Here is a 144179-nt window from a genome sequence, read left to right on the forward strand (position 1 = left end):
GATTTCCCATTGCAATAATTAATACTGCATTTCCTTTTTCCTGTATGACAGTGTTTTTCAGTTGAACAGCTTTTCATGATCATTATGTGCTTCTTCCTATGATTTTGCAATATTGATAGCTGTGCTGTTACTTTCATGCAGCAGTTGTCCCTGCTGATATTATAATTTCTGTTTCACTTCATAACATGCTGTTCTGCTATAATATCAAGTCTGTATTTTGTCTTATTTTACTGCTTTTCATTTTGCACCTGGGCCTCCCTATCATCTCTGCAGGATAAACATAATAGACTGCAGACTTTTGCTTCTAATATACCACATTGGTAAGGATACCCTGGTAAGACTACTCAATTAGCAATTTATACACATATGACATACCTGAAATCAAATAAGGAAAAATAACCTTGATGAATTAATGTCTGTTTTTAAATACAATTGAATGGCCAGCCTATGCAACACAATCTGTATTAGCAGGTGCCTACAAGTTGGTAGGTGCCTAGTGGATGTGAACAAGGAGGACAGTCCACATGTTGATTCCAAACCAAAGTAGGATTTATTGAAGATAACAGGATACAGGCAATAGGAGATAAACAGCAGTCAATGCGATAAGGTAATACTCTCTTTTGGGCTAAGTACTGTACAGCAGTAGAATACTGTGAGGCTCCAATACACACAGTGACAGTCTTAGGCACATGCAGACCCTTTTATAGAGCTAAGTAAACAAGTCTTGCAGCTGCAGTCTAAGTACCCTGACCTTTAATTCTGGTGAATAATATTTACTCAGACATGGAATGTGTAATCCGACAGATTAGTCATGCACCATAATTACACAATTATACACAATTAAGAGACATGTGATGTTATGGAGTCTGATGAGTCTTGCACAATAGCACTTAAAAAGACACCTTGTAGCGATTAACCCTTTAACTACAAGTCAACACGCTGAAGGTATCTCTAATGTATTTTAAGGATACCTGTTCCCTCGGCAGCAGCTCGTAAGGCTCCAATGAGCACTCGTATTATGATTGGGGGGGGAGGATGGCTGCTATGCTTTCAATGGGTCTTTCTGCAAGCTTGGCATGCTGTATCGCTTTTGGCCTGTTTGCCTTCATTGCAGGGGACAGCATCCAGCAAAAGATTGCACCAGGGCTAGTGAGGCAACCCCTTCTGGAAGGCCAACCATGAGGTGGTGGTGCTAAGAAAGGCCCCACCCCCAATATGCGTTGCACCATTGTTGAAATGGCTGGCCATGTACCCAGATAGAAGCAAGGTGGAATTTTTGCGCATGGGCTTCTTGGAAGGATTCCATCTTCCTATTAGAGGTCATGTATCATCTGGTACCTCTTATAATTTGGGATCTGCTTTTGTTCAAGAAAAGTTGAGATAGGGTGGATGGCTGGCCCTTTTACTTTTCCTACTTTGGTAGAACTTTCAGTGCTATCTACGGTCTGTGTGGTTCCAAAGAAGGGACAGGGCAAATGCGAGCTGATTCAACATCTTTCTTTCCTTTATTGCAGCTCTGTCAATGATGCCATTCTTGTGGAATTGGCTAATGTGAAATATCAATCTTTTGACAGCGCTATGGATCTAGTTTGTTCTTTTGGTAGAGCAGCTTTGCTTGAAAAGATTTATGTTGAGTCAGCCTTTTGTCTTTTACCCCTGCATCCGGATTCTTTCTGTTTTATAGGGTTTCAAGGGGAGTACTTCACATAAATGTTGCTTATGGGATGTTCCATCTCCTGTTCTTTTTCTGAGCATTTCAGCAAATTTCTCCATTGGTGCATTTCGGCCAGTACAGGGGAGGTGGGCCTGGTTCACTACTTGGATGATTTCCTATGTATCATACTCTTCTCGATGTGAGCGGTTAATTTTTTCAGTATAGGCATTGTTTGCAGACCTCGGTGTTCCCATTGCCCATGACAAAACTGAGGGTCCGGTCATGCGGATTCCTTTTTGGGAATTGAAATACACTGTAGACACTGTTGAGTGTTGCTGTCAGCTTCCGGCAGAAAAAGTTCATAAGTTGCTGTTGACTATTGCATCGGGGCAGCAGGCAGGAAAGGTGACTTTGCGTCAAGCACAATCTCTTTTGAGACTTTTTAACTTTACTTGTAGGGTAATTCCTTTGGGTAGAGTTTTCTGTCGCAATTTGGAAAAGGATTCGGCTAGTTTGCATAAGCCAAATAATTTCCTGCACCTGTCCATGGAAATCAAACGTGATCTGCATGTTTGGTTTGTTTTTCTGTCCAAGTTTAAGGAGGTTAGTATTTGGCCACAGCTGGCATGCAATAATAGGGACTTGCAGCTTTTTACAGATGCTGCTGGGTCGTCAGGTTTTGGGGCTTACTTGGACGGGCCGTGGTGTGTTGCTTCTTGGCCGTCAGTATGGGTCGGAGAGGGTTTGACCAGAAATGTATTTCTCCATGAGCTTTTCCCAATCATAGTGGCCCTGGAACTCTGGGGGGAGCATCTACATAACTCTAACATAGTATTTTGGTACGACAATCTTGGAATAGTTCTAGCTGTTATCCATCAGCGTGTGTCCTCCTTGCCGGATCTACGGTTGCTTGCTAGGTTAGTGTTGCGCTATTTAGTCAGCAATGTCAGCATTCAGGCTAAGCACGTCCAAGGAGTTGAAAATACCATTGCAGATGCCCTCTCTATGTTTAATTGGGTCAAATTTAGAGAGTTGGCACCCGCAAGCATCTCTGGTCGATGATGATTGTCCTACTTATCTGGAAGGTCATCAGGCCGGATTGGAGGAATTAGCAATGCGATCTGTTGCTCCAGGGACTTTACACTCATACGAAGCTGCTTGGCATGACTGGGAACAGTACTGCCTTTCACATGGGAATTAAGGTAAGAGTCAGCATCAGTTGATGCACTCTTTTATGTGGTCCTATTTTGTTATGCGTTGTTCCTTGTCAGCTGTGCATAAATGGTTGGCAGAGGTGGCGATCTTCTCTAGTCTGCTTGGCTTTCCTGACCCTACACAGAGTTTATTGGTAGCTAGGGTGCTTAAGGGGTGGGCAAGGGCCAGGCTGGTTTGAGAAGATCGTCGGCGTACGATTGATATAAATTTGTTTCCACATCTATTGACGACAGTCAAAGGTGTTGGTTACTCCATGTTTGAGGTTTGTTTGTTTAAATTCGCCTTTGCAATGGCTTTTCATGGTGCATTTCGGGACAGTGAGCTAGTGGCAGCGACGATAGCAGTTGCGTCGGCTCTTCTTTATCGGGACGTATTGTGCGATAATGATGCCCTGTTGTGCAAAATACGTCATACTAAAACTGACCAGATTGGGCAGGGTCGATGGTTATCTTTACAGAAATGCCAGGACACCTGGATCTGCCCTGTGTCTTTAGCGGATGCATATTTGGAGTTGCGTCCTTTACACAGAAAAGCGTGGCTTGTACATGCGGAAGGATTCCCTGTCACTAAGTAACAGTTCAGTCAGGTTTTAAAACGTTGCATTGCATCTTTAGGCCTCCCTCTGCATAAATATGGTACTCATTAATTTCGAATTGGGGTGCCACTTCTGCTGCGGCATCTGGGTTTTCACCATCAGAGATTCAGGCTCTGGGTCGGTGGAAATCGGGTGCATTTAGTCGTTACGCTGCTTGTGCTTTTTCAGCATGCTAACCAGAGGTTTAGACTACTCGCTGTTTTTAGGGGTCTGGAGGGATTTTCTATTTTTGTCCTACAGAGGTATAAAGTAGTTTAATATGAGAAATATAGAAAAGATCCTAGTAGGTTTTTTTTTATTTTTTATCTCTGGTCTGGTTAGCATGTTTGTCACTAACATCGTTATTGTTGTCTTCATGTTTGTTTGTGAGCGTTGTCTGCGTATGGATGTTGCGGACTGGTTGATGCTTTGTGTTGTAGACAACTTTATTAACAATTTATATTCTAATTTTACAGGGTTGTATGATGATAGGCCTTTCTGGATTATTGGCCACTCATTCATTTATTGGGCTGCTTAGTCAGCTGCAGCACATGACCCTGGTTCTTTTGCTTCTGTGCATAGTGTTAGGTGGATGGGTTTTTGGAGGAAACTATGGCATGAATTGAAAGGGTGCCTGTTGACTGCAGTGAGAAAGTTTGGTTAGCCTAAGGTGTTGATTGTGCATCTGGGTGGCAATGACCTAAGGAAGCGTACGTCCTAGGACCTCAGGTGGGCTATTGTGCACAATTTTGAATGATTACATCTAGAATGGCCTTTTTGGTCTGCGATAATTCCTTGCTGTAAAATATGGGGAACAAATTTTCAACTAACAAAATAAATTCAGGGGGGTTCCCAAGTATGTGGCCGGTGTTCTAAAGAATGTGGGTGGTAGCGGCAGGTGCATTTTTGATGAATTTTAAAAATGCACCTTAGGGACCAAAAAATAGGCTTGCACCCATTTTCATGTACCCCAAATTTAATGCACCTAGTTTTTTTTGTAAAAAAGTGCTCTTCTTCATCCCTGCTTCCCTGTCAGGAAACAACACCTGCCGCGGCTATTTAATAACCATACTTACCTTCTGCAGGCCAAAATGGGGGTACCCATAATGATCCCCCATGTCAGGACATCATTAGGGGGGTCCCTGGATGCTTTCCCGAAAATTCACAACATTTTTCCGATACTTACCTTCCGCCGGGTCCCGTTTTCGCAGCTTTCAAATTGAATACAGGGATAAAGTGGGTGCACACCCAATACTTCATCCCTGTCAAACCTCCGATATGGAGCGAAAAGTCCAGCAAGGACTTTTCGCTCACGTATTGAATACCCCCCATGTGTTTGTTGGAGTTGTCCGTTCTTTGTTGTTCGCCACCATACTAACTTTAAGTTACTTCAATAGTTAATTCAATAATTAATAATCATAAAAATAAATTTCAATTGGCTTATATCAAAATAAAATTTTACCTTTGTTTGAGTTCAACTCCTGTTGTCCGTGTGTTTATTTTAGATATACATTTAACTCATGATAACTCTTAAGGTATAATGCGAATATAAACCATTAGGGAGTTTAAACATCTTGGTTCTGTTACAGTATTTTGTAAGCCCCCTTCCTCTTGAGTTAATATATAATTTTATTAAAAGCAAAAATTGCTTGTGTTCCCTCCTCTAACAAACAAAACTTCTTTTGAAATATCCCCTTGAAGAATAACTTGTACCATAATGCAGTCATCACATCACCTGATGTTACTATATGACTTTTATGACAGTATCGCCAGAGATGGCGCTGGTGAACAGCAGATTCTGGACCTCATTCAGAGTCGGCCGTGAGCGGCCGCTCGGTCGTATGCCTAGCGACGAGAGTCAGAAAAAAGAAACAATTGCACGGCCGGGCGATCGCAACCAAAGTGCCGCCCATACATGAACAAAGCACCTCCTCTAGCTAACGAGTGATAGCAGCTAGCGATCGAGTCAATCGTTGTCAGTCGCTGTATGTTAATTTTCTTCTGCTGGTTGCGGCTGCTTGTGTTGTGTGCAAATTACACCAAAAATTAACAAAAAAACGCATAGAATAAGCCATCCTCGTAAAATGTATTTATTCTTATTATTCGCTAAAGCAAACGCAACTGAATCAATTACAAGCCAATTAGCAGTGTTATTAGCAACAACAAACGATTATTAGTTGCTTGAATTGTGTGGTACAAAATAGAAACATCAGACATAACATCAGCCACATTCGATAGTATCGATTGTACTCTGGGGCTTGAGAGAGCACATACCAAACCTCAACCTGGATGATCAGCCAGGCCTCTAACCTGCTCGCAGAGTGACGTTTTACTACTTCCGGCCTTCTATGTCAGTCGTAGCAGGAAATTTATGTACGCCCCTGAAACGCCCTGAAAATGGTGAGGAACGCCTGAGTTTTTAGACCACCACCCCCATCAACACCTACAAACGGCCTTTCATGTCAATCAACTCCCGGAAGCCACTTCCTGCTCGTAAGCCGTACGATCGACAGCATTTTGGATCGCAAGGTCTCGTGCGCACATGCGCACAACTAACTGTATGCATGTGTGCTTCAGAAACATCGGATGTGTACGACCAAGCAGCCACTTGTGACCGACTCTGAGGTCCTCTGTCTGGAGCAAGAGAGGTCCACCCACACAGAGGAGTAAAGGAGTGTAGGGACACACCTAGAAGTGCAGCCTTTTGCACAGAGCTCAGGTGGTGCTAGAGCAGTCAGACAGTCCAAGTGGGATTGTGAAAGCCAGACAGAGTTCATTGTGCTAGCAAGCCATTCAGGGCCAGGAGGCCTGAACCTTAACCTGTGGGAGACAGGGCAGGCCTCCAAACTCTGGAACTGAGATATGTGAAATTTGAGTAGGACCTAGCCTATGTTACCCTCAAGGAAGCAGGCCAGATTGTGAGGCAGGAGCCTGTGATATACAGTACCTGTGAGAGACAGGACTGGAGAGACTTTGAGACACTATGGGCCTGCAGGGCCCTCCTCCCTGAAAATGGAGCGTCCTCTTGGACGCTCGCATAGCTGTGGGTGACCACCCACAGCATATGCGAGCGTCCATGATGATGGTCGCGATGGTCTTGACCATCGGGCTTGCGACGAGACCCTGTGGTAGGGTCTCGCTGCCGCAAGCCCAGGAGTGATTTTGGCTCTATCAGAGCCAAAATCACTCCCACAGACATCACTAGTGATGTCAGTGGGGCCGGCTCCAGATGGTAGGCGTTCCCATGGGAATGCCTCCGTCTGGCAGGCACGCCCCCGGCACGCCCACCAAAGGGGGCGTGCTGTCAATCAACATCGACAGCACGCCCCCTTCGGTGCGAGACCCGGAGTGACAGCTTGGCTGTCGCAGTCCGGGTCTCGCACATGCGCACGACGGAGCTCCCTCCCCGATGATAGTAATTTTACCTTATTTACCTAAACCTGAAAAGCTGTGTGTGGACCCTTATTCAAGCACCTAACACTGCACCACTGACACCCCTGTACAGAGCTAATTACCCCCAGATATATCACACTTTAGACATCACTTACACGTGACTCTGCCTATTGACATACTGTGCTTAGTATATCTTACTTACTGCCTTCAAAAACTTGTGATGCACTATTTTTCCATTCATTTTCAACTTATTGAGTGTTTAGTGGATATTTACTATAAAAATATCTATGTACAGTGGTAACGCTGGATGTCCATATAGTTTACAAAAAAATTATGATTCAAAAGTTCTACCATGTGAACTGTAAACAATTAAAATATACACATTTATTTATTAAAATATATAAGTACAACACCATTATATATAGTGTAGGAGATAAATGTATTTATATTGTATGCAATATATAGGCATTCATTATCCACGCTAACAAAATATCACTAAGGTACAGTACTGACACACACATTGAATTAAAGTGTATCCATACTAACAGCTCCTATCATGCTATGATCTGATAGGGATAGAAGTAGTTATTACCACTCCTTGATGTATCTGAAGTCCTGTGAATGGTAGACAAAGCTGCTATATTAAGTCCTAGTCCCCCATTATGGAAGTGTTTCCAGCAATAGGTATCGTACAGAATGCTACACTTTTAAAGATGATCATGATGTAGCCTTTGGCATATGCAGTCAACTGACGCATTTTCACGCATCCTCTTCTGATATGTGACGTTTATATCTCATATGTATTATATTTTCTCATTTTCTTTAACATGAAGCAATTTTGGCATTTCTGTTTGCCTTTTATTCTAATAATAATAATAATAATAATAATAATAATAATAATAATAAAGTTTTTGTAAATAAAAATATTTAGAACCCTAAAAAATGTTTCTGGCTAGGGTTGTTGCCCTAATATATAGAAAGCTTGCAAATTTTTTCTGAATGAAGGATTTTCTATCATTTGGAGCACAATGACTATGCCTAAAACATAGAAATTCCAATTTAAAGAACCATGTTTTTTCCCCTCACACTGCTACAGAGATTTCCCTCATCATTAAATCGCTTAGCAGTGATCCTCACAGTTACAATAGGAGGAGTCACATGGTGACTATGTAAGCTTGTATAACTGCTAAAGAGCAGCAAGTATTTACGTTCTTCTAAGCTTTTTAATGACTGAACACTCTCTTATTTGTATTACCTTAACAATGAAATACTTTGAATAAAAACAGAGATTTAATTTGGCAGTAAAAAGTCAGGCTGTATCTATTTAAGTAAAATAGAAAAAACTGTATGGTGGCAGAGAAAGGACAGCAGTTATTAGTTCAAGGCAATGCAACCTCATCAGCATCACCAAGTGCCTTTATCAAACAACAAAGGGTATCAAGCATGGAGAAAACCTACTGACAGGGTGGTGTTGCTGCCCCTAATATACTGGTATCAACCAAAATCATAATTGGGTATACTGAAACAAAACAATTGCACCAAAGGGCACTGATCTGCTGTTCATTCCTGCCAAGGCATTGGCCAAAAAGAAGCATGAAATAGCACCATTAACCTTCATCAATAGCAGCACCACTCTGCCGGCAGTGATAAACATGCCTATGTACAATAAACAACCAGGTTACCTTAGACATTGGCCATGGTGAGCCGCAAATCCAAAGCAGTTGTATTCTCAAGATCATCACCTACAGTACTAGATAAATCTCTAACATCCAGGGCATTCCAAACTCTTACCAGCCTCAAACAAGTTAGCCTTAAGTGAGCACCATCACAAACCAAGAAAACCACACATTAGACAACAGACAGTGAGAAAAAAACAACAACAAGCAAGTCCATTCTAGAGGATGCCAAACATTAAGTCACCCATTATTTTAGCAATTCGTTTTGCTCTACTCTTAACAATAACTAGAAATAAACACTCAGAAGCAGCACAGGGCAGCACAGATGGTGTAATGGTTAGCATTACTGCCTCACAGCACTGAGGTCGTGGGTTCAATTCCCACCACGGCCCTAACTGTGCGGAGTTTGTATATTCTCCCTGTGCTTGCGTGGGTTTCCTCCGGGTACTCCGGTTTCTTCCCACACTCCAAAAATATACTGGTAGGTTAATTGGCTCCCAACAAAAAATTAACCCTAGTGTGTATGTGTGTGTGCATGTGATAGGGAATAAAGATTGCAAGCTCCACTGGGGCAGGGACTGATGTGAATGGTCAACTATTCTCTGTAAAGCGCTGCGGAATATGTGTGCGCTATATAAATAACTGATAATAAATAAATAAATAAGAAGCATATATGGATTTAAAGAGGTTACAGCCGAAATTTATTGAATTGAATTAGAATTGTAATTGAAATCTTGGTGGCAGCAAAAGTGGTGCTCCTGGGCCACAGCCCGCTAGGAAAACTGACTAACATAAATAAAGAGGGCAGATCCCTTCCCTAGTGTAAACTGGCCTGAAATTGTACCACTTCCCTCTAATTGGCACAGCCTTGACCCCTCCTTAAGATGATGGCCTAATCCTCCCTTTTGGAGAATGACTAACTTGCCGCTATCAAGAGGAAAATGCCATTCAGGCACTCTTAACAGAATATTAGGCCGCCCAGGAGCACTGATTACTGCCAGACTGTACCTCCACCTGCTGTAAGGAAAAATTTACAGGGAAATCACACAATCCTACCAACAAAACATTATACAAACCACATATGTCGGGTGGGTGGGTGGGCTTGAAATCAAACTGCCAAGAGTAAAATGGCTGCACAAACTTGGCTTTTTATATGAAATGGGGGAGGCCTTGCCCACTGCTGTGCTATCATAGGCCTTTATTTCTAACTGACAGATCCAAGCTACACCCTCTAAACCCTTAACCCCTTAACTACAGAATCCAGCAAAACCCATAACAAAACAGGGATGCTTATTTTTCTTTAAACTTAATTTAAGTATTCAGAATTTTTAGACAACAGGCAGTGAGAAAAAAAAAACACGCAAGTCCATTCTAAAGGATGCACATTTATTTTTACAGGTGGAAATATTATTCAATTTTTTAATATGAAAATATCTAATATATTAGCATATTGAAGTTGGCGCCTAGACAAATAGTTAAAAAAGCAATAAAATGTAAAGGGAAACACAAACGTAAAGAAGTGTATAAACATAAATAAAAAAAATCAATAGATGGCTAAAAACCTGAAGATGTATGACAAGACTTTTGATCCATATGGTCCATGATAAAGTATTCTTAAGTTCTATTATATCATGAGCAGAAGAATGTTTGCAACATAAGTTCAAGGTCATGCACATAAACAAGAAATTAATTACTGTAGTCTCAATTTTTATTGTAGTTTGGAAAAGTCAAGTCACAAACACAAGCTCTAAGTAATATGATAATGCTATAAACATGTATAATAATGTAAATTCAATATAATAAATTATGATTAGAAAAATACTATAATATCTGATGTCTATATTCACAAGAATCTGAATTATAATTGCTGAGTCAGATCTATTGTATTAAATGTAAATGTAGGTCTGGCTGGCATATCAGGCTATGGCTACACCTAACTGCCTCTGTTCTAGCCTAGAATAACTATTAGTGCTGATAGAAGGCCAAAAGCAAAACATATAATGCAAACAATGACACATGTTTTGCTTAGAGTTCAGTGGGTCCGGTTTTCAGAGAACCGAACCCACCCGAACATTGCAATTTCCGAGTGGGATCCAAGACCGACTCAGGTTTCCCGCTTGACTCGGAACTCGAAATGAGGCAAAACGTCAAACTCCCGCTGTCGGATTCTCACGGGTTTTGGATTATATAAAGGTCCCCGCGATAGGCGCCATTTTCACTCCGGCTGTGGAGAGATAAGCTAGCAGACGTGTAGTCACGGTCAGTCACTCAGTGTGTGTGTCCAATCGGGGTCTTGGGCTGAAGGCTGCTGCAGTATATAAAGGGGGGCTTCCTTCAGTGGGTGCTGCAGCTGCTGTGTCACTTGTCCTATCAATTAGCTGTGGCTGCTGCTGTGTTGTTGTCCTGTCCATCAGGCTAGGGCTGCAGTGCATAAAGGGGTGCTGTGTTGTCCAGGGGGGTGCTCTGTCAATAAGGGGTGCTCTTCCCCAGTGTGTGTGCATTAGCAACTTAGCTGCACTATTATTTTCAGTGACACTGCCGCAGTTTATCGTCCATGTATTTGTGACTCTGCAGAAGATCTGCTCGCACTCGGCAGGGAAGTTTTGTTGTCCATAAAGAAGGGGTGCTGTCTGTGTTATTTATCAAGGGGCTGCCTTGTTCAGGGATGCTCTTCCCCAGTGTTAAAAAAATAAAACTAATATTATCAATCCACAAAAAATAAAAAAATAAATATTTTTTTGTGTGTGTGCATTAGCAACTTAGCTGCGCTATTATTGTTTAGTGACACTGCCGGCCAGACCGCAGTTTATCGTCCACATATTTGTGACTCTGCAGGTGTTCTAGCAGCACCTCCACCAACAAGGCCACCTCATTTCTATTAGATGTATACAAATTAAAAAAACCTCCTCCAGATTAAAGATGTCCTTTAGGAACTGAAGAACTTGATCCTAGATTGATCTTCCCTCATACATTTTTTTAAGAATCAAAACATTAAAATCAGTAAATTAAAAACTAATCAGTCCTTCCATCCTTTCCATGTCTTCAGTCCATAAACATATTCCAACTCCTTTGGGCCTCTGACCTAGTTAAGGAAAACATTCTTGGTTTTTAAACTTCCTAGGGTCATATAGTTTATTAAACTGCCATCCTGTTTACCACTGCAATGCCACTCTGACCCATGTTGGAAGCTGAACTGCCACAAGTTAGTGACGCCCACTGCTGTTGCTTAGCTTAGTCAGCCAGCTAGCTGGATGGGACCTTTTGGCCCTAAACTAGATTAAATCAATATTGTGAACTGTGAGGTGGTCAAAATTGACTGGAAATGACTGGAAATATAGGTTATTGAGGTTAATAATACTACAGGAACAAAAACTGTCCCACATTATGTGATTTTAGTTGTTTTTGATTTTTTTTAGAAAAAATACAGATCCAAAACCAAAACAAAAACATGCAAGAGGCGGTTTTGGCCAAACCAAATCCAGATCCAAAACAAGAGGTGATACCCCCCCACTACTACCAACATCTCTAACAGCACCCCCACTACTACCAGCACCACTAACAACACCCCTACTACTACCAGCACCACTAACAAGCCAACAGCATGACATCACCTTCACGCTCTTAGAAGCCCTGGAAGGCTGGAACAGCAGGAGGCATCACCAGTGGAGATGCTGTCATGCTGCTGAGCACTATGGCATGGACTTGCTCAGCAGCGCAGTCTGGCAGCAATGGGCGCTAATGTCGGTTACAAAGTGAGTGATGGTGCGGCATAACGGCAGCCAAATTCTTAACAGTACGTTGCACTAGACTAGAGCTTGAAGCTTGTAAAAAAATTAAAAATGTTTAGTGGTCGAATTGCCGGTATGCCATACCGTTGCAATCCAGCACACTTCGAGCACTGGTTGCATCGCATTGTGAATAAGATGCAAGAAAGACACTCAACACAAATAGGGTCACACAGAGCTTGATACGTTGCACAGAATTGGTTAATATGTCATTAAAACCTAAGGTCTAAACCTAGAAGTTTAAAATGAAGCATAAAGTTAAGTTTATTGAAGTCAGTAACTAGGGTTGGCAAGTGGAACTGCCACCCAGGGTGCAAGGCCAAGTGGGTGACACATCTATTTGGCTGCATAGCATCCTAAGGGTGCTGCAGGAGCTCAGTTTCTCAACCTGCTGTCATTGGCCCATCCCTTCATTGTGATGAAGTTACCATGATGTAACCATGATGTTACACATTTGGGAGGCTTTGCCAGCACAGGGAGCCCTAACAACTGGCTATGGCTCTGAAGTCAGTTACATTATAAACTTGGCTGATACTGATGACTTGTAGCAAACCAGATGCATACAGTATGCTGCCCATGCAGAGGCAGATGCATTTTGAAATGCTTATAACTCTGCATATGTGTGATAATATGCAATTATTTTATGTACATTTCTTTTGAGCAATGTGTGCCCATTTACAGTACCTCTCCGAAGTCCTGCGCCGGGTGTCAGTGCTGTAAAAAAAGCCAGAAAAATGGCCACAGCATTTTGCGCATGCGCAGTAGACTCCGGACACTTTTTAGTGCCCAGAGTCTACTAATGCTCCGGTGCCTGGCCAACTGCGTCAGTCAGCTGATGGATGCCGCGAAGAGAGTAGGGTGCCTTGGACGGGGAATGAACATGGCCCCCTCCTCTCTAAAGACGCCCCTGGTTCAACCCTTCTAATTTTATGGGAACTGTCACACCAAACTACTAATTGTTACATCCACGGTTAATAGATGTTTCATAAGTTTAGCTGATGCTATCATCCATCCAACACTCCACTCATATATATATATATATATATATATATATATGTGATTGTCTAACATTTTGAAGGCACAAAAGCATATTAAAGAATTACTGTAGCCGGTATATCCACACTTATAAACGAAGAAGCCATGATGCCAAAACGTTGATTCCATGGGAGTATGTACTCCATTGGCCTAATTTAGAGTTGCCAGCTAGTACCCCTGCAGATGTGATTTTCATAGCTGTGGATGTGCAAAAATATGCTTATGCAACAGCGGCCAGTAATTGTACTGAGACGCCCACTTAAGCCATCGCAGCTGTCCACAAGCAGCATCGGACGCAGATCAGGAAAACATTTGCTCCTCAAGTATGTCTATGGTCACTGATTAGTGGCGTCACAAGGGGGGTGCTGACTGCACCCGGGTGTCACCCACCAAGGGGTGACACTCCTCCTATCTCCCCTCCTCAGTGACAGGAGCCGAGTGCTGCACTGTAGTATTACATGCAACACACTGCTCATGACACAATGAGGGAGCTGGCACTGCAAAAAAAACTGGTCCCCGGGGTGCAGTCCGCATCTCCGGGACCCTCGGAGTGACAAAAACAGGGTTTGGGCTGTGAGGCCATGGCCCCACCACAAGGCCCCATCCCCTTTTTTGCCAGCACGTGGTTTAGCCATGCACACTACAACCCTGTCCACCTCAACTCGCACCGGGTGTCACAAGAGGGAGGGATGCCACTGTCGCTCAGAATGGCCGCTGTAACTGAGACGTGTTAGCTGCCAATAGATGTGACATGCCTCAGTAATGGTGGAGACATGCCTGTGTAGTTTAGCTGACTGTCAACCAAACTGCAATTTATCACTCGCACCATGCAACTACGTAATGTACCTTGACAAATGTGCAGTGTGATTCAGATGCATGCTCAGTGGTAAGGAAAACACTCCATTTGCGAAAACAATGGCATAGCGTACAACTCTGAATCAGGCCCCATATGAGGTGTGTTTTTTGGGCGAGTAGCCCTTTCTCAAGAAGCAAGAAAGCTATGGCTCAGCTCATAGGGGAAAGCAACTGTAATTGAGAAAGGGAGGATGCATTGCAGAGCATAATGTAAACAATTTGGAAAATGCCGGTTAGCACGCCTAAACACTTGGCCTAAGGCACGTTAGTCGGCATTTCCCGACTAAAGTACCAGGTGTGGGGAAAACAATTGAGTAGCTCCGGGAACTCATTCCTGATGCAATTCTCATCGCGTTCCATTGAATTTCTCCCTGTATCTGGTTCTTCAGCTATGTAATCATTATCATGAATTCATCAGGTTTTACTGCCCTTGATCACACAATTCTGCATACTGTATGTACTAATTTACCATATTGTTGAATATATATATATGAAAATAGTAAGTGAGCAAGAGGGCACTATATAGTGCATTAAATTTATTTATTACATAAAACGGTACCATTCATTTAAAAGATTAAATCCACCAATCATGTTTAAAACATATTTGTACTATAAAAATATTTTTAACAATAAAAAAATAATGAATATTACCTTAATTTCTTTCAATGCTACATTATTTAAAAATTCATTATAGAGTCAATTAGAATTACAATATTTAAATCTATCCTGAGTATTTAGTCTATTACCTGGTTTGAACCGCCATTACAATCAGTGTTATACAGATACATTTACTTAAGCGGTTCAACTTGTCTATATGTTTAGACCACTATTAAAAACAATTACACATTAATTAGGTGGGAAACATTTGTACAATCTGTAATGAGAAGCTGTATGTGAGTGAAAATAACAACTGAGAACTGTATAAAGAGATACCAAGTAACCTTATGAGATACAATTGTTTCCAATCTAATTAAAGTGTGGTCTAAACATATAGAAAGAAACTAAGGTAATATCCTTTCTTTTTTATATTTAAAAAGGTTTTCATAGTACAAATATGTTTTAAAAATGATTGGTGGATTCAGTCTTTTTAAATTAATGGTACAGGTCACGAAAGCCAGTCCTCTGATGAAGTCTCTGACGAAACACATTAGGATGGGGCTTCGTGACATGTCTACCCCTTGGCTTCCTAAGTGCTGCATCCATGACTGGTGTGCGCTGACTTGAGATAGCTTCCAACGGCGGCTGGATACGAGGGTCTGAACTCATGTCTTATGGGGTCTGTTTGAACCATGTGGTAACCAGCCCACACCATTTTTATGTAGGTACAAGTATTGACATATCGTATCATATATGATGTATGCTGAATACCATTTTATGTAATAAATACATTTAATGCACTATAGAGTGCCCCCTTGTTCACTTACTATTTTCAGATCTGATACCCTCAGGACTACGGGGTTAAAGAGGTGCAGCGGTCCTAATATCACGGAAAGGACACTAGTGTGGAAAACAGATTTTTAATATATCAGGAATGTGTTGCGGATTAGTGTGAGGCAATAAAAGAACTTATATACACATCAAGGAACAAGTGCTTCACCTGTTTTTTCATCTAATATATATATATATATATATATATATAATATATGTGTATATATATATATATTTATAAATATATGTGTATATATATATATATATATATGTGAGTAGGGATGATAAAAAATTTTTAGTCTTATTTGACATTTTTCATAAATGGTTTATAAATCCCAGACAATATTAAGGAACTAATCATTAACTGTTAAAAGTTGCATAAACACCTACTAAGTGAATCAGGAAATTGTGATTTCAAAAGGAAATAATAATGATAATCATTTAGTATGTTACATATTAATCATTATGGCTATACCATAATGGATGGGATGCAGTTTAAATGCCAATGCTTAGTTACAAATAGTATTTTATTATTATCCTTTATATGGCACCACAAGGGGCCCTGGAGTGCCTTATAAAGTACATATTCAGAAACAGTTAAAACATAGCAAGAAATAAGTACAAAAGACTTACAGTACAAAACATTGGAGAACATAGCACACAATATATAAGCCACATAAACATTGCTATATATGCAGTCAAAGGACATGATTCTAAGTTGGACATAATGTTGATGCTGGAAACAGTTGAGCATTTATTCTACTGCACTGTGCATGCATCCAAAGTCTGCACAAAGAGTTGAAGTTGAGATTGAGAGGCCCTGCACTTTGGAAGCCCTGCTCTAACTCTGGAGAATCTGACTGTTGCAAGTTTCAATGGTGCAACTGATGGTTGAATCTAAAGTCCTACCAAGTGGTAGTTGAGTATCTAAATACCCTCCAAGTGGGCATCTGAGTCCTTGTACATCCAGATGCATGGCTGTACTCCAGAGAAGGGCTTGTATTGGTATTTGCATAAAGTTGCAGAAGCAATAATGACAAAAGGCGCATACGTGGATGCTGCAGCATTCAGCTTAGAATCATGCCCATAGTACCTACAAAAGTAGCTCCGGATGAATCCAAAGGGTAGGTGCTACTGTTAACAAACACTGGGGGTGGAGATGATGGTATAAGGGAAGGAAAAAAACATAATGGAAGTAGGCCCTTTCATGAGAGTTTTCAATGTAGATAATCTATAAAATACATATATATATATATTTTTTATTTATATTAGGAATGTGCGCCAACCCCCTTTTTTTGGTTTTGGTTTTAGATCTGTATCTCCTTGCGTATTTTGGTTTTTGTTCTGTATTTTATTCTAATAAATCATAAAATCACATAGTTTGGGCCTGTTTTTGTTCCTATAGTGTTATTAACCCCAATAACATTAATTTCCACTCATTTCCAGTCAATTTTGAACACCTCACAGCTCATAATATTGTTTTCATCCAGTTAGGCCCATAATTTGCACCAAAATAGCTGTCTGACTAAGCTATGTGGCAGCAGTGGGTGGCACAAACACTTGGCAATTCAACGTGGCAGCAGTGGGTGGCACAAACACTTGGCAATTCAACTTCCAACATGGCACATAAGAAAACAAAGGCCTGAGGGAGATGGAGCATGTATGTAGTTGAAGGTAGGGAAATGAAGGGTTGATTCATAGTAAATTTAATTTAAGTTTTGGATTCCAAAGCAAATTTATGAGGGAAGGAGTTGGGTAGTCATTTTCAAAGAATATTTGACTCATTCACATCAGTCATTGCCCCAGTTGAGCTCTTGTCCAGCATTTTTTTTAATTAAAGGGGCATACAGGAGATGCTGTTTGTGGCAGCACACAAAAGAAAAGCTCTGAACAGGAAGGGGGCAGAGGGATTTTTAAAGTGTGGTACTAAACATCTCTTATCATTGTGGTTCTGGGATTATGGATGGGAAGGCAGGGAGGGGAGGAGAGAGAACATCTCCAGATATCATCACAAAATAGCCTTTCCATTTGGTGCTTGAGTTGCATCTGCCCAAACATGGCAGTTATGATCAAGGAAAACCAAGCCCACCAGGTTGTTATCTACATATCAAGATTGTAAAATGGCATAAGAGTATTTTGCAAGTATACCTATTTGGGATTTTAGTTGACATAAATAAATTCAGTATGAAACACAAAAAAGAAAAAAACACAAAAGCATGTCAGTTAAAAAAATATAGGACATCTATAAAACATTTGCCACACAGCAGTGGCAGATAGGATGGCAGTTTAATAAACTATAAAATTCAAGGTTGAAAAATGGCATGAGTATATTGCAAGTATACCTATTTGTGATTTTAGTTTAAATAAATACAGTATGAAACTATAAAAAAAAGTGTCAGAGCAGCGGCAGAAAAGCACGGCAGATTAAAAAAAATATGGGAGACATCTATTAAACTTTTGCCACACAGCAGTGGCATACAGGATGGCAGTTTCATAGACTATAAAATTAAAAATATCAGGCCGCAATGCCCCAAACAGCACATAATGCAAAGAAAAGAGGTGCAAGACGGAATTGTCCTTGGGCCCTTGCACTCACTCTTATGTTGTATATAGGACATGCACAGTTTAACAAACCAATCACTTCAGCGACAGGGACTGCCAATTGTGGCTGAAGCAATGGTTTGTTTTGGCCCCCACAAAACAAGATACCAATGGGCAGCTGACATTGCTGGCAATGATCTCTCCGTGCACAAACTGGCTTTACAAAGGCAAGATATTGTCGTCATCATCATCGGATTTCTCACCTTCATTAGTGTGTACATCATCTTCACACAATATTAATTTGTCCCCGTTGAAATCCACCATTACAGCCTCAGGTGCCTCTGTAATTTTTGGTTGTAATTGGCGTTAAAAGTTTTCCTCGTGAAATTTGTAGTTCATTTTGATGAACATCATCTTTTCCACACTTTGAGGAAGTAGCCTCCTATGCCAATCGCTGACAAGGTTCCCGGCTGTACTGAAAACTCTTTCTGAGTACACACTGGAGGGTGGGCAGCTCAAGTAAAGCACAGCCAGTTTGTGCTAGGGCCTCCAAATTGCCTTTTTTCCTGCCAGTAGTGAAACAGACTGTTTGACATGCCTATTTGGATGCTATCATTAAAATAGTCCTCAACCATTCTTTGAATGATGACTATATCAGATGGAGACATGGTAGAGGTTTCATTAATTGTAGGCAATTCTTTTAGACCCAACCAGATGTGAAAACTTGGTTGTGTTGGCTCATCTGCATCACCAGTGGGTCTTTTTTTTGGTAAAGTTTTGTTTTTTCTTAGCAACCACACTTGCTGGTGAAACTAAAGGAGGAGCCATCACTGCATCACGTGCCGCTTGAGCTGACATTCCTTACCAACAGCTCTTTGCATCTCTTCAGATCTGTGTCCATTGGGAAGAAAGACACAATGTATAACTTAAATCTAGGATCGAGCAGGGTCACCAAAATATATTTCTCCGATTGGAAGATCCTGACAACCGTTGGATCCTGGCAAAGCGAATAAAGGACTTGATCTACAAGTCCGACATACATAGCAGAATCGCTTCATTTCAACTCCTCCTTCAGTTTCTCAAGTAGATTTTACAACAGTCTAATGAGGGAAATTACCTGACTCAAGCTGGTAGTGTCTGAACTCACTTCACAAGTGACTACTTCGAAGGGTTTCAGCACTCTACACAACACGGAAAGTATTTTCCACTGTGCTTGAGTAAGGTACAGTCTCCTCTTCCTTTGTTATACTTAATTGTGTAGCTTTGAATGGCTTTTTGCTGTTCCTCAAGCATATAAAGGGTGGAGTTACACCTCATAACTCCATTTTGCTTCAGCTGGTGACAGGGCAAATTCAACATTTCTTGCAGGTTTTGCAATCTTCTACATGCACAAAGGCAAAAATGCCCAGAAATTTTGCGGGCCATGGAGGGCATCTCCTGCATGGCCCTGTCATTTTAAAAAAATATTTGCACAACCAAGTTAATAGTGTGAGCAAAACATGGAACGTTTTAGATTTCACCTAGCTGTAATGCTCTCACAAAATTGGTGGCGTTGTCAGAAATCACAAATCCCGAGGATAGGCCAAGCAGGCTAAGCCAATTTGCAATGACTTCCCTGAGTTTTTCTAAGAGGTTATCAGTGGCATGCCTCTTAGTGAAACCGGTTATACACAAAGTAGCCTGCCTCTGAATAAGCTGCTTTTTCTTAGATTCTTCTGCTGCTGTTGGTGGCACTGAAGGCAATACACCCACCTAGTGGGCTGTTACAGTCATGTAATATTGCATTTGCCCTGTTCCACTTGTCCACATATCTGTGGTTAAGTGGAAAGTGGGTACAATGGAATTTTGGAGAACACTAATTAAGTTTTTTTTGTAATGTCCCTGTACAGGCTGGGAATTGCTTTTCTAGTGAAGTGGAACCTAGATGGGATTTGGTATTATGGCATCAATGATCCACTGTGCAACTGGGTGACTGCTGTCATACTTGCTCCCCCTTGCAAAGGATTGGTTAATAGTCAATTGTTTATTAGAACTACTACTAGTAGTATGCCTGGTCAACCTTCTGGGATGAAGATCCACTCCACGCAGCAGCAGCAGCAGGCAAAGCACTCAAGGATTTTTCTGAGGAATCCAGGATAGGGGAGGACTGAGTTAGCCTTATCAAATTGGATGGAGTAATACTTTGGATCATGATTGAGGATATTGTTGATGAAAGTGTTGGTGGTAAAGATGCTAGGTGCTTGGATTTAGCAGAGAGAAGGGAGCTAGCTGACACTGGACTGCTTTTTGTTACTTATTTAGCCAAAGTTTCTGAATTTTGCAAACACTTTTGATGGATGTGTTGTAGATGATGTAACAGGGAGGAGGTTCCTAGATGGTTAGGGTCCCTACCTCTACTTACTCTGGAATGACAATGAGTACAGATGGTTTGACAATTGTTGTCCGGATTTGGGTAGAAATGATTCCACACATAAGAAGTGGATTTTTTGTTTTATGCCTAGGCATGACAATGGGCTTTTCCTTATCATGGGCAACAACTGTTTCCACTGGGGCCTGATTTACACAAATAAAATCCTCATCAACAACATCCTCATCATCATCAACATCCTTATTAGCGTCAGCTACACAAATATCCTCCTCATCCTGATGCACTTCCACAGAAGCATCCTCAATTTCTATGTCAGAATGTTGACTTGTGCTGCTCATCCCCACATTTGCAGAAGATGCACAAGTGGTGGAAGGAAGCTCCTCTTCCAGTACAGTATTGGAAAAGTCAGGCTCACAGTTGGCACGTGCCAACACACTTAGACTATCTTCAGGGATTTGTGACATTTCTGAGTGCATCGGTGGTTCCTGTACCTTAACGATTTAAATTTTTTTAAATGTCTACAGGGAGAAGGGCTTACATCATCCTAAGAGGCAGAACCAACAGTCATAAATAAAGGCCTTAGCCTTTCCTTGCCACTTCATGTGGTGTAAGGCATATTGTCAATTTTATGTCTTTCTGCAGCTAACTTTCCCTTTAGTGTTTTTCTTTTTACCACTGTCAAAGATTGGTTCTTTGATTTTAGATGCCCTGACTTAAGCCTGTATGCCCTTGTGCATCAGCTTTAGTAGATGATGTAGACAGACTAGTATCATCATGACTGGTGGCACTGGCAGCAGCTCCAACACTAGTATGTGGTTCCTGCTCTCCTCTCAACTGATCGTTCTCCATATCAACAACCATGAATTAAGTGGGGTACAGCACACACATCAAATTTGTAACAATTTGAAATATTACACTGCGGTATCAATGACCTACAGTGACACAATACTTTTTATGAATAAGAAAAGAATAACACATGATGCTACTGCTTACAGTGTCACAAGATTTTTTTATGAGTAAAACACTGCGCTACCACTTACAGTGTCACAATATTTTTTATGAATAAGAATAACACACCGTGCTACGTCTTGTAGTGTCACAATATATGGATAATAAACTGTGGGCAGGCCGGCCGTGTTACCAAACAATAATAATAAAAGATATTTTAAAAAATTTTTGTGGAATACTAATTTTATTTAACTTTTCTTTTTTTTACACTGGGGAAGAGCACCCCTGACTGAGGCAACAGCCCCTTGATGAACAACACAGCACTCCTTTATGGACAACAAAGCACCCCTGCAGAGTGCAGATGGACCACCTGCAGAGTCACAAAAATGTGGATGATAACATGCAGTATGGCCAGCAGTGTCACTGCAAAACCTCAAAAATACTCCTACACCAAACCTCCAACAAACAACATGCCATATCGACTCCAGTCACACCAAGCAATAAATAGTCTTTATTTTCCCACTCAAATTAAGGACGGACAATAGGAGCGCACAGTCAATGATGCAGACGAATAATGCTGACACATGTATAAAAACGTCACTGAAAAGCCAAATCGGTCTGCTGTAGTGAGTCCTGAAAGTCCAAAATGACTACAGAGCAGCAAAACACTGGCCAAGAGGTGCCAGGTAAGTATTTCTCTTTTTTGGGCTAAAGGATACTGTTTAACAATAATTTTGGCCAAATTTTACATTTAAAATTTTAATCCCATTTTTAAAAAAAGGTGTTGAGGATGCCATGGAAGAGGCTGCTGGGCCTAGTAGGCCAACTAAACAAAAAAAAAAAGGCAGCCACAATTCACAAGAAAGGAGATGGAGGTTTTGGTGCAAATGTGCAATGACAACCTGCCACAGGCACCAAGGAATATGGGTGCAATCCAGAAATGGAAAATGTGGGATGACATAGCCAGTGGTGTCAATAGGGTGGGTGATTGTGAACGTTCAACCAGGGAGGTCAAACGCCGGTACGTAAAAACTACATTTTAGTAAAAAGTGTTTACAGGTCCAAATACTGCAGGAATAATGCCAACTTTTTAACCCACAGATGGAGCGACTTCAAGTATCGTCTTAAGCAAAAACTGGCTGATAGGGCTAGGCATGCAGGGGGGACAGGTGGGGGACCCACCCCTGTGTCACTGGAGCTCACAGATTTGGAGGAGCTGGCCCAGGGGTGTGTGCAGGACGAGGAGGTGTTTGGCATGTTGAACATGGATACCGACATGCCAGACTTTGCGGCTCCTCATGTTGCCCAGGTAAATGTTGTAATGTTAACAACTCAGAAATGTGTTTGGGACAATATCTAGATTATAATGTTACTCTTTTCTCTTTTTTCTCACAGAGACACAGGCGGATGAGTCTGCTCCAGAGGGGAGCTTTGGCCGCAGAATTTCTGCTGGCTCTGCAGGGGAGGAAGCAGTAGATCCGGCTGAGGACCCTGTGGCAGACAGTCCAGGGCATTCCCCCTCGCAGGCAGTGGGCCTCCTCACTGATCTCAGTATTAAAATGGATCAGCAGACCGAGATTCTGCTGAGGATGGACGCCAATCTGCTACGGGTGGCGGACGCCCTGGAACAAAGTGCTGCGGCCAACATGACCATTTCTAAGGCCCTGGCGGAAAATACTGGGGCCAATGTGCGAATAGCAAATGCCCTGGAGCAGCTCGTTCGCCAGCACATGTTGGAGCTGGCCACCCTTCCTGCCTCCACCTCTGGCACAACAACAGCCATCCCTCCAAATGTGCCTAGCCCTATGCCTAGTCCAGAGGCCACAACATCTGCCTCTGGCCAGGCCAGCAGAAGGACATCCCGGACCCTTTCAGGCTCCCTCCCTACCCCGGCCAAATGGGCCAAAAGGCGATGACAGCACTGGCTAATTTTCCCACAATCCTTCTCAGTGTTTGCCCCATATTCCTTAATGCCCAAAACCTCCCTCTTTTTTCTTGTGAATTTTTTATTAATTGTGTTTGTTTGTGGATTTCAAGTGATACTTATTCTGTTTGTGTGTTTTTAAAATCATTTGTTATTTGTTTTTACGTTATCAAGTTTTTTTATTCCCCCAAACTTGGTTGAGAAATAAACCAAAAAAATTAAAAATACTGTTGAAAATCTGCACAATTCTATTGTTAATTTATTTAAAAAATGGTTAAAAGGTAATCCCGCAAACAACATAACAAACAATATAAACATTTTTTAGGGAAAAATAAACCAAGGGTTAAAAAAATTTATGAGTTTTAGTTAACACTTAGCAAAAAACAAAAGGACGATTGTTTTCTTGGGCCCTAAAAAATGAAGAAAAACAACAAACCTGCGTACAATAGTGTTGCCCGGAAAAAAAAAAAAAATTTGGCAAAAACACACAAATGTAAAATAAATTTGTAAGCTAATTGATTGTCTAACCCAGAAATTATCAGCTGAGTAGTTCACCTGCGTACGGTTTTTTGCTACTAAAAAAAGGCTATTTGCTAAACACCTTACAAGCATTTTTGCAATTCAAAACTGATTGTTTTTGAGGCCTCAATTGATAAATCGTGATACCATCGATGAGCCACAGGAAGAACAAAGAGACCATCGTCATTGCGGTAGAGAATACCAGACCACAAGCTGAGCGAGCAGTTGGAATGGAAAGTGGATCAGACAGTGACTTAACACTTGTTCCGTTCACAATGGCTGTTCGCATCATATAATTTATGTATGCCCAAAAAACGCCTTGACACGCCTGCGTTTTCCCATCTCCACCCCTGTCACCGCCCCAAAACGGACAGTTCTGTCAATCACATTTGACATGTCACTTCCTGTTCGCTGTTCGACGAATGACTGAAAAAATGATCGCAATCAGCCGTACGCACATGCGCACTGTTACACCGACGCATGCGTGGTTTAACAACATCGGATGACTACGAGCGTACGACCGCTTACAAGCGGCTCTGAATGAGTGCCTAAATATGTGAAGTATGACATCACCTGCCCATGTAAAAAGTGTATGTGGATAAAACCACTCACATGGTAAAAGAAAAAATCGCGATGCAGGCGAACTCCCCACTGGTGGTGAGACACTTTGCCCAAAATGGACATACCATCAAAGAATTTATTGGGCAATGGGTCAACTATGTGCACTGGATCTTTGCTGGTGGTTCAGGGAGTGCTGCAGTAAGATACAGGTCACCCTGGCCTGGGGGTATAATATAAGTAGAAAATAATAACCATATGGTTACTCACTGCACTCTTCCCTTGGTGGATTGGTGTTTGTCAATTGACAGTATTCTACTATGTACAATAATTTATGTCTCTAGACTTGTTTTACTAAATCATGACTATGAGACTTAGTGCTAGCTGAAATGCCTTTAATGTATACTTTGTTTACATCAATGTCAGAATGTTCTGCTTATAAAAACAATGATGATTCATATATAGTAGGTTTAAATGTTTTTAAAATTTTTAAACAGTGTATATACAAGGTGCAATTTTACAGTCACTAGGATGGTGATGGGCTATGACACTTCTCCTAGTGTGTTAGCATTATCGCTTGTGGGGGGTGTCACTTCAATGCCTGTGTGGCATTAATGTCTCTTCCTGTGGATGGTAACTTAGTAATTGTACCTTCAGTTCTCGTTGGAGAGTGGCATCCCGTCTCTCTTGATGCTGTAGGTGCACTTCTTCATCCTGATGTTGGGGACCTTTTGGATTGATCAGATTTATGTGGCTCAAAAGGCTGTCTTCTCCTACCATAGGATGCCTCCTTCGATTTGCCTGTTTCTGGTTCTCCGTGGAGTGTCCTTCTGGGAGGCGCCTGGCCCTGGTGGTTGCAGCTCCCTATGGCCCATGTGTGGGGTCCATTGCGAGTCTCCTTCCTCCTGCCTGAGCGCTGCTACAACCCATCTCCCTCCTGGGTAGCTTCCGGGTCTCATTCACGTGACCACAGCTGCCAGGTAGTAGTGTCCATGTGACCATGGCTGCTCGCTCTCCGTGTCTGTATGCTGGGTGTAATGGTTTGGGGGGTAGGGGAATGGGGATCGTGTCCCAATGTGTTTTGGCTATTCAGCCTTCCTCTGGGGATGTAATGTGTTCATTGTTCAATTCTAAATAAGGTGGACTTCTTGCCCATTGGTCGAATCGGGTTTGTTACTGATTGCTCAGTTGGTCTGTCAGTCAACCATTTTTTTTGTCCATTGGGTGACTGTGTAATGGTGTTTCCTGTGCTGGATACTTAGGGGTTAATACACTTGGATGGTGTACTGGAGAATCAGGGGTTAATCCACCATCTTGGTGGTGGCAGCCTTGATGGTGTGTTGCGGTGTTCCCTGTGATGGATAATAGGGGATTAATCCACCATCTTAGTGGTGGTAACCTGGATAGTGTGTTGGAGAATAAGGGGTCAATCCACCATCTTGGTGGTGCCAGCTTGAATGGTGCATTAATAATCAATTCTGGTTCTTTATTATTTAATATTTTCATGGGATGTGACACCGGATGAAGTGTGTATTCATTGAGCAATTTAATTGTGTCTTGATGTATGAGTGTTATCATTCTTTGTCCTCAGTCTAGTATAAGTATAGTTTAGACTCCCATATTTGTGGTGGTATGCTGTATGGAATGGTTTGATCGTGATGCCTTTAACAATGTATTAATTGAATACATACATAAGTGTCATCTGTATTCATTAGGTTACGTATAATTACATATGATTTTAAGTGCGGTATGTGCAGGTAGCGTTTGATGTATATTGTGCAGGTTGCGCTTTAAAAAAGGGGGGAGAGGGGGAGTTATTCTTATTCTTGATCTATTGGCATATTATTGATTTGATGGCATTGTCTATGTTCAAACCTTGCGGGTGTAGAGTTTCCATGATGATCATGTGTTTCAGCTATTCCTTGTTTATTTGGAGAATATAGTCCCCCCACCTCCAGTTCTTGTGTATTTCTTTTAAACCTACAAATATTAATGCTTTAGACAAGCACTTGTGCTTGTCTTTGTAGTGTTTTGAGAGTGGATGTTCCTCACAGCCTTTGGTGATGTTTCTTATGTGTTCGCTCATTCTCTGCTTTAGAGGTTGTATTGTTCTTCCAATGTACTGCTTGGGACATTGGCATTGTAGGATGTATATTATACTTTTTGTGTGGCATGATAATGATCCCCGTATTTTAAGTTTCTTTACATTGCTAGTGGATGTTATTGCGTGTATGGGTGTTGTGCTTCTTTGTTTGGTTGTTTTGTATGCTATGCATGTCCCACAGTAATAGAAACCCCCTGTAGTTGGTTTTGGTTTTAGTGTTGTTTGGATGATTTTGATGGGGGGAATGTGATTTTTTTTTACTACTTTGCTTCTAATGTCAGGTTTTTTTGAAACACTGTTTTTGGTACAGGTGGTAGGATGTCCCCCAAGATCTCGTCCTGGAGTAATATGTGCCAGTGTTTGTTCGGTATGTGTTTGATTTGTCTTGCTTGTCTATTGTACTGTGGGATGAAAGGAACTTTGTTTGGTTTATTTCGTTATATCTTGGGTTTAAATTCTAAAAGTTGTTCCCTATTTTGTTCTCTCACTTCTTTTTATGCTTGTTGTACTAGGTCTTTATTGTAGTTCTTCTCCAGCAATTGTGATCTTAATGTCGTGCTCTGTTTGTCGTAGTCTGTTAACTTTGAAAAGCCTCTTGAACTGCCCAACTGGTATATTATTCAACCAGTTGGGGTGGTGTTCACTTGAGGCCAAGATCATACTGTTTATATCAACTGTTTTGCAAAACATGTTTGTCTGAATTTCGTTGTTCTCAATGAAGATGTCTAAGTCTAGGAACTCTACTAGGGATTTGCTATATTTGGTGGTGAATACAAGGTTGTTGTTGTCATTGATGTATGTAATGAAGTGTGTGAGTGACCTGATGTCTCCTTTCAAAATAAAAAATAAGTCTTCTCTGAATCTCGTCTATGTAACAAGGTTCGCGTTGAGCTCCGGATGGGACCAGATGTTTTTGTCCTCCCAGTAACTTATAAAGAGATTTGCGAAATTCAGCGTGAACCTTGTTCCCATAGCGGTTCCCTTGGACTGTATGTAGAATTCATCACTGAACTAAAGGTAGTTGTGTGTTAGGATAAAACATATGCTTTCAATCATAAAGTCTATTTGTTTTTATTCTATTTCTGGGTCCAAAGTGAGGTAGTGTCTGGTGCTTTGACACTTATGTATGTATTCAATTAACACAATGTTAAAGGCATCACAATCAAACCATTCCATACAGCATACCACCACAATTATGGGAGTCTAACCTATACTTATACTAGACTGAGAACAAAGAGTGATAACACCCATACATCAAGACACAATTAAATTGCCCAATGAATACACACTTCATCCGGGGTCACATCCCATTAAAATATTAAATAATAAAGAACCAGAATTGATTATTAATGCACCTTCCAAGCTGCCACCACCAAGATGGTGGATTAACCCCTGATTCTCCAACACACCATCCAGGTTGCCACCTCCAAAATGGTGGATTTACCCCCTATTATCCATCACAGGGAACACAGTAACACACCATTGAGGCTGCCACCACCAAGATGGTGGATTAACCCCTGATTCTCCAGTCCACCATCCAAGTTGCCACTACAAAGATGGTGTATTAACTCCTAAGTATCCAGCACAGGAAACACCATTACACAGTCACCCAATGGACAGCAAGCAATGGTTGACTGACAGACCTACTGAGCAATCAGTAACAAACCTGATTGGACCAAAGGGCAAGAAGTCCACCTAATTTAGAATTTACTACTTAAGAATTGAACAATGAACACATCTTCATTACATCCCCAGAGGAAGGCTGAAAAGCCAAAATGCATTGGTACATGATCTCCATACCACTACCCCCCAGTCCATTACACCCAGCATACAGGCACAGACAGCGAGCAGCCATGGTCACATGAACAGTACTATCCGGCAGCTGCAATCACGTGAATGAGACCCGGAAGTAACCCGGAGGAAGACGGGTTGCAGCAGCGCTCAGGCCAGAGAAAGGAGACTCGCAACAGACCCAACACATGGACTGAAGGGATCCAGGCGCCTCCGTAGAAGGACACTCCAAGGAGAACCAGAAACAGACAAACTGAAGTAGGCATCCTATGGTAGGAGAAGACAGCCTTTTGAGCCACAGAAACCTGATCAACCCAAACATCCCCACATCAGGATGAAGAAGTGCACCTACGGCATCAAGAGAGATGGGATGCCACTCTCCAACGTGAACTGAAGGTACAATTACTAAGTTACCGCCCACAGGAAGAGACATTAATGCCACACAGGATTTGAAATGACATCCCCCACAAACAATAATACTAAGACACTAGAAGTGTCATAGCCCATCAGCATCCTAGTGACTGTAAAACTGCACCTTGAATATACACTGTTTAAAAATTAAAAAAATATTTGAACCTACTATATATGAACCACCATTGTTCTTATAAACAGAACATTCTGACATTAATGTAATCAAAGTATACATTAAAGGCATTTCAGCTAGCACTAAGTCTCATAGTCATGATTTAGTAAAACAAGTCTAGAGAGATATATTATTGTACACAGTAGAATACTGTCCAATTGACAAACACCAATCCACCAAGGGAAGAGCGCAGTGAGTAACCATACGTCAAAGAATTTATGTTTATACCACTTGATCACATACTGCCTCATTGACGGGGAGTGATAAAAATAAGATGCTTCAAACAAACAGTGATGAGTGGATAAGTGTGCAAATAAACTAGCAGCAGGTAGGTGGTAACAAATGGAAGTATCTTCACACCTTTACCAAATTAGAACTTAATGTGGAAAAAATTATGAAAACCTCCTTCCAAGCGCTAGTAATACATTACACAAGTAGGCTTCTTGCAGAGATTCTTCTCCATATATCCCCTCAATAGAGGTATCTTGATCATTAATCCCCAGATTAGTACCCATAAAATAAGGGGAGTGATATATAGTGAAGCACAGTTTTAGTAAGAACAATATAAACAGAATAAAAAATACATGAAAATGATGGCATTAATACACAAACAATCTTCATAGAGCAGGAAGATTATGAATGAAAGTGCAAAAGTGTATGTTGAAAAATGACATCTGGGACAAATTATCCTCAACAGACAGGTTTATCCTTAAAAATCTATAACGGCCACAAAAACCGGGTGGATGTAAAAGAACTGTCAACCGGCAGCCCTTTGAATGCTTAAGATGAAATTACTTCGTGCAGATCCCATGTCTGACACTGAACTCAGCTCAAATCCCCGGGTGTGGCACTTCACGTTGTCCTCCGGTCCTGTCTGCTCTCCATACACCAATGTGTTTCCACCCCTTTTGGGGTCTTTTTCAAGGTGATATCAAGTGGATTATCTGTTTGTTTCCTTTCCCTATCTTAAAACCCCCCTCCTCCAATCACATCGGGATGGGCACAGCTGATCTCTATACAAAGACCAAACTGTGTCCGGCCAATAAGCACCTTTTGGAGTTCTGGTATATCCTGTCCTGCTAACAGTCAGTCCCTCCTGTTGTAACTTCTATTGCTAGACACCGGCTTTGTAACACTTGCACTCATGACCTCACATCCTTTTAGTTGTCATGGCGATGTAAACAAAATCCATAAGGTGTATCAACCATTTTGTTTATGAATCAGTGCTTCTTTATGGCATTATCTATGGTGATGTTATTTCACTTTGAAGCCACGTATATGCAGGTACCATTCAAAACGTCTTGTAATGTATAGCCTCAATAAATACAGAAAATAATTAATAATTATATGTGGATGGACATTGTAAAACATTCCCATAATCCAATATAGGTGGTAATAACATAATATAAATAGTGACAATAAAAGTGATACATGCAAGTGAATACAAATTGATAAAAATTTATAAAAAATAATTATATATAAAACCCCTAACAAAAACCATTTTATCTCAAAATCGAGATTCAATCCTCCAGGTTTTAATGTTCCTAAGTTAAAAATGTTTTTCATCTCTGCTTTAGCTAATTGGCTTGCTATGTCTCTCCTTCGCCAGTGACCTGTTACGTTTTGTAGTCCCACAAATCTCTTAATCTGATGTTTTCCTATTATGGCATGTTTTAAAATGGAAAGACAATACATGGGTCCTTAGATGGTCTCCGATATGTATTTTCAGGGGTCTGGAGGTTCTCCCCATGTAAAACAGGTTACACCTACATTCAATAGCATATATGACGCTTTTGGTATTACATGTAATGAAATGTTCTATATTACATGTTTTCCCATTAACATAGACCTCTAGAGTTTTGCTTTGTCCATCCCCTTTTATTTCTCTACACCCAATACATGACCCACATTGGAAAAAACCTTTAGTCTTGTTTTTCAAAGTGGTTTCTGTGCGGGGTAGAGTGCTCCTTACTAGGCAGGAGCCTATATTGGGGGCTTTCCTATAAATACATTTTGGTACACTCGGTAGTTGGAGACCAATTAATGGATCCTTTGTAGGATATTCCAATGTTTACATAGAGATTTTTCTATCTCTCTATGTTGGCTATTATATGAGGTCACAAACGCCCATTCAAAAGTTTGGGACTTATTTTTTCCTTCAGTTTTGTTTTTTAAAAGGCTTTCTCTGGGAGTTTCTTTCACTTCCTCTAATGCTTTATTAATATTTATTTCTGGATAACAAGATGCTGCAAATTTAGCATGCATCTCCTTTGCCTGATCTCATATGTATCTGACTGTGTACAGTTGTGCCTCAATCTCCTCAGTTGGCCTCCAGGGATCAAATTTAGCCAAGGGGTGATGGCAACTGCCTGCCTTGATATAGGCATGAGAGTCTGTCAGTTTCATAAAATTATTTGTTTGGATTGTATTTTCAATGATAAAAACTGATATATCCAAAAAGTTTACAGCTGTATCACTATGTAAAAATGTAAATTCTATATTTAATACATTAGTATTTATATAAGTATAAAACTCTTGTAAAAGTTCATTACCACCTCTCCAAATAAAAAATACATCATCTATATACCTAGACCAGGAAACCAGGTTAGCTCTGAAAGGGTTGTGTCCCAAATTAAATCAATCTCCCACTGCCCCATAAAAATATTTGCATAACTCATAGCGAACCTGGTGCCCATAGCGGTCCCAATCTTCTGTAGGTAAAAGGCGTCTTTAAAAACAAAATAATTGTTTGTTAAAATGAAATGTACTCCATCTATAAGGAAATTTTATAAAACTTGATTCATCTCACTGGCTCTCAAACTTTCGGTTATAGCACTGATGCCATCTTGGTGATCAATTATGGTATACAGTGATTGAACATCTGCTGTAACCATGATATAGCCTTGTTCCCAATTGGTTGTTGTGAGTAAATTTAAAAAATCTTTTGTGTCCTTCAAATGGGATCGTTTTTTTAATACCAGTGGCTGTAAAGTATAAGTGATAATCGATGAATTCTGATGGGTTTCCTGTCACGGAGTCAATCCCCGACACAATAGGCCGTCCCGGTGTTTATTGAAATGTTTATTGAAACATACATGCACACACACGTGTACTCACACATGCACACACTATCTCACATACTCACCTATGTACCCCTGTAGCCATTATTGAAATGTTTATTGAAACATACATGCACACACACGTGTACTCACACATGCACACACTATCTCACATACTCACCTATGTACCCCTGTAGCCAATCTGTCCAATGGAGCACCTGTAAATATGGGGGAAAAATTGTGCCCCGCCCCCCAAAGACAACAACCAGCACCGGGCTTTGAAGACCCATTACTGGTTGTGCTAAATATAGGTTACAATTGACATAGGGGTCCCCCATATGAAGCACAACCAACACCAGGCTTTTCAGAACCATGCCTGGTTGCCAAAAATACAGGGGACAAATGATGTAGGGGTACACCATATTCAATGCAACCATCACTGGGCTCTGAGCCAGCCCTGGTTCTGGAAAAACAGGGGGGGAAATGCATAGGGCTCCCCCCACCATATTTACCAGAACTAGCATCAGACTCTCTTTCTAGCGGGGGGTAATGCCACAGCCAGGGGAGCCCTTTCACTGGGCCCGCCAGCTGTAGCATCAACCCTGACCTCTAGTCAGCCCAGGATGGGGATCCCTGGGGAGCCCCCCCAATAAAGGGGTCCCCCTCTCCAGTGCACCCCAGGCTGATAGGTCAGGGCTATCCTAAGCACCCCTGGGCAGTGGGTGCTGGGTTGATTGTGTCACAAGCGTGGAATTTAGGAGCTGTGTTCCTGGACTGGGCCTTGGATCTGTATTATTTGGCACAGACGCTCGCTGGAGGAGGCTTGGCTTAATGAAGTTTCTCCACATGAGAGGGTGCAGCGAACTGACAGGAGTTTGAGGAATGCGGCAGTAACGAGATAGCTAGGAAGCTACGTGGAGTGGCTGGATAGCCTAGGGTAGACGGTAGCTGAGTGGCTATGTGGAGCGGCTGGATAGCAGTGGGTAGACGTAGGTAGCTGAGTGGCTACGTAGAGCGGCTGGATAGCCGTGGGTAGACGTTGGTAGCTGAGTGGCTACGTGGAGCGGCTGGTTAGCCGTGGGTAGACGTTGGTAGCTGAGTGGCTACGTGGAGCGGCTGGATAGCCGTGGGTAGACGTTGGTAGCTGAGTGGCTACGTGGAGCGGCTGGATAGCCGTGGGTAGACGATGGTAGCTGAGTGGCTACGTGGAGCGGCTGGATAGCCGTGGGTAGACGTTGGTAGCTGAGAGGCTATGTGGAGCGGCTGGATAGCCGTGGGTAGACGTTGGCAGCTGAGTGGCTACGTGGAGCGGCTGGATAGCAGTGGGAAGGCTACTTAGCTAAACTAAGAAACTAGTTGCACTGGCAACTTGTGTGAGCTTTGGGGATCCTTTTATAGTGGACACTGGGAGCTGACAGGCTGAGAGAGAAGGAGAAGGCTCCTCATTGGTGGAAGTGGGGTCACATGGGCAATCCAAGATGGCCGTGCCCATGGACCGGAGGACAGCGCTTCCTGGAGGTAGTCAGCGGGGTCCAGTGGTGAGCAGGAGCCGGCGTGGGAGCAGCACAGCAGCGGGACCCTCCAGAGGACAACAGCGTACAGCGCGGGAGCCGGAAGACAGCGCGGGTCAGCGCCCGCACAGGTAAGCAACGGGGTCTGATTCTGGGGTCTCCAGGCAGGTGTGTGACAGTACCCCTTCTTCAAGAGTGGCCACCGGACACTTCCTTGGTTTATGAGGAAATTTCACATGGAACGCTTTGACCAGACGGGGTGCATGGACATCGAAGGCATTTATCCAGATTCGTTCCTCCGGACCATAATTCTTCCAGTCGATAAGGTATTGAAGACGGTTGTATCGACAACGGGAATCTAAGATTCTGACAACTTCAAACTCCTCTCCCTGCTGTGTTTGAACACTAGAAGCTTTAGGCAGGACCTTCTGAAATCGGTTTAAGACTAGTGGTTTTAAAAGAGAAATATGGAAGGAACTTGGAATGCGAAGAAATGGAGGAAGCTTTAACTTGTAAGCCACAGGATTCAGGACTTTGATGATTGGGAATGGACCAATGAATCGCGGAGCAAATTTCATCGAGGGTACTCGGAGTCTTAGGTTTCGGGTAGAGAGCCAGACCATATCCCCAGGTCGGAAATTTGGAATCGCTCGTCTTTGGCGGTCAGCAAATCTCTTGTACCGGGCTGACGTTTTAGTCAGAGAGGAACGAACCTTTTCCCAGATGTTGGAGAATCGTTGAAGGGACATTTTGGCCGCAGGCACATCTAATGTGGGAAGAAGAGGGAAATCTGGCACTCGAGGATGTTGACCAAAAACTGTAAAAAAAGGAGTTGAGCTGGTGGATGTGTGATAATGATTATTGTGGGCAAATTCGGCCCAAGGAAGAAGTTCAATCCAGTCATCTTGGGAGGAGGAGACAAAAGTGCGCAGGAACTGTTCCAGGTCTTGATTGACCCTTTCGGTCTGACCGTTGGTCTGGGGATAGAAAATTTGAGTTTTACCTGAAGGGCTGAGCAGAGTGACCTCCAGAACTTCACTACGAACTGTACTCCCCTGTCGGAGATGATCTCTTGAGGAAGGCCGTGGAGCTTGAAGATCTCTTTTATAAAGCTCTGGGCGAGTAGAGGTGCAGACGGAAGCCCAGTAAGTGGTACGAAATGAGCCATTTTAGAAAAACGATCCACGATAACCCAAATTGTGTTGTGGCTCCGAGATGGAGGAAGATCAGAGATGAAATCCATAGATAGGTGAGTCCATGGCTTAGATGGAATTGCAAGAGGTTGGAGTTGACCGTGTGGAACCCGCCGAGGTATCTTGTGTTGGGCACATTTGATGCATGAAGACACATAAGACCTGACGTCCTTTTTCATCGAAGACCACCAATAGGACCGCTGGATAAATTCTAGGGTTTTATCCATACCCAGGTGACCAGAGAACCGGGAAGCATGAGCCCAATGCAGTAACCTCTTGCGGAGTTCCGGAGCAACGAAAACCTCCCAACCGGGGGTATAGAAGATAGTTGAGTAGAGGCGAAGGAAGCGGAATTCAAGATTGGTTGGGGCTGCTCCATGGGTAGATCAGGGTTGCTCATCATGGAACGGGAGAGTGTGTCGGCTTTGAGGTTTTGTGAACCGGGGCGATAGGAGACTTTGAAATTAAATCTGGAGAAAAACATTGCCCACCGGGCTTGACGAGGGTTCAAGCAATTTGCAGATTTAAGATAAAGGAGGTTCTTATGGTCAGTAAAATTGGTAATGGGGTAATGAGCTCCTTCTAGAAGATATCGCCATTCTTCGAGGGCTAGTTTCATGGCGAGTAACTCTTGATCTCCAATGGTGTAGTTCTTCTCTGCAGACAAAAACTTCCGGGAAAAGAATCCACAGGGATGAAGTTTTTCATCTTTAAATCGCTGGGAAAGCACTGCACCGACACCTTCAGAGGATGCGTCCACCTCCAGGATAAAGGGCCGGGTGGAGTCTGGTTGCTTTAAGATGGGAGCGGAGATGAAGGCTTGCTTAAGAAGTTGAAATGCAGAGGTAGCTTCGACGGGCCATATAGTTGGATCTGCTCCCTTGCGGGTGAGGGCTGTAATCGGAGCTACCAGAGTCGAGAAACCTTTTACAAACTTGCGATAGTAATTGGCAAATCCTAGGAATCTTTGTATGGATTTTAAGGAAGAAGGAAGAGACCAATCAAGAATGGCTTGTAGTTTTGACGAATCCATTTGAAGGCCTGTTCCGGAGATAATGTATCCCAGGAATGGTACACTTGAGACCTCAAACAGACACTTCTCTAATTTGCAAAACAGTTGATTGGACCGCAACCTCAGAAGGACTTGTTTGACCTGGTCTCGATGAGTTTGGAGGTCTTGAGAAAAAATCAAAATGTTGTCTAAGTAAACGACCACACACTTGTACAAGAGGTCCCGGAAGATTTCATTGACGAAAAACTGGAAGACGGCCGGAGCATTACAGAGGCCGAAGGGCATAACGAGATACTCGTAGTGCCCATCCCTGGTGTTGAAGGCCGTTTTCCATTCATCGCCTGGACGGATACGAATTAAATTATAGGCTCCTCTTAGGTCGAGTTTGGAAAAAACTGTGGCTCCCTTGACTCTATCAAATAACTCTGTAATGAGAGGAAGAGGGTAGCGATTCTTAATAGTTATTTCATTAAGACCCCGGTAGTCAATACACGGGCGCAAGCCACCATCTATTTTTTTACGAAGAAAAATCCAGCCCCTGCTGGAGACGTGGAAGGTCGAATGAAGCCTTTATTTAAGTTTTCCGTAATGTACTCCGACATGGCCTGAGTCTCAGGGAGAGATAGAGGATAGGTTCGGCCCCTAGGAGGATTCTTCCCGGGAATCAGATCTATCGGACAGTCCCAATCACGATGGGGAGGTAACAGGTCTGTGCTCTGTTTGCAAAAGACGTCCTGAAACCCATCGTAGGCTTTGGGCAGGTCTGTAGAATCCCGTACAACGGAAGATCTGATAGGTATTACCCGCTGAAGGCAACCTTTGAAGCAATTGGAACCCCAGGAGATTATTTGCATGGTGGTCCAATTGATTTGAGGTGAATGTCTCTGTAGCCAGGGTAATCCGAGGACTAAAGAATGAGAGGCTTTGGGAATCACTAGGAAGGATAGTTGTTCGGAATGGAGCACCCCAATGGTAAGTTTAAGTGGTGTTGTACGATGGGTGATGGTTCCACTAGAAATGCGACTACCATCGATGGCGGTTAAAGTGATGACTTGAGGCAACGCTTCCATGGGGATTTGATGCTTCTGGACAAATTCAGTAGTGACAAAGTTCTCTGCCGCTCCGGAATCCAGGAGAGCTAATACAGCTTTGGAACCTCGAGGACACTTTAAATGAGCCTGGATGGTGGAATCAGACTTCCTTTGTGATTCAATGGCAACTCCTAACTTAACCTCTCTTTCATAAGTTAGGAGGAGGCGTTTCCAGGACGAATGGGACAAGTTTTAACTAAATGTTGAGGAGATCCGCAGTACATACAGAGGTTCTGCCTCCGCCTTTTCTGACGCTCCTCAGCCGATAAATGAGAGCGGTTGACCTGCATGGGTTCTTCGCCCAGAGGAGGAGAGGGTAAGCGGGAAACTGGACGTGGCCTTCCACGATCAAATCTGCCTCTTTCCAAGGCACGCTCCCTGTGACGGAGATCCACCTTGTTGCAGAGGGAGATTAACCCATCCAAACTGGTTGGAAGGTCACGGGAAGCTAGGTCGTCTTTGAGCCTTTCAGAAAGGCCACTCCAGAAGGCAGCGATGAGGGCATCCTCGTTCCAATTGAGTTCTGAAGCCAGAGTCTGGAACTGGACTACGTATTGGCCGACGGTCCTGCTGCCCTGACGGAGGCGTAGAATATCAGCTGATGCGGAGGTGGTTCTTCCGGGTTCATGAAAGATTTTGCGAAATGTAGCAACAAATTCGGGGTAGTTGGAGAGCAGGGGATCCGACTTCTCCCAAAGGGGTGAGACCCAATCGAGTGCTTGGCCAGAGAGTAGAGAGATGATATATGCCACCCTGGTTCTGGCCGTCGGAAAGTTGGTGGATTGTAGCTCGAATTGGATTTCGCATTGATTTAAAAAACCCCTGCATAATTTGGGGTTGCCATCGAACTTGCTCGGAGGGGAGAGCTGAAGACGAGCAGGAGGTAGAACCGGAGGAGCAGGTGACACCACAGGAGGAGAGGCGGCTTGGGAGCCAGCGGGAGTGGGATGAGCCAATAAGGACTGGATGTTGTCCAGGTGTGACGACATATCTTGGATAAATTGGATCAGCTGAGCCTGAGAGGTCTCCTGTCTTTCCAGACGGGATAGTACATCCTGCGAGGCTTCTATCCCAGATCCTTGACCACTTGCCGAGTCCATCTGGCCAGTTCAAACTGTCACAAACGTGGAATTTAGGAGCTGTGTTCCTGGACTGGGCCTTGGATCTGTATTATTTGGCGCAGACGCTCGCTGGAGGAGGCTTGGCTTAATGAAGTTTCTCCGCATGAGAGGGTGCAGCGAACTGACAGGAGTTTGAGGAATGCGGCAGTAACAAGATAGCTAGGAAGCTACGTGGAGCGGCTGGATAGCCTAGGGTAGACGTTGGTAGCTGAGTGGCTATGTGGAGCGGCTGGATAGCAGTGGGTAGACGTAGGTAGCTGAGTGGCTACGTAGAGCGGCTAGATAGCTGTGGGTAGACGTTGGTAGCTGAGTGGCTACGTGGAGCGGCTGGATAGCCGTGGGTAGATGTTGGTAGCTGAGTGGCTACGTGGAGCGGCTGGTTAGCCGTGGGTAGACGTTGGTAGCTGAGTGGCTACGTGGAGCGACTGGATAGCCGTGGGTAGACGTTGGCAGCTGACTGGCTACGTGGAGCGGCTGGATAGCCGTGGGTAGACGTTGGTAGCTGAGTGGCTACGTGGAGCGGCTGGATAGCCGTGTGTAGACGTAGCTGAGAGGCTACGTGGAGCAGCTGGATAGCCGTGGGTAGACGTTGGTAGCTGAGCGGCTACGTGGAGCGGCTGGATAGCCGTGGGTAGACGTTGGTAGCTGAGCGGCTACGTGGAGCGGCTGGAGCGCAGTGGGAAGGCTACTTAGCTAAACTAAGAAACTAGTTGCACTGGCAACTTGTGTGAGCATTGGGGATCCTTTTATAGTGGACACTGGGAGCTGACAGGCTGAGAGAGAAGGAGAAGGCTCCTCATTGGTGGAAGTGGGGTCACATGGGCAATCCAAGATGGCCGTGCCCATGGACCGGAGGACAGCGCTTCCTGGAGGTAGTCAGCGGGGTCCAGTGGTGAGCAGGAGCCGGCGTGGGAGCAGCACAGCAGCGGGACCCTCCAGAGGACAACAGCGTACAGCGCGGGAGCCGGAAGACAGCGCGGGTCAGCGCCCGCACAGGTAAGCAACGGGGTCTGATTCTGGGGTCTCCAGGCCGGCGTGTGACAGTACCCCTTCTTCAAGAGAGGCCACCGGACACTTCCTTGGTTTATGAGGAAATTTCACATGGAACGCTTTGACCAGACGGGGTGCATGGACATCGAAGGCATTTATCCAGATTCGTTCCTCCGGACCATAATTCTTCCAGTCGATAAGGTATTGAAGACGGTTGTATCGACAACGGGAATCTAAGATTCTGACAACTTCGAACTCCTCTCCCTGCTGTGTTTGAACACTAGAAGCTTTAGGCAGGACCTTCTGAAATTGGTTTAAGACTAGTGGTTTTAAAAGAGAAATATGGAAGGAACTTGGAATGCGAAGAAATGGAGGAAGCTTTAACTTGTAAGCCACAGGATTCAGGACTTTGATGATTGGGAATGGACCAATGAATCGCGGAGCAAATTTCATCGAGGGTACTCGGAGTCTTGGGTTTCGGGTAGAGAGCCAGACCATATCCCCAGGTCGGAAATTTGGAATCGCTCGTCTTTGGCGGTCAGCAAATCTCTTGTACCGGGCTGACGTTTTAGTCAGAGAGGAACGAACCTTTTCCCAGATGTTGGAGAATCGTTGAAGGGACATTTTGGCCGCAGGCACATCTAATGTGGGAAGAAGAGGGAAATCTGGCACTCGAGGATGTTGACCAAAAACTGTAAAAAAAGGAGTTGAGCTGGTGGATGTGTGATAATGATTATTGTGGGCAAATTCGGCCCAAGGAAGAAGTTCAATCCAGTCATCTTGGGAGGAGGAGACAAAAGTGCGCAGGAACTGTTCCAGGTCTTGATTGACCCTTTCGGTCTGACCGTTGGTCTGGGGATAGAAAATTTGAGTTTTACCTGAAGGGCTGAGCAGAGTGACCTCCAGAACTTCACTACGAACTGTACTCCCCTGTCGGAGATGATCTCTTGAGGAAGGCCGTGGAGCTTGAAGATCTCTTTTATAAAGCTCTGGGCGAGTAGAGGTGCAGACGGAAGCCCAGTAAGTGGTACGAAATGAGCCATTTTAGAAAAACGATCCACGATAACCCAAATTGTGTTGTGGCCCCGAGATGGAGGAAGATCAGAGATGAAATCCATAGATAGGTGAGTCCATGGCTTAGATGGAATTGCAAGAGGTTGGAGTTGACCGTGTGGAACCCGCCGAGGTATCTTGTGTTGGGCACATTTGATGCATGAAGACACATAAGACCTGACGTCCTTTTTCATCGAAGACCACCAATAGGACCGCTGGATAAATTCTAGGGTTTTATCCATACCCAGGTGACCAGAGAACCGGGAAGCATGAGCCCAATGCAGTAACCTCTTGCGGAGTTCTGGAGCGACGAAAGTCTTCCCAACCGGGGGTATAGAAGATAGTTGAGTAGAGGCGAAGGAAGCGGAATTCAAGATTGGTTGGGGCTGCTCCATGGGTAGATCAGGGTTGCTCATCATGGAACGGGAGAGTGCGTCGGCTTTGAGGTTTTGTGAACCGGGGCGATAGGAGACTTTGAAATTAAATCTGGAGAAAACCATTGCCCACCGGGCTTGACGAGGGTTCAAGCAATTTGCAGATTTAAGATAAAGGAGGTTCTTATGGTCAGTAAAATTGGTAATGGGGTAATGAGCTCCTTCTAGAAGATATCGCCATTCTTCGAGGGCTAGTTTCATGGCGAGTAACTCTTGATCTCCAATGGTGTAGTTCTTCTCTGCAGGCAAAAACTTCCGGGAAAAGAAACCACAGGGATGAAGTTTTTCATCATTAAATCGCTGGGAAAGCACTGCACCGACACCTTCAGAGGATGCGTCCACCTCCAGGATAAAGGGCCGGGTGGAGTCTGGTTGCTTTAAGATGGGAGCGGAGATGAAGGCTTGCTTAAGAAGTTGAAATGCAGAGGTAGCTTCGACGGGCCATATAGTTGGATCTGCTCCCTTGCGGGTGAGGGCTGTAATCGGAGCTACCAGAGTTGAGAAACCTTTTACAAACTTGCGATAGTAATTGGCAAATCCTAGGAATCTTTGTATGGATTTTAAGGAAGAAGGAAGAGACCAATCAAGAATGGCTTGTAGTTTTGACGAATCCATTTGAAGGCCTGTTCCGGAGATAATGTATCCCAGGAATGGTACACTTGAGACCTCAAACAGACACTTCTCTAATTTGCAAAACAGTTGATTGGACCGCAACCTCAGAAGGACTTGTTTGACCTGGTCTCGATGAGTTTGGAGGTCTTGAGAAAAAATCAAAATGTCGTCTAAGTAAACGACCACACACTTGTACAAGAGGTCCCGGAAGATTTCATTGACGAAAAACTGGAAGACGGCCGGAGCATTACAGAGGCCGAAGGGCATAACGAGATACTCGTAGTGCCCATCCCTGGTGTTGAAGGCCGTTTTCCATTCATCGCCTGGACGGATACGAATTAAATTATAGGCTCCTCTTAGGTCGAGTTTGGAAAAAACTGTGGCTCCCTTGACTCTATCAAATAACTCTGTAATGAGAGGAAGAGGGTAGCGATTCTTAATAGTTATTTCATTAAGACCCCGGTAGTCAATACACGGGCACAAGCCACCATCTATTTTTTTACGAAGAAAAATCCAGCCCCTGCTGGAGACGTGGAAGGTTGAATGAAGCCTTTATTTAAGTTTTCCGTAATGTACTCCGACATGGCCTGAGTCTCAGGGAGAGATAGAGGATAGGTTCGGCCCCTAGGAGGATTCTTCCCGGGAATCAGATCTATGGGACAGTCCCAATCACGATGGGGAGGTAACAGGTCTGCGCTCTGTTTGCAAAAGACGTCCTGAAACCCATCGTAGGCTTTGGGCAGGTCTGTAGAATCCAGTACAACGGAAGATCTGATAGGTATTACCCACTGAAGGCAACCTTTGAAGCAATTGGAACCCCAGGAGATTATTTGCATGGTGGTCCAATTGATTTGAGGTGAATGTCTCTGTAGCCAGGGTAATCCGAGGACTAAAGAATGAGAGGCTTTGGGAATCACTAGGAAGGATAGTTGTTCGGAATGGAGCACCCCAATGGTAAGTTTAAGTGGTGTTGTACGATGGGTGATGGTTCCACTAGAAATGCGACTACCATCGATGGCGGTTAAAGTGATGACTCGAGGCAATGCTTCCATGGGGATTTGATGCTTCTGGACAAATTCAGTAGTGACAAAGTTCTCTGCCGCTCCGGAATCCAGGAGAGCTAATACAGCTTTGGAACCTCGAGGACACTTTAAATGAGCCTGGATGGTGGAATCAGACTTCCTTTGTGATTCAATGGCAACTCCTAACTTAACCTCTCTTTCATAAGTTAGGAGGAGGCATTTCCCGGATGAATGGGACAAGTTTTAACTAAATGTTGAGGAGATCCGCAGTACATACAGAGGTTCTGCCTCCGCCTTTTCTGACGCTCCTCAGCCGATAAATTAGAGTGGTTGACCTGCATGGGTTCTTCGCCCAGAGGAGGAGAGGGTAAGCGGGAAACTGGACGTGGCCTTCCACGATCAAATCTGCCTCTTTCCAAGGCACGCTCCCTGTGACGGAGATCCACCTTGTTGCAGAGGGAGATTAACCCATCCAAACTGGTTGGAAGGTCACGGGAAGCTAGGTCGTCTTTGAGCCTTTCAGAAAGGCCACTCCAGAAGGCAGCGATGAGGGCATCCTCGTTCCAATTGAGTTCTGAAGCCAGAGTCTGGAACTGGACTACGTATTGGCCGACGGTCCTGCTGCCCTGACGGAGGCGTAGAATATCAGCTGATGCGGAGGTGGTTCTTCCGGGTTCATCAAAGATTTTGCGAAATGTAGCAACAAATTCGGGGTAGTTGGAGAGCAGGGGATCCGACTTCTCCCAAAGGGGCGAGACCCAATCGAGTGCTTGGCCAGAGAGTAGAGAGATGATATATGCCACCCTGGTTCTGGCCGTCGGAAAGTTGGCGGATTGTAGCTCGAATTGGATTTCGCATTGATTTAAAAAACCCCTGCATAATTTGGGGTTGCCATCGAACTTGCTCGGAGGGGAGAGCTGAAGACGAGCAGGAGGTAGAACCGGAGGAGCAGGTGACACCACAGGAGGAGAGGCGGCTTGGGAGCCAGCGGGAGCGGGATGAGCCTATAAGGACTGGATGTTGTCCAGGCGTGACGACATATCTTGGATAAATTGGATCAGCTGAGCCTGAGAGGTCTCCTGTCTTTCCAGACGGGATAGTACATCCTGCGAGGCTTCTATCCCAGATCCTTGACCACTTGCCGAGTCCATCTGGCCAGTGCAAACTGTCACAAACGTGGAATTTAGGAGCTGTGTTCCCGGACTGGGCCTTGGATCTGTATTATTTGGCGCAGACGCTCGCTGGAGGAGGCTTGGCTTAATGAAGTTTCTCCGCATGAGAGGGTGCAGCGAACTGACAGGAGTTTGAGGAATGCGGCAGTAACGAGATAGCTAGGAAGCTACGTGGAGCGGCTGGATAGCCTAGGGTAGACGTTGGTAGCTGAGTGGCTATGTGGAGCGGCTGGATAGCAGTGGGTAGACGTAGGTAGCTGAGTGGCTACGTAGAGCGGCTGGATAGCCGTGGGTAGACGTTGGTAGCTGAGTGGCTACGTGGAGCGGCTGGATAGCCGTGGGTAGATGTTGGTAGCTGAGTGGCTACGTGGAGCGGCTGGTTAGCCGTGGGTAGACGTTGGTAGCTGAGTGGCTACGTGGAGCGGCTGGATAGCCGTGGGTAGACGTTGGTAGCTGAGTGGCTACGTGGAGCGGCTGGATAGCCGTGGGTAGACGTTGGTAGCTGAGTGGCTACGTGGAGCGGCTGGATAGCCGTGGGTAGACGTTGGTAGCTGAGAGGCTACATGGAGCAGCTGGATAGCCGTGGGTAGACGTTGGCAGCTGAGTGGCTACGTGGAGCGGCTGGATAGCCGTGGGTAGACGTTGGTAGCTGAGTGGCTACGTGGAGCGGCTGGATAGCCGTGTGTAGACGTAGCTGAGAGGCTACGTGGAGCGGCTGGATAGCCGTGGGTAGACGTTGGTAGCTGAGCGGCTACGTGGAGCGGCTGGATAGCCGTGGGTAGACGTTGGTAGCTGAGCGGCTACATGGAGCGGCTGGAGCGCAGTGGTAAGGCTACTTAGCTAAACTAAGAAACTAGTTGCACTGGCAACTTGTGTGAGCATTGGGGATCATTTTATAGTGGACACTGGGAGCTGACAGGCTGAGAGAGAAGGAGAAGGCTCCTCATTGGTGGAAGTGGGGTCACATGGGCAATCCAAGATGGCCGCGCCCATGTACCGGAGGACAGCGCTTCCTGGAGGTAGTCAGCGGGGACCAGCGGTGAGCAGGAGCCGGTGTGGGAGCAGCACAGCAGCGGGACCCTCCAGAGGACAACAGCGTACAGCGCGGGAGCCGGAAGACAGCGCGGGTCAGCGCCCGCACAGGTAAGCGACGGGGTCGAGATTCTGGGGTCTCCAGGCCGGCGTGTGACAGATTGTGTTGTGTGGTGCATATGAAAATATAAATATTGTCTTTTTTACAGCAGTACTATAGATCATAGCAGGCATCCCCGCATACTGGCACTTGGAGAACCACAAGTATCAGCAGGCAGTGTATTAAGGGCCTGCTGGTACCTATAGTATCCTTGCAAAATAAATATTAAAATAATAAAATAAGACACCATTTTTAAAAATATTTTATTTAGCCAGACCTTTGCCTGGGGGGTGGCAGTCTTTAAGCTCTTTTTCCCGGCCGCCGCTATCCAGGACTTTCGACGTCTTCTTGCTTCTCTCCAGTTCCACAGTCGATGACTGAGTGGATGGCGCCTCGTGCTGGCTGTATTGAAGCCAGGGGCGGGGCTGAGGTGCCATTTTTGAAAAGGGCATGCTCGGTTCTCACAATTGAAGTCAATGGTAAAAACAGCTAATTGGCTGAGAGGCTTGCCTCTCTCAGCCAATGAGCGCTCTGCACCGGGATTTCTGAACTGAAATCCCAGGCGGAGCTGTCATTCTGGTAGTTGTGTTCTCTAAGAACACTACTAATGTGCGGGGGTCCGGGTATCTCCGTTTTTTTTGCCAAGACCCTGGATTGTCTGAAGGGGACAGATCCACACATAGGATGAGGTGAGTATGGATTTTTTTATTACAGGTACTCCATTGGATTACCTACTGGAGAAGAGGACAGATTGGCTTCAGGGATACTAGGTGAGTATGTGAGATAATGTGTGCATGTGTGAGTACATGTGTGGGTGCATGTAAGTGTGGTTTTTTTTAATATTGTTTTTGCTGTGAAACTACAGGTACCAGCAGGCCCGTAATGCCCTGCATGCTGATTCTTGTGGTTCGACAAGTACCAGCATGTGGGGGAGGCTTGCTGGGAACTGTAGTTCCACAGCAAACAACAATATTTGAATTCTTTCATATGCACCACACTTTACATAATCAACCCGGCACCCACCGCCCAGGGGTACTAGGGATAGCTCCTGGCTATCAGCTTGGGCCTGGGGTGCCCTGGAGAGAGGGACCCCTTTATTGGGGGGGTCCCCAGCTCCCCAGGGATCACAGGCCTGGTCTGAATAGCAGTCAGGGGTGATGCTTCGGCTGGGGGGCCCTGTGTGAGGGCTCTCCTGGCTGTGGCATCACCCCCCACTAGAAAGAGTCCGGTGCTGGTTCTGGTAAATACAGGGGGACCCTATACTTTTTTTCCTCTGAATTTTCAGGACCGGCTCAGAGCCCAGTGCTGCTTGCGCTGAATACGGGGGACCCCTACGTCATTTGTCCCCCGTATTTTGGCAACTAGGACTGGTTCTGAAACGCCTTGTGCTGGTTGTGCTTAATACGGGGATGCCTACGTTGTTTGTCCCCTGTATTTAGCACAACCAGTACTGGGTCTCCAAAGCCCGGTGATGATTGTTTTTTGGGGGGTGGGGCCAAACCATTTTTTTCTTTTTTAAAACACAGAAGCAGGTATCACGGATCTTCCAGATCTGAGCCTGCATCTGTGTGCTGCTACCTCCCCCGGGTCCTAACGCCTGCCCCACTGCCAACCGCACTGCTGCCTGCACCACCACCGCTAAGGCTCGCTTCCATCCCGGCATTCCCGGGCTGCAGCTAACGCCCACTATCCCCCCCATGCCTTTCCCCCTGGTCCCACTGCAGCTAACGAAAGCTTCCTTCCCCTGAGCCCACCACCGCTAAAGCCAGAAAATGATGGCCATCTTTGTGCACCCAATTGAAGCCACAGTGAACAGTGATTACACCTGCAGGAGGCTCCTACTGCGGCTGCGCAACAAGTTGAAAAGTCCTATCTATTCAATGGTGCATTCTTGAAGTAATATTTTAAAAACTGTAACTTTCTAATTTACCTGAACCCCAAAAGCACGTACCATTGCACAATAGCTACCTAATAAAACAAACCCCGAGGGGCATATACAATTGGGAGCAAGGTTTAGCAAGTTAATAACCTTGCGCACCTCACGCCCAATTCCGGAATCCCGCAGGTATGCACGCTCCTGCTACCCGTGGTATTCAATTTAAAAAATTGTGGTCACGATGTTTTCAGCTCTGATAACCCCGCGCTGCGTAAAATGAAAATAAAAACCACCTACCTGGCAGGGGGTCTCCGCGGCTCCCAGTGGCTTCCCCTCTCTCTTCTTACTGGAGAGGGGGCTGCTGGGAGTCCCGGGGGCTGATGGGAGTAGCAAGGGCTGCTGGGAGATGTAGTTCTCCCAGCGCCCATTCCAAGGGGGCCACACACACTGCACCGGGGGTCACGCACACACACACACTTATGCACACACACACACACTCACTCACTCATACACACTTACATACATCACACACACTGACATACTCACCCTGCTGCAGAAGAGCCAGCTCCCGATGCTGGAATCAGAAGAAGATGCAGAAGACAGCGTTTTGGAAGGTGAGTAATTAAGGACTAATTAAGCTAATTGGATACTTCCAATTGCTTAATTAGTCCTCACGGGGGGTGTCAGAGCAAGTCCCGGTGATTTTTCCTAACATCAGGCTGATATTTAGTTAAAGTGGACAAACCATATATACAGTGAGATCACTTATTTTGTGGTGCATCCACATTCATCTTATCCATTCAATATTAAAGGTGTATGTCCAATAAGGAATAGAGATACATGATATGCAAATTGGACACTTAAGCAAATCTGATAACCAGTCACTTTTTCTTCAGTTGCTGGCACAACCTTTTACCCACATACTGTATATCATATTTAATACATTCATGCTTTTATTTTCACTTTTGATCTTTTCATGATGCTCCCTTCTTTCAGAACACTTACCGGCCAAGACCATGCAATATTAGCACTCCAAGATAAAAAGCAATAGCAATAGGCACTAGTATATGTCATGGGGTAAATTTACTAAGTGGTACTTTTCAAAGTCTTCCTGTCTTCAGCAGGTTCAGTTGTTGACTTTAAAGGGGCAATAATAGTATACACTAAACACACGTGATGTTGTATTTAATATCATTTTCTATTTAAATCCAGTGGCCAATCCTGCTGAAGACTTGGCAAATTTGAAAAGATCCACTTTTTAAATATATTTCCATGCCACAGTGATGGTAAACCTCACCAAAAGGTTGCAGTGTTATGTTGTTTGTTCAGTCCAAACAAAATGCTGTTTCCACTGTGCACAGGTGACCGATGCCCTTTAATTTATGAAACTATACGGTACTTAAGTTAATTTTAGGTAAATACATTTACAATACTATACGGTATCCAATGAACAAGCTACTGTATCATCATCTTTGTATATGAAAATCAAATTAAATAGACACAAATGTTTTGTGTTTTAGTGAAGCTTCCCATTGTTTTCACTGATCCAACAATAAAGCAGCTAGCCTCTGTCAATAACAAAAAACAAATTACATTTCATTATAATTACATTTTATCTTAACTTGCCACATTTTTTTACATTACGCACAGATATATATGTGCTTCTATATTCTTCCCCTTCCTGAAAGCCCTGAAATTGCTCACTGAGCTTACCTATTTAGAATAAAACATGATAACACATAAAGCATTTGCATTCTTATACATAATACTGTACTTTGTCTGCTATAATTTAATCAGCATCACACAATTTTTATAACAAAGAAAACAAAATAACTAGCGCTGTGTCTTTTGATGTATTGCTCTACTCAGTGAAATATAATCACTGCATGTAGTTTGACACATTTATAAATGCCATTACTTATAGCCTCACACAATGCATCTTACTGGAGCAACAAAGAAATATTATAAATTCTAACTGATATTATAAGAAAATAGAATGTGCATTAATACATACTGTACCTAATGGTCATTGCTTCATGTATCACCTGTGTGCATTTACAAGTTGTAGTAGTGTATCCTCCATGAAACCTAATTTTCGAAAACCCATGGTCTACCAATCTGATAGGAGTTCTCAGACCTCTGGGGGGGGTACCTGGGTCTGCCAGAGAAACATAACTGCATCCCCAAATTGGTGATGTCATGCCACCTGGATATTAGCAACCAGGCATGGCCATGCCCCCACATGTTTGTCTACACTCCCATCCACAACAGATCACTTTACCGTGCTCTTTAAGTAATCAGCTTTTTCCCGATGTAGTTAACCATGGGTTAATGTGTGCTAACCCATAGATTCCGTGCAGAGACTGCATTTTATTGCAGATTTTTCTTTGCAGCTCCTGAGGCTGCAAAGAAAAGCCACCCTCTGCGGCTTAGTGCACGGGGTTCCGGGCTTTCAGGAGCATTTCTCATATACTGCTTGTGTTATGAGCCTCCATTACTTCTGTGGGTCCCAGCTGTCGCTAGGCCTACTGTTCAGAAGATTTAAGCTGGGTACACACTGATAGCTATATTGCCCCTTCCATTGAATGGGTGACATATCTATAGTGCATCGCTGGGTGTGTACAGCGGATATGTCTGTGATTGACGTAGTTCACAGACATATCCAATCTGCTTTGCTATTGTGTACTGGTGACCTGGCAATCGCCCATACACGTGCAGTGGGGTTCCGGCAGTGCTTGACAGCTCAACTGGGTAGGCAATATAAATACACACTCATTTAAGCTGTCAAGCTCGGCACATCGGGCAGACAAATTGGTAAGTGTGTATACACTTACCAATCATCAGATAGATCAACAGGTCAGCCGTACGGTGTGTACCCAGCAAAAGACCTAGTGGAATCCTAAGTACCAGGGAGTGTATACAACTCTAAGGGAACAACGGCGGTTGTTATAGGCAGAATCCCTTCCTAGCATGGCTCTAAGGGTGTTATACAAATTATTCAGGAGCATCATAAAAGTTGTTGACATTCTGCCTGTCGACAGGACGTATGCCTCCCCTTTTTCCCATGAAGAATATGTCTGCTAAAAATCCAAAAAAATAAATGAGCAATGATGTTAAAAACTAGTAAAAAAATAGAGAGGCTCAGAGCACTGGCCAACTAAAGAAATGGAGAGGTTATTAAAATAATTAAAATACAATCCTGTGATAACTTTTATCGATTTTTGCTCACAGTGCAGCTAGTTAGAAGATAGGTAACATTTTATTATTTATTACCAGTTATTTATATAGCACACGTATTCTGCAGTGCTTTACAGATAATATTTGTCTATTCACAAATATCTTACAATCTATATTCTGTACACAAAACACACATAACACAGCACAGACTTAATAGCTCTTCCCTATTATATTGTGTTTTTGTATATTGCATGTATTCATATATTTCCCATAATGTTTATTATATTAGGGAGGTGCACTCAGGAATACTGTAAGATAAGTATGCAAAAGAAAAGAATAAAGTATTCCTATATGGGGCACTCATGAGCATCAAAATAATATTGTTTTACAAAAATTCATCAGTCTAGGGATCTAGACTGATGAATTATAGCTTTTAATCATTCGATTAAATTAATGCCAGCCGAAATATTAAACAAATAAATAACAAACACAAATAGTGACAGTGAAATTAAAATCAAATATGTTGCTTTCAAGAAAAATATCAATTAATCTAGATTCGCCATCATTTCCATATATGTTTAGCATAAATTGCTGTTATTTTCAATGTACCACACTGCTTTTATTATATATATTGTTTCCCTATAGAGGGTCCTCTTATTAGGGTTCAATCAATCTCAATAGACAGTGAATTATGTGACCACAATGCTCAGTTGCTAATAATCTTACTTATCAAGGCTATCGGTCAATGATGGTGTTGTTTCCATTAATTGTTCCAATGTTAGGGTGAAAATCGGAAATAATTGTGTTCCTAAAATATCATCCTCACATTTTACATCGTGTGTAATTATATCACCATATTGATTGAAAGAATTCTGACTTATTGAAGATCAATTAAGAATAATCTATTGCTGTCATGTTGCATATATTGCACTGCTCTTTATCTTACCCTGAGACTGAGTTCCCTTGTTATTGGATTCGCAGCACCTAATATAAAACTGTCAGGTTTTGGATATTTGATAATAATATAATGATATATAATGATATAATGATAATAATTGCTAATTCTTATCTAAGCAAGAGAGTCATTTTATTCATGGTAACATGAGCTTGTCTAGGCTCATATATCCCCCACACAGTAATCAGACAACGTTGTTAATGTTCTCAAAAGGTAGTGATTTTCAGTAATTCTCAGTCAGGAGTGGTATATCGTTATCCTGTTACATATGGTAAGATCCGCTGTTTCTTATCCAGATTTGAGACTAGGGGGCATATGCTTGATGTGAGATAAAATTGTGAGATATATATCACCAACCAATCAGCTTCTAACTTACAATTTGCAGGCTGTTTTTAAGAAATGATAGTTTGTAACCGATTGGTTGGTGATATATATATATATATATATCACAATTTTATCTCACATCAAGCTTTGATACATATGCACCTAAGTTTCCTTATTATCTTAGTCCCAGCACCATATATATGAAAGAGTGTGGTCTGGATACTTAGTTTCATATCATAATAATAATTGCTATTTATTGAAACAGAGACTCATTCAATTAAATTGCAACATCAGTTTTTTCACATCCACTCAACAGTCAGACAGCTTTGTGAATGTAACTATCACAGCGTCTGATCAGAGACAGATTCATTCATTCTCATCAATCACAATAAGTACATCTTTGCAGAGCTAAGACGATAGCTATATATGCTGTATACGGTATATGCTATTATTGCAACTGTTAGCATCGGGTCACAGACAATCAATACATGTGTTTAGTGCATATCACATGAAAGAATCTGAGCAATCATATTATACACGCTGACAGCAGATGCCGCGTGTCTTCCCGATGCGCGTTTTGCTTAGTCAGCTTATTCATAGGATCAACTCGTCCGCCGGGTTGATACATGTTAAGTATAAAGTGCTGAGACTCAGATAATAAGGAGACTAATACCACTTTTACACCTAAATTCCGGGTCTGACCCGGGTAAACCCGGAGCGCGCCGTTTACACTGCAGGGTTTCACGGGTTACTCCCGTGTTAAACCCTACTAGTTACCTGGGCTGGATTGCTGGGTCACTCGACCAGGCGATCCAACCCTCTCTCCTTTTACACCAAGGAGCTGCCCGGGTTAACCCTGCAATAACCCGGGTTTTAGCTCCGGTGTAAAAGGGGTATTAGTCTCAAATCTGGATAAGAAACAACAGATCTTACCATATGTAATAGGACAACGATTTACCACTCCTGACTGAGAATTACTGAAACTCACTACCTTTTGAGACCGTTAACAACATTGTCTGATTACTGTGTGGGGATATATGAGCCTAGACAAACTGATGTTACCATAAATAAAATGACTCTCTTGCTTAGATAAGAATTAGCAATCATTATCATTGTATAAAACAAATATCCAAAACTTTACAGTTTTATATTAGGTGCTAAGAATCCAATAACAAGGAAACTCGGTCTCAGGGTAAGATAAAGAGCAGTGCAATATATGCAACACGACAGCAATAGATTATTCTTAATTGATCTTCAATAAGTCAGAATTCTTTCAATCAATATGGTTATAAAATTACACACAATATAAAATGTGAGGATGATATTTTAGGAACCAACAATTATTTCCGATATTTCACCCTAACATTGGACCAATTAACGGAAACAACACCATCATTGACTGATAGCCTTGATAAATAAGATTATTAGCAACTGAGCATTGTGGTCACATAATTCACTGTCTATTGAGATTGATTGAACCCTAATAAGAGGACCCTCTACAGGGAAACAATATATATAATAAAAGCAGTGTGGTACATTGAAAATAACAGCAATTTATGCTAAACATATATGAAAATTATGGACGATCTAGATTAATTGATAATTTTCTTGAAAGCAACATGTTTGATTTTAATTTCACTCTCACTATTTGTGTTTGTTATTTATTTGTTTAATATTTTGCTGGCATTATTTTAATCAAATTATTAAAAGCTATATTTTATTTAACTGTCAGATCCCTAGACTGATGGATTATTGTAAAACAATATTATTTTGATGCTCATGAGTGCCCCATATACTGTAGTAATACTTTATTCTTTTCTTTTCTTTTGCAATCTATATTCTGTACCACATGCTCACACACATACATGCTTTGCTTTATTTTTTTAGGAGCCAATTAACCTACCAGTATATTTTTGGAGTATGGGAGGAAACCGGAGAACCTGGAGGAAACCCACACAAGCCGAGTGTGAATATACAACTCCACACAGTTAGGGCAGTAGTTGGGATTGAACCCATGACCTTAGTGCTGTGAGGCAGTATTGCCGTCTGTGCTGTGTTTTAGTGCTTGCTTGGCAACTAAAACACATGATAGTGATGCAAACTGATGAACTAACCTGAACCCATTTGTGCTGTGCCTAATATATATATATATATATATATATATATATATATATATATATAGATAGATAGATAGATAGATAGATAGATAGATAGAGGGATAGATAGATAGATAGATAGATCATACTTGCCTACTTTTGAAAAAGCATTTCAGGGAGATTGTGAAAGCAGCACCTATGAGTGTGTGTTACAGTGGGCGTGTACTGATAAATCTGAGAGGCGTGTCCTAAACCTGACTTACATCCAAATGTAAACCAGCCCAAAAGCAGTTAGTAAGATCTGTTTGTTCATGAAAACACACTAATACTGTGCAGAAATTCATAGGGATCATTGTGCCTTATAATAACCAATGCAGGGAAATGACACTAATGATCCCATTTGAATGTATATATCTCTGTTTTTTAATATAACAGCTTCATAATGGGGTAAGGATGAAATAAGGGAGACAGGGCGATTGCTACTATTTCAGGGAGTCTCCCTGACAGTGAGGGAGAGTTGGCAAGTATGAGATAGATAGATAGATAGATAGATAGATAGATAGATAGATAGATAGATGTATATATATATATTTTTTTGTAGAAAGTAAGTCATCCAATGTGGGCAGACCTGAGTTCTTCTCTCTAGGAACCACAAGGGAAAGAGTTTGCAATTACGAATTTTATTACTGTTAGATTACCCTCCCCCCACACTTCCAGCAGTCGGGAAGGGACCTCAGCACTAAGCTGGAGCCAATAATGATTACCCCATTCCATCACCACCTCCAGTAAAAATTGGTAACTAGAAATAAGCTGTGGCATTGCTCTGTCCCATGTGTTTAGCTGCTTCTCTTGCTCATCATTGAACATAGATGTAGTTAAACACACCTCAAATTGCTTTACACTTATTTCATGTTGGTCCATTGTATGGTAAGATAGAGAGAGAGAGAGAGAGAGAGAGAGAGAGAGAGAGAGAGAGCGCTTTACAGTTTATAACAATGAAATATACTCACTACTGATGTGAGTATAATATTAAAGCACTGGACGTTTTTCACCTTCAATGGAATTTGTATATGAGATGGAATGTATATCTTTAAAACTCAAAATTACAGAGGACATTGTAAGAGCATGCCAGCTCCTGTTAGTTCATTGCTAGCTAGCACATATATAATTTCACTATGCAATAAATTAAGTACCATATGGAGGGATGAACTGGGGCTCCAGACTAACCCTGGTATGAATACATGTGAGTGCGCCGCAGGCGTGCATACGTGTAAAAAGGGGTGTGGCCTCACCGCACAGGGGGCCTGATTCAGACCCGGTCGCAAGTGCTGAGTGCTCGCAACCGGGTCGATGGTGGCCCACAAAGCAAGCGCATGACAGAGCCGGCTCCGTCGTGCGCATGGGCAAGACCCGGCTAGCAACGGGCACTCCGTCGCTCCAGGTCTCGCACCAAAGGGGGCGAGCTGTCGATGTTGAGTGACAGCTAGCCCCGTTTGGTGGCGGGCCAGGGGGGTGGCTGCCAAAACGGAGGCGTTCCCATGAGAACGCCTGCCGTTTGGGGGCGACCCCACTTATATCACAAGTGATGTCAGTGGAGAGCTTCCGGCTCAGTTAGAGCCGAAAGCTCTCTGGGGCTTGCGATGGGCGAGTCCCTACCACAAGGGTCTCGTCGCAAGCCCGATGGTCGCGATGGTCTTGACCATCGCGACCGTCATTCTGGCCGCTTGCAATAGCTGTGGGTGGTCATACATAGCTATTCGAGCAGCCAAGAGGCCGCTCCTTAAAAAAAAAGCTCGGCCCTGATTCAGAGCGAGCACTCTGTCAGAGCGAGCGGCTCTGAATCAGGGCCAGGGTTTGGTTTAGTCGCACAGGGACGTGGCCCCGCCACATGCCCTTGTCTCTCAGTATCCCAGCCAAACAGTGAGCCGGGAGGTGGAGCTGCTTGGCCAGGGTTTCAGTCCAGACCAGCCCATCAGGCCATCGGCCCTTCTGGCATTTGCCAGAAGTGCCAGATGGCCAGTCCTGCCCTGACTGTATGTTTTTACATTTTATATTATGAACTTATAGAGACTACAAGATGTGTATTTCCTGCTCCCTAAGGTTTACTAATTTAATAATGACCAATAACTATATTCACAGCTTTGACATTGATCCTCAGAATAATTGATAAGAGGCGGACATATTTCATGAAATGGCTAGTCCTTTGAAAAATAGAAAAGGTCTGTTTAGAGCAGAAGATTCCAGTGGACAGCATGCTGAAGGCACAGATCAGCTAATAGAACCAACAGCACAGTTAGAGGGAGCAGGAGAGATGTGGCTATTGTCTTATCATGTACAGTATGTGTATAGTACAAAAAAGAGAAGTTTTCCTCACATACACATACGCTTTTATTGCATATATTATACTCATTGTTCTGTCCATGTCATAATCCAGTTAAAGAAAAAAACATTGCCTTTTATTGTTCTGTTTGATGGTTTGATTTAAAAAAATTATTTTATGTGGTTGAAGTAACTCTTTTTTGTGTGAATCATCATAGCCAAGAAGACATAAGTGCATAGAAAAAAAAAACATATTTACTTATTTATTTAAAAAGTTCAATATTCCAAGTGATCTGACAATAAGGTACAAAGAAGATCTGCATTTGGTTTTCTGACCTGCACCCATTTGCCCCTCCAATAAAAGACTAAATAAAAGGTAAACAGGAAAGACAAACTAAAAACCCATGTACTTTTTCTTGTTACTACAGTACTTCCTATCTACAGTATGTCCTGCCGTATGTCCTGCCAGAATCTACTGTAGTCTCAAACAACATAGGTGAATGTCTTAGAAAAATGGCAGCTTGTTTATTACACTGCTGTTGCAACCAGTGGCAGCCACTGGTTCTGTTACTATGACCAGGTACTATTTAATAGGATAGGAAAGTAAAACTACCAGAATCCATCTACACAGTCCTGGTCTTTAGTCATTTCATGAGGTGTGATACGCAGATGTTACATTATTGCACAAAACTTTATTATTTTATTTTGGTCATGCTGTGTGTTTCACCTTTGTTATGGTGTTCCATTTTATGGTGGTTTTGTTGTGCCTACCGTGTAACTTTGGAGGGAACTAGCTACTTTTTTTTACCAAAAGATAAACACAGATAAAAACTAAATGAAATTGTATTATTATTTCTGTCTTACAAATAAATTGTCATGATGAGGCTAGGGTGTTTTTCTGCCATGGAGTTGGAAGACATGGATCCAACTTAAGGAGGGCACAGGAGGCGAGGGGCCTGGATCAGTGTCTTCCTCATCCACTAGTATTGGATGTTGACAAGACCTGACCAAAGGAGTGGAGTCTAACTTACTGGGAGGTGTCTACCAGTGACCCCTCCAGTGGGATTTGGCAGTTCGCGGCCCTTTTGTCTGGTATCTAGCACAAGTTCGAACAAATGAAAGAACACTATCACAGGGAAATATAGGGGACAGGTATTGAAGGTTTAGAATAAAGTGATGTATAGAATACACATTTAATGGTTTTCAGACACAGAGCTGGCACTGGAGGGTGATGAAATGAGATGGTTTTTAAATATGCCCACTGCGGTTTCAGATGCAGAACTGGCACAGGAGATTGGTATCACGAGATGGTACTTGATGAATGTACTTACACACGCTGTGGCTTTAGACGCAGAGTTAGTAGGAAATGACTCTGAATAGATTATACTCAGAAAATGGTCAGAGTACACACACTGTGGAACACACTAGGAACACATCACTAGAGAGAATGGAGCTTGGAACCTGGAACGCTGGGACAGCAAGCTGACACTGGAAGTCAAAACATTGTACAGACAACTTCCTGTTGTCCAGGGGCTGGTTATTTACCCTAAGGTAGCAGTCCTTTGGAAGATACTGTCAGCTGACAGCACCCAATGCTACCATTGGCTAAAGGGTTAGACAGGTGAAAACAGACTGTCATGGCTGCGTCCATGACGGTAACCACCAAAACCGCATCTTGGAGTGAGCACATGGACATCATAGCAGACCCCAGGTATAATCCTCAGCACGTCACTCACTGCTGCACCTGGCATCTGACTGCTCTAGAGATCAGGGGAAGCCGGCACTGAGGTGAGTACAGCCCAACCATGGCACCTGCCCTACACCCCAGAAAGGCATCTGCTCCGGAGAAGCTGCAGATTATCCAGGGAGAGTGACTGTCACTAGAATGAAGGACTATTTAGTGAATATAATATTCATACTGTATATGCAACATTAGCAATAGGGTTTACTACAGTTTATACAACTTGGGAAAAGTTCATTACTAAAATCAAGGTTGTTTTACATAATTACAATTTTTGGGATGTAACCCTGTTTACTTTGTTCTATCTTAGAAGTGGGTTACCTTATAGCAGATGACTTCTATGGTCCACCAGTAGTGAATGTCTCCACCCAAGCTTCCTCTCTTGTATACCTTCCACCAAGGGGCTTGCTCGGGAATACCCCTAAGCCTAGGGTATAGGTCTTATTTGTGGGAAACTAATTACCCTAGTGTCCTATGTTTTCTATTTCTCAAAAAAAATACCTGAGATCTGATTAACTGTGGTCACAGAAACACAAGTTTTATTATGCAGGATAAAGCAGCAATGAGAGATGAACTTCGTCACAAAAGTAAGTTAGCTTTTCCCTACAGGCATACATTTATATACTACATTCAGTGCCGTCACAATGGGGGTGTGGGGGGTGCACGCCGCACACTCCTGCCCACACCCCCCTGCATGCGTTGCCGCCACCATACTAATGCAGCTGCCCGCATACCCCCAGTCTGCTCCCCGCTACTGGACAGAGAGGGGGGCCCGTGGTGCGGAGTTATGGGCAGTGGTGGCCAGGATCTCAATGCATGCCATCAGTGGCAGTGGGGATCCACAAAGCAGGGCAGCAGCTTACTGCCACGGAAGCAGCTAGATCCCTCGCTGCCACACTGAATGTAGCTGTACTTCCTGGTGGCTGGCCCCTCCCCCAGACCAGCCACCTTACAAGGAGCTCAGAGCAGCCAAGGGCAGTACATGCCTGAGCAGAGCTCCGTGCTTCTCCACTGCTCTGCCTCTGACTCCTCAGTCATTACCCTTGATTGAAACAGGCTTCAGCAAAGGCACACTTAGACAGAGGTAAGGAGGGGATGGGCACAGAATGACAGAGAGGGGAATGTCTGTGGGGGGCTCACTCACAGAGGGGAATGTGGGGGGATGAGGGCTTACTGACAGGAATGTGTGGGGGAGCTCATCTGGGGGGAATGTCTGGGGAGGGGGCTCATTGCCAGAAAGAGAATGTGTGTGTGGGGAAGGGGGCTTGCTGACAGAGAAATGTGTGTGAAAATCACAGAGAGAGAGGAATGTGTCTGTGGGGGGAATCAGTGACACAAAAAGGGCACAAAGGGGGGAGGGAGAGAGGGAGAGAGGGAGAGAGAGAGAGAAGAAGTGTTGGTGGGGGATTGCGGCTGCCTGATACAATAAAGTTTTTTTTAATTAGAGCTTAGGCGCTAAAGACGTCATGATATCACGCACACTGCACCACTGACAAGATCCAGCTGTAGCGTGAAGAGGAGCAGCCAGAAAACATAGGAGAAGGTAAGTGTCTGTGGTCTTTTAGGGGCTGTATGTGAGTGCTGGCCGGGGAGACAGAAGGGGTGCTGGCCGGGGAGACAGAAGGGGTGCTGGCAGGGGAGACAGAAGGGGTGCTTTCCCGGGGAGACAGAAAGGGTGCTGGCCGGGGAGACAGAAGGGGTGCTGGCCGGGGAGACAGAAGGGTTGCTGGCCGGGGAGACAGAAGGGGTGCTGGCAGGGGAGACAGAAGGGGTGCTGGCCAGGGAGACAGAAAGGGTGCTGGCCGGGGAGACAGAAGGGGTGCTGGCCGGGGAGATGCTGCGAAACTGGAGTTGCAGAAACAGAGTGAGTGGGGGACCCTGCCTATATTGCCAGTCCTGGTCACCACAATTTCTGATGGCGGCCCTGCACTTTGGTCCCAATTTTTTTTTGGTGGAAAAGGGGGGTGTCACCGTGCGTTACAGCACCGGGTGACACCAACTCTAGTGATGCCTTAGCCAATGTAACTGCCCTTATAAATTAGAAGGAAATATGTTATGCTATTTTCTACCACATATATAAAGTGTTACTTGGAAAATTCTAACAGTTTGAGAGACAACATGTTATATCACAAAGTGCTAACTTGACACCTTTAGGTTAATTTAGAGCATTCTCATTGACAATAACATTACAATTCACCTACATTTCAGATAATATACTGATAGCTGACACTAATAACCACTTAAGTCATATTTGGATAGTGTACTTGTTGGTGTACACATTTGATAGTTGCAAACCTAGGTTTGTGTTGGGTCCTGTTAGGTTGTTTATTAAAGGAATGTTCCTTATAAAATTTGTCTCCAGCAGGAAAGACAGAGGCCCTCATTCACAGTCGAATGCTAGATACAAGCGGTCGCTCTGATTGAGGGCGGCTGCTTGTGGTGTGAAGTGTGGCCACCCACAGCTCTAGCGAGCGACTAGGTTGATGGTCGCGATGGTCAAGACCATCGCGACCATCGGGGCTTGCGACGAGACCCTAAGGTTGGGTCTCGGCAATCGCAAGCCCCAGGGAGCTTCCTGCTCTGATCGAGCAGGAAGCTCACCACTGACATCATTGCTGATGTCAATGGGGCCGCCCCCAAATGGTAAGCGTTCCATCGGGAACAACTCAGTTTGGCCGGCCACCCCCCCTGCCCACCTCCCAAACGGGCAAGCTGTCACCATCGACAGCTCGCCCCCTTTGGTGTTTAGCAACAGAGCGCCCGTCGCTAGCCGGGTCTCATGCATGCGCACGTCGGAGCCAGCTCCGACGTGCGCATGCCCAGTGGGCAAACATTGACCCAGTTGCGAGTGCTCAGCACTTGCGACTGGGTCTGAAAAAGGCCCAGAGTGAGAAGGAGACCTGAAGGAGAGAGCAGATGCACTGAGGAGAGACAGTGAGGAGAGACAGTGAGGAGAGACAGTGAGGAGAGAGAGTGCTTTAGCCTATCTGTGAGGAAGGTGAAGAGTCAGTCTGGCAGGAGCAGCAGCTGCTATTCAGCACAGTGAGATAGAAGCAGAGGAGTCACGGAGCCTGAGGCATCCTACCAACACACCATAGGGCAGAGTGGTGTCTCATTACAGCTAGAAGACAGACCTGTGAGGGGGCTGCTGTACAAGAGCTGATCAGGAGCAAGGTACTGACCAGAGCCAGCTTCCTGACTAAACCAAGGTGTGTACGTTCTTATGACAATTATCACCACAGCACGCCTCAGCACCCAGACTAGCTTTTAACTAAACAGCTGGATACATATATTTCAAGCCCATTAAGTGACATTCAAGCATATGACTAAGCATATTGCTATTCATTAATGCAAGCTCTTTTGTCAAATAAAGGAAGACCCTCCATGCAAGCGACTGGTATAACCCCCATATTGTTTGTGCTGTATGGGGATTAACTCCAGTTCTCTGTCCTTTCATTGGCTCTAAATGTATGCAACTTTAGCTCTCCTCTCGCTGTCGGCTGATCCTCTTCTTCTCATTTGTAACAGCTCCCCGCTGTCACCAGACCCCTCCACTCTAGAGAGCATGGGCTCCGTCTCTCTATCAGGTACCTGACACTACTCCACGCCCTCCTTTTTCAGCCGTAACCTCAGGGCATCCATTCCCAGCTCTAACTCCTCCCCCCAAACGTCACTATTTTTTAATGTCCGTGTGCACAGTCTGCAGCCCGCCCCCAACTGGTTCCAGGCATCCGGAATTCTCGCGCAGACTCTGGCCCACACCATTAAAAATACATGAATCCACCTCTCAAATACATTTCATGGGATATAGGGTAAAAAACAGTGTGCCCAAACTATTCTCTTTATGATCACTAACCTCACACAGATATACTAAATACATATATATATGTGTGTGTGTACATTACTTGTTAGGATAGCTAATATACATAACATCTATTTGTCATAGGGGTTACAGGGATATAGGGCTTGATTCAATATGGATCGCTATTGCGATCGCAGCTGCAATTACGCACATAGACCCGCTGCAAAAATATGGTAATGAATGCTATCACAATGCCATCGCACAGCCAGAATAGAGACGTCCACTACCGCTATCTCACATCCGTAATACCTTGCAGTCCTGCGTATACATCGGGAACATCGAGTAACAATGGCATCACGTCACTACCCCCAAACGCTCACAGCCTGTCACTCATTCTGCGATGGATTCTTATCTGTGTAGGTGATGGCAGTGCGATCGCAAAGCCAACTGACACACGTGCACTGCCACCCTTAATGAATCAGGACCATAATCCAGTTGCAAATACCACTGCAATATATATGAATCAAGCCCATCAATTTTCTTACTAAACAATTTAATACTAATATCTGTGGCCACAGAGTGTTTGATTATATTTTGACCATGATGGTTTCTATATATACTGTAGCATTAACTGAATGCGCCTGATTGTACTGTATTGCATTGTCATTTATGCATTGTTTTATTAATATTATAATAATTCATCAGCAGTGCACCAGCGCCATTTTTTCTATATTGTTTGTAGATATATTATATTGATTATTATATATCATATATTATATTGATTATTATAGTAAAAAAAGTCACCAGCTCTTTCTTAAACCTCAACCCATTATCCAACTCCTCATAAAATTGCCAGCTGCCATGTTTAAAATACATGCTCTGACTGTACTGTAGTTGTTTATCAACATTGATTATTTTTTATTTATCTAGGTACATTGCATATAATGTGAGATATGAAATATTGATATTTGTATTCAAGTGTAACATTTGTTCCTGCAAAAGAAGCAACTTTAAATTAACGTTAGAGATATTCCTTTATTTACCACAACCTTTTCTATGACATTTTATCATTAAATAAAAATCAATTTTTGCCAGTAATAAATAATGCCATGTGAAGTACACAAAAACATTTAATACACATCTCTATGAAATTTTAATTTGTGACCATTTTTTGGTTAGTTCACTTAAGCTGAAACTAATGTTTTATTGCTGAGTTTTCAAATTAGACATAAAACAGGTAGAACATTAGATGTATCTCTCTGAGGACAGAGTTTATCATGCATGTAATATCAGTAAATGGAAAAGTTCAACTTAATGATGCAAATCTTGATTTTATAATTGCTATCGAATGCGACAAAAACATTTCAGTGTGCAATCTGATATATACAGTATAGGTCTGGCAGCTGCAAAAAATGAACAGTTAAGAAATACAGTATGTTTTTGGCACTTACAAGAAGCGCAAAGACATACTGTACAACTGCTACATATTTGCAGTGAAAGGAATCATTTACAGATGTGTCCTCTAGTATCTTTGCCTCCTGTGCAGCAAATGTGCACACACATCATGCCATGTGACTTGCCGCGCACGCATGCGCCATGGTACACCAGGTTGTGGCAGCGTTCACACCGCGCAAACCTGTGAGCATACCCGGGCGCGGGCAGGCGACTTGCGCCATATGTAGCACAATTTACTGCACAAGCGGCAAAGATACAAGAGGACACTGTATGTGTATACCTAAATCATACATACTTACTTTAATTGTCTCACCTCTGGGAGATACCAGAATGCAGGTCAAAGGGGAAGCTACACAGGCCATGGGGACGTGATTTGTGTCACCATGGCCCTCCCCACTGCAGTGATTAGCAGTAATGCCCAGAAGTGGGTAAGGCCATGATGACGCAATTGGCAGTAAATTGCAACACCAAAATCCTTGCCCATTTCACTGATGTAGTGGAAGGGTTCTGGGAGGGTGGTCTACTCCCCTGGTAGTACAGAAAAACTACCCAAAATTTAGAAGTGTCCTGGACATTCCTGGGTAGTACTATTATTATTACAATTATATTTTTTTTTATATGGCAATACAAGTGTCTGTAACGCCATAGAGGGAAACATAACAGTGAAATACAACCAATTCAGCATAGTACAAACAGACCGTAAAAAGGGGATAAATTAATCAGAGAAAGTGAGATACTATTAAAACAGCATCACTCAATGACCCAGTAGTCCAGAGTGGGTGAACAGAAAGGATCATACACATTGACCATGAGGAGAAGTGCACTGGAGACAGAGATAGTGCAGGGTGAGAACAAGAGCGGAAGGCCCTGCACATGGGAGCTTACAGACTTGCAAGGAAAGGGAATACATGGGAGGGAACTGGGAAGAAATGAGAGGGACAGATTAGAATATAAGGAGAGCAGATAATCTCTGGACAAATGATTTTTTCAGGCCATGTTTCAAACAGTGCCATCTGGTTGACAGTCTGATAGAGCTGGGGAGTGAGTACCAGAGGAAGAGAGCAGTCAGCAAATATAACCTAAATGCAATTTTAGTAAATTGGCAAAAAAAATGTGAAACAGCTTAAGCTGGCCACACACTAGACCAACTTTCATCCAACCATCCAACTAGTTGATTGGTTGGAATTAAATCTGGTAAGGTATGGGAGTAACTGATGATCAGCAAGTTGCTCCTAAATGCCAGAAAACAGATGAAAATGGTCGTCCAGACAAGTTTGTTAAATGTTTGATCTAAACAATTTGTTCAAACAAAAGTTTTTGTGCATTTTCCGGCGTTTGGGAGCAAATTGCTGATTGTCATTTGCTTTCATCCAATACCAGATTTTCATTCCAACCAATCAACTAGTTGGATGGTTGGATGTAAGTTGGTCTAGTGTGTGGCCAGCTTTGGTGCTAATTTCAGCAGGCAGATTCTGTATTCAGCTATGTTTCAGAAACAGTACCCAGGTATGTTCCAATTATTTCTTAAAGTCTCAGCATAAGTAGTAGTGGATCACTGTCACAATTGTGGGATTTAAAGACTGTGTTCCTGGACTCGGCCTTGGACCTGTATCACTTGGCGCAGACGCCCGCAGGAGGAGACTTGGTTTAATAAAGTTCCTCCACATGAGAGGAAGCAGTGAACTAATAGGGAATTTGAGTACTGCTAGAAGTGGTGTGGTAGCTTGGAAGCCACTTGGAAAAACTGGATAGCCTTGTGTGGACGTTAGGAGCTGAGAAGCTACGTGGAGCGGCTGGATAGCCGTGGGTAGACGTTGGTAGCTGGGTGGCTATGTGGAGCAGCCGGATAGCCGTGGGTAGACGTTGGTAGCTGGGTGGCTACGTGGAGTGGCTGGATAGCCGTGGGTAGACGTTGGTAACTGGGTGGCTACGTGGAGCGGCTGGATAGCCGTGGGTAGACATTGGTAGCTGGATGGCTACGTGGAGGGGCTGGATAGCCGTGGGTAGACGTTGGTAGCTGGGTGGCTACGTGGAGCGGCTGGATAGCCGTGGATAGACGTCGGTAGCTGGGTGGCTATGTGGAGCGGCTGGATAGCTGTTGGTAGACGTTGGTAGCTGGGTGGCTACGTGGAGTGGCTGGAGCACAGTGGGAAAGCTCACTAGGAAACTAGTTGCACTGGCAACTTGTGTCAGCATTGGGGAACCTGACAGGCTGAGAGAGAAGGAGAAGACTCCTCATTGGTGGTAGCGTGTCACATGGGCAATCCAAGATGGGCGCGCCCATGGACCGGAGGACAGCGCTTCTCAGAAGAAGTCAGCGGGGACCAGCGACCAGCAGGAGCCAGCGTGGGAGCAGCAGAACAGCGGGACCTTCCAGAGGACAGCGGAGACCGGCCAGAGAGAGAGGGAAGCAGCACACAGCGCGGGAGCCGGAAGACAGCACGGGTCAGCACCCGCAAAGGTAGGTGACGGGGTCTGATTCTGGGGTCTCCAGGGCGGCGTGTGACAGTACCCCCTTCTTCATGAGTGGCCACCGGACACTTCCTTGGTTTATGAGGAAATTTCATATGGAACGCTTTGTCCAGACGGGGCGCATGGACATCGGAGGCATTTATCCAGATTCGTTCTTTCGGACCATAATTTTTCCAGTCGATGAGGTATTGAAGACGATTGTATCGACAACGGGAATCTAAGATTCTGTCAACTTCGAACTCCTCTCCTTGTTGTGTTTGAACACTAGAAGCTTTGGGAAGGACCTTCTGAAATCGGTTTAAGACCAGTGGTTTTAGAAGAGAAATTTGGAAAGAACTTGGAATGCGAAGAAAAGGAGGAAGTTTTAGCTTGTAGGCCACAGGATTCAAGACTTTGACGATTGGGAATGGACCAATGTACCGCGGGGCAAATTTCATTGAGGGAACTCGGAGTCATAGGTTTTGGGTAGAGAGCCAGACCATATCCCCAGGTTGGAAATTGGGGACCGCTCACCTTTGGCGGTCAGCAAATCTCTTGTACCGGGCTGAGGTTTTAGTCAGAGAGGAACGAACCTTTTCCCAGATGTTGGAGAACCGTTGAAGAGACATCTTGGCCGCGGGCACATCTAATGTTGGAAGAAGAGGAAAATCTGGCACTCGAGGATGATGACCAAAAACTGTAAAAAAAAGGAGTTGAGTTGGTGGACGTGTGATAATGATTATTGTGAGCAAATTCGGCCCAAGGAAGAAGGTAAATCCAGTCATCTTGGGAGGAGGAGACAAAAGTGCACAGGAATTGTTCCTGGTCTTGATTGACCCTTTCGGTCTGGCCATTGGTCTGGGGGTGATAAGCGGTAGAAAATTTTCGTTTAATTTGAAGGGCTGAGCAGAGTGACCTCCAGAACTTCGCTACAAACTGTACTCCCCTGTCTGAGATGATCTCTTGAGGAAGGCCGTGGAGCTTGAAGATCTCTTTTATAAAACTCTGGGTGAGTAGAGGTGCAGACGGGAGCCCAGTAAGAGGTACAAAATGAGCCATTTTAGAAAAGCGGTCCACGATAACCCAAATGGTGTTGTGGCCCCGAGATGGAGGAAGCTGAGAGATGAAATCCATAGAGAGGTGAGTCCATGGCTTAGATGGAATTGCTAGAGGCTGGAGTTGACCGTGTGGAACCCGCCGAGGTACTTTGTGTTGAGCACATTTGATGCATGACCATACATAAGACCTGACGTCCTTTTTCATCGAAGGCCACCAATAGGACCGCTGGATGAATTCAAGGGTTTTATCCTTACCCATTTGTCCAGAGAACCGGGAAGCATGGGCCCAATGTAGCAACTTCTTGCGGAGTTCTGGAGCGACGAATGTCTTCCCAACCGGGGGTATAGAAGATAATTTGGTGGAGGCGAAGAAAGCTGGATTCAGGATTGGTTGGGGCTGTTCCATGGGTAGATCAGGGTCGCTTGTCAAGGAACGGGATAGTGTATCTGCTTTGAGGTTTTGTGAGCCAGGGCGATAGGAGAGTTTGAAGTTAAACCTGGAGAAAAACATTGCCCACCGGGCTTGACGAGGGTTCAGGCAATTTGCGGATTTAAGATAAAGCAGGTTCTTGTGGTCTGTGAAAATGGTAATGGGGTAATGGGCTCCTTCTAGAAGATATCGCCATTCTTCAAAGGCTAGTTTCATGGCGAGTAACTCTTGATCCCCAATGGTGTATTTTTTTTCTGCAGGCAAAAACTTCCGGGAAAAGAAACCACAGGGATGAAGTTTTTCATCTTCAAACACCTGGGAAAGCACAGCACCGACACCTTCAGAGGATTCGTCCACCTCCAGGATAAATGGCCAGGTGGAATCCGGTTGCTTTAAGATGGGAGCGGAGATGAAGGCTTGCTTAAGGAGTTGAAATGCCGAGGTAGCTTCGATGGGCCACTTAGTTGGATCTGCTCCCTTACGGGTGAGAGCTGTAATAGGAGCTACCAGTGTTGAAAAACCTTTCACAAACTTGCGATAATAGTTGGCGAATCCTAGGAACCTTTGTATGGATTTTAAGGAAGAAGGAAGAGACCAATCAAGAATGGCTTGTAGTTTTGAGGAATCCATTTGAAGGCCTGTTCCGGAGATGATGTACCCCAGGAATGGTACACTTGAGACTTCAAACAGACACTCCTCTAATTTGCAAAAAAGTTGATTGGAACGCAATCTCAGAAGGACTTCCTTCACCTGGTCTCAATGAGTTTGGAGGTCTTGAAAAAAAATCAAAATGTCGTCCAAGTACACCACCACACTCTTGTACAAAAGATCCCGGAAGATTTCGATGACGAAAAACTGGAAGACGGCTGGAGCATTACAGAGGCCGAAGGGCATAATGAGATATTCGTAGTGCCCATCCCCGGTGTTGAAGGCCGTTTTCCATTCATCGCCTGGACGGATACGAATTAAATTATAGGCCCCTCTTAGGTCGAGTTTGGTAAAAACTGTGGCTCCCTTGACTCTATCGAACAACTCTGTTATGAGAGGAAGAGGGTAGCGATTCTTAATAGTTATTTCATTAAGACCCCGGTAGTCAATACACGGGCGCAGCCCACCGTCTTTCTTTTTTCCGAAGAAAAATCCAGCCCCGGCTGGAGACGTGGAGGGTCGAATGAAGCCTTTACTTAAGTTCTCTTTAATGTACTCCGACATAGCTTGAGTCTCAGGGAGAGATAGAGGGTAGGTTCGGCCTCTAGGAGGATTCTTCCCGGGAATCAGATCTATGGGGCAGTCCCAATCACGATGGGGAGGTAATAGGTATGCACTCTGTTTGCTGAAGACATCCAAAAACCCACCATAACCTTTGGGGCAGGTCAGTAGAATCCTGTATGACAGAAGATAGGACAGGTACTACCCGCTGAAGGCAGCCTTTGAAGCAATTGGAACCCCAAGAGGTTATTTGCATGGTGGTCCAATCAATTTATGGTGAATGTCTCTATAGCCAGGGTAGTCCAAGGACTAAAGAATGAAATGCTTTGGGAATCACTAGGAAGGACAGTTGTTCGGTATGGAGCACCCCAATGGTAAGTCTAAGTGGTGCTGTACGATGGGTGATGGTTCCACTGGTAATGCGACTACCATCGATGGCGGTTAACATGATGACCCGAGGCAACGCTTCTCAGGGGATTTGATGTTTCTGGGCAAAGTCCGTAGTGACAAAGTTCTCTGCTGCTCCAGAATCCAGAAGAGCTAATACAGCTTTGGAACCTCGGGGAAGCTTTAAGTGAGCCTGGATGGTGGAATCAGACTTCCTATGTGATTCAATAGCAACTCCTAACTTAACCTCTCTGTCATAAGTTAGGAGGAGGCGTTTCCCGGATGAATTGGATGGATGGGACAGGATCTAACTAAGTGTTGAGGAGATCCGCAGTACATACAAAGGTTATGTCTGTGCCTTTTCTGTTGTTCCTCAGCCGATAGACGAGAGCGGTTGACCTGCATGGGTTCTTCGCCCTAGGAGGAGAGGGTAAACGGGAAGCTGGACGTGGCCTTCCGCGGTCAAGTTTGCCTCTTTCCAAGGCACGCTCCCTGTGACGAAGATCCACCTTGTTGCAAAGGGAAATTAAATCATCCAAATTGGTTGGAAGGTCACGGGAAACTAGGTCGTCTTTGAGTCTTTCTGAAAGACCACTCCAGAAGGCAGCAATGCGAGCGTCCTCGTTCCAATTGAGTTCTGAGGCCAGAGTTTGGAACTGGACTACATATTGACCGACGGTCCTGCTACCCTGACGGAGGCGTAGAATATCAGCTGATGCGGAAGTGGTTCTTCCAGGTTCGTCAAAGATCTTGCGAAACGTGGAAATAAATTCAGGGTAGTTGGAGAGCAAAGGATCCGATTTCTCCCAAAGGGGCGAGACCCAGTCGAGTGCTTGGACAGAGAGCAGAGAGATGATATATGCCACCCTGGTTCTGGCTGTTGGAAAATTGGCTGATTGTAGCTCGAACTGGTTTTCGCATTGGTTTAAATAACCCCTGCATAATTTGGAGTTGCCATCGAACTTGCTCGGTGGTGAAAGCTGAAGATGAGCAGGAGGTAGAAGCAGGGGAGCAGGTGACACCACAGGAAGAGAGGTGGCTTGGGAGCCAGCGGAAGTGGGATGAGCCAATAAGGACTGAATGTTGTCCAAGCGTGACGACATATCTTGGATGAACTGGATCAACTGGGCCTGAGAGGTCTCCTGTCTTTCCAGAGGAGATAGTACATCCTGCGAGGGATCTACCCCAGATCCTTGACCACTTGCCGAGTCCATCGTGCCAGTGCAAACTGTCACAATCGTGGGATTTAAAGACTGTGTTCCCGGACTGGGCCTTGGACCTGTATCACTTGGCGCAGACGCCCGCAGGAGGAGACTTGGTTTAATAAAGTTCCTCCGCATGAGAGGAAGCAGTGAACTAATAGGGAATTTGAGTACTGCTAGAAGTGGTGTTGTAGCTTGGAAGCCACTTGGAAAGACTGGATAGCCTTGTGTGGACGTTAGGAGCTGAGAAGCTATGTGGAGTGGCTGGATAGCTGTAGGTAAATGTTGGTAGCTTGGTGAATACGTGGAGCGGCTGGATAGCCATGGGTAGACGTTGGTAGCTGGGTGGCTACGTGGAGCGGCCGGATAGCCGTGGGTAGACATTGGTAGCTGGGTGGCTACATGGAGTGGCTGGATAGCCGTGGGCAGACGTTGGTAGCTGGGTGGCTATGTGGAGCGGCTGGATAGCTGTTGGTAGCTGGCTGGCTACGTGGAGTGGCTGGATAGCCGTGGGTAGACGTTGGTAGCTGGGTGGCTACGTGGAGCTGCTGGATAGCCGTTGATAGACGTCGGTAGCTGGGTGGCTACGTGGAGCGGCTGGATAGCCGTGGGTAGACGTCGGTAGCTGGGTGGCTACGTGGAGCGGCTGGATAGCCGTTGGTAGACGTTGGTATCTGGGTGGCTACGTGGAGCGGCTGGATAGCCGTGGGCAGACGTTGGTAGCTGGGTGACTACGTGGAGCGGCTGGAGCACAGTGGGAAAGCTCACTAGGAAACTAGTTGCACTGGCAACTTGTGTCAGCATTGGGGAACCTTATATAGTGGACGCTGGGAGCTGACAGGCTGAGAGAGAAGGAGAAGACTCTTCATTGGTGGTAGCGTGTCACATGGGCAATCCAAGATGGCCGCGCCCATGGACCGGAGGACAGCGCTTCTCAGAAGAAGTCAGCGGGGACCAGCGACCAGCAGGAGCCAGCGTGGGAGCAGCAGAACAGCGGGACCTTCCAGAGGACAGCGGAGACCTGCCAGAGAGAGAGGGAAGCAGCGCACAGCTCGGGAGCCGGAAGACAGCGCGGGTCAGCACCCGCAAAGGTAGGTGACGGGGTCTGATTCTGGGGTCTCCAGGGCGGCGTGTGACAATCACTGGCTTTACCCATTGAAATCCTTGATATTAAGTAAACAGTCTGTTGTAGTGTACAATACTAAGGAAACCACGTGCTGCCTCTCGCACTTTATAAAGGAGGTGTATAGATCTTCCCCCTCTCTGATTAAGAGGTGTGTTTGAGGAGCAGGTAAGCTTCGGTCTTCATTGGCAGTTAAACTGCCAATCAGAAGACCTTTTCTAGGGATGTCTGAGCAAACAGAAGCACCCCCCTCCCCCCCTCAATTGATGAATTTAGAGAGCAGTCTCCACTCCAATCCCTCCCTGGAAATGGATTGTCAGCCTGTCTTTCCTTTTGTGGTGAGATGTGCAGGACACTCAGGTAAGGATCTTTTTTATTCCTTCTACTGTTGATCAAGCAGTGGACCCTTGAGATAGGGAGGTCCCTTGCTAAGTGGATATCATTGGAGGAGAGCTGTGTATTGTATTTGTTTTGGGATGTGACAATGTGCTGGTAGTGCGTGGGAACAGTGTTTTGGGGATTTGATGATATGAGGGTGCCGGATCTGTGTTTACAATTAGTTTGTACTTCAAATGTATAATTTTCTATTAATAAACTACAATGCCAGTATATTGAAAAACGTTATTAAATAGATGAAAAACAAATGACATACACTAAAGCAACATGAATGAAGTCAATGAGGATACACACACACACGTTTAAAGTATAATTTTAAATCTATTCACAAATAAATCCCTTCCCTTTCTTTCCCATTGCATAAATTTGCTGTTCAGCATAATTCATTTCAGCTGCATCCCTTTGAGTATGATTGCTTACATTATAGCTGCTGACTTGTGTCTGCATTTTTACTACAGTACATTCCTATTTTGAATGTTTTGATAATATTATTACTTTGTAAAGCAAAAGGATATATCGGCAGAAGTTTCTGATACAATAACACTAATGTAATATTTACATAACAGTAATAATTATATACCAAATAACAAGGACAAAGTCATTTGCATATATCAATTGCTGTGTTAGCCATTAGCCAGTGGGATAAAATCATAAATAGAAGTATCTCTAGTAACCCAAATCAAGATCAATTGTATGAATCTGAGCTTACATTACTTTGTTGTCCTGAATCGGCAGCATTTCGCTGCATACTTAAAGCACATTGGTAAATATAAATGAAAATATGTATTCCTCAAAAAATCAATTTGAATTGCTTATAAATTGTTTTCCCTGTGTGTGATGTGATCACAATTTCCCGGGACTAAAGATCAAATGTTGAATTCTTCTGCACTGGTATCTCCAGCTAATGCTACCGTTATCTGCCTCTCTTCACTTGAAGAAGCAGGAAGCTCTGTGTCACTTTGGGGTCTATTTACTAAGCAGTGTTAGGAGACAGAGTGAAAGTGATCAGGTGCCAGCCAATCAGCTCCCAACTGGCATTTTTCAAACACAGCCTGTGAGATGACAGTTGGGAGCTGATTGGCTGGCACCTGATCACTTTCACTCTGTCTCCTAACACTGCTTAGTAAATAGACCCCTTTGTCTGGATTTCAGTAAAGTTTGTTAAATAAAAGAGAAAAAATTGCTGCTGCTGAACGAGCTCAGAAAGTGACAGGTGTGTCCAGTGCATAGGCAGAGTGTGGCGACTTGTCGTTAACCCACTTTTGCAAGGCTGTACTTAGTACATATTGCGGTGTCCTCCTCCTGCTTTGCGCCGATAACACGTGAAGCAGGAGCAGCATTAACTCCACAAAAAGTAGAGTCTTAGTACATGGACCCCAAAATCCTTGTGCAGGAAAGTCCTGATCCTAACAAAGAGAGACTCTTTCCATGAAATAACAACCGTGCTATTGGAAGGTCCTGACCCCCTGACTATAGGAGACTGCCCTGTGTGTCTGAAACCTGACATTTGCAATTATGTAATTTGTGACCCTATCCCTGTGTGGCAGATATCCCAGAGACACTCCTGTGCTAGACTATCCGCACATGCTAGTCTGGGTGATATTTTGATTTGTTTCATTTTTCTCTTTTTTCCTGTATCTGATTATATTCTTGTAGAGCCTGTTTGCTTTGCATGTGCAATTGTCTCGTATCTTGATATATAGTTTTGTGCTCTGGAACTACAGTACAGCGATAGAGTCAGAAAACCACTTTTTGCCTTTAACAACAGTAATGATGATGCGCAAGGGCGAATGATAACAGAAACAAGTTACTAAATGAAATACAACTAGTGATGAATAGGTGTCTTGGTGGTGGCAAGCAATCATTTGCAACAAGTAAGTTCCCTGGAGTTCGGGATCCTCTCCAATAAGGTTGAAAGATACAGTATATGACCACGGCGATCTGCAGCTCAGTGGGGAGCTGTGCTGTCCTTCAGGATACAGGATGGCCGAGACAGACAATCAGCTATACAGAGATAACTGGATTTCACTAGACAGGAGCTCAGGAGGCCTGTGTTGCTCAGAGAAGAAGAGCGTGACCACAGTGACTGGCTGATGATGGGACCTGTCTTGTCTCTAAGAACACAGCATACTCTCTAGAGCTCATGAGCAGCTCTAACCTTATAAAAATGGAAGGAGGGATTTTATTTCACTTTTTTTTTTGCCACGTTTGGAAACATAAGCTGCATAGTATCCCACCTATCACAACCTGCCTTCTTTTTGAAAGTTTTATTGTATGTTAGTGAATCACAGCTTCATACATTTAACAGTTTGTTTACTTGCATCAAAAAACTGGTATGGTGACAATGCAATGTGAAAACATACAATGGCGATGTAGTTGACATCCTGGCTGTCAGGATGCTGATGCCAGAATCCTGACTCCAGTCAGAATCCCAGCGCTGACATTCTGACTGCTGACATCACAATGGTAAATATTGGGGTTAGGTAGAGAGATAGGATTAGGGGTTCGGCACAAGGGGGAGGGTTAGGATTATACTGTGTGGGCAGGGTTAGGCTGTGGGGAGGGAAGGTTAGGTTTAGGCTGTGGGGAGGGAAGGTTGGGGGATGGTTAGGTTTAGGCTGTGGGGAGGGAAGGTTAGGTTAGGGCTGCGGGTGAGGGAGGGTTAGGTTTAGGCTGTGGGGAGGGAAGGTTGGGGGATGGTTAGGTTTAGGCTGTGGGGAGGAAGGGTTAGGTTTAGAGGTAGGGGTTTGGTTGGTGTCCTGTTTTCCATACCACATTCCTATTCACCCTTAAGACAAATTCAACAATTTTTTTGAACATTCAAACAAGTCTAGATTACCAGAATTGTATGACAAAAATGTTTTTTGGATGATTGTGTCATTATATTGTAAAATGGAAATATTTTTTATTATTTTATTACTTTTATATATATTTTAGTATGTTAACGTAGGAAACTGGACATGGGTGAGGTAAGAGGACAGATGTTGGAAGCACATTGAAGATTTAAACAAAACTAGCTGCTTATACATTGGGCCTACATACAGTATGTGCTAGAATTATAATAAGATTGTATCCTTACTATTAAAAAGGTTACATGTCAGTAAATAAGCAAGTGCAATACTGTATATATTTGGTGCTTTTCAAATATTACTGTCTGCTAAAATGCCATCTGTCCTAATTAGCTCTCCTGTTGAATTTGTGGGACATAATTACTATGTAATGTATATTCATCAGCTTGTTAGTAAACCAGAACAAGTTATATAGTTATACACTACGGAATAATATTGGGTACAACATAATATATGCCATAAATATGACTTAATGATAATACGTTGATAGATCTATATGCCACTATGTTGTAATTATTATTATTTATGTTTTTATTGCTGTTGTGATATAATATTAGTAACAATTCAAAAGGAGACCAGGATTTTTAATATACTGGGAGTTTTTTTAAATAACACATACAGGACCTGATTCAGAGCCGGACGCTATTTGCAAACGGTTGTTCAGAAAAAGGGGCCGGCTATTTAAATTGAGCGCTTGCTCTTTGCTGTCTGTTGACGCCTCTATGTCTGAGCGAGCGAACGAAACATGCGCTCACTATTTTGTAAAGACGCCCCCTGGCCGTTCGCATCATACGTCATCTCCGCTATTTATTAGATTAATTGAGTACATCAAAAGGCGTCTGAACTGCTTGCAGTGCTTGTGGTAGGTTTTACTTCCCGCAATCACTGCAAGCAGTTCAGGCTCAAAGACAACCAAGTGACGTGGTCGATGACACTCCCTTACTAATTATGCACTCCCATTAAACGCCCGTTTTGACCGTTTGGCACGCCTGCGTTCGGATCTCCACTCCCCGTTTTCAAGCACCTTCCCCTGCTACCACCCACAAACGCCTTATTCTGTCACTCAAATTAGCAGGCCCTTGCTGTTCTGTGAGCGCACGATTTCCGACCGCAATGACTGGTTGGCGCATGCGCATTACGATCCATACGCATGCGCAGATGTGCGAACATCGCTCGGAGCGAACAAGTGGCCGCTTACGAGCAGCTCTGAATGAGGCCCACAGTACAATATGGCCATTTACTAATGAAAGGAGTTAAGCCAAGTGATCAACCATGTTTCACAACACTTTTTTTTTGTTAGTTCAGAGCTCTTGAAACATGTTGTATTTCTAATTTTGGCCAAATTCACATTTGACAACATTTGATGCAAATGTATCCCAGTTGACAAGTGAGAATTGTTCTAAGTCACTGAGTTTTCTTGTGTCAGTGAAAGGACAGGGAAGCATGTGATGGGGGCAGCGGGCTGGGAAAAGTTGGCAAGCAGGAAAACACTGGCTGAGAATTTGATAGAGGGAAGAGCAGGATCCCCGACAGCAGAAAACAATTATGCGAGGATCTGTCAGAGTGATGCAGGAAAATTATTGTGTCAAACTATTTTCATGTACAAGACGTGGAGGTCAAACATTCAACTTGTTCATACGTACATATGGCTAGTAAAGTTATGTGTAATAACAGGGACAGTCTGTAGTGGTGTTTTACCTAATAAGTTTCACTTTCACAATGATTGGGTAGGCAATCCTCCTTTTAGGAAAAGAGGAAGGATGATTTAAATATGTGTATAGCAATCAATAATACATTTGCTTTCATACGTAAGTCAAACTTGCAGTAGACTAAATAAATCTAAACAATGTCTGTTTGCTATGGTTCATGGCATATTTCTGCTGTTTTCCCCATTCTGTTAAATACAAACTTGCATGTCTGCCTCTAACAAAATTGTTATTATATTTCCTTTAATGCAACATAATAGAACCAGCATCTGAAGCAGAGTTTTTGCACTGAGTGATGCAACAATGCTAAAACGTAAATGAGAAATCTAGACTACCTTGTAATCTGTAAACATTCACCTTAAAACTGTGCTCCACCTGTAGCCATAGAGATTTCTCCACCTGTAGCCATAGAGATTTCTCCATCTGTAGCCATAGAGATTTCTCCACCTGTAGCCATAGAGATTTCTCCATCTGTAGTAATAGAGATTTCTCCACCTGTAGCCATAGAGATTTCTCCACCTGTAGCCATAGAGATTTCTCCACCTGTAGCCATAGAGATTTCTCCATCTGTAGCCATAGAGATGTCTTAAGTTGCCCATACACGGTGCGATGCACCGTGTAGGGCGACTTCTGATCCATCAGCAGACGGATCGTGCTGTCACCACTGGCAATGGTGTGGTCCCCGTTGACCGCACGATATGCCGGCTCCCCCCTACTCTATCTGAATGGGATCGTACATCGCATCCCAGATCAGATTAACCTTTTTGAAAGATCTGGGTATGCGATATACAATCCTGCGGGAACACGCAGCACAATATCAGGTACGATATCGTGCCCATACACGGCATGATATAGCACCTATATTGTGCCAATCCGTCGGATCGGCACGTATATCGTGCCATGTATGGCCACCATTAGTTCAGATTTGTCAGTTGGGTAACAATTGTCATTTGCAACAATTAACAGAAAACAACTAAGGCATTTTAAACTTCAATCTTTAGATACAGGAAATAAAAGCATTCTATTGATAAACTACTTATCAGATTCAATAGCTGTGCTACATCACCATGCTGTGCAATGAGCAGTGATGCAAAAAGCTATAAGTAATAATACAAACTGTAACAGGTAGGGGTTACAATACAATGCAAAAATTCCTATATGCTAACATTTTAATTAGCATCATTTTGAGAATGATATTCAATACAATTCAGCAAAAAATATAAATATATGGTTATCAATACTTGATTTATTAAAATTCAGAAAAAGTGTACATAATTAATATTCAGTTGATTTGCATATGTACATTACAGTCATGTTTCTAATATTACTCAATCTTCTTACAAACCTATAAATTGCAAATGTAAATGGAATATTTTACAGGTAATTAAGGATAAGTTATGACTGAAACAACCTAATTAGGTCTAATGTGCATGAGGAAATTAACTAAATGAAAGACTCTAATCTGATATATTTGGCCTGCAATATAAAGTCACAAAAACAAAAGAGGCTAGAAATTTAAATTGCTCTCAATCTTATGATCCTTAATAAGTGACTGCAGCATGAAATAACGATACCAAATGATAAATATGTTACAATTTATATGATAATTATAACAGTAATTGGGGTGAAAGCTGGAATTTCTCTTTTTTATTGTAAATTTATTGTTATGTGGAGTCGCCAAGAATGCAGTATACATTATTGAAAGCATTGAAAGGCGTTCTTTATATTTAAAAGAGCAGTATTTGAAAAATTAAATTGCATGTGTAATGAATAGCAAAATTGTGTCAGAGAGTGTGTGCGAGTAATACTAGGGGCCAGAAGCAGAATGCATTCTTTTATTTCCATTGGTGGTCATAAGGTGGTCCAGGGACCACATGTGGCTTTAGATAGGGTTACATACAAAGAAATGGCATCACTTTGTTATAAGCACACCAGGTTCACATTATATGCCACTCTCTGTACCTAATTCACATATTATCCCTCACTATTCCCCTAGATCACATTGTATGCCACACTCTGTCCCCTGTTCACATTATATGCCACTCTCTGTACCTAATTTACATATTATGCCTCACTATTCCCCTAGATCACATTATATACAGGCTTGCCTACCCTCCCGATTTGGACGGGAGCCTCCCAATTTTCAGGTACCGCTCCCGGCCCCCCGGAAAGGCAGGCAAGCCTCCCGGAAGCCTCCGACCCTCCGGTCCTCCCCACTGAAAAGATTAGAAAGCCCCGCAGTGGGGGAGCCAGTGACGCGATTCGCGCTGAATCGCATCATCGTGGCCCCGCCCCCTGCTTCAGACTGCCGAAAATAACGGCATTGTGAAGAGGGGCGGAGCCACGATGATGCGATCATGCGGCTCCGCCCCCGGCTCCACCCCCAATGAACCACCAACTGGCTGGCCCGCCCCCGGCTCCGCCCCCAATGACCGCCCCCCGCTGTTAGCCAACAATCAGCTCCCTCCGGGAAGGCTGGAGCTGATTGTCGGCAAGTATGATTATATGCCACTCTCTGTAGCTAATTCACATTATTTGCCACTCTCTGTACCTAATTCACATTATATGCCACTCTCTGTACCTAATTTACATACTATACCTCACTATTCCCCTAGATCACATTATATGCCACTCTCTGTACCTAATTTACATATTATGCCTCACTATTCCCTTAGATCACATTATATGCCACTCTCTGCATCTAATTAACATATTGGCCCTCACTACTCCCCTAGATCACATTATATGCCACTCTCTGTACCTAATTTACATTATATGCCACTCTCTGTACCTAATTTACATTACATGCCTCACTATTCCCCTAGATCACATTATTTGACGCTCTCTGTACCTAATTTACATTATATGCCACTCTCTGAAACCTAATTTACATTATATGCCTCACTATTCCCCTAGATCACATTATATGCCACTCTCTGTACCTAATTTACATATTATGCCTCACTATTCCCCTAGATCACATTATATGCCACTCTCTGTACCTAATTTACATATTATGCCTCACTATTCCCCTAGATCACATTATATGCCACTCTCTGTCCCCTGTTCACATTATATGCCACTCTCTGTACCTAATTTACATATTATCCCTCACTATTCCCCTAGAACAAATTGTATGCCACACTCTGTCCCCTGTTGACATTATATGCCACTCTCTGTACCTAATTTACATATTATGCCTCACTATTCCCCTAGATCACATTATATGCCACTCTCTGTACCTAATTTACATATTGTGCCTCACTATTCCTCTAGATCACGTTATATGCCACTCTCTGTACCTAATTTACATATTATACTGTACCTCACTATTCCCCTAGATCATATTATATGCCTCACTATTCCCCTAGATCACATTGTATGCCATACTCTGTCCCCATTTCACATTATCTGCCACACTGTGGGCCTGATTCAGAGCCGGACGCTCTGACAGAGCGCTCGCTCAGAATCAGGGCCGGCCTTCTGGTTTTGCAGAACGCCTCCTGGCCGCTCGCATAGCTGTGGGTGACCACCCACAGCTATAGTGAGTGGCCATGATGATGGTCGCAATTGCCCGTCGCTATCTGGGTCACGCACATGCGCAGGCACGGAGCCGGCTCCGCCATGCGCATTCGCACTGGGCCACCATTGACCCGCTTGCGAGCGCATAGCGCTCGCGAGTGGGTCTGAAACAGGCCCTGTGTATCCAGTTTGTATTGTATGATCTCTTACTGCTTAGTTATCCCACTACTGCTTCTCTGGCTCTCTCTTACTGGATGTTCCATGCTGCTATTCTTATTTTTCTCTCCTAACAAACACCATGTTCCCCTGCTCCGTTCAGCAGCTCAATTCACATGCTTCTCTGCTCTCATTCACACACAGAATTCATGGCTCATCTTCTGCACATGCATATTAGCCCTCTAGCTGCACTCATCTCAACGGCTCCACCTGTGGTTCCACTGCATCATGGGGAATGTAGTCCATCCACTGCATATCGGGCTAGCTACCAAGTCAAGTTATGCCTTGCAACAGCAGGGTATCACAGTTCTGTATGGCGGTGAGTCTCCGAGTGGCCAGTACATGTGTCCTCCTAACACAGCCACACACACACACATTTTATCCAGCAGCTTTTAGAGCATTGAAGGAAACCCATGCAGACACAAGGTAATATGTACAAACCCTGAACAAATACAGCCTGCTCGGAAATCAAACTCATGACTCAGTGCAGTGCAGTGCCACACAAAAATGAACTTCTGTACCACTGTGCCCCATATAACCAAATTAGGCAATAATGTGCAGTAATGTGATGGAGAAGACAATATCACATTCTTTGACAAGCCAGCCATCGGTTAGCCAAGTATTTGGGATGAGCACTTTATATGGTGTCTGTGGGTATAAAGGTTGGCTGAATGCTCTCTGTTACATTTGTGCCTCACCCTTTTGTAACTGTTTGCCCATACCACCATGTATTAGACCATTGGAACTTATTAAGGGGTTTGTTATGGTAGGTTGACCGTTCTCATGTTGACGTACAAATGTTGACATGGTCATAATGTCAACATGCAGCATGTCGACATGCTTAGCATGTTTAAGGTGACCATATAGACATTCATCATGTATACACGGATGACATGTCGACATGATAGAATGTTGATCTAACGTCCCTGGTAGCTCAGCAGTCACTTACCTGGTCCCAGTGGTAGCAGCATCATCTTTTGGGTCCCAGTGGCAATGTATCTAACACTACTAGTGGAGACTCCAGAGAGAGCTCCGATCCGGTAAGTATTTTACCCCTAACCCTGATCCTTAACCCTAACCTACTCTGCAGCCAAACCCTAACCCTCCCAGCAGTGCCTTACCCTAACTGTCGGCATTCTGAGAACACACGTGGTGACATTTCAGATGTTGACATTGAGAACATGTCAATATTATGAGGAAATAGACATGTTGTCTGTCAACATTTCGAACCATGTTAACATTATAATTAAAACATTGTGGCATCGACATTATGAATGTCGACATGATAAATGTGACTGGATCTCCCGTGTAAGACCATGCTCTTACTGCTGTGTATTAGACTTTTGAACAATATTAGATATCACTGCTTATCTATTATACCCCATCTTGCTAATACCATTCTGCCTGCAAATACAATTACCTACTAATTTCTGTATTATCATTTACAGTATTAAATGTCTATTGTCTTATTACACACAGCATGTTCTGTCTATGCTGTTTTGCTGCCACTCCAATGTGAGTAACATTCCCAGAGTTCTAGCCATTAGGGTTCTCCTATCAGCATATTTGGTTGCATCATTACCTAAATCACATGACACTAATAACCACTGTAAAGACCCAGAAAAATGTCCCCCGCTCATCTATATAATTGACACTCTATGCTAAGGCAGGATGTGTGAGTACTTAACAAATCTGCTTTGCTCTGTCAGTCCCTACATTTGTTGCTTGTATTTTGCCAATCCAAATATAAAATACCTCAACTAACACACATAGTAGGAGATGTACTAAGACTTGGAGATAGATAAAGTGGAGAGATATAAAGTACCAAACAATCATCTCCTAACTGTCACTTTACAGAGTGTGTTTGAAAAATGACAGTTAGTAGCTGATTGGTTGGTACTTTATCTCTCTCCACTTTATCGCCTACCAGAGCTATTAAAAAACATCTACATCAATATACTGTACTGTACAGTTTCTCCTTTTCTCATAATATTTCCCAACTTGCTCCCTCCACTTTAGCCAAGACCTCATATTCACAGTCATTACTTGCTCCCATTATTTTTTTGTGAAAGTTTATAAAAGGCAAGTCAGCACATAAGCTGGTGTGTTTATGTAACATATCTGCAAGTATGGAGCCAAAGGACCTGAATGTGGCCACATCTAGTGTTTTTTCACATCCTGGACCTTACACCTCAGTGAACATATGTATCATTGTCCTCTGTAAGGGGTATATTAACTAAAGTGCAAGTTTATAGAAGTGGAGGTGTTGCACGTAGCAGCCAATCAGATTCTAGCTATTATATTCTAGAAGGGCTAGATAAATGATAAGTAGAATCTGATTGGTTGCTATGGGCAACATCTCCACTTCTATAAACCTGCACTTTAGTAAATATACCCCTAAGTGTGTCAGGAAGTGAGTTCCAGAAAGTCGGATATGACCAGCTGTAAATAGTATGTATAATGGACATGGATCTTCTGGTAAAATACCACATTTATTAGGTAACCATTCTCTGAATCCCAGCGTTATCTTAATGAACAGAGAAAAATATAATTATTTACTATCATACATTGTTTTGATGTTGTTATTTCTGACAGAACTGCATCCACATACACCTATCCACAAATCATGCCAAATAGCCCCATTTGGCGAGATGCAGACTTTGCGTCAAAATGAACGCCAGAGACTTTCTCTCAAAATACACATTCTATTTGCATCACTCTTGCAAGTAAAGTGCAATACAAGGGTACACTAGTGAATACTTATGCCGACATTTCATGCACTTTTTGTGCTAATCTGGATAAAAGGCAAAAGACAGAGATCTGATACGAGCGACCCGCGCAGTGCCTCATGCTACATATCATTATGCTTCATCTGTGACTTTGGGCCTGTTCCAGAAGTGTACGCAATGCCGATATTTGCTGAATTTAGCAACTATATTAGAACTGCACATGCATCTAAGTCTCACTGCGCATGCGTCCTGATGAATTACTCATGGCGGTCACAGTGAGGATTTGGATGCAGAGTGATTGACAGTCAGTGAGCATATGTGGGTAGCAAGTCAAAAGCAGGCTTGTCAAGAATATTTCAGGGGCATGTCTCAACCTGCGCCTAAAGTTTGTGCTTACAGTTACAATGACACTGACGGCTGTTTTCCAGCAGACATTCTGGGCAACAAGAGGTTCGATGGTGCGATCAGGCCCACCAAGAGCCGCGGCAGGCCCGGGTAACGGGGCGTGGCCTAATCATATGAGGCGTGGTCACGCCCCCTTCCCGGGAAAAAAAAGTGGCGCTGGGAAGGGGGGTGCTCCCTGAGCCCCCTCAGCCCTGCTCTAAGCCAGGGGGGGCATGATCAGTGTGATCGCTCCCCCCCTCAGGCATAGGAGTCTGCTGTGGTTGCTGCTCAGAAGCCACGAGCAGCAGTCTCCCACCGCAGCTCAGCACACGTACGCTGTGTGCTGGGTTGCTGTGAGGGAGGGGGGATGACGCCGGGCCCCTCAGGAAGCCCGGGCCCAGGTAATCTGTACCTGCTCTCCCCCTCTCGGTACCCCTGGGTGCGATCGATGATGCGTCTTTGTACCGATGGTCGTCTCCATACAAATCCCGGCCGCTGCAGCATTTGCATGGAATTGCAGTGGCACCACTGAATCAGGCCCTCTATACCAAATAGTTTGTGATAAAAGTACTAATCTATTGCCTGGTATGCTCAAAGCGTCTAGTACCATGTGGAGAAAAAACACTAAGTGAATGAGGATACATCTGTACCATAGAGACTTAGAGATAATTTAACTCAGTACAACTGTTTTTTTTATTTAGAATAAATATTTAAATACAGGAAAAATATGACATATGTACAAGCATATAAGTGAAATGGCCATGGGGTCTAAGAGCTAGGCTGTTAATATTATAGCACGCCATGTAATAAGAAAACTGCTGAATGTGTTAGTGTACTGTACCTGATTATGTAGTCCACAAGATCACCTGTTTCCTGATAATTTTGTCCCTCTGGTTTTAAAGAATAACTGGATGACTTGCTCATTATTAATCAATGGCTCTATAAAGTAACTATATAGCAAGACACACATTTTTAAACTAATGTAACTTTTTTTAATATGTACTGTATCTGCTGACCCTTGTGATTTCTTTATTTCCCAATGAGCCATGAACCTTTGTATAGAACTTTTTTGCTGCGTGTTCATTTTTACAGTAGAACTATTAAACAGTGTTATTCTGTTTTTAACTGATATACAGAAGCAAATCATTTTCCTTTGATCTGTATGAAGAAAGCATGTTACCCACTAGTCAATCTCCTCAGACAGATTAACTTGTTCTGTCATCTGCTTTAGTAAGTCAGCCATGCACACAAAGGGCTTTAAACTGAGTGAGAAAAAAAATGCACCTACATCACAAGCACAAAGTGCACTCAAAAAAGGTGCATTGTTCTTGTATACAGAGCTGACCGTATCGCAAGATGTGTCCAGCCCGGCAAGGACAGAATGCATGCCTGGTTTACTCCGAGAGTGCATACTGTAAAAAAGTGATAATCTTCGCACTGGTGTGAGGATCAAATACTCTCATTTCATCAATATTAGGAGCGTATAATTGTGTAAAGAGGTGCTACGGTATGCACAAACGATGTGACCTCCAAGGGTTTTAGGGTGGTAATATGGTGCAGAGTTCATGGACATCTTTAATACTCAATCATAACAACTGATGTAATTTATTTTCAAGTACATAAGCAGATATCCCAGAATGCAACATTAACCTTTAAGTAATGATACATTTGATTAATTAAGAAGTAAGTTAAAATGAAAATTCACTGTGCCTTCTCTTTTTTCCTGCAATATTATATAAGATGTATTGTTTGTGTTAAACAGAAATGGATGTGACTGAAGACAATTTTTTTACTTACATACTTCATAGATGGAGCTAGAAAGATCCAAAACAAAGGGGGAGTTTTATCAAAGCTAGGAGAGAGATAAAGTACCAACCAATCAGTTCCTAACTGTCATTTTTCAAACACAGCGTGTAACATGACAGTTAGAAACTGATTGTTTAGTGCTCTATCTCTCACTCTACTTTATCCCTCTCCAAGTTTTGATAAATCTCCCCCAGTCTCTAGATATGCAAATAACTGTTGCCTCACAAGGAGGTGCCTATAAACAGGCCCACCAAAAGAGCCACGGCGGGCCCAGGTAACAGGGGGCGTGGCCTAATCATGGGAGGTGTGGCTATGCCCCCTTCCAAAAAAACCCCAAAACGCTTTGCGCTGGGGAGGGGGGGCGCTCTGAACCCCCTCAGCCCTGCTCAAAGCCAGGGGGGTGCGATCAGTGTGATCGCTCCCCCGCACAGGCATAGGAGACTGCTGTGGTTGCTGCTCAGCAGCCATGAGCAGTCTCCCACTGCAGCTCAGCACACGCTGTGTGCTGGGCTGCTGTGAGGGAGGAGGGAGGCAGCGCGGGCCCCCGCTGGGTCCCTCAGGAAGCCCGGGCCCGGATAATCTGTAACCGCCCACCCCCCCTCTCGGCGCCCCTGCCTATAAGTACACATGTGGAATAAAAGACTACCTTCATATAGTAGTGATTGGGGAAAGATAAAGAACCTACTATGGTTATATATCACAGTGCGATGTAATAAGAGATAAAGTCCACACATCACACAATGCGCTGTAAAAAGTAGGTTCTCCTACCCTTGCAAAGATAATACAGAGAGCTAATCCATATACAGTATGTGTTGTTTTTATCAATGCAAGTATGATAAAGGTCAGACACCATTTAGATAGGAACAAGTAAGATAATGTCTCCCATGCATGCTATAGCATCATACAGACATTCCAGAGTGACCAAACACAACAGAAAACCAATCATGATATCTGGGTCGAAAATTGTTACTATGTCTATCTCTCTGTTAAAATATGTTATAATTGCTCTAGCATTAGCACATCTTAAATGTGTTCAAACAGAGCATATTATTATTACAGCAGCAATGTAGAAGTTTATATGAATACTGGAGCACTAGATGTGGTTTCCTATGAATAGACTCATAGGGTATATTCACATATGCAATATCTCCCTTAGAACTGTCGGGTTGAGCCTGTCACTTTAGATATAGGTGAGTATGCTACTACAAATCACACCCACAATTTATAGTACTGGAAAGTTGAACTTGTCAGTTCAGATATAGGTATAGTAAGTATACTACTATAAACTACACACACAATTTATAGAACTGCAGGGTTGAGCCTGTCAGTTCAGACATAGGCATGGTAAGTATGCTACTATAAATTACACACACAATTTATAGAACTGCAGAGTTGAGCCTGTAAGTTCAGATGTATTAAGATAGCACACAGATTGCAGAGGTTGGCCAGAGTATTGTATATGACTGAAAGATTATAACTTGGTCAGTCTCCAAGTAAATTATATGTCCCAGCCAATGCCGCTAAATCATAATGTCCAGTAGTCACTTACAAGCAAGCAAAATGTAGCTGGTGTACATGTACAGAACATCTACTAGTCACAAAAGGCTTTATTCATGTGCATTATGAAATGACTACCAGATATTTTCACTATATACCACATCATATAGATGTAATATATAGTAATGTTTTGTAGCCATTCAGTAATACTTACCTGTCCAGCTACCTTCTCCTATAAACGGCCCCTCCACGATCCTGGCAAGCAGTGTGAAAACTGACATATCGGAAGTCAGATTTGTCTCCTTCCCACTGAGCATACACCAGCAGTGCTTTGTGCACAAGCATCCACCCATATTACAGGGCAGATGCTGGACAAAAGGGGGCATTACAATCCGGTAGTTTGAGTCCAGTGCTGGTTTTAAAACGGGGATCCCCACGCCATTTCCCCCTGTATTTTTAAAACCAGGTCTGGCTCGCAGAGCCCAGTGCTGGTTCAAGTTTTGTCCCCGATATTTTTAGAACCAGGACAGGCTCCTGGTTATTCTTTTCTGGGGGAACCCCACGTAATTAAAAAAAAATAATAATCCTTTTTTAATTCATTACAGGCAGAAACATACAATACACAGATCACAGTGGTCTTTGTATGTTTCTGCAAGACCCGCTGCTCAAAGGGGTGTCTATTTCAAACTTCTATTTTTTATCCGTGTTTGCTTCAATTACACCCGTGATTATTCATGATAAATTCCCATGTTGTATTCCTGTCTATGGAAAGTACTGCCATGTTCAGATGATGGTGTATTCATTTCTAGTTGTATTTACGGGTGCATTTTAACTTCTGATTCAGCCATGTTCAATTCGGAAAATACAGAAAAAACACACGTTTTTGGCATAGTAAATTCCTGTGTTTGTAAAAATGGCAAAATACTCATGTGATTGCAATCTCGTACAGACACAGAGCTTAGTAAATTTACCCCATTGTGTCTTAATGTAACATTGCAGGAATAAATTGAGAGGAGGCACAGTGAATTTTAATTTTAACTCACTCATATTTCTCACACAATTCCTTTTTCATTTTAATATTTTACTTTTTAATCATATATTTTGTATCTTTTTATATATGATTTATAAAAGTTAATTTTTCTATAGTGAAATCTGGAAAATCTGCTAATGTACTGGAAAATTAATTATATCAGTTGTCATGATGGAATATTAAAATTGTTCTTTCCATGAATTTTACATATTATATTTAAAACATTATTTAGCTGAATTGTGCACCATATTACCACCCTTAACTCCTTGCAAATATTTATGTGTTTTATGTCAGGAGGTATGGCATCACAGTTATAGTAGCAAGTGCAACATTTACAATCCACAATTCATGCACAATTTACTGTAGTCCGTGTCTGGACAGTATTATTAAATAAGTTGCAGTTACCATGCAAAAGGTAATTAAAACCATTTGCAAATATAAAATGAAAATACTATTTAAGTTCAAATCAATTCAAACATCTGCTGTCTTCTACTTTAAAATAATAAATGGGATCTGCTTTCTTGCTACATACTGATTGCAAATATCAATGTAATATGAATAGATTGCAGCAGCCACAATAATAACAGTAACCTATCACTTGATCACAGCTGCTGTCTATATGCTTTAGAACCACATCAACTTTTTATTTTCATTGCATATATTCATCTTTTTGCGTTTTTCACTTACAGCTCCCAGTGATAAGGGAGCCGGGCCAGTGGAGTCACATAGATGACCACATAAAAGTGTGCCAGCACAAAAGTTTCTTAGATGACCAACTAAAAGGTGAATGTTTGGAGGGACATGAATTTCAGGAACTGAAATGCAAGGATAAGTTGCGAGATGATGATGATGATGATGATGGCGAGGGGCTGCATGTAAGACACATCCAATTATGCAAACGTATTATAAAGCTGCAATAGAATAGCAGTATTACAGTGCACTCAACACTTGTTTCTCAAAAATATAGCATGTTACCTACTCTGTTTAAGAAGGGGTATGTTTATTACTGTAGCCAGGCCTGCCAAGAGCCGTGGCGGGCCCGGGTAACAGGGGACGTGGCCTAATCGCGGGAGACGTGGCCATGCCCCCTTCCCGAACACAGAAAAAGCTTTGCAGCGCCGCGATGCAGCACTGCGCCCTGGGGAGGGGAGGCGCTCTGAGCCCCCTCAGCCCGGCGCAAAGGGGGGGCGCGATCAGTGTGATCGCTCCCCTCGCACAGGCATAAGAGACTGCTGTGGCTGCTACTCAGCAGCCACGAGCAGTCTCCCACTGTGCTGTGTGCTGGGCTGCTGTGAGGGAGGGGTGGCAGCATCGGACCCGGGCCTCCGCCGGACCCCTCAGGAAGCCCAGGCTCGGGTAATCTGTACCCGCTCCCCCCCCTCTAGGTGCCCCTGACTGTAGTATGGACTTAAAAAAAAGTTAAAATTCCATATTTGCTTCCAGTTTAATTTCAATTTAAAAGACTTCAGGTGACTTGGGTACTTATTATTATCTACACTTTCTGCCCATTTACTGTAAAGTGTATGAATTGGGTACATATCTTTTGCACTCACAGTGGAGCCTCAGCTTCTGTCATATTCTTGCCACATCTGCTCCTGTTATTAGCATGCTACCTATTCAGAGTTGGTCGCATCCAACTCAGCACATAGATGTGTCCTTATGACCTGATTCAGAGAATGACACTAATGTGATTGCATCTTCTTTTTCGTATGCAGTTTAGCTGCAAAAATATGCTAATATCTGCAAAAATCACCGGAGCATAAAGACGCCCATAGCTGCCTTCTTACCTGCGTGCGGCGACACATAACTGTGTAATATCAGTAACATCGACACATATCTTGCCCTTGCGGCAGGTCTGACCAGCCGCAGACTTGGCAGCACTCCTCTCCTCTCATGCAGAGGGCTCTTATGCTGCTTATGCAATCGCAGTGGCTAATTTATGCACGCCCATGAAATGGCGTTTAAACGTACAGGCATGACTGTGTTTTTCTAACCAACCCCTGTTACCTCCCCCAAACGCTGACAACCTGTCAATCACTGTGTGTGTATTCCTATGTGCGTCCGTAATTGCAATGTGGTCGCAGAGCACACGCAGTGCGACTTATATGCATGTGTGATTGCAAACAAACGCTCAATCTGCGTAGAGAATCGGCATTGCATTCATCTCTGAAACAGGCCCTTACTCAGCTTTTCTCTAAGCACGACACATATTCACAAGAGTGGCACCAGATCAGCATGGCACATATTCAGAGGAGTGGCACCAGATCAGCAGACACACATTCAGAAGAGTGGCACCAGATCAGCATGACACATATTCAGAGGAGTGGCACCAGATCAGCGTGACACACATTCAGAAGAGTGGCACCAGATCAGTGGACACACATTCAGAAGAGTGGCACCAAATCAGCATGACACATATTCAGAGGAGTGGCACCAGATCAGCGGACACACATTCAGAAGAGTGGCACCAGATCAGCGGATACACATTCAGAAGAGTGGCACCAGATCAGCGTGACACATATTCAGAGGAGTGGCACCAGATCAGCATGACACACATTCAGAAGAGTGGCACCAGATCAGCAGACACACATTCAGAAGAGTGGCACCAGATCAGCATGACACATATTCAGAGTATAGGCACCAGATCAGCGTGACACATATTCAGAAGAGTGGCACCAAATCAGCATGACACATATTCAGAGTAGTGGCACCAGATCAGCAGACACACATTCAGAAGAGTGGCACCAGATCAGCATGACACATATTCAGAGGAGTGGCACCAGATCAGCATGACACATATTCAGAAGAGTGGCACCAAATCAGCGTGACACATATTCAGAGGAGTGGCACCAGATCAGCGGACACACATTCAGAAGAGTGGCACCAGATCAGCGGACACACATTCAGAAGAGTGGCACCAGATCAGCATGACACATATTCAGAGTGGTGGCACCAGATCAGCGTGACACATATTCAGAAGAGTGGCACCAGATCAGCATGACACATATTCAGAAGAGTGGCACCAGATCAGCGTGACACATATTCAGAGGAGTGGCACCAGATCAGCATGACACACATTCAGAAGAGTGGCACCAGATCAGCAGACACACATTCAGAAGAGTGGCACCAGATCAGCATGACACATATTCAGAGTAATGGCACCAGATCAGCGTGACACATATTCAGAAGAGTGGCACCAAATCAGCATGACACATATTCAGAGTAGTGGCACCAGATCAGCAGACACACATTCAGAAGAGTGGCACCAGATCAGCATGACACATATTCAGAGGAGTGGCACCAGATCAGCATGACACATATTCAGAAGAGTGGCACCAAATCAGCGTGACACATATTCAGAGGAGTGGCACCAGATCAGCGGACACACATTCAGAAGAGTGGCACCAGATCAGCGGACACACATTCAGAAGAGTGGCACCAGATCAGCATGACACATATTCAGAGTGGTGGTACCAGATCAGCGTGACACATATTCAGAAGAGTGGCACCAGATCAGCATGACACATATTCAGAAGAGTGGCACCAGATCAGCGTGACACATATTCAGAGGAGTGGCACCAGATCAGCATGACACACATTCAGAAGAGTGGCACCAGATCAGCATGACACATATTCAGAGGAGTGGCACCAGATCAGCGTGACACACATTCAGAAGAGTGGCACCAGATCAGCGTGACCCATATTCAGAAGAGTGACACCAGATCAGTGGACACATTCAGAAGAGTGGCACCAGATCAGCATGACACATATTCAGAGCAGTGGCACCAGATCAGCATGACACATATTCAGAAGAGTGGCACCAGATCAGCATGACACATATTCAGAGGAGTGGCACCAGATCAGCGGACACACATTCAGAAGAGTGGCACCAGATCAGTGGACACACATTCAGAAGAGTGGCACCAGATCAGCATGACACATATTCAGAGTAGTGGCACCAGATCAGCGGACACACATTCAGAAGAGTGGCACCTGATCAGCATGACACATATTCAGAGTGGTGGCACCAGATCAGCGTGACACATATTCAGAAGAGTGGCACCAGATCAGCATGACACATATTCAGAAGAGTGGCACCAGATCAGCGTGACAAACATTCAGAAGAGTGGCACCAGATCAGCGTGACCCATATTCAGAAGAGTGACACCAGATCAGTGGACACACATTCAGAAGAGTGGCACCAGATCAGCATGACACATATTCAGAGCAGTGGCACCAGATCAGCATGACACATATTCAGAAGAGTGGCACCAGATCAGCATGACACATATTCAGAGGAGTGGCACCAAATCAGCGGACACACATTCAGAAGAGTGGCACCAGATCAGTGGACACACATTCAGAAGAGTGGCACCAGATCAGCATGACACATATTCAGAGTAGTGGCACCAGATCAGCGTGACACATATTCAGAAGAGTGGCACCAGATCAGCGTGACACATATTCAGAGGAATGGCACCAGATCAGTGGACACACATTCAGAAGAGTGGCACCAGATCAGCGTGACACATATTCAGAGGAGTGGCACCAGCTTAGCGTGACACATATTCAGAGGAGTGGCACCAGATCAGCGTGACACACATTCAGAGGAGTGGCACCAGATCAGCATGACACACATTCAGAAGAGTGGCACCAGATCAGCGTGACACATATTCAGAAGAGTGGCACCAGATCAGCATGACACACATTCAGAAAAGTGGCACCAGATCAGCGTGACACACATTCAGAAGAATGGCACCAGATCAGCATGACACACATTCAGAAGAGTGGCACCAGATCATCGTGACACATATTCAGAGGAGTGGCACCACATCAGCGTGACACATATTCAGAGGAGTGGCACCAGATCAGCATGACACACATTCAGAAGAGTGGCACCAGATCAGCGTGACACATATTCAGAAGAGTGGCACCAGATCAGCGTGACACATATGGAGGGGGTTTTGTTGATTCTGTACAGGAAACATTTTTTTATAAATTTGTAGAATATTAAACCAACCTTATTTGTCTCTAATCTAAGGGTTGAAAATTCTTCTAATATTTCAATGGTTGGTGGTGCACCACTGGAAAATACAATATACTTCATGCAGTGGGTGTTGAAACATTTAAGAAAAAATGTTTCAACTACAAAAAAGAATTCCTTTTTGGTGCACTCTTTTCTGAAAATACTGTCTAAAACTTAGCTTTTAATACAATCAAAAAATATAAAATGGACTAAACAACAAAAACAGTTTGCTGGTTTTCAAGCTTGATCCTGCAAACGATTTTTAAACAGAAATATCACTGCAAGGGTCTTCTCCGATTCTAGAGAGAATATTTATTACATGAATAGTGTTATTCTGGCTCAAGGTAATGTAGGAATACTTGTGGTACAGTATTTATAGCAACAAAATATTTTTTAATAAAGAAGCCGCATATCTTTCAATATAAACACATTGTTGCTTTAGTCAAGTAACAGGTATTCCAAAAGACAAAGGGCCTGATTCAGACCCACTCGCGAGCAGCTGTCCGCTCGCAAGTGGGTCCATGGTCTGCACTGAGCATGCGCACGACGGAGGGAGCTCCGTCGTGCGCATGCGCCAGACGCGACGAGCGAAGGACTTTCCTTCGCTCGTTGTGTCTGATCAAAGGGGGCGTGCTGTCGATGTTGATTGACAGCACGCCCCCTTTGGTTTGCGTGCCTCCCTGACGGGGGCGTTCCCAAGGGAACGCCTACCATCAGAAGCCGGCCCACTGACATCACTAGTGATGTCAGTGGGAGTGATTTTGGCTCTGATAGAGCCAAAATCACTCCGGGCCTTGCGGTTGAAAACCTCAACCGCAGGCTTCGGCTCGCAGTTTCGATGGTCACGATGGTCAAGACCATCGCGGCCATCAAACTGCACGCTCGTATAGGCTGTGGGTGGTGACCCACAGCTATACGAGCGTCCAGGAGGATGCTCCATTTTTATGGAGGGTGGCCCTCATTCAGAGCGTGCGCTCTGCTCAGAGCGTACGGCTCTGAATGAGGGCCAAAGAGTGAAATAACTATTGTTACCAATTTTAATATTAGACAATATACTAGATTTGTTTTTATTTCATGCATCCGTTCAATACCTTAATTTTTGTAATCTGAGTACATGGTAAATTGTGTGTTGCAAATGTCACACCGTTGTAATAAATCTCTATTAACTGCTAATTAATTCCCAAAAGCATTTGATTCATATTTTCCTATCTCAAGTCCTGTCACCTATGACATATAACACTTCTTACCACAATAGTCATCAAAATGTAATTGCCTTTACTGTTGCAAAATTAATATCAGCTAGTTTAAAAACAAAAATAGCAAACAATTGATATTGCATACTTGAATAAAGGCAAGATAAAGAGGTCAAAGGATTCTGACTTGTTGGAGGAAGACCCCTCACCTCTGCTCTGTTCAATACCAACAGGTAAACAGGGACAGAGGGAGAGCGAGACCCCCTAAGTTCAGAATAGAAGCAAGGAGAACAGGACCGGCTTCTTCTGTCCATGCGGTCTCCGGTTATCCCCAGTTGTGAGACCACATTGCAGGGCAAACACACCGGAGATCCCTGGATGAGAGAGCTGGCAGAAATACTTGTATAGCTCTAAGCATGACACATATGCAGAAGAGTGGCACCAGATCAGCGTGACACACTTTCAGAAGAGTGGCATCAGATCAGCGTGACACATATTCAGAAGAGTGGCACCAGATCAGTGGACACACATTCAGAAGAGTGGCACCAGATCAGCGTGACACACGTTCAGAAGAGTGGCACCAGATCAGCGTGACACACATTCAGAAGAGGGGCATCAGATCAGCGTGACACATATTCAGAAGAGTGGCACCAGATCAGCGTGACACACATTCAGAAGAGTAGCACCAGATCAGCGTGACACATATTCCGAGGAGTGGCACCAGATCAGCGGACACACGTTCAGAGGAGTGGCACCAGATCAGTGGACACACATTCAGAAGAGTGGCACCAGATCAGCGTGACCATGTTCAGAGGAGTGGCATCAGATCAGCGTGACACATATTCAGAAGAGTGGCACCAGATCAGCGTGACACACATTCAGAGGAGTGGCACCAGATCAGCGGACACACATTCGGAAGAGTGGCATCAGATCAGCATGACACATATTCAGAGGAGTGGCACCAGATCAGCGGACACACGTTCAGAGGAGTGGCACCAGATCAGCGGACACACATTCAGAAGAGTGGCACCAGATCAGCATGACACATGTTCAGAGGAGTGGCACCAGATCAGCGGACACACGTTCAGAAGAGTGGCACCAGATCAGCGTGACACATATTCAGAAGAGTGGCACCAGATCAGCGTGACACATATTCAGAAGAGTGGCACCAGATCAGCGGACACACATTCAGAAGAGTGGTACCAGATCAGCGTGACACATATTCAAAAGAGTGGCACCAGATCAGCGTGACACACATTCAGAAGAGTGGCACCAGATCAGCATGACACATGTTCAGAGGAGTGGCACCAGATCAGCGGACACACGTTCCGAAGAGTGGCACCAGATCAGGGTGTCACATATTCAGAAGAGTGGCACCAGATCAGCGTGACACATATTCAGAAGAGTGGCACCAGATCAGCGGACACACATTCAGAAGAGTGGCACCAGATCAGCGTGACACACATTCAGAAGAGTGGTACCAGATCTTGCACCAGATTTTCGCATTGACTTCTCAACTGTAATATAGTTAAAATGGCAATTTTAATTGCACAAAATTCAGACAAATATTTCACTAATATGATGCTACTTTTCCACTTATGCTAACGTTTGGCTGATATTATGTTACTTTTTCACAGTGTAATTTTCTTGCTTATTTAATATAGATGAACAAGCATGTTTTGAGAGAATTTGCGCATTAAGAAAAGGCCTATAACATGGCGCACCAGTGGATCCAATGCTACGGAGCAAGACAGTGGGATCTTTTGCACGATTTTATCGATGTTTAGTAAGGACATGTCTGTAGGTAGCAAAATTAAAATTTTTGTCTGGGCCCATTTTACATTTGCGCTTAGATACAAATTGCTTCCAACTTTGAATAAGGTCAATAAAGTGAAACTTTGGTTATTGCTGTAAGTGATGTATGAAATCTCATAGATTTTACATTTTACTATTAAATTGTTGTTTACTGTATGTTGCACATACTTGTACAAGTGCCTAATGCTAAAACTTACATAATGTAATAGCTTTCTTTATACATATTTACAATGTTCTAGCAGGTATATTAAAGCCCTTACACACTGGACAATGGGCCTGATTCAGAGCCGGACGCTCTGACCAGAGCGCTCACTCTGAATCAGGGCCCTCCTCCATGAAATTGGAGCGGCCTCCAGGCCGCTCGCATAGCTGTGGGGACCACCCACAGCATATGCGAGCGGCCAAAAAGATGGTCGCGATGGTCTTGACCATCGCGACCATCGGACTTGCTGCAAGCCCTGGAGTGATTTTGGCTCTATCAGAGCTAAAATCAGTCCCACTGACATCACTAGTGATGTCAGTGGGGCTGGCTTCAGACGGTAGGCGTTCACATGGGAACGCCTCCATCTGGCAGGCACGCCCACCAAAGGGGGCGTGCTGTCAATCAACATCGACAGCACGCCCCCTTTGGTGCGAGACCCGGAGCGATGGGAAGCCCGTTGCTCCCCGGGTCTCGCGCATGCGCACGACGGAGCTCCCTCCGTCGTGCGCATGCGCAGTGGAGAACATCGACCCACTTGCGAGCGTACTGCCGCTCGCGAGTGGGTCTGAATGACCCCCAATGTGTGTACAGAGTGATGTCGGATGCAGCAGGCATGGCGGGGGTGCTGGCATCAGCAAGTGCATACACACTTGCCGATGCCAGCAACAATGAACAAAGGTGTGGTGGGGGGGCATGCTGTATTTGGCAGCATGGCATAACGAATGATATCCCCAGATTGGACTGCATGTACAGACACCTGAGGATATCGTTAACGACCCATGGGAGTGGGCATCGTTCGGTGGTAAGTGCATACACATTGGATGATTTGAACGATATATAGTTCAAAGTTATCATTATCGTTGATATTGTTCAAATGAATTGTCCAGTGTGTACAGGGCTTAGTCTTGTGCATAAAGAGGGCATGCTTTGTGAATTGATTTGGTATGGTATGATATGGTACTGGGCAAGACATTGCAAGATGTCGGGGTGGATGGCCTGACCTGACTTACATACTGCACCTTTTATAGATAGTCCACTGCATTAAACCTTACATTAAGTACCTATTTTACCATTGTAGGCACTTACATTTTTGTTTGTCTTCCTCTAGTGGTAACATATTTTTATTTTGTTGTCTACTTAAATAGTTATTAACAATTTGATTTTCACTTATCTGTTTAGAATATTGTATTTTTTGTACATTTTATTTTGATTTTGTTGTATTTTGGGGAAATAATGGATAACTGTCAGAATTCCTGATACCCACTTTTTTTTACGCTACAAACAAATTATTTATTTTTATTCACCAGTCAATAATTTTCTATACACCAAATGTCTACATTAGTTTTCTATTATGCAACACACAATGTTAGGAAATTGCACAAACTATTTTTTTTTCTGTCTCTTGAATATGTTGAAAAAATAAATTAGAAATTGTCATGTGAAAACATGACAATTACTGTATTTGTTTGCAACATAAAGTCTTCATTAAAAGTGTGTTGCTTTTAAAAAGAACTTGATAGAGGGAAATTGACAATGCCATTTTGGCATTAATTGTCATTTCAAGGTGAAATCTTCTTTTATTGGGGTGATTTGAATGATGACCTTGACTTTGAAATTGCTTTTCACAGCATTACAATATTAACAATCTTTGAAAAATATAATAATATACTTATAACTATCAGATGTAAAATAATAGTAAACTACATTGCACAAATATTAACCTATTTAAAAGCAGGAACATTTTGGTATTTATTTAGATGTAGGAGGATCAGCAGAGATCATTGCTATAAACTGTTTCTCTGTGGGCTTTGTGAGCTATAAGCCTTTTATGAGCTATAAGCATTTAACGTTTAATGTTTTCTTTAATTGTTTTTTGCAGTGATAATTGTTTCACCAAACTACACAAACTTTAAACAAGCATAGTGGGAAAATGGTGAGTTTTGAAGAATCATCAGACCTTGTAACTGCAATATACCCAGCATACATAGAAATAACACAATACAGTGTTTCAGGGTTCAATTGCAGGACTGTGATTTTATACTATATGGATTATTTCAAACAAGGTGGCTTTCTGCTCCCTGCTTATGAAGCAACTCCCCATAATCTGCTTCTATCTGGTATTTGGCCTATAATGCTTAGTATGTGCCCACTCTGTGTTACAGACAACACCATGACTCATTGTCTTATCTTCAAAGTCTGTTAACTTCTGTGTGCAAACTACTTCCAAGTGCCTCTAAAAGTCCTATTTTATGATTTCACACTGTTTTAAATTTAATGCCGGGCCTGTCATAGTGGCCAAGGCATGTGCCCCGCTCGCTCTACTCTTGTTAGGCTACTGATTCCTACATAGCTCACTGTGGGGGAGATGGAAAGTGATAAATTAGAAAGATATAAACTATCAGCCACACAGCTCCAAAATGTCATGCTATAGGCTGTGTTTGAAAAGTGACAGTAGCTGATTGATTGGTAGTTTATCACTCTCCAATGGATCACTTTCCATAGCTTATTACATCTGCCCCTGTATGAGTAAATGTTTGATCATTACATTGGTTGAAGCTGAGACAATTATCAGGACAGTCCCAGAACACTATATAGCTATCCTTTTAGGAAAGTAAGTGACAGTCTAGTAACAGAATTGTGTCACAGACACATCATCAGGTTATAATACCCTCCTCCAGTGCCAGAGATATTCTTCTGTTTTCCTGCTATTCTTTGAGGTTGGATGGGATGAATCTCCTTGAACTGCAGGAGTAAGAGTATCCTATTGGGTGTCTCCCAGACATCCACCATTATTAATGCAATATAAGATTGCACAGTTTACTGTACATTAGTTAATATATTAACAGTTTTAGGAAAAACAAGGGTGAAATGTCCATTTACAAACTCAAACACTGTTAAAAGTACTGTTGGAACCCTTCCTTTACTGTATGTCATAGTTATCTAATATTTCTATTATCTAAAATTTTACTTATCAATTTTATTTGTAAATCAATTCAATTAACCAATTGAAAAACAAAGAACAGTGACATTTGTATACTTTACTTGTATGAAATGGTGGAAGCTTGCAATCTTTGTCACTAAATACCTCTAGCTGGCACTGTACATTCACAGATCCTGATTCACAGATGCACGCTATTCTGATATTTACTCAGTTGAACGATCATCAGTCGCACTGCGCCAAGGTACACTTGTGATGCCGCTCACAGAGAAGATTTATTCACAAATGGAGTTGACAGTCCATAAACGTATGGGGGAAGTTATGGTGATGGCGGTAAAAAATCCAGGCGTGTCTCGGCCATTTTTGGGGCTTTGCGATCCCATACGCAGATAGAGTGGTTCCAATGGCACAGTTCAGACGGCCATTCTGCTTGACCATAGGGCTAATCAGATGGGCGATTATTGCAAGGTCTATGACGGCTGCAAATTTGCACGTACTTGCTTGGATCTGCAAAGCGTCTCAATACATTTCCAGCTGGCTACGGCATTACCATGTTTTCGCACAGCAGCTGCGTATGGGATCCCAGCTGTGAATACATTACCGTACATGTCTGAATCAGACCCACTATTCTAAGTTGTATATCAGACACTTCATAGCCTTATATTATAAATATGTACATTATTTATTGTAATAAATTAAAATTAGAACTCCTAATAACAAATAAATCACTGCAAGCCATAATAATAAGTATTACAATTTTTTTTTTAAAATGAGACCCGTGTAAAAAGAAAAGAGACTTACTAAAAAACAAATAAGAAAGCAATGTGTTTGAAAGTTCTCTCCATTTTCCAGAGCACGTACAGTATCTTGTCTCCAATATCTACCAACGCAAGACCCAGACACCCACACTAATCAAGGCCTTCCTGATCTCTTTGTTAGATAATAGTATATGTCATGTACAGTAATAATGCATTTCTTTTACTTTTCTTAACAGTCTAGACTTCTTCCAGCACTCTTTGAAAGCGTTTGTGCTAAAGAATACATAATATGTAATTTGTTCACTATAGTTTTGTTCTATGCATCATATGCATTGATGTTCTGTCTTTCGGCATGGCAATGGAATATGATTATTTTAAAGTAAATATGTGCAGAAGGTCCTAAGAGTATAGTATTAATGCTTTTACAGAAGAATGGTAATTATGTTGGTGACATTTATCTGCAATAGGCATGTGCATTACAGTGTACTGCACAATGGAGGCCACTTGGGAGGAAATCGGTCTGAGGTTACTTCTGGTGTAGAAAATGTAAAGTGCACAACTATCTCTGAATTTAAAAATATACACACCTATAGATGGGGCAAAATGTTATCAGGAAACATGCATGCAAGATGGGAGAAGTATGTTATGTATTACAGTTGCTGGGGCACCTCCTCCTCCTTATGCTATGCATTAAAATATCTGAACATTTGCAGCTAAATATATATTTGTAAATGATGTGCCTCTTCAATACATAGGAATAATTATGTACTTTAAACACTTAAATATTGTTTGTTTGATTTATTTTTTTCATATCATCACACAGTAACAAATGTTATAAATGGCGCATTGCTGCCAGCTCAACATATTGCATCATTAACTCTGGAGCGCGCATTATGGAGAACTTGTAATAGAGATATTTTAATATCTTCTTCTTATTGATTCTGTAGAATGATTTCTATAGTTTAAGTGCTTGGATTTTGATAGCCAGGCTCAATTATCTGATCTTTATATTTGGCCAAGAGGTGCAGCTCTTTTGTGAAGTTTCTATTCCTCATGAATGTCCCGACAAGAACAGAATAAAGTATTTCCTCTATTAGATAATGAAAGAATGTGATTGAATGGCATCAGCCGTGACAGTAATGGATGAAAAAGAAAAGGGGCCTGTATATAAATAGCCAATCAGAACAGCTTTCCTCTGATTGGCTGTAGCATGAGAAAAAATGTTCTGATTAGATTCTTGCATATTGACCCTTTGTGGTTAATAATTGAACTTAATTGTAAATTAGATTAATACCATGCCTAGGAATAACAAGTTAATTGGTAATACTGAAAGAATATAAATGGTCAAATTTTTTTATTTTTTAATCTTTATTTTATTTTTATATACTGTAATACAGAACAACAAATACCAGTACAATGTCAAACACCTGTTAAACATAAATAAAGAGAGTAGGTACACAATTTAAACTGAAAACAAAAAGAGAGGGGTTCTTGGCTCTTGCACAAGGATAAAAATATACAGCCACTTAAAATATGAAGATCTATTTAACCAAAAAGCTGCTCCCAATGACTAGAGAGGGCAATTCTACCAGAGAGAAATACAAAACTAAAAATGAAAGGAAGATCTGATGTACATATACATATAATAGGTACAGAATATAAAATTCATATACAAACCTGTACACATGTGCTAAATGCAATTCTACTGGAATCAGTATGAATGACCGCCGGCCCTATGGCCAGCGGTTCAAATCCCGATGCCGGCAGACCGACAGCAGTGAAAATCCCGACAGGGGATTTAGGTAAGTATAACTAACCCTATTCCCCCTCTAACCCTAACCCTCCTTTAGGGGTGCCTAACCTCCCCCCTACTGCCTAACCCCCCCTACATGCCTTAACCTAACCCCCCTGTCCCCGCAGCCTAAACCTAAGTCTCCCAGGGGGTGCCTAACCCTAGCCTCCCCCCAGGGGTGCCTAACCTGACCCCCCTTCCTCTAGCCCAGCGCTAACCCTCCCAGGGGGGTGCCTAACCCTAAATCCCCCCTGGAGCCCCTAATCTAACCCTCCCCCCGCGGCTGTCCACTGCCGCCGTCCGGCTTACTTTTGTTCGGTATGCTGGGCATCGGGTTCCTGACATAGGTATAATGACAGGCGTTGGGATTTCGACACCTGTCATTAGTACCCTGCCGGGATTTGACAGTCGGGAAGCTGCCGGCGGTCGGCATTTCGACCGTCGGCTTCCTGACTGCATCCCATTCTGCTTATATTTGCTGGGTAGCGCCATCATGAGATGACATTACCCTTTACCCATCTATGGGAGACTTGTGTATGAAGAAACTCCTCGCAAGCTGAATTAAGCTGCCAATTAAGAGTAATCCCTCATACAACAGTGGAGTTTTTGTGGTTTCTCATATCGCTAAATCACGCCAGAGTCAATATGCAAAAAAGGTGACAAATTATGGTAATTTTAGTAATTATTATTTCTTCCAGAGTATTTTAATTAAAATGTATAACTCCTGTCATCTGGCTGGAACTTGTTTGAACTTTTACAGCCTAAAATTATTTGAGTTTGCCCAGATCCAAGAATATTTCTTTACCTTTTTAACTGTTCATAGATTTCAGTTTGAGCCTCTTTAATAGCGATCTATCGCCCAAATTTCAAGTATATGTCATGAATAAATGCTCTATCCTATAGCACTTTATAGAGTCTAGAAATAAAAAGTTTCAACAAATATCAAATCTTCACAGCTGGCAAATCAGTCTGCCAACATTGCACTTAGAAAGGAATTTGGAACAAAATTAAATCTTTTCAAAATATTGTTTTGGAAGCCTTAATTCTACATATTTTTTTTAATTAACAACAAATTGAATTAATGTATAGTAGTAATATTCTTTTAAACCATCTGGATATACTTTTACATTTCTTTTTTCTGTCTGAAAATTAAGTTGCTGCATACAATTTAAATGTTCTGCTATCCAAACCAAAAGTTGCCCGTTCATAACTTTATCAAAAGTATTGAGCCTTTCACTGCCATTGACTTTCAGTTGATGCCTATTTTAGGATAACACCAATGTATGTCATAAGACTATAAGTATTCAGGGCCTGATTCAGAGCCGCTCGTAAGCGGCCGATCGTTCGCTCCGAGCGATGTTCGCGCATCTGCGCATGCGTATGGGTCGTAATGCGCATGCGCCAACCAGTCAGTGCGATCGGAAATCGAGCGCTCGCCAAATAGCGAGTGCCTGCTAATTTGAGTGACAGGATGAGGCGTTTGTGGGTGGTAACAGGAGGAAGGTGCTTGAAAACGGGGAGTGGAGATCCGAACGCAGGCGTGCCAAATGGTCAAAACGGGCGTTTTAAGGGTGTGCATAATTAACAAAGCAGCGTCATCGACCACGTCACTTGGTTGTCTCTTAGCCTGAACTGTTCGCATGATTGCGGTAGGAAAATCCTACCACAAGTACTGCGAGCAGTTCAGACGCCTTTCGATGTACTCGATTACTCAAATAAATAGCGGAGATGACGTAGGATGCGAGCGGCCAGGGGGCGTCTTTACAAAATAGCGAGCGCATGTTTCGTTCGCTCGCTCAGACATAGAGGCGTCAACAGACCGCAAAGAGCGAGCGCTCAATTTAAATAGCCGGCCCCTTTTTCTGAACGAGCGAAAGCAAATAGCGTCCGGCTCTGAATCAGGCCCTCAGTCTGTAATGCTCTAAGATACAGCCACTGGTGACATCTTAGAGTTTTTAGTGAGCCAGGAGGCACCTGCCTTAGGTGTGGGTAATGATTGGCATCCCAGTGATAGCATGAGACACAAACTTTATTCTCACATCTGCTTTCTGCACACAAAATCATAAAGTTAAAATAATTGTTCTAATTAAAGTTAAAAAAGTTATAAAAAGGTTAGAGGGATAAATCACATAAGCCCATTTTAGCTATATTAATTTTTATACTACATACATTAACTAAATATATTGGCTACAGTATATTTAATTTCTGTAATGGTTAATAGTCAATTATAATTAAGGAGAATACTTATTTATTTTTTAAAGTATCTAACATGAGAATCAATATTTAATTTTACCTGTATAATACTTATTTGTCCTAAAAAGTAATATATAATATTCTTAGGTAGAGGTAAAAAAATGCAAAACCAAAAATGCTGTTTAATATTAGAATGGACTCCCAGGGGCGCCGAGAGGGGGGGGGAGTGGGTACAATTTACCCGGGCCCGGGCTTCCAGAGGGGCCCGGCGCCGCCCCCCCTCCCTCCTCACTATCTCCCAGCACACAGCGTGTGCTGAGATGCAGTGGGAGATTGCTGTGGCTGCTGCTTAGCAGCAGCAAGCAATCTCCAATGCCTGAGGGGGCGAGCGATCACACTGATCGCGCCCCCCCTGGCTTTGCGCCGGGCTGAGGGGCTCGCAGTGCCCCCCTCCCCGGCGTGCAAATGTATACTTTTTTGCACTTTTTTATTCGAGGGGGCGTGGCCCAGCCTCCCGCGATTAGGCCATGCCCCCTTTTTACCGGGGCCCGGGAACGCTCTCAACGGCCCTGTGGACTCCTATTAGTTAAAGGCTTAAAATGTAGATAGATTTGGCTTCTATAGAATGGAATAATATATACTAAGGAAAATATATAAATAAAGCATTAAGTAATATACTGTAAGATGAAGCTGTTTGATATAGAAGTGTTCTCTGGTGCTATATAATAACCTTTTCAATTTGATCTTATATCACAGTTCCAGAGGTCATCAATAAGTTCATAAATTCTATGAAAGAGTAATATAAACTGGTTGATACAGGTTAAGTCTCCCATATCCAAATATTCAGAAATAAGGATTTTTTTTTTGCATGACTGAGGTAGTGAAACCATTACTTTTTGATGGCTCAATGTACACAAACTTTATTTTTAATAATGTTGTGCCTTAATCAAAGTATAAAATTACCTTCAGGCTTTGTGTATAAGGTGTATATGAAACATAAATTAATTTCATGTATGTTCACAAACTTTGTTTGAGCCACAAAATTATTGAAAATATTGTATAAAATTATCTGCAAGCTGTGTGTATAAGGTGTATTTAAAGCAGAAATGCAATCTGTGTTTAGATTTGGGTCCCATTCCTAAGATATTTCATTATGGTATGCAAATATTAAAAAATATGGAATATTCTGATTCCAAAATATCCCTGGTCCCAAGCACTTTGGATATGGGAGACTCAACCTGTACTAACGTGATAGTCTCACATTTAGATAAGCAAAGCCAGAAAGTATACAGATAAAATGATTTATACATGCAAGTAGGGCCATAATGGGGAACTTCGGCACCCTGGTCCAGCCCTGCTGACTTGTGGTGCCATGAGGAAGAGGCTACTGATTACCCGGGTCTGTGCATATCTGGTAGACCTGGACCAATTTAGGAAGAGGAATAATGACCTCATGTTTGGACCCCCTACCCCACCAGGCTGGCACCATAGGCGTGTGCAGGGGGTGCACCTGCATGGCCCTTAGGTAGCTTCAACCCCTACCTACAGAATCTCATTCTTGCTGTTGCTAGCTTCCAGGGCAGAGACAGTCTCTTTTTTAATCCAAGATGGCCGATGTATGAGCAGTTTACATTGGCTATCTTAGATTGAAAACAGGGCTACCTATTTCCTAGGAACCCATAACAGCAGGGATGAGACAAGTGCTGTAACCTCATCCAGGGCCAGGTGTGTAGTGTATGTCCCAGTGGTGAAGGGTATGTCGGTAGGGGGCTTAGTGTATATCCTGGGGGACTCACAATATGTCCCAGTAGTGGGAACAGAAGGCCTGATTCAGATTTAGAAATAGAGTAAGATAGAGCAAGTAACTGGGCACCTGGACAAATCCTGTTGTAATGCAAGCGGTGCAAATACATAAATTTTTTGTATGTGGAGTAAATACTGGCTGCTTTTGCATGTACTGTAGCCCACAAATTCAGGGCAGCTTTATTTTTACACTGCAAATTAGATGTCAGTTAGGACACACCCCACCCAAATCTAAATCTCTCTGCACATTTTACATCTGCCCCACCTAATCTAAATCTCTCTGCACATTTTACATCTGCCCCACCTAAATCTAAATCTCTCTGCACCAGTGGCGTAACTAGGGTTTTTGGAGACCAGGGCAAATTTGAAAGGGAGCCCACCGATGTGCGCGCGCGCCCAAAAAAATGGGCGTGGTCACTTAAAAATGGGGCGTGTCAACATGACACACCCCTTTATTTTCACACTGAACATTCCTATCCATATGCACCTTAACCCCAGTAGTACCCCTTATACAGTACCCGCAGTATGCAGTTGTGGTCCCTCTTATGCAGGCCCATAGTAGTGCCCCTTATACAGTATCCCCAGGAGTGGTCCCCCTTATACAGACCCCAATTAGTTCCCCTTACTCAATACCCCCAGTAGTGGCCCCCCAAATGCAGTGCCCCATGTAGTGTTCCCCCTTATGCAGTGCCCCCAGTTGCAGTCCCCACAATGCCCCAGTAGCAGTCCCCACAATGCAGTGCACCCAATAGCGGTATCCCCTTATGCAGGGCCCTTTATATAGTGCCCCCAGTAGTAGTCCCCCACCCTATTCAGTGCCCTTTATATAGTGCCCCCAGCAGTAGTCCCCCCATGCAGTTTTCCCAGTAGTGGTCCCCCTTATGCAGGCACCCAGTAGTGATCCCCCCTATCCAGTGCCCCCAGTAGTGGCCCTTCCTATTATTGCCCCCAGTAGTGGTCCCCCCAGTGCAGTGCCTCTAGTAGTAGGCCCCTTTTATAATGCCCCCAGTGGTAGTTCCCTCCCCCAAGTATTAGTCCCCAGTAGAGGTTCCCCCTCCTGATTAAGTGCCCCCAGTAGTTGCCCACCCCAGTAGAGGTCCTCCCAATAATGGTGCCCCCAGTAGTAGCCACCCCTCCCCCACTGTGCCCCCACCCCCAGTAGAGGTCCCCCCAGTAGTAGCCACCCCCCTCCCCTGTTGTGCCCCCACCCCAGTAGAGGTCCCACCAGTAGTAGCCACCCCCCTCCCCCATTGTGCCCCCAGTAGTGCAGACAGGTTTTAAAAAAATATATATAAAAATATACTTACCTGAATCCACGCTGCTGCAGCTCCGGTCCGCGACACTGCTACTGCCGCCGCCGCCTGCCAGTCCTCCCGGGCTGGCGCGCTCATCATTATGGGAGAGACGTCATGATGTCATGAGGTCTGTCCCATTACCCACTGCAGGAGCCAGACGGAAGCCCGGCTCTTGCAGTGGGTGCTGCAGCAGTCAATGAGAGTCTAGCTGACTCTCATTGGCTGCTGTTTAACACACGCATGTTAATGTGTAATGCACAGCCTGAGCCTGCCTCCTAGCGCTATTGGGCAAGCGCTCAGGGGGAGGGAACAGGCTCAGCTGTGCAGCACAGGACCGGCGCTGGAAGCCTAGCGCCGGTCCTGTGTAAATGTGTAGCGCTGACTGCAATCATTGCGGTTGGCGCTACACTGGCTAACTAGGGCAGCGGGCCAGTACTGTGGCTGGCAGCGCCCCCCCCCACCGATGGTCCCACGGTGCCCAGGGCATGCACCCCGGTCGCTCTGCCCTAGTTACGCCACTGCTCTGCACATTTTACATCTGCCCCACCTAAATCTAAATCTCTCTGCACATTTTACATCTGCCCCACCTAAATTTAAATCTCTCTGCACATTTTACATCTGCCCCACCTATATCTAAATCTCACTGCACATTATACATTTGCCCTACCTGCAGCGCAGCATGGTTTTACCAAGGTGCACAGTTACTTACTCTCTCTTATTCTACTCTCAAATCTGAATCAGGCCCAGAGGGTAGGGTAGCAGAGGGGGAAGGAAGGTAAGAGGAATGGTAGTTATATCACAGGAGTAGGGTTGGTTGGTCTTGTAATGTATGACACTGGGGTGGGGGGTAGAGCGGGTAATGTATGTCCTGGTGGTATTGGGGGTTAGCCTACTGTATGTCTGGTAGGGAAAGGGAGGTTTCAAAACCCTTACCATATGCCTATGTACACTTATGGCTAGCATACAGGCGCACAGTCTATATCATTGACTGGCCCTAGCATAAGTGACCTTACAGAGTGATATCACAAAAGAGGGTGCAGAGAGTCAAAAGATACAGGTTGCCATTCTAGGCACACTGCTAGCCAAATACAAGTGCCTCCAGGTCAGCAACAGTGTCGCCCCCCTCGGCGGCCTTGTGCTCTGTTTTGCAGCACTGGTCGCACACCCCTAATTACGGACATACAGTTATGTGTGCATTCTGATACACTGAAACAAACTTTATGCAAGCACTTGTGGTCAGATCAGGAAGGATCCTGGAAAATTGCATCTTCCTGCACAGCTCAATTGTGCTTTTATTGCTTTAGCTACCCAAGCACACACAAAAGCCCTCACTTTGTTAATCAGGACAGTTGGGACATATGTGCTACTGTCTGTATTTTCCCTCGCTTGTGCACTTTCACTTTGGCCATTGCCTAGGGTGGAATTTCCCTGAGATAAAAGATGCTAACCAGCTTGTATTTACATAGTACATGTTAGCTGAATAGAGGAGTTTCAGCCAAAGTTAAAAAGTTTAAGGGGTCTATTTAATAAGCAGTGTTAGGAGACAGAGTGAAAAGTGCTAAGAAAGTGATAAGGTGCCAGCCAATTAGCTCCCAACTGTCATCTCACAGGCTGTGTTTGAAAAATGACAGTTGGAAGCTGATTGGCCTTAACCTTATCACTTTCTTAGCACTTTTCACTCTGTCTCCTAACACTGCTTAGTAAATAGACCCCTGAGTTTTAAAATCTCTTTGGGGACTTGTATACTGTGATATGAGTGGTTATGTTGGAACAAGTGGGGGTCCCTATTTTGAGATAATAGATACCTTTTGCTCTTACAGCCAAGAAATGGGAGGTCTGCATTATTGTTGTGTACAGTCACTATAAATGTAGGAAACATCTAATATTTTTCAGAGTTAAGTGAGCCACTTTGTGTTTTAGTTTTGAATTTGTTTCCAAAAATATCCTTTAGTTTTGGATTTGGATTTGACTGAAAATTTTAATTGTAGTGAAATATGCCTAAACAAAGTCATAAAATAATTTTATTTAGATTTTTTTGTTCCTAAGTAAATCTGTGTAGGAATCCATAGCATTTATCGTGAATTCATTTTCACCACCTCCAGAGCAGGTGAAAGTTGGGGAAAATCCCTATTTTAAGATAAAAATGCCGGGTCTTGGTTCAGAACCACTGGGATGCAATCCTTAAAGACTAACTAGGCAAAAATATTTTTTTAATTGGCTTAATTTGGCCAATAATGACATGTCATATTTGAGGTTATAAATGTGCAAAGTGCAGGAAAATTAGTTAATTGATGTGGGGCAGGTAAATGGTGGTTCTATATGAATTGGCCAGGTATTGTTTAGATTACAGATGGGTGTTAGAGGCATATTTTGAAGGGTTTTATTAAATTTTCTTTAAAGTACACAAATATATACTTTTCAGTACTGTCATTATTTGTATGAATTAGAAAAATGCATTAACAGTCATTTAACACAATTTAATAACCCTAATACACTTTAATAGCCACTAATACACTTCTATACTGTTATTCTACAGTATATCACTTTGCCTATTTTGGGGATACAGGCAGATTTCCCCATTTTAACCTATACTTATCATGAGTAAAAGCAATAAGTGAAATGATCTTGCAATAGTTGCGATAACTTAACTCGCAACAAGTTATCGCTTTATGTTGGTTAATTGAATTTCCCACTTACTGTAGGTCCCCATTTAGCAACAAAGGTAAACACCATCGGAATTTTTTGTTTAGTTTCACTTTGATAGAAACAAAAAATCCACTGTTATTTACCAATACTTACCCCTCCGGTGAGGTTCAGCAAAGTCCAGCAATGTCCTCCTCATCTGCGATGTCCTCCACTGGGCTGCTGGCAGCCTAATGCTGCCAGCTATGGGGGTCTTGTGAAATGCGCATGCGCAATAGTCCATCTGCACATGTGCATGACACAAAGACCCAGCAGTGCCTGGAAGGCTACGCTGAAGTTGGAAAGGCATCGCCCGGTGCCCATTGCTGGCAATAGGGACCACATCACTCTCACCATCTAAAGATGGCCAGAGCGATACTGTGACAAACAGCTGTAATCTTAGATTACAGCTGTTTGTTAAATCCAGAAAGGAAGTCATAACCTCCTTAGCGAGTGCTACAGGGGTTATGCTTTCTTCATAAATGGAGCCCTTAGTCTACAACAGGCAGGATTGCTGATACTATAGCAAGGAACTCACAGTATGGGATCACCCCGTTATAATGTCACACATACCTGATATGATGTCCAGACTGTCACAAAAGGGAAGTGTTTATTTAAAAAATATATATATATTTTTCATGATGTCTGTATGTTTTTTTTATGTCTTTTTATGTAGCACTGCAGATCCCATGATGGCATTACAAGTGCCAGAATGCTCTGGCAGCTATGGGCATACTTGCACCAGTTGTTCTACTAGTGCCAGCATACCCAAGTTTATGGCTGCCAGTTCATGCTGGGTCCAATTCAATTACTTATTAACCTTGTGGTTTCAAGGTGGACAGGTGAGACAACAACATTTTTTTAGGGGGGATCCAAGTTCTCTGGTGAATTTAGCCTCATGCTAAAAGGCTGACTTTGTGCTATACAGTGCTATAACACAGTGTCTTTTTAAAAAGAAAAGCTTTTTGGTGGGTGGACAGAATTAAGAGGGGGTTGGGGGGAGTACATATGCTGGAACATTTATTTAGCTGTGACAGTAGGCATTGATATACAGTAAGCTAAATATATCACAGCCCAAAATTACAACAATTTTACAAAAAAGAAACTAACTTTATTGTTTCAAATTCAGAGCAGAGCAAGGGATATGTCAACCAGGGGAGATTAGTATCAGATAGGGAATGTGGTGTAGTGGAGAGAAAGATGGAAGCAGATAAAGAGGAACCTCAGCACTAGGGTAAAGTTATTGGACTAAAATGGATATTGAAAATTGATCATAGGAGAAAGTATAGGAATACGGTAGGTTAGATGGAAGATGTACTTGGATCATCATGTTAAAAAGTCCTCAAACTTCTTGCCAGAAAGTCATTATCTTGTGGGAATAAGTGACGGATAAATGGCACAATGGAGCTGATTCAGACCCGCTCGCTAGGATGCGATCGCTTGGAGCTGGCCGATATTTGCAGTCTGCGCATGCGTATGCATTGCAATGCACATGCGCGAACCATGCGAACGCTCGGGAAGTGATTGCTCGCTGCGCATAGACAGCCCAGCAGAGTGAGTGACAGGAGAAGCTATTTGTGGGTGGTGAGAGGGGCAGACCACTAGGAATAGGGGAGTGGAGGTGCGAACACAAGCGTGCCTGAGTGTCTCAATGCCGTTTCAGAGGCATGCATAATTAAAAGGCAGCGTCATAGTACACGTCACTTGGTTGTATTTTACACTGGAGTGATCGCAGTGTATAGTCAATCTCAAGCGCTGCGATTGCATGTGATGGTGCTCGATGTGCCAATGGTTTCATGCACTTCCAGGAGATGACATGCGCAGTCTGCATACATAGTGATCGCACGCCAAGATATAGTGGGCATGCTAATGCCTTGCCGTGCGATCGCCTGCCTTGATGGGCGTCTGCTGGATTTGCATACGCAGGGTGCGAGCGAGCGCATCTAGCGAGCGGGTCTGAATGAGCTCCAATGTCTTGTGGGGACCATATACCAAGAAAAATGGTAGTTGCTCAGATCAGCTTAATTGCATAACACAGGTGCTTGTAAAGGGCGGGGTTTACTCTGAACTCAGAAAAAGAGAGAGATTTGCCCTCCAGCACACTGCAGCAAAAACAATACTTAAATCCTACATAATAATAGAGATTTAGAGGTATTGGTTACACATATTTGCAAATATATGAATAAGCGCCAGGCCAATCGTCAAGGCTCCTCTATACTGGCGTCCCTAATATTAAGGGGCTCACGTCCGAGAAGCAAGGCACCCCAACAAAAATTCCAACCAAGGGCCATCCCCAGGGCATCACACGAAAAAGGGAAAAAGGTGATAGTGAAGTATGTAGAAAAGATGTGTAAAGATAAATCAATAAGTGTTAATGAAATGATAAAGAATTAACATTATATATGTCAATTGTAATTATATGACCCAGAGTGGGTGCTACCATTATGTAGCAATAATTATTTTGGGGTGAGCGTTTGGGAGTGGGGCCCCCGGGGGGATTCTGACTGGGCCTTTCTCATGGCATCACCACTTAATTCACATAGAATACTTTTATCACTTCTCTATTTGTTTGTACATTATATATGTCATTTTAATTCTTTATCATTTCATTAACACTTATTGATTTATCTTTACACATCTTTTCTACATACTTCACTATCACCTTTTTCCCTTTTTCGTGTGATGCCCTGGGGATGGCCCTTGGTTGGAATTTTTTTGGGGTGCCAGTATAGAGGAGCCTTGACGATTGGCCTGGCGCTTATTCATATATTTGCAAATATGTGTAACCAATACCTCTAAATCTCTATTATTATGTAGGATTTAAGTATTGTTTTTGCTGCAGTGTGCTGGAGGGCAAATCTCTCTTTTTTTCTGGGGACCATATACCATCAGAACAGAAGTGTATAAAAATGTTGTTTAGTTTGCGGATAGATCCAAGATCTGGCAACCTTCTCTCTAATATAGGACTGTTCTGCTCTTCTCAGCAGAGTTCCTGGGAGTCTTTAGCCAGGTGCTTATATGTAAGAAGCAGGGAGTACAGTATGGAGATAAGGCCTTAGACAAGGATCTGTAAAGGGGAGTGGGTATGTACGTGGACCTTGATTTTATATTGATATTATACAGATGTTGTATGTGCAGACTTTAGTCTAACATTCCAGGGGAGGTGGGTAAGTTCCAATTTGTAGTGTCAGCAGTCCAGTCATTTATTGCCTAGTGTTAGCTATAATCACTCTTATGGAAGTGGAATGGGTAGCATGAAATATAATATCTTAAACTATTTATTCTGCTATTTATTAATTCTCCTATAGGTCTTATAACCTGTAAATAGTTTCTGGGAGTTGTAGTTGTGCTTCTAATTTATCATTATGCATAGAAACTTGGGCACAACTACATCTCTCAGAAAGGGAGCAGTCTGTTCTAGTGGCAATCAAATCACATGAGATCTGACATCCCATCACATGAAAGTGATGTTTCTCACTTTCCAATAAGAGTATGGTGAGCAATTCATAGTCAATCTAAGGCTTGATACAAATATGCCAAGCTCACCCAAATTTCAATGCTTATTTCTAATTTGGATTCTAAAAAGTATTTCCACATGCCTCTATTTTAAGGCCAAGGAAAGTCAATTGTTTTTATCATTTAGCATTTTGTAGTTGGAATGAAATAGATTAAATGCCATGTTCAGTGTGTAAAACAAATCTTAATGTCAACATTTCTAGATTCTGTCTGGTTCTTCTGCAAATGGTCTTGTTTTGTAGCCATAGTATAAGTAATCAATTTGAAAGAGGATGCAAATAAGCAGCAAGATGACTGCGTCTCTTTTTAGTGCTTTAAAACTTAATTAGTGCCCTAGGGTTTTGTGATGAGTATTGCTTCATCAGCAGTCATTGAAGCAGCTGCTTGGCAATTTTTTTTCTAACACCTGGTACAAGCTACATGGACAAAAAACTTGTATTATATAAAATAAAGACATTGATTACCTAATACTGACTATTTGTCATACTCAACTCATACGCTGATATACAAAAGGGCTGTGTAAGGCCCTGATTAACTTATAACAGTCCAACAATAATATAGACCACTGAATTCCAATAACACATTTGTATATTTACAGTCTTGAACACAACTTGAATCAAACAGTCTCTGAACCTAAGCAGCTGGTTTCCAGGATTTATGTCTTGTGTTGTAATCAAAACATAGCCAGCAATTGAGAGACAGAGAATTAGTCTACCAATGCTAGGGGATAAATACCAGAAGAATAGACGGTCAATGCAAGGGTAAAGGAACCAGAAGATTAGTCAGTCAATGCCAGGGGATAAGAACCAGACGAATCCTTGGCCAATGTCAGTCAAATATATGTAATCAGTCCAATAACTAACTCAGGAACGCTGGTTTACAGAAAGAAAACTCAGTATACTAGTAATTAGCTGGTGCAAGCATTTTTATAGAGCAAGCAGTTCATATTTCTAGGTTTACTCAAGAACATTGCTTCATCCCATAACTGTGACAAAACATTTCCCATACTCAGATGCAAAAAACACTGATCACTTTTTTTATGTGCAGGAAAATGTGTATCCCATTGTGCAGTAACTAGGATATCTTGGAGAACCACTGTGCATAAAGGAGCAAGCCTCAACATCTATGCCAAGATTCCCATAACATGTAGGAGCGGCCTTCAGGGAAACACTCATCAGGGCTTGTGTCAGCGAAGCTCCTGACAGGTTGTGTCCAGTTACTGTTTAAAATTACTCCTCTTGCAATGGGATACATACAACATATCTACAATTAAAATGTCCCACAAAGTTGGGAAGTGTAAAATACTACTTAAATACAGATGTGTCCATACACACCTTTGTGAAAATTGAGCCATGAGCTGCTATTCATGGCATCAGATAACCAGCCCTGCCAAGATATACATGGCTGCTTAAGTAGAAAGCTGGAGAGGAAGATCCTGTACAGTAAGCTGCCTCCCATTGCAGTGTCAGACAGGCTTACAAAATGCCCTGCATACTGCATGTAAGAGCTAAAAGACTAAAGGTTCCCACCTGTGACTATTGTGGTGTAGTGGTAATGTTACTGCATTTCACAGCAAACAGGAATTATAGTTTGGGTTTGATTCTCAGTGTATAATATTTTTTTTTGCTCCAAAAATAAATTTATATAATTCAATAATATAATAATATCAATAATATTATTGTAATAACAATAAAACTTTTTAGAATAAAATCATATATCATCTAGAGGCTGTGAACACCGTGTACACTATGTGGGGATCTGAGTCAGTGAGGACGGCAAGTGTGTGTTTAGTGATTTCTTAGTGTAGACATTTCCCCTTGAAAATATGGTTCCATATTTCATATACTGAGCCATAAAATCACATTTTAGATGAACAGAAATTAATGCTTGTAAATATGGTTCCATATTTCATATACAGTACTGGTTCTAGATATACATTATAATTCAAAAACTGGCCATCACTAATTTACAGTATGTTCATGTCCTTTTTAAAAGATTAAAACATTGCTTGTCTCAACACAGAGGGGTGAGGAGGAATTCATTTGTAAAGGCTGCACATTTTCCACAGACAACAAATCACGTTTTCATTAGAGATGTGTGCCGACACCCTATGTTTCGGTTTTGGATCTGGATCTCTCCTGGTTTTGGATCTGGATCTGTTTTTTTGGATCTTTTTCCTTGGTGCTTTGTTTTTATTTTTATTTTTTTATTTTTTTGGATCTGGATCTGAATTTTTTCTTAAAATATCATAAAAACAGCTAAAATCACATAAAATGGGCCTGTTTTTGTTCCTACAGTATTATTAACCTCAATAACATTTATTTCCAGTAATTTCCAATCAATTTTGACCACCTCACAATATTATTTTTTTCATCTAGTTAAGGCCAAAATGAAGCTGGCTGACTAAGCTAAGCGACACAGTGGGCAGCACTAACATGTGGCAGATCAGCTTCCAATTTCCAACATAGATGCAGTGTGTTATACAATGTGGGTTGGATACACCAATAGTGCACTTACTATGACAGCAGTGTCGGCAGTGCTGGGTGCTTGCAGTGTCCTCAATGCGAGAGTGGAAGGAGTTGCCAGCTGCAGTGCTGGCAGTGTCCTCAGTGCAGGGTACAGGCAGTGTCAGCAGAGTGGGGGTGCCATCAGTGTCTTCAGGACAGGTTGGCTGGCTGTGTTGGCAGTGCAGAGGTTGCTGATTGTATCCTCAGTATATGCAATGGCGGTGCTGCGGTGCTGGCAGTGTCCACAGTGAAGGGTAGAGGCAATGTCGGCAGTGCCAGTGGTGTCATTAGGCAATGTCGGCAGTGCCAGTGGTGTCATTAGTACAGGTTTGCTGGCTGTGTCAGCAGTGCGGGGGTTACTGGTGGTGTCCTCAGTACACGGGATGGCAGTGCTGGCAGTGTCCTCAGTGAAGGGTACCGGCAATGATGGCAGTGCCAGCGGTGTCTTCAGTGCAAGTTTGCTGGTTGTGTCGGCAGTGCAGGGGTTGCTGACAGTGTCCTCAGTACATGGAATAGCAGTGTTGTGGTGCTGGCAGTGTCCTCAGCGCAGGGTACAGGTGGTGTCAGCAGAGCGGGGGTGCCAGCAGTGTCTTCAGTGCAGGTCTGCTGCCTTTGTTGGCAGTGTCGAGGTTGCTGATGGTGTCCCCAACACATGGAATGGCAGTGCTGCGGTGCTGGCAGTGTCCTCAGTGAAGGGTACCGATGATGTCAGCAGTGCCAGCGATGTCTTCAGTGCAGGTTTGCTGGCTGTGTCAGCAGTGCGGGGGTTGCTGATGGTGTCCTCAGTACATGGGATGGCAGTGCTGGCAGTGTCCTTAGTGAAGGGTACCGGCGATGTCGGCAGTGCCAGTGGTTTCTTCAGTGTGGGTTTGCTGTCTGTGTTGGCAGTGCAGGAGTTGCTGATGGTGTCCTCAGTACATGGAATGGCAGTGCTGTAGTGCTGGCAGTGACCTCAGTGAAGGGTACCGGTGATGTCGGCAGTGCCAGTAGTGTCTTTAGTGCAGGTTTGCTTGCTGTGTCAGCAGTGCGGGGGTTGCTGATGATGTCCTCATACCTTGGAATAGCAGTGCTGTGGTGCTGGCAGTGTCCTCAGCGAAGGGTACCGGTGATGTCAGCAGTGCCAGCGATGTCTTCAGTGCAGGTTTGCTGGCTGTGTCGGCAGTGCGGGGGTTGCTGATGGTCCATTTAAAATGCGAATGCAGAAGGAGGTGTCACACACCTCCTTGCTGTATTTGCGTGATCTCAGCTCTACGAATGAGGCCGCAGCCTGGGGCCACCATCAGAACAATTGCGACTGATGGTTGCCGATGTTCCTTAGGCCAGGCTGTTGGAGCTAAAGCTTCCCACTGCCTTCCTGGGTCCTGGCAGCTTGTGAGACCAGAAAGTCTGTGTGCACCCATACAGACTTTGCCCTCGTCCATCCCGGAAAATGGGGGCAACACCCCCCCTGTTTCCGGGAATGCTGCCAGGGAACATCCCCGCTCCACCTCCAAAACACCGCAACCTGTCAATCAGGCTGCGGCTGGGAAACACTGCAAGCGGACTCGCAGTCAGAGGGCTGCACATGCTCAGTACACCTCCTCCACATGCTCAGTCCTCCCACCATCACAGATGTGCACTAAACATTAAGGTAGCGTACATCTCTGAATCAGGCCCAAAGAGCTCCATTCCGAGGGAGTGATATAAGTGGGACTATACATACTGTAAGCCTCCATAAATATATATAAAATAAGTATGATTTCAGAAGTTTATTAGTGTGTTATATGTTTAAGAAACTAAAGGTACAGTAGTTTCCTTTAAAAAATAGAAACATTGGTCAACATCAGTTAACATCAATGTTTCAGAACCACTGTTTAGGTCTAAACAATATTTTGTAATTAATGTTAAAAACATTGGTACAGTACTTTCAATGTTGTCTTTTTATGTCCTATTCTTAGTGCACACACTCCAAGCAGCTCTCCCCCTCCCCCCATCCCTGATAACAGCATCACTGGCTCTGTGTGCCCCCCTCCACCACCCACAGCAGTGTAACAGCAGCAGCTCACCTCCTCCTCCTCCTCCTTTCCCCTCTATGAACACAGCAGTAGTGGGTCAGTGTGCAGCCCTCACCTAGGGCTAAATTTCAGTCTGGGAGGGTTCCTGGGAAACAAATATGGGGGGCTATCAATAAAAGTTTTTATATATATATATATATATATATATATATATAACAGAACTGGATCAGAGTGCCTAAAAAGTGCCTCAGAGTATGGAAATGTGTACAAAGTGCAAGTGCTAGTTAAAATACACATACATATATACATTTTTTTTTACATATAACTGGTATATATGTATGTGTATTTTAACTTAATATAAACGTGCCACGTGACTGATTTTAAAGGACTGGATAATGCAAGTGGATGAGTAAACATACAAAATATTAATTTATTAATACTACATTGAGGTAGGGTACAACCATAAATAGCATACAGACATTTTTTTAAAAACATATAGCAAAATCAGACAATAAAATAATAAAAGCATGGATAAGAGCAATCACAATAAAATGCTATAGAATCATGAATGTCTTATCTGATTCCTTGAGAGGAAAATATCAATGTGGTCGAGGCTCCCAATGCGTTTCATCTCTTAATTGACTTCTTCAAGGGGATAGTTTGCCTTAGAACTGTCCACGTATTTATACCCTGTTGTGGGGGTGAAAGTCCCGTATTTTTTCAAGACAGCGTGATGTCACTTCCTGTGACTCCATTCCGGTTTGATCAGAGAGGAGGTATAGGGATAAAACCTATTATAAATACTGAAATTACTAGGATAGTGTTTGGTATAAATCATTATTGCAATTAGTGTGGGCAGCGATAAAGTGTTAAAAAACTGCTGCCTTGTTTCCGGAACACACAGACATTCCTTCCGTGCGTCACTTCCGGTAGAGTAGGTCATTCTGTTTCAGCCCATTGTTATCCACGTGACTGCTGGTGTTAAGAGAGTCAGTCAGCTGTTACCGTCCGACGTCAGTGCCCATGTGTTTAAAGATGCGGCGAAGGCAGAAGGCAGCGTTTTTTTAACACTTTATCGCTGCCCACACTAATTGCAATAATGATTTATACCAAACACTATTCCAGTATTTATAATAGGTTTTATCCCTATACCTCCACTCCGATCAAACCGGAAGTGAGTCACAGGAAGTGACATCACGCTGTCTTGAAAAAATGCGGGACTTTCACCCCCACAAGAGGGTATAAATACCTGGACAGTTCTAAGGCAAACTATCCCTTTGAAGAAGTCAATTAAGAGATGAAACGCATTGGGAGCCTGGACCACATCGATATTTCCCTCTCAAGGAATCAGATAAGACATTCATGATTCTATAGCATTTTATTGTGATTGCTCTTATCCATGCTTTTATTATTTTATTGTCTGATTTTGTCATATGTTTTTTAAAAAATTTCTGTATGCTATTTATGGTTGTACCCTACCTCAATGTAGTATTAATAAATTAATATTTTGTATGTTTGCTCATCCACTTGCATTATCCAGTCCTTTAAAATCAGTCATGTGGCACGTTTATATTTATATATACATTTTTTTTTACATATACCTGGTATATATGTATGTGTATTTTAACTAGCACTTGCACTTTGTACACATTTCCATACTCTGAGGCACTTTTTATGCACTCTGATCCAGTTCTGTTTTCTGTACATTTTCCAGCGGCTTACCACCCTGTAGTTTCTATTGGATTGAGCTGACACCCCATACCGGTTGGGGAGTGCCCATTTTGTGTTTTGAACTTGTATGTTAAACACATATCTATTTGGGGTACCCTTCTTTTGTGTTATTGGTGCCCCCCAGGAGATTATTTATTTATTTATATATTTATTTATTTATCTGAAAATTTTCCACAGTAAATCACAATCACTGGCACTTGAAGAATTCATTAGTTACACATACCATTGGTTTTATTTTCATCTGAGCTGACAGTTACAGTGTATTACTTATCCATTGTACACCAATAATGTTTAGAATTAATGACCGCACTACAAAGAGGACTGATCTTTGTCATAAAATATTTAGCAAAAACAATGCCCAACCTATTAATATCCACTCAGATTCCAACACAGACACATTTTTGTGGGAGATAGAAAAATTGATCACTAAGGAAATAAAGACATGTTGGGACATCAAAGGCCTGGAATGCTACATTTCAGTAGATAGAATTCCAAGAGGCCTGAGGATCCTTAAAAATCCCACATTTGGAATGGACAATTCTGAATTTATTAAGGAGTGGGATAATATACTACACACTTGCTCCATCAATCTTATGAAGCTTATCGTGCAAGAAAAAAGGAAGATTTTAACTTCATTAGAAACAGCCATAAAACACAAAGAGAATATCATGGATGAAATTAAAGACAAAGAGGATTTCAAAATCAATAAGAAAGTTTTAAATAAGAAACTGGAAAAAATAGAAGAGAATGTCATGAGAGGTAAAGAAAAGAAATTCTTACGGGATAAACAAGACTATGAATCCAATAAGATCAAAAACTGGAGTAGACACCAAGTTACATCAGCCTACAAACAACAATTCCCACAAACCCCTAAACATTGGAAAAAATCCACCTATAAGAAGAACTATAGGAAATACAACTATGAAGTAGATATTGAACCTCCTACAAATAGAACTATTACTACACAGAACCGATTCTCTCAACTCCAAAGACTAGAATCCAACAGCGATACAGATTCTTTTTTGTCACCGGGCTCGTACCAGAGAGTACATCATCCGAAAAGAACCTCCTTCAAAGAGACTACAAGACTAGCATCGCCACTATAAAGAACTTTAGAAGAAGAGGAAGACGAGGCAACAGGAGGAAGAAGATTTCTCAATAGGAGGTACATTCCGTAAACCAACACAGTGGAAAAGGTATCTTTAACATCTCCAAGCATCAACTAAACCAGTCTGAAATTGCATTATTGAATAAGGGTTTCAATTTTGCACCTACACAGAAAATTAACAGATTCAAAACTTTCATAGATCTCAACAAATTTATTAGAAACATCACACTCAAGAGACATTTCCTCAGAAAAGATGAGGCCATTGTTTCTAATTATGAAAAGGAGATCTCAAAATCAGGACTGAAGGGGAGATCGAAATACTTCCCCATTGAATCTAAAGGAAATCATGTCAACATATTCTATGAACTAGTTAAAAAGGACCTCTGCGATATAGATCTACCACATGATTGCAAGAATAATCTCAAGAACAGAGAGAAAGAGGCCATTATAACACTACAAGAAAATAAAGATATCATTATAAAACCTGGTGACAAAGAGGGAGGGATAGTCATCATGGACCGTTCATTCTACTTAAAGAAAGCTCACAGGCTGTTGGGTGATAGTACATTGTATACACTCCTCAACTGTGATCCCACAGATAAATATATCGAAGAATTGAGGAAAATACTGGTAACTTGACTTCACAGAAGCTTAATAAATAAAGATGAATTTAAGTACCTCATGCAAACTAACCCTATAACCCCCATATTCTATTTCTTACCCAAGATCCACAAATCTATAGAAAAACCACCTGGAAGACCTATTATAGCAGGGATTAATTCCATTACATCTCATACATCAGAATACGTTGACATCTTCCTAAGAAAATATGTGCAATCTCTGGAATCATATCTGAAAGATTCCACAAGTGTCCTACAAATCATGGAAAGTATTAAATGGAATGAAAACTACATGTGGATTACAATAGATGTTCAATCACTTTACATCTGTATTGAACACTCTAAGGGCATTAAAGCAAGTAGAGACTATCTAGAGAAAGATGAATCCATCACCCCATCACACAAAGATTTTATATGTGACCTCATAGAGTTCATTTTAAATCATAATTATTTAAAATTTTTAGATGATTTTTACCAACAAACATGTGGCATGGCGATGGGTACCATTTTTGCACCCAACTTCGCCAATCTATTTATGGGGAGTTGGGAGTCAAAATTCATTTATATGGACAACATCTACAAGAATCAAATCAAATTATATAAACGGTACATAGATGACATTTTAATTATTTGGGATGGATCTGAGGACTCTTTTAAAAACTTTTTTACTCATATATCTTCGAGTGACATAAATTTGAAATTCACTGCAAAAACCAACAAATCATCGATTAAATTCCTAGACCTGGTACTAACTGGAGAAGGAGAGGAAGTAGTGACAAAAAATTACATCAAAGAAGCCAATTCCAACAGCTATTTACACTACAAAAGTGGACACTTGAAAAATTGGAAAAATAATATACCTTATTCTCAATTCCATAGGCTCAGGCGTAACTGCACCAAAAAGAAATCTGTAATGAACAGATACAACTTTACAAACAGCGATTCACGGATAAAGAATATCCAGTCATCATCATAGAGGAGGCAGCTACGAAAACCATGGCCATGGAAAGAAGTGATTTACTTAAATATAAAAAAACAGACGACCAAAAAGGAGACTTCATGCCCTTCATTACAATGTAAAATGCACAAGAAAGAAAGATTAAAGCCTCTCTTAACAAACATTGGCATATACCAAAAATGGACCCTATTTTAAAAGATTCCTTACCTCCAAAACCACCTATTGTTTTTAAAACAGCCAGGAATTTAAAGGATATCCTAGCTCCCAGCATGCTACACAACAATATAAGTCAACAAGTCAATGTTTTGTCTAAATATCCTGGGTGCTACAAGTGTGGAAGATGCAACATATGCAGGTACTTACATCCCTAAAGGAAGATCTTTAAGAATTTTAATGATTCTAAGGAATATAAAATTAAACAACATATCAACTGCAATTCCACATCTATTATTTATCTATTAGAGTGCACATGCGGGCTCAAGTATGTGGGAAAATCCAAAAGAATGCTCAAACTGAGAATCCAAGAGCATGTGCACAACATAAAGAATAACCTGGAAGGACCTATGATATATAAGCACTTTACGGAACACCATGCTTCCAATTCCTTTAAAGCTCTAGAACATGTCGCCATAGGAGAGAGAGGAGGAGATCTCTCCAGCAAATTATCCAGAAGAGAAATGTTCTGGATTTTTGAGCTAGACACGTTATACCCTCAGGGCTTCAACGACAATTATGAGATTGCCTCCTTCATATAAGCTGCTTTTTACATGAATGGCATGAGTGAGTCTGAGGTGAACTTTTGTAAGATGGTATTTTGATCTACAGCCATATTAAACCGAATATGCCCAATCTCGTCTGATCTTGGAAGCTATAAAGTGTGAGCCTGACAAGTATCTAGTTGAGAGACCAACAGAGAATATCAGGTGCTGTAGATCTCTCCCATCTAAAGTATTGACACCTCACGTCTTTCATGCCCCCAGGGGATAACCAGTCAGGTTTTAAAGCTACTATCCTGAGACCAAGACTTGAAGAAGAGTGCTCCATCTAGAATGAAATACCCACTGGACAAATGAAAAAATGTTTGCAGTATAAGTACCTTTTACCTTGTTAGTACTCTAAAAAAGTGATATCCTGCTTGCTACAGAAATATACTCCATCATGACCGTTCCGCCTTATGTCTTCGATATTCTATACCATATAGACATTCAATCAGTATTTCCATGAATCAACCGACATTTAATTACTGAACTACATAGAACAACTTTGGAGCACATATGAAAGTACACTGTTGTTAGATAATTATGAGTTATTTTCAAAATTGGAATATGTACTTTGGGCAATGACGCCTGGTGGGAAAAATAAATATTGTTTCATACACTATGGCATACTTACATCCATGTTCAGCCTGCCTAATCATCTTTTATTACCAACACTAGATTTTTAATTTTATTTATTAATTATTATTTATTATTTTTCATTTATTTATTATTTATCATTATTCATTTATTATTTTTTATCATCAATACCTTATATTAGATGAATAGATTACTATATACACTTCCTAGGTCCTTTTTTACAAATTACAAACTGTCTGGTATGATACCATGTTTTTTAGATTTGCATTACTCACCTTATAGTATGATATTCAAATTAGAAGTGTCTAGCTATATCCAGTGGGGAAAGAATTTCCCACAGGACATTATTACTGAATTTAAAAACACAAATAACACAACTGATGTTTTAATACTTTATATTATTATTGATATTTTATTTGCAGTTTTCCATTAACTGATGAAAATCTATAAACTGGCAATGGCATAACCTGAGTTCCTGAAAAGAACTTAGTTAAAAAAGACCGTAAAATTCCGTCTCCAGTATCCACCAAAAAAATGGCTGCCAAACACCACACATGCGCAATGGAGAAGTATGGGCCTGCCAGGAGTGCAGTAAATACGAGACCTACATCCGGCATTGTACGACTAGTCATAACCAGATGAGCCGCATTTTTGGACACATGCGCACTGACGTCGGGCGGTAACAGCTGACTGACTCTCTCGACACCAGCCGGACCGGAAGTGACGTTTAGCGGTCACGTGGATAACAACGGGCTGAAACAGAATGACTTACTCCACCAGAAATGACGCACGGAAGGAATGTCCGTGTATTCCAGAAACAAGGCAGCGGTTTTTTAACACTTTATCGCTGCCCACACTAATTGCAATAATGAATTATACCAAACACTATCCTAGTAATTCCAGTATTTATAATAGGTTTTATCCCTATACCTCCTCTCCGATCAAACCGGAAGTGAGTCACAGGAAGTAACATCACGCTGTCTATAAAAAATGCTGGACTTTCAAAACCACAACAGGGTATAAATACGTGGACAGTTCTAAGGCAAACTATCCCCTTGAAGAAGTCAATTAAGAGATGAAACGCGTTGGGAGTAGGGATGTGCAGGCTCGGTTCTACTCGGTTCCATTCAGTTTTTTTTCCCGAATCTTATTGGGTTTCAGCTGTCACGAGTTTTGGATAGCCAATAAGATTCGGTAAAAAAAACTGAAGGGAACCGAGTAGAACCGAGCCTGCACATCCCTAGTTGGGAGCCTGTACCACATCGATATTTCTCTCTCAAGGAATCAGATAAGACATTCATGATTCTATAGCATTTTATTGCGATTGCTCTTATCCATGCTTTTATTATTTTATTGTCTGATTTTGTTATATGTCTGTATGCTATTTATGGTGGTACCCTACCTCAATGTAGTATTAATAAATTAATATTTTGTATGTTTACTCATCCACTTGCATTATCCAGTCCTTTAAAATCAGTCACATGGCACGTTTATATTTATATATACATATTTTTCATATACCTGGTATATATGTATGTGTATTTTAACTAGCACTTGCACTTTGTACACATTTCCATACTCTGAGACACTTTTTAGGTGCTCTGATCCAGTTCTGTTTTTTATACATTTTCCAGGGGCTTACCATCCTGTAGTTTCTATTGGATTGAGCTGACACCCCATACCGGTTGGGGAGTGCCGTTTTGTGTTTTGAACTTGTATGTTAAACACTTATATCTATTTGGTGTACCCTTCTTTTGTGTTATTGGTGCCCCCAGGAGATTATTTATTTATATATTTATTTATCTGAAAATTTTCCACAGTAAATCACAATCGCTGGTGCTTGAGGAATTCATTAGTTACATATATATATATAAACAAAACATTGAGCTACATTACTGGTCAATGAATGTACAATATAACCATGGAAAGTTAGTACTATTTTGGGAGGAAGAAAGGGAGGGATCGAAAGTACAAAAGTGTCTCAATACACAAAGGGCAACATTTATGAGTAGTAACAAAACACAGGGGGAGGGCTAATGAAAACTTGATTTGTTATCTGTGTAAAAAGTGCAGCTTTTACAAATGAATTCCACCTTCCCCCCCCTCTGTGTTTAAGCAAGCAATGGGCAGGCTTCATCTGAAAAAGGACATGAACACACTGTAAATTACTGATGGGCAGTTTTTGAATTATAACGTATATCTAGAACCATATGAAATATCGACCCATATTTTCAGGGGGAAATTTCTACACTAAGAGGGGTGTTCAATATGGGAGCGAAAAGTCCGTGCTGGACTTTTCACTCCACATTGGAGATTTTCCAGGGATAAAGTATCGGGCGTGTGCCCGCTTTATCCCCGTATTCAATATAAAAGCTATGAAAATGGGAACCTGTGGGATCTGCAAAAAAATACAAAATTTTCCTGGAATAAATTGTAGGACCCCCCTAAAGCTGTAAAAACATGGGGGATCACTATGGGTACCCCCATTTTAGTCTGCAAATGAAAGTTGGGGTTTTAAATAGTGGCTGCAGGTATTTTTTTACCAACATTGAAGAAGTGATGCAGAAGAGCACTTAGGTTATTTTTTTTATTTTTTTTTAGTGGTCCCATCAAATTTGGGGTACATGAAAATGGGTACCAGCATATGTTTAAGTCCTTAAAGTCTTTATTTAAAAATTCTGCAAATATGCACCTGCTGCTAATAGCCTATTCTAGACTACACCTGCCGCATATTTGCAGAATAGCCCTGAACCTATTTCCCTATTTTTAAACACCTTTTTTCCTTTTTTTTTTCACCCCATATTTAAAATTATTTTTTTGGGGTGTCCCTATTTTTTTTTTAAACTTATTTTGACACAGTTTATTTAAAAATGACATTCCCAGGGATGCAGGCTATTTTTTTTAAGCCTGCACCCCTAAACCCCAATTCTGCACTTTTTTTCGCTACCTATTCAGTGGTGAAAAGTTATCCCCATTTTTTTTCAAAGATTTTTCGAACCTGCGAAAAGTCTATGAAATTGAGGGCCTGATTCAGAGCCGGACGGTATTTGCGCTTGCTCGTTTAGAAAAAGGGGCCGGCTATTTAAATTGAGTGCTCGCTCTTTGCGGTCTGTTGAGGCCTCTATGTCTGAGCGAGCGAATGAAACATGCGCTCGCTATTTTGTAAAGACACCCCCTGGCCATTCGCATCATACGTTATCTCCACTATTTATTTGATTAATCGAGTTCATCGAAAGGCGTCTGAACTGCTCGCAGTGCTTGTGTTGGATTTTCCTACCACAATCATGCGAACAGTTCAGGCTAAGAGACAACCAAGTGACGTGGCTGATGACGCTGCTTTGTTAATTATGCACACCCTTAAAACGCCCGTTTTGACCATTTGGCACGCCTGTGTTCGGATCTCCACTCCCCGTTTTTAAGCACCTTCCCCTGCTACCACCCACAAACGCCTCATCCTGTCACTCAAATTAGCAGGCACTTGCTATTTTGCGAAAACATGATCTCCGAACGCACTGACTGGTTGGCGCATGCGCATTACGCCACATACGCATGCGCAGATGTGCGAACAACGCTCGGAGCGAACGAGCGGTCACTTATGAGCGGCTCTGAATCAGGCCCTGAATACGGTGTAAAACCAAAACCAGCGAAAATGACGTCATCGGTGCGAAATTATCGCAAAAACTGACTTTTCGCTCCAAATTGAATTGCCCTGTAAGAAATCACTACACACACATGCCATCCTCACTGACTCAGATTCCCACATAGTGTACACGGTGTTCACATATAATATTAGTCTAAAAAGTTTTATTGTTATTACAATAATATTATTGATAGTATTATATTATTGAATTATACAAATTTATTTTTGGAGCAAAAAAAAAATTATGTTTACACTGGGATTCAAACCCTAACCGCCAAGTGTGATGTGCAGTGACTTTACCACTATGCCACAATACCGGTGGATGGGAACTACAGAATCAGTCTTTTGAGGAACTGATGATAGTTTCCTAGTGACAATTGTTTTGGTGCTTGTACAGTTTTTCAGCGGCTAGTACAGTGATTTAGTCGCAAATGCATATAAGCCCATTTAATATGCACACAGGAAGCAAAAGAAGATGCGCCCATCATCACCCGCTGCATGACACCACCTGCACCCTCGCTGCTGACACAGCCAGCACCCCACTGACAGCGTCCCCCGCTGCTGACACCACCGCTGCTGACACTGCCAGCACCCCTGCACTGCTGCCCCACATACTGAGGACACCATTAGTGAGCCCCACACTGCCGACGCTGGCACTCCCACACTGAGGACACCACCAGCACCCCTGCCCTGCTGACACTGTCAGCACACATGCACTGAGGACACTGCTAGATCCCCTGCTCTGCCGACACCACCAGAACCCTGCATTGAGAACACCCCTGCACTGCCAACACAGTCAGCAAACCTGCACTGAGGCCACCGCTGGTACCCCCACTCTGCCAACATTGCTGGCACCCTGCATTGAGAACACCCCTACACTGCCAACACAGCAAACCTGCACTGAGGACACCGCTGGCACCCCCGCACTGCCGACATCACTGGTACCCTTCACTGAGGACACTGCCAGCACCACAGCACTGCCATTCTGTGTACTTAGGACACTGCCAGCAACCCCTGCACTGCTGACACAGCCAGCAAACCTCCACTAAAGACACCACTGGCACTGCCGACATCACCAGTACCCTACACTGAGGACACTGCCAGCACCACAGCACTGCCATTCCATGTACTGAGGACACTGTCAGCAACCCTGCACTGCCGACACAGCCAGCAAACCTGCACTAAAGACACCACTGGCACCCCCGCTATGCTTACATCACCAGTACCCTGCACAGAGGATAATGCCAGCACCACAGCACTGCCATTCCATATACTGAGGACACTGTCAGCAACCCTGCTCTGCTGACACTGCTGTCATAGTAAGAGCACTATTGGTGTATCCAACCCACACTGTATAACACACTGTATCCATGTTGGAAATTGTAAGCTGAACTGCCACATGTTAGTGCCGCCCACTGTATCACTTAGCTTAGTCAGCCAGCTAGCTGGATGCAACCTTTTGGCCTTAACTAGATTAAAAAAATAATATTGTGAGGTGGTCAAAATTGATTGGAAATTACTGGAAATAAGTGTTATTGAGGTTAATAATACTGTAGGAACAAAAACAGGCCCATTTTATGTGATTTTAGCTTTTTTTAATGATATTTTAAGAAAAAATCCAAAACCAAAATAAGAGGGTCGGCACACATCTCTAATATACATATATATATAGAGAGAGAGAGAGAGAGAGAGAGAGAGAGAGAGAGAGAGCGCAACTGGCATACTGTGTATACTTCTAGCTATATTACTGGTCAAATAATGTACAATATAACCATGGAAAATTAGTACTATTTTGGGAGGAAGGGATGGGCCAAGAGTACAAAAGTGTCTCAATACAAAAAGGGCAACATTAGTGAGTAGTAACAAAACACAGGGGGGGGCTAATGAAAACTTGATTTGTTGTCTTTGGAAAATGTGCAGCCTTTACAAATGAATTCCTCCTCCCCCCTCTGTGTTGAGACAAGCAATGGGTTAATCTGAAAAAGGACATTAACATACTGTAAATTACTGATGGCCAGTTTTTGAATTATAATGTATATCTAGAACCAGTACTGTAGATGAAATATCGAGCCATATTTACAGGGGGAAATTTCTACACTAAGAAATCACTACACGCACATGCCGTCCTCACTGACTCAGAAGCCCACATAGTGTACATGGTGTTCACAGCCTCTAGATGAAATATGATATTATTCTAAAAGTTTATTATTATTACAATAATATTATTGATATTATTATATTATTGAATGATACAAGTTTATTTTTGGAGTAAAAAAAACAAAATGTTTACACTGGTATTCAAACCCTAACTACCAAGTGTGATGTGCAGTGACTTTACCACTACGCCACAATACCGGTGGATGGGAAGTACAGAATCAGTCTTTTGAGGAACTGATGACAGTTTCCTAGCGAGTTTTTTTGGTGCTAGTACAGTGTTTCAGTGGCTAGTACAGTGATTTAGCTGCAAATGCATATTGCACCTTAATATAAACACTCCTCAAAACTCTCTGTTTGCCCTCTATTAAAATCCAAAGGAGACCACTAATGTATCTTTGCTACATAGGTTGAACACTATTAAGTGCTACCTTACATGATACACTGGCCACCCAATAGTGAAAATATGAATTGCACCTTTGCTGCACCACAAATAGCTTGGCACAACAACATATGAGAATTGATGTCATGCCAAATTGAGAGCCATGGCACAGTTTTCAGAAAGGTGTATGTGGACACATCTGTAATTTGATATGATGATATTTCATCATGTTTACCAGTGGTGGATTTTAATTAGGGGCTGCAGGACTGCAGCCCCCCAATGTAAAATCTGCCACTCGCAGGGACTGCCTAAGATAGCAGCAGTAGTAGTGACTTCCCAATTTAGAAGCACTCCTTGCTGATCACAGCTGGAAAGGCAGTCCCAGGGGGAGGTGTTTTCTCCCCCTGGGACTGCCAGCCCAGACTGCAATTGCAGAGAGAGGGCGTTTCATGGGAAGCCACTCTCCTGCTATTATGGCAGCCCTATCTGACTTCTAGGGGCTGCAGCTTAAGCAGCCCCTATAAGCCAGCCAAGCGCCATCTGATTTATGCTCCACCTCCCAGTGACATCACCTCTCTATCACTGGGATGGCAAGGAGGAGAGTGCTGACCTGCAGACCCCCCCGGCCAGACAGGTAAGGAGCCGCTGCTGATGTTTACACTTCAGTCATAATGCCGACGGGTATAAAATGCTGTATGTAGCATTTTATACTTGCAAGCAACAAATTGCCTGTCTTCAAGGTACCCATTGTGCTTGTAGATATTTTCATTGTCGATGATGACACTACATCCCCTTTCAATATACAGTAGTATTCATTTATAAATTGTATTTCTTATATTTTCTGCATGCTAAAACCACCAAAATGAAAGAGCATGTCTCAAAATAAAAAATAAATATATGAATAACACAATTAAATATGAATTATACTGTATTAGTGTAAGGTCACCAACATGCCAAAACAACTGAGATGGAAGTGGAGAAGTTCCACAAACATTTTTGTCTTCTAAATTTATTCAATTTAACTGACTTTACAGCACACAAAAGAAAAACATAATATATGTATGACCTGTAGAAAAAAAACATCTGTAAAATCACAAGCAAGATTAAGGCTTTTATTTAAATAAAGTGTCTTATTTAATTCATTAGGGAGTTGAATTAGAGATCTTAGTCCATTTAATATGAATACTGACATTTTGCAGACTGCAAGCACTCGTACAGAGCTGACTGTGGTTCATTAAAAGTAATGCTGTTTATTTCCCTTTCCATAAGTGGAACAGGAAATTAGTTACAAAGAAAATAAAATAAGTGGACTAAGACGTTGTAAAGAAATGAATTTGTTTTCTATGTTTCTAGTCTGTGGAGCACTGTAGACAAGGGGAATCTCTACGCCAATGTTTCACAGAGTATTGGTGCCTTCAGCACATACAGAGATACAGATTTTGTTTTTCTGATGCACAGAGAATTGCAGATAAAATATATATATAGACTAAGCATTACACAGACACTGTATTGTACATTTTAACACAGTTTTAAATATATGCAACACTATAAAATGTCTTCTCTGCAAATTATATATACAGATAAAATATAAAACCTTTTAGTGGGAATGTACAGTATTTGTATTCATTTAGCATTGAAATTATTGACTCCTTAACTTAAATACCAAGCTGAGTGAATGACCTGTAAATAGTGCATGAATTTGTTAGTCTGAGAATATATGAAGTTGTTGTTGATGATTATGGCAGATATAAGCAGATGACTTTTGATACTTTATCAAAATCTTTCTCATTAGGTTTCTGCAAGGATCCCTATAGCTGTCCACTTAATGCTCTTCTTCCCTTGACTCATTTTCTTGTTTCCTTTACTTAATACTCTACATAGCTCTTTACTTCCTCAGAACATCCAGGAGACTTCTGAATATTTGGATGCTCTCCTGGGCTCCCAAGAGAGTAGAACAGCATACCCTTATCTGTCCACTTCCCCTGTGAAGTCAGTGGTCCTGGGACTTGATTAAGTCATTAGCAGCTAATTGCATCATCATTACAAAGTGATTGATACTAAACAATTACATTAATCACTAATGTGAAATTTAAGTTCTGTCGAATTTATGCTGACAGTCCCTCTCATCTAACATACTCAGAAGCAAAGTGTACAGGTATATTCCGCATATTTGTGGATAGCAGGTATACCAACAAATAAGAAGCATGGAAGCCACTTTCCCATCTCAAATCCTAGTCCCAGTCTACCAAGAAGCAAGGAGCAGAATTGTTTAATCCCTCTAAAAAGGGTTGTAATTGCCTGAGATTGTGTGAGTCCATGGGGTCTGGTTTGTACATTCAAGTGTCTCACCCAAATTCATGCTCCCCCCTCCCTGTAATAAAAAAGTGACATAGTTGGCAAAATCTCCTCTATCCTTGTCATGTGAGGGTGAATTTTATTTATAGAAATAAGTGTAACCTAAGCTGGACCAACAGCTAACAGACTCGTTGAACATCCCCCTGTGTCCACATATCAAATGTCCCTGGTGTAAGACATGAGGCTATATGAGAATTAAATGTAAATAGAGTGAGGATAGAGGCAACTGAAGATATGTTCAGAGTTTGTCAGAGCCTATGCCAACAACAGATCATTGGACCTATTAAGGGATGGTCTATCTCAATGGTATTTTTGGCAACCAAGGCAATAATTGAATAGGAATCACCAAGCCAGAGCCCTACACTTCACACCACTGTCTCAAAGCATCTACCCCATATCCAATTCAGGACACCACTGAGCACAATAACATGGAAGTAGCTGTAAAGGTTAGGGAACTGTAGATCCCCCATGTTTATTAACATATAGAGTATGTCATGCTTAAATCTGGGCTTCTGCCCCCCCCAGACAAATTTACTGATTGACTTCTGAAGTTTGACATATAATTCAGGATGGATCCTCACAGGAATTGTCTGGTAGACCAGAACTCTAGGGAGGACATTCTTGTTAATAATGATCACTCTCCCCAAACAGGAAAACTTCCATAAAGCCCAAACTTCAAGATATCAAGGATGTCCCTCAGAAAAGTGCCATTTTCTATCAACACAGATTGAGAGACTATCTTGTTAATCCTTTTAGTGGCTTTGGTAGATCTGTAGAGGACTATGCTGGCAGATTAGATGCAGACCCACGTATTCCAGCAGCCTCCTCATGAAATGCATATCAATCCTATCAAATATCTTGTCTGCATCTATGGATAGGAGAAGAGTTAGAGTTTTAGGATTCACAGTAAAATTAAGTCAATAACTTTGATGGTGTTGTCTCTCACTTCTCTTCCAAATACAAAGCCCACTTAGTTGTTATCAGACATTGAAGCAAAAGTAAAAATGGATTCATAATAGGTTAACAAATAACTTAGGCCCTCATTCAGAGCCGTACGCTCTGAGCAGAGCGCACGCTCTGAATGAGGGCTGGCCTCCATGAAAATGGAGCGTCCTTCTGGACGCTCGTATAGCTGTGGGTCACCACCCACAGGCTATACGAGCGTGCATTTTGATGGCCGCGATGGTCGAAACCATCGCGACCATCGAAATTGCGAGCCGGAGCCTGCGGTTGAGGTTTTCAACCGCAAGCTCCGGAGTGATTTTGGCTCTATCAGAGCCAAAATCACTCCCACTGACATCACTAGTGATGTCAGTGGGCCGGCTTCTGACGGGAGGCGTTCCCGTGGGAACGCCCCCGTCAGGGAGGCACACCCCCGGCACACCTACCAAAGGGGGCGTGCTGTCAATCAACATCGACAGCACGCCCCCTTTGATCAGACACAACGAGCGAAGGACTTTCCTTTGCTCGTCGCGTCTGGCGCTTGCGCACGACGGAGCTCCCTCTGTCGTGTGCATGCTCAGTCCATAACATCGACCCACTTGCGAGCGGACAGCCGCTCGCGAGTGGGTCTGAATCAGGCCCTTAGTGTCCAAATTAAGTAGGTAAATGGTGACCAGGATGGGTCCTTACCGTTTTTTGGAATCACTATTATATAAGCTGAAATGGTCAGATTTAAAAAAGTATGTTATGTCACTAAAAGCCTGCAATAGAACATAATTCAAATTATCCCTAAAGGTTTTATAATAGACTATAGGAAAACAAATGTCAAGGATGAATATGAAAACACAAGATCAGATATCAAGATCATCTCCTGAATGATGTCTCCCCCTGCTTCTACGTGCAGGTTGCCACTCCTCTATTCTGGGCAAAGAGGGTGAAGAAGAGAGGGAAGAGAGGGGCCACCAATCAGGGATATTGACCATTGGGATATTCAAGTACTCACAGGTGGATGGAAAATCCTCATGATCTCTAAATGTGTAAAAAGCTTGCCATTATGCATTATTGGGACACTCAACTGGAAGACCCACTGAAATTTAATGTTATGATCTTTAAGTGCATCTGTGAGTGAACAAAGGACTCATCTTTGCTGAAGTGTATTCTGTGATGCATGAAAAATGTGTTACCATTGAAATCAATTTCCTCTACATTTATGGTCTTCCCTAAGATATCCTTAAAGGAGTGGAGTTGGCAGATAATGTTCCTAGGTGTCCCATATTGGAGGCCTCTACTGCATGTTTAATATCTGTGTGCTGTACCAAACATTAACTGAATATTTGGGTAAATCTATAAATAGCTCATTGAAGATCCTCTGGAGCACCCCTCATGTGTCCTCATTTACCTACATATTGCAAACATGCTATCTATCTATCTATCTATCTATCTATCTATCTATCTATCTATCTATCTGTCTGTCTGTCTGTTGATAAATATATTTTTCCCTACATTTTGCATCTTATTTGCAACATAGCCATATACTAAATTGTTCACAGTGCACCACTCACACTGGACTAGTACTTATGTCACAAAGGAATTGATTTAAAGCTGCAGTCTAATCATAATGATACAGGACACAATTGCATTGTATTTTGTTGATTAGTCATTTGAATAAGATGTATATTTTGAGAAAAACTCTGTCGGGATACTGGGTGTAACTAAGTTGAAAAGTCCATGGTGCATCAAACTGGGCTATTTAGCATTATTCCAGCAAATGTGTATGTGCACACATCTGTAGGTCCTGTTTAATGGGCAAGGAGAGGGGATCTTGCTTGGTAGAAAGGGTTCAGACACCGAAGGCTCAGTATGAGCATTCTATAAGGAATGGGCTTGCCAGAGACATAGTCAGAGATGATACAGAGGCAAAAAGTTGTCTGAATGCTGCTTGAGTGGCAGAGTGTCTGGATTTGGTAGAGCCTTTCTTGGCAGTTCCCTTCCAATTAATCCCCATTCAGTGGTTAGAGGTAATTTGTCTTAAAATAACATGTTAAAGTTATTTCACAAGAGATCCTACTGACAGCCATCACTTGCTCTGTTTCCCTATAGAGGCCTCTCAGCAAATCATACTATAGTAGAATCAGGTGAGCTGACTGACCCAGAAGAGCCTGTTTCTCTACAAAAAGACTAGTGGTGTTGATGGTAGTGTAGGAGTAAGTAGATATGTAGGTGTTGTGTATGGCTCAACTGCAAAGAATGGTAGAGGTGAGACAACAAAGTTTGTAGCATAAAATACTCCACACTTATGGGTCCTGGTTAAGCAGTGTCATAAGTAAAGACGTGGTAGCATGAAATGTGTCTAGCTGCAGGTACTGTAATCTTAGGTCATACTGGCATCTTGATATGTAAGAATCCATCCCACTATACACATGTATGGCCTTGGAGGGGTCACTGGAGCACATGTTGTGGAAGTAGCAAAAGTGTCAACAAGTAGAAGGAGCAGTCCAACATGATGTGACAGGCAGAAAAAGCCCCCAGAGATAGATAGGTGACAGGGTGATTAGGAACATGAGCAGACAGCAATTTCAATGGCTAGGCCCTAAAGTGGTGACAACCATCATCTTGTCTTGATGGTGGGACACCAATTGCCAGGCCAGGAAAAGCTCATTGGGCAGCCCAGAGCCTAAGGATCCCAGCAGTGTAGTGTGTGATAACAGATGGGGATCCAGAATCCTATGCTGGACCAAGTTCTTTTAGTCCAACAAAGCCTCACCAAAACTACTTATCATTCTAGGCTATCCTAACAAGTCACTCCTCCCATAATATCAAATTTATAAAATAGAAAAGTCTGAAACAACCAATTCTCTCTGTGTCAGTCACTAGGTTGGTCTCTGTATTCCTGACCCCTACCTGCCACTGCACACATTTGCATTACACAGTACACTGGGGCGAATGTTATAAAGATGGACTAGTTTAGTAGGAAGCAGATTGTCCCAGTAGGGCATTTTATAAAAGGAACATTGCAAAGATATGGGTTGTGACACAAGTACATTTAGGCTTCAGGGGAAATATATTTGTAATCTTTGTCTTAGAAGAAGAACATAAGAGGCAGGATGGGGTGTGAAACAGTAGGTGGACATCACAAAATGTAAGTGGAAAGTGAATTTGACAAAAGACTTAATAATCCCAGAGCGTATAGCAGAAGTTTTTGTATACATCTAGCATTTAGTAGAGGGAGCAAGTGGGAACAAGACTATGGATAGCCCTCACATCATGACGCATGTAAGTTGGCAATATCATTATAGGGTTAAACCATAAATACCTGTGAACCTGAGCCATCGCAGAGATTGCTTAAGCAGTAAAGATTCATACCTATATTTGTATTTTCTATCAGATTACAGATCAGGGTATGATAAATTTAATTTGAGAGCTCATCTGAAAAGTATAACACAACTATAACCATTCACTTGAAAAACATACTGATGGTTTTAAAATAGTTATTCTTTACTTAAGTATATTATCAGAAGTATTTACCTGATAATATCAGGGATTCAAATGCCAAAAGATCTTGCTGCTACAGAAACAGAAGGTGGTATGTGATGCTAGATGCTGATTTACTGTCTCTGTGACAGCATGGTTTAATGAAATTCCCCATAACAGCTTTTCCAAAGCATAAACTATGAAGTGCTATAACTTTGTTGAACTGGGCAAGTATTACTGAAATATTATGAGTTGATAAAGATTGGGCTGGTAGACCCGTATAGAGTCTTATCCTGGACAAGATTGTGCCTGAACTGTTAGAATTTCACTTGGTTCCTAGGAAGTCAAGTAATGGATTAGGGGGCTCCCTGAGTGGCTGAGGCAAGTCTGCACTAAATCAGAATCAGAAGCTATTTTAAATTGATTCTCTTTTTACCTCCTCCATTTTCTGACAAGCAACATATGTTTATCTGCCAGTGTGTGTGAAAGTGAATTCCGTCTGTTTATGCCAGGAATCTTCTCCAATAATTATTTTACTCTCTTCAGGACACTTAACAATCCTAATTGTAAGTAGAGATGAGTGGTTTGGATTCAGAGAAATCTGACTGAACCAAATGTCGGGGTAACGAATTGTAAGTGGTTGAGTGGGTGAAAGGGTGGAAAAGAATGCATCTTTAATCTGTGTGTCTGTGAGGGTCAAACACTATAGTAAGCAACATACAATACAGGCTCCTCCTGTGTATGTTTGAAAGTGAGCTGCACAACAATTGTTTTCACAGTATCTATCTGCAGTATACATTGTGTATGAGGGCAGAGAGAGCACTGTGATTTCAAGCTTAGCTGACCAAAGATCTAGTTTGCTGAGTGTTGTGTCTTGGTGGACAAAAAAATAAGTTTTTTAAACTGTACAAGTCAAGGATAAAGGGACAAACACTATAGCTAGCAATCGGCACAGGCTTCTCCATCTTGTGTTTGAGTCTGAGCTGCACTTAATGTGTACACATTTGAAGGGTATATATATTGTGCTTTAGAGACAAGACAGTGCTGTGATTGCAAACTTAGCTGACCAAAAAATACTGTGCTGTATCTGAGTAAACTGCACCCCAAAAAGACTTTTATGGTTAAAAATATTCTCCAGTCTATTTATTCAATTTAGATATTTCAAGGGAATATTGTGTGTATTTTAGAGGCAGTATATATTTGCCAGGAAGGGGTGAAATACTGTACTTACTGGGGGTTATGGCTCCATCAGCTACACCCCAAAATTATAAGAGCTGAAAGAATACATGTTTTTCCTGTTTTAAAAAATATTCTCAAGTCTCTTATTTAAACTTTAAAATGTATATTTCAAGGGAGGATTGTGTGTGGTTGAGGGGCAGTGTATATTACTGTACTTTCTGGGTATTTTGGCTCAATCAGCTGCACTCCAAAATAATAGAAGCTGAAAGAATATATTTTTGGCAATTTATGCCAAAACCAATACATTGGGTCCATGCACATTTCTAATAGATACCAACACATGCAATCTCCACCACCAACACCTTTATCACCCATCTCCTCATTAGTGATCAGAGGTAGTCCTCCTGCATCTTATTTGCATTGGCAAACTGACTCCCCTATTGCAATTCGTGATTCCCAAGAAGAATCCTTGCATGCTAAGGCTGCTGCTGCTGGGGGTTAATCTTCTTCATATAAGGCGAACAAGAAGACTGCCAGTTTCAAACAACAATTGTCTGTGAAACAATAATTTGTAAGAGGAACAAAGTATGATAGTCACCATAGTGTTGCATAGCAGATCACTAAAGCTATGATGGCTTGGTTAGCATTAGATCTGCTTCCAATATCCACCATCAATGCATCTGCTTTTTAACTGATAAGTTGAGGTCATGTGTCCATGCTACCAAATATCATCTCAATTCCACTTCTGTACCGGAATGCTAAACAAAATGTTATTCTATGCTTAGAAAATGCTATTGTTCTGACTATCCACTTAATTAAAGATATGTAGACAAGCAGTACTAATCATATTAAAGATTACACGACTGTGACAGTCCACTTGGTGAGTGTTTAGCCTTCAGTAGCAGTATCAAACACACAAAGCCAGCTCATGGCTGCTTCCTGTATAATTGGCTTCAGTAAGAAGCACACCAGTGTCAATCTGTTGGAAAAACTCAGAGATGTAATAGCAAAATGGTTTATCCCGCCAAGACTTTCATCGGGATTTGTCATTTCTGATAATGCAACTGACATTGTATGAGCATTATGTACATCACTGGGTGACTTTAAACACATACCATGTGTTGTGCACACAATAAACTTGGTGGTTCAGAATTTCTTAAAAAATGTTTGATCCATGCAGGATATGCTAGCTGTGGTCCAAAAAAATTCTGGGCATGTTTGGCTTTCAGCAAACACATGTAGAACATTGCAGTAGTTGCAAGAAAAATTAATTTTGCCATGTCACCAACTGAAGCAAGAGGTAATAACCAGGTGGAATGTCACTCTTTGTATGCTCCAGTGATGGGGGAACAGTGACATACACATCAAGATATGAGATAGGGAGAGGGGTGGGCATGTTATCACCTTACTGCAGCACATTGGAGAATACTCTCAGTTTTATACAAGCTACTGAAACCATTTTAAATTATAACTTATTAAGTACTGTAAGTTCAGATGCTGCCATCAAGAATCAGGTCATACCCTTTAATTAAACTACTGGAAAAGCAGCTATAGAAGCTGAAAGATTAGATGAAACTGTGTCATTCTGCTAAGTATGTTGGACTTATAGATCAAGTTCTTTATTTGTTTCAGCAAAACCAAAGGGTTTGGAATATCTTGCATTTAGATCAGTAAATGTTGGCAACTATGCTTGATTCTAGGTTTAAGTCTTATGCAAAGTCTTTCTTTCCAACTGACACAGATCTTAAATGATGCAAAGAGCTCCTTACGAACAATTTGTAAGCTCAATGGGCTCATAACACATCTTCAATTTCTCCTGCAAAATGCTACTGCCATAAAAAAACTGACCTTTTCCAAGAGACTCACTGGTTATGAGGATGAGTCAACTCAGCACACCAGAGTGAAACATTATGGTATCTGATCAGGCATAAAAATATTGCCCACAATTATTGACACCTCTACCTTGACTCAATATGATACAGTAAACATTAATAGACTCTCCCCTAGATTGTAAACTCCTAGGAGCAGGGTCCTCCTGCCCACTGTCTCACAGCTTTCTTCTCTAGCACTTCTATGACAGCCTTCACCTTCCCAGCTATATTGTGTATGGAGAATTGTGTTGCTAATTGTTACTTGTGCTCTGTTTATAAGTTGGTTACTGTATTGTAATGTAATGTTCTGTGTACCCTTTACTGTATGTATGGCGCTGCAGACCTCTTGTGGCACCCTATAAATAAAATGTAATAATAATAATAATAATAATAGAATGGTGAAGGATTACTTTAATGATAATGTAAAATTAGCTTCTCACACAGTCCTTTTGAATTCATGTGAGGAAAACAAAAACAATTTGGAGCCCCTTGTATAAACTAGCTGCAATATGGTTTACTTAAGCTGTTCACCCTCCAGTGTGCACTTGGAAAGAGTGCTTAGCACAGCCAGGAACCTTGTGAGTGATCAGTGTAGAAGGCTGCTTCCAGAAAATGCAGAACAACTTGTGTTAATCAAAATGAACTACAAATTCTTTGAGGTATACCTTTGAAACCAATTACAAACAGAGACTGTAGTGCTGGATTCCAGTAAGGATGAGGTAATATTGTTTGATAATCATATTAACAACAGTGGTGATGATAATGATGACATCTTCGACTTTGAGGATTATTAACACTGGGAGCCTTAATCCCTTTGGTTGCTTGGTTTAACCAAATCACCAAAATATTTTCTTTTGTGGATGCCCAAACAAACCACAGAAGTGGCAGTCACTGTCACTGCAATGCTTGGTTTGTTAAACCGTGCATGTCCTTTTAAATATACAACATAAGGTTAGGTGGGAGGGCCCAAGAACAATTTGAATGTGCATCACTTTTCATTATGGGCTTTGTCTACCTTGCTGTATTGGCGTAAAGACTGTTCACCTGTTAGTCAATCTGCACTTGCCTGTACTAGCCTGTGGCATGTGATTTGCTGGTTGGATAAGTTTGTTAATATTATCTTTTCTAATAGGCTATTACTATGGCTTGAAATACCTATATTGGACTGAGGTCTGTGATTTGCTTTATGAATACAGATTGCATTTGGAAATTAGCTTTTTTAAATAATTAGTTCCATGTTTCATATTTACTTTTCCTTATAGTAATAATGCTTTACCCTCCATTAAATACTCCACCCCCAATAATTTCCGTCCTGTGATTTGCCTTTTGGAGTAAGTTTGATGGTGATCTAGATTTCTACTAGACTTTACTCCAGTGGCAATTACCTGTACTGGCCTTGGGCCAGTTATTTGCTGGTTGGTGAACTGTGTTGGTATAATATTATTAATATTTCTAACAGGCTTTTACTTTTAAGCAATTAGTTTTTATTAATGAAAACATTCTATAGGGTTGTATAGTTTATCAAACTACTATCCTGTCTGCCACTGCTGTGCCACTATATTTCATTTTCTTTTAATCTGCCATGTGTTTTGTGCTGCAGCTATGTCTCTTAATTTAGCCAGCCACCTCACTGCAGCCTTGGCCAATATTGGTAAAAACAGCTGTGAGGTGGTTACAATTGACTAGAAACTAATGTTATTGATAATAATAATAATGTAGGGATAAAAACAGGTAAAATATACATGATTTTAGCTATTTTTATTAATATGTAAGGAAATCCAAATCCAAAACAATTGAGAGTGGTTTTGCCAAAATGCAAAACATGAAGATGCTTTAGAACCAAAACACAGGGGTATGTGTTCATTTGCAATTATGCAGTACTATAAATTAACTATAGAAGTATTTATAGCTTTCACTACCACAATACCACATATGTTCTGCCTGCATGAAAACTGAATACAGAACTTATCAAACATCTGCATTTTCTTCTTCATGGTATTGCATATATTGATTTGGAAATTCAAGTTCCCAGACTTCCAGAAATAGCGTGACATGGATTAGGCTATGAATTTCATACAAAAATTTTATGAAATCTCAAAAAGTTTGACAAACTGAAATTATGTGTTGCAGGATATGATCTTATGTCTAGGCTAAAAGCTAAAACTCATTTACATATAACTGCTTTTCTTACATATTTCTCGATGTCCTATACAGTAGCCAGTGTTAATGATACTAGGTGGATTGGGGGGGAGGGGGTGTTCTCCCCTCCTCCTTAGTTTTTACAAATTTGGGTAATATACCTGACTATCTTATTGGGTCACTCTGGGAGCCCATAGTTGAATGTGGTCATTTGTATTGATGATGAGAAAGCTTTCAATCTTATTATGTGGGATCAACTATTCAAATATCTTCATAGATGTGGGTTCTAAGGGGATGTTGTCATTTTTTTTACAAATATTATACACAAATCCCTGTACACAGGTCTCAGTTAGTGGATAGTTGTCTGCTTCTTACTGTATCTCCCATGTTGTTTGCTATTACTCTTCATCAATTAGGCATTGCAATATGGTGTTTATCTGGGCATAGTAGAATTTGAGTTGGCATGGTCGAAACTAAGCACTCCCATTATGTAAGTGATATTCTATTGTCTGTGTCTAATACGGCCAACTCAGTTCCAATAATCATAATTGTTATCACCCATTTTGGTACTTTTGTGTGTTACAGAGTAATCCTTCTCCTGAGAACCACATGTTGCAGGAGGTCCTTCAACTCTTCTTGAGACAGATACACTGTCCCAATTAACCCATGACCATTTTTTTAGATATGAATATAAATATTTATAATTATAATTTATACAATGCAAATTTTGCACTCAAGATTGATAATATATCTAAGCTCCTAGACACTTGGAAAGTTTTCCCTCATTGTTGGGTAGAGTTGCAATCATCAAGGGCATTATCTTTCCTAAATTGTCATACCAAAATCAAATTTTTTCTGTGCATCTTGGGCAGACATTTATTTTTTCACAGTTACAGTATTTACAATTTGTTTTGTGCCTGTACAAAAAGCCCCACATTGTGATATTTGTTTATTCCAGTTGTTGACAATATTTGTATAATATATTTTGCAGCACAATACTTCCTTTTATTTTTATTATTGAGATGGCATTGTTTATTTTTTATACTATTTGTACATTATTCAGATCTCTACTATACCTATGGTTTGATAGAAAAAAATGCTACAAAAAATAATAATAATTGCTTTTCAACACCGTGTAGGGTTTCTAAGATTTTTCTTTAATTACAAAATGCTCACAAATATGACAATTTCTATGTATAATGTCCTCAACTTCAACTGTTTACCTCTCCCTATTTTGTTATTTTATTTATAAAACTTTCTGCTTTGTATACCTCTTAATAAGAAGTATTGTTTTATTACTCTGATTGTTCCCAATTGTGAAATAATGTAGAATATGCTGATGCTATATAAATTAGTGTTATTAAACAAAATAAGGTCAACATTTCAAAAGCAAAATAAAACTTGAGTCATATCAGGAGAAAATTAATTGTAAATATATTATTCTGGACTCACATTCGAAAATAACAATATTTTTTGTCTTTACATCAGTGATGGACAACTTGCTATACCTCAATGTCTACAACACCGTAACGCTAAAAAAAGAGCTGCAGATTACCTATACTTTAAGTAACAAGTTAAGACAATATATTTAATCAGAGAAAGCAATGCCAATCTGTAATAATAGACTAGTAACATACAAAACAGGGTAGATAAAAAAGTGTTTTACAATCATGCACATATAAGTTCACACACAGATCTTTAGATCTTTTTCATGTCACTTACTGAAGATCTACTACCTGTCACAAAGTTCTCCTACTAACCCCAAAATGCACTAAATGCCCTCAAATCAAACATTTACTCTCTCCTAATTTATTCCAAGTGTGAGTAAGAGGTCACATGGTACAGAAATCAGCTACTCCAATCCTATTCACAGCTTTATGACTTGCGAAACTTCAACCATGGCCCCAGTTCTTATTCAATAAACTCAAAGGGACATAAAACAAAGAAAAAGTCAGAGCTTGGGCTTTTGGGGAATATAAAGCGGGAAGCAACTGGGTGCCACAAATGAGGCTGCATTTATGTTTAGATGAGACGTGTGAAAACTCATCTTAAAACTACCTTCTGAACACCACCTTTTAATAGCTTTGCTACCTTTACTGTGAAGAAAATGAAAATAATATAATTTGTTGTAATAAATAATTATAGAAACATGATGTTAGAATGTGCTCTACTTATGAATAGGATATTGCTTTACAATTCTAAGACATTTTTTGATTTATAAGACAATTGGGAAAAAATTGCTAACATGCCTTATAATAAATCAGCTAGTTATATCGTCAAAATTTTGTTTTAGAAATACTTGAGAAAATATACTATTCAAACTACACAATTTGCTTCAGATGGTATTATCATTGCGACTACAGTACTTTTAATGGGCTGTACAGTAGTAGGGTACTTTATGCATTTTTACAGATATATTGGGTAGGAAAATCGATTTTAGCTTCTCTGCCATAGTTTTCTGACACATGGCACATGGTTATAAAATTTTGACATTTTCAACCATTTTCATGAATTGCTAAATAGAAATTGCATTTTGGTAGCCTACAAAAAGCTGGTTACAGTATATTGAAAAGGCAGCAAGCTGAAGATGATGTCTGTGCTCTGTTTAGGAACTATTTTGCTTTGCATTCATACTTCCTCTGGGTAATATTATTCATTCTAATGGTTTGCATTTGTAGTGTTATATGTATGCAGATATACTTTTTGCTCCCTGTAGATTTAGGAAACAGCTTGATGTTTTGCATAACTGTTTCAGTCACATTTAATCATAGTTGCCATCACATTCTCTTGAGTTTAACACAAACTAATCTGCATAGCTATTGCTTGGTCAACAGTGCAAAAGTGCCTAGAAACTTTTGTGTTTATTTCGTCCTTGAAGTAAGTGACATTTTACGACCCTTATTTTGTGACATTAGTACTAACTAGAAAATAAACCACATTACAGGAAACACCCGTCATATTAAATAATAACAATTCAATAAGGTAGAGCGTTTGCCTTAATTGTCAGTTGAATCGCTAACATTTTTTGTAAAGCAATATTGTGAGTAAATGAGAGCAAATCATTTCATCTCTTTGCCAGATTTTACAAAAATGCTGATTCCAGTTACCCTTTTAACAGGATCTACATGGCTGATTTTATTTGTACTTTGGTGCCATCTCATACTACGAACTGATCAGTTAAAAATCATGCATCATCACATGTATAAAACATCTCTTAAATTTCAATATATCTGACGTAATTTAGCTCGACACAGTACATAATAACTGGTGGAAAAAAAAACTTTTTGTTTGAAACCCTCAGCTAATCAACTTTGAGAGCATAGTTTATATAAAAAGCCCAGTAGGAATCTGTCCTCTCACAAGTGATGATGATAAAATTATTATCATAAACTAACAGTTATTTATATAGAGCAAAGATATTCTGCAACACTTTACAGAGACTATTAGGCCATCCACATCAGTGTCTGCCCCCCTGGAACTTACAATCTTTATCCCCTAACACATATACACACACTAGTGTTAATTTTTTGTCAGGATCCATTTAACCTACCAGTATGTTTTTGGATTGTGGAAGGAAACCAGAGCACCCAGACTAAACCCATATAAATACGGGGATACCATAGACACTTCACACAGATTAGGGTCTTAGTCAAAATCAAATTGAACCCTAGACCTTTGTGTTGTAAAGCAGTCATGCTAACCACAACACCAATGTGCTGCCCAAAAAACAATCAGAAAATAGTAAAAAATGGAACATGAAATGAATGTCAATATAAAAAAATTGGAGGAAAGAAATGAGTGATTCATATAATGTGATGAGTGCTGTTTTACTGACTGATGTGCTCTTTGCTCATGATTGGGCAAAGTACTGAACCTTTGTGAACGACAGTGACAGGAGTGTGCTTAGAAAGATGCCGGTGCCTTATCTTGAGGAGTCCAAAGTCTCCTTCCTTCATAAGGGAATAAAATATACCAGAGGTCTCCCAACATCAGATGACTATTCCAGAGTGTGTTTTTAATTAGTGGCCTATAGTATTCCTTGTACACTTTTAAGTATTGAGTAAGTGCCTCATTTACCCCTATCCGGTAACAGAGGGTTTCTGCTAGTACTGTAGGTTCCTAATATTTGAAGTGCAACTGCATTTTTAAGTTCTAAGACTGGTTATATTTTTTTTATTTGGGAACAATATTATTATTTTGGTCCTTAATTAGTAAAGTAACCATGCCCTTGATGATGAACATTTAATCTTCTTAAAAAAGACAAAAACAATTTTAACCTTGAGATAATCTGTAATAAAACAAATATTTGCCCCCAAAATTTTCTGAGTTTGTCACAATTTTCACCACAAAAATATGTTTGGTTATAGATACTTCCTTAACTCCCAGTAACAATTTTCTGTCTTTGCATCTTTTCTCAAAAAACAGTCTGCCATGCCCCTTATGAAATCATGTTTGATGAATCTTGTA

This window comes from Taudactylus pleione, unplaced genomic scaffold, assembly GCF_031769625.1.
Source record: "Taudactylus pleione unplaced genomic scaffold, aTauple2 ptg000202l, whole genome shotgun sequence".
NCBI lineage: Eukaryota > Metazoa > Chordata > Amphibia > Anura > Myobatrachidae > Taudactylus > Taudactylus pleione.